The sequence below is a fragment of the Trachinotus anak genome, unplaced genomic scaffold (genome assembly GCF_046630095.1).
Source record: "Trachinotus anak isolate AG129_WGS33_773 ecotype Australia unplaced genomic scaffold, CSIRO_AGI_Tana_v1 ptg000021l, whole genome shotgun sequence".
In the NCBI taxonomy this organism is placed as follows: Eukaryota; Metazoa; Chordata; class Actinopteri; order Carangiformes; family Carangidae; genus Trachinotus; species Trachinotus anak.
Genome location: NW_027273872.1, coordinates 20,146,386 through 20,270,590, shown reverse-complemented (window position 1 = coordinate 20,270,590; position 124,205 = coordinate 20,146,386). Strand labels below are relative to the sequence as shown.

General features: G+C 41.0%; 3 protein-coding genes and 1 long non-coding RNA gene across 10 annotated transcripts; 3 read left to right on the top strand and 1 right to left on the bottom strand.

The window, feature by feature from the left end:
* Positions 1–1,552: 1,552 nt before the first annotated feature.
* med7 (mediator complex subunit 7) lies at positions 1,553–3,714 on the top strand. Its single transcript, XM_071457530.1, has 2 exons — positions 1,553–1,688; positions 2,683–3,714. The coding sequence occupies exon 2, from the start codon at positions 2,692–2,694 to the stop codon at positions 3,454–3,456; it is 765 nt and encodes a 254-aa protein (XP_071313631.1). The 5' UTR covers positions 1,553–1,688; positions 2,683–2,691; the 3' UTR covers positions 3,457–3,714.
* Positions 3,715–5,101: 1,387 nt separating this feature from the next.
* Positions 5,102–16,001, top strand: lonrf4 (LON peptidase N-terminal domain and ring finger 4). The gene is made up of 12 exons (XM_071457529.1): positions 5,102–5,893; positions 7,860–7,978; positions 8,614–8,736; positions 9,395–9,583; positions 9,679–9,796; positions 10,041–10,116; positions 10,347–10,461; positions 11,326–11,447; positions 11,557–11,715; positions 12,655–12,817; positions 12,967–13,116; positions 13,882–16,001. The coding sequence occupies exons 1-12, from the start codon at positions 5,596–5,598 to the stop codon at positions 14,029–14,031; spliced, it is 1,782 nt and encodes a 593-aa protein (XP_071313630.1). The 5' UTR covers positions 5,102–5,595; the 3' UTR covers positions 14,032–16,001.
* Positions 16,002–34,312: 18,311 nt separating this feature from the next.
* LOC139605794 (uncharacterized) lies at positions 34,313–55,805 on the top strand. Of its 3 annotated transcripts, none has more exons than XR_011684476.1 (3): positions 34,313–34,426; positions 48,999–49,096; positions 55,486–55,805. It is a non-coding gene; the product is annotated as an uncharacterized lncRNA (long non-coding RNA). The 3 variants fall into 3 exon arrangements; XR_011684474.1 differs by lacking the exon at positions 34,313–34,426 and adding an exon at positions 44,846–44,966 and having other exon boundaries at positions 55,498–55,805; XR_011684475.1 differs by lacking the exon at positions 34,313–34,426 and adding an exon at positions 44,846–44,966.
* gria1a (glutamate receptor, ionotropic, AMPA 1a) lies at positions 36,129–106,548 on the bottom strand. 5 transcript variants are annotated; one of them, XM_071457577.1, is made up of 16 exons: positions 105,734–106,544; positions 105,442–105,576; positions 89,163–89,402; positions 85,227–85,411; positions 81,439–81,492; positions 78,608–78,766; positions 77,889–78,056; positions 76,783–76,887; positions 75,583–75,693; positions 70,955–71,161; positions 70,015–70,460; positions 52,760–52,958; positions 52,282–52,529; positions 48,382–48,496; positions 42,243–42,377; positions 36,129–40,273 (listed from the first exon to the last, which is right to left on the bottom strand). In XM_071457577.1, exons 1-16 carry the CDS (start codon positions 105,819–105,821, stop codon positions 40,106–40,108), a joined length of 2,763 nt encoding a protein of 920 aa, XP_071313678.1. In that variant the 5' UTR covers positions 105,822–106,544; the 3' UTR covers positions 36,129–40,105. The 5 variants fall into 5 exon arrangements, 4 of the variants coding, with proteins under 4 accessions (XP_071313678.1, XP_071313682.1, XP_071313680.1 ...); XM_071457581.1 differs by lacking the exon at positions 48,382–48,496 and adding an exon at positions 47,445–47,559 and having other exon boundaries at positions 39,927–40,273; positions 105,734–106,548; XM_071457579.1 differs by having other exon boundaries at positions 40,139–40,273; positions 42,088–42,377; positions 105,734–106,547.
* Positions 106,549–124,205: the final 17,657 nt, after the last annotated feature.

Sequence of the window (124,205 nt, the reverse complement as noted above, 5' to 3'; positions counted from 1 at the left end):
TGATTATTCCATCTTTCTAGGTTTGAACATTTTCAACCAAATTATGCACCTTGACAGTAAAGACTGCATCCTGTGTATGATTATGAAAATTTTAGTAATAATTTAAACATTGAACGAGGGTGTTCATTTAACAAAAATGGATAGCATTAAACCAAATTTCACTATAAAATCAATCCTTTTAACACTATTAACACACTTGAGAATAATTTTGCTTAATCTACGACATGTTTGTTGTATGTATCTAAACTGAGGAATCAGCCAGTGCAGGGACATTTCTGCCGTAATGAAAATTTATCATTTAAAATTTTTTTGCCTATATGCTTTTATGATGTGATGTATTGTTTCTTTGATTAGTGATTATAACTTCAAGTAACAATAGTATTGGGCTTCAGTACACATGGAGGTGGAAAAGGTGATTTTAAAAATTTGGGGAAAAAAGTAAATAAAAATAAACATTTGAAATTGTTCAGAACTGAAACAATTCATCCTCTCAAGGCAAGAGAGGTTTAATGGATGCTATAGCACCACCATCAGGAAAATTGTTCCAACAATTTATTCATAAAGTTCTGAATGAGGCTGGGATCCCACCCATAGCTCAGGTGGATTTTCACTCATGTTAACGCGTTTGTGTCAAAAGAAACCAAAAATGGGTACAATGCCCCAAAATCAGGGTTGAGGGAAAAAGACATGCTTAGTAGTGTTAAAAATATTTCTATTTAATATTTCTTATTATTTTGCAAAGTTCTATATTTTGAACTATGCAAATGTTTTATCTTGCATATTGAATTTCTAATTGAGTTCTGTGATAAAACTAGTATCAAATTCAAATTTTTGATAAACTTTCAAAATAAACCAAAACAAAAATAAAAATAAATTGAGACCATTTATGAAGGAGTCTGTCAGCTGTGGGTTGGAAAATATTAAGAAATTTTGTCAAGTGCCTGCATTTAAAAAAGACTGCAAAAGAGATTGCAGTGGTATACGTGTATAGGGCAAGTGTAAGTGCCTAGCCTATGTGTGTGACCGTGTGTGTGTGATCGTGTGTATGTCAGAGAGAGAGAGAGAGAGAGAACGAGAGAGAGAGCAATGCATAAATATGCAAACATGAAAAAGACAGAAAGATGAGAAAGATAAATACAAGGCAGAAAAGACCAAATACAAGCAAGTGATGAGAATTATGATGTTTGTAAAAAGAAAACTACTCCCAAGAAAGATCCAACAAAGAATGAAGTATAACTAACTTCAGCAAACTATAAAAATGTGTAAAGCCTTCATTTAGTTTGGTGAAAAGTTTAAAGCTTTACCAGGTGTGGTTTATTAAATATAAATATGATATATTTGTACCTGTCTTCAAATATCCATCTTAAAGGATGTCTTTTCTTGGCAACTAATACATTTTTTAGTTCTTTCATTATGAGATCATCCTTTACTTATCTAATATTTGTATACCTCTTATTTGGAATCAAACTATTTTGCTCAAATGACACAAACAAATTACGACCAATCAGCGTTTAGTTTGTTCGTCCCGAGTACAGGTCAGCCAATGGAATAAGGACAGGAACGAACGTTCATGTCAGTGAGTGGAAGTGGCGAAGCTTGTGAAGAGCTAATTGTCCCGCTAGCCTATATACCTCTGTTACATTTCATATCTTTTATCTACATTCACCAACAGGGGAGCCGTTTAAGAGGTATGTAGAACTATCACCACTGCCTTTTTATTTTCCATTTGTTAGTTTCAAATTTGATTTAACGACGGAACTCGCTAGCAGACGTTAGCATCGATATCGCTAGCCCGGTAGCGGTATTGATAGGTTAGTATTAGCTAGTTGGCTAAGTCTGTGTTTGCCTTCAAAACTCCTCAAGTGTCTGGGTCTGGTGCGTCTGGTTGTACACAGAACAAACACATTTAGGAGTGTAAATAAAGGGTTTTGGACGGTAGCAAATGATAGAATCTGGCCATCGATTGTTCTTGCGGGAAGCCGCTAACATAACTAGCGTCGCTCGCTTGTTATGTTAGCATTCACCCCCACAGAGGACTTGCAGGGTAACTTTGACCTTACCATACTTTATTTGTGCGGGGAAGCAGCCATATGTTGCCTCCATCCTCAATAAACACACAAATAGAGCCACATTACAATTTATTACAGGGGTGGAAAGTGCTGTAGCATTAAAACAGGCTACAGTTTTAAGGTAACATTACTAGCATGCAACTTGAGAAACAGTTGTTGAGATACAATTGTGCACCTTAATGATTTTAGTTCACGTGGTTTAAGTGATAAATATTTAGCTTTTTATCGCATTATGTTGTTTTGACGGTTGTAGTTACACGTGATTTTTGCACGTCAGTATCTTTTCATACGAATCGTGGAAGAGGCTTGAAACACAAGGCTTCACTATAAATTGAAATACCCAGGAGTACATGAACTTAGATAAAACCCCTGTACTTACCACAACAGTTACAGCTAACCATACTTACACATGTCTGCGTTATTACATGTTTTCAGTACTATGAATGTGGCAATTCTTTGTAATGAAGACTTCTGATCAGGTAGAATTGTACAAAATGCAAACATCATGCTGGTGTACAAAGTGTGACTTATTGCTCATTTATTAAAGGAAGAGCTTGTTTTGTTGTTTTTGGTATAGAAAACAGACTGATTAAAATTTTTGTCACTGTTACAGGTTAACATCATGGGTGAACCACAGCAGGTTAGTGCCCTGCCTCCTCCACCTATGCAGTACATCAAAGAGTACACAGATGAAAACATCCGTAAGGGTCTGGCTCCCAAGCCACCTCCGCCCATCAGAGACAGCTACATGATGTTTGGCAACCAGTTCCAGTGTGACGACCTCATCATTCGGCCTCTGGAGAGCCAAGGCATTGAGAGGCTCCATCCGATGCAGTTTGATCACAAACGGGAGCTCAAGAAGCTCAACATGTCCATTCTCGTTAATTTTCTGGACCTGCTGGACATTCTTATCAAGAGCCCTGGCAGTATAAAGCGTGAGGAGAAGCTGGAGGATTTAAAGCTTCTGTTTGTTCACATGCACCACTTGATAAATGAGTACAGGCCACATCAAGCCAGGGAGACACTGAGGGTGATGATGGAGGTGCAGAAGAGACAGAGGCTAGAGACAGCTGAGAGGTTCCAGAAACATCTGGAGAGGGTGGTGGAGATGATTCAGGGGTGCCTTGCCTCGCTACCTGATGACTTACCACAGATGGAGGGTCCGGATGGAGGTAGTGATGGGACAAGGAGTGTATCTGCAGCAGCTAGTATTGGTTGTTCCTCTGGGCAGGCCCCCAGGCTGAAAAGTGAACCCATGGATGTAGAAGAAGCTGGTGCCAGCTGTATGGCAGTGGGTCAACAGGACAAGAGCGTCCCGACTTCAAAGAGAGACAAAATATGGGACAAGGATGCTGCTATGTGCAGTATTATTGATGAAATTGCTTAAGTTTTATGTTGAGTAGTTGTGTTTCTTTTTTTGTAAATCTAAACTGTGTTTGTTTTTTTGTATGCTGTACTTGGTGTAAGTATGGAGAAGTTTGCTGTGCTTTCAGTGGGCCTGAAATCTGGAATGGTGTTTTATTTCAAAGCTATCATGTAGATATTATTACCACTTCCTGTTAAGATATTCAAAGAATTTAAATATTACACAGATCCATTGGAATGCCAGCTTTCAGTTTTTGCAATAAAAACATTTTGTTTTTAATCCAGTTGCAGTAGGAGTACAATGCTGTCACAATCACAACGGTATTTGTTGAAATTTTTCAAGTTGTGGGGAAATGGTGTCAAATTACTCAGAATTCTCTGAATGATCCAGTATATGCATTGACCCTCACATTTGCAAAGCATTTAAGTCCTGTCACTGTGATTTGCACAGTGTCTAAACCAGTGAGTGGTCAGCAAAATGTATGTATAGACTCTATTTACATGGTCACTCCTCCCTCCCTCCCTCCTTTCCTAAAGCCCTTTCACCATAGGTTTTTAAAGTACTTGACAATATAACCAGTGTTGTGCTGCCTTACACATGTAACAGTTTCTTCCAGAAGGTTATGTCTACAGGATTGTGAGAAAGAAATGCAACTCTTTTACCAGTGGTGCGTTAAGTTTCTGCGGGTTCGCTTGTTTGATTATTAAAACTTAACCACACATGCATCTCAGAAGAAGCATCCTTATCTTTTACTGCAGCACAGAACCTGATTTTAAGGGGTTAAATCTGATTATTTAATTGTAAAAGGTCTACTTCTGTGACACTAGATAGTTTCACTTAGGTTTGTGCACATTAATCCAGTAAAATAAAATGTGTCTTGGCCTAGTTCTTGTATAATAGAGAGGTTCCCCCATTTTTCCCCCAAAACTATGTAAAGCAAATTTGTTACTTAATAGTTATTTTATGTATTCATGCACATGCTATATAAAGCATGTATTTTACACTGATGTCTGTTTTGCCAGCTGCAAATTCCAGCCTCATTTCATTGACCCTTAATTGTTTCCATGAGAAAGGTTCCTCATGAGGTGCACTGACTTGTATAACAGGTACAGAGGTTTTGTTATAAAACTGCTCTGCTCTGCAGCATTGTCCAGCCATGCCTAAAACCAGAAAATATGTTTTTTTCATGAACAATAATTGGTTTCATTAGTTTCAGCCTCCCTGTGATGTTTGCACGTCCGTAGGACCTTGTCAGCCCCTTTTTTGCATCACATTATGTGCACATACACATGGCTGTTTTTTCAGGGTATGTAACTAAAAAGAACATGACTGAGTTTATGTCATAGTCCTGCCACCCCGCCCCCTGGCCTTTATTATTATCTTCTGCTGGGGTTCCCTACTCTGTGACGGGGTAATTTCTATCTAATGCGCTCTTGAGCTGAATTGTCATCAGCGTGGCCTTCAGCACCTTTACTCCCCGGACCTATAATTAAACCCAATAGAAAACGAACAAGTTTTGTCGCAGGAATTGTGTTATGAAACTCGCCATCCTTGGGTTTCACAACAGGGCGGAAAGCCATCCTCTCGTCCAATGGGATTGCGCGTTGCTGCGTCACGTGGTCTTTATTTATGTAATGTAATGGTGTTAGACTGTAACCCAGCTTGTGGAGCTGTCCAGACGTCGTTACAGGGGTTAAAAGCGGACACGGGCTACTAAAAAGAAAGCATATTAATGTGTAAATACTCTGTTTTGTTTCGTGGGGCGTTTATGGAGTTTGGAGCGGCGCATTGCACTGGAAGCTGACTTTTTTTTTTTTCACATTCAACCTGCTTGAAAAGGGAAGATGTTACGTGTCCCAAACCAAAGACTAAGTTAGGGCCGAAAATGGATAATGTCACATTTAAACGAAAAGGAAATCTTTGAGGTGAGCGTATGAGAGGTGAAATTAGCATTAGCCTAGTTGGACATAAACCGGTCGGGTCCGAGTAGACGTGATATAAGACGGGACGCATTCACTGTATCGCTGGCTGCTGGTGCGTTATTTAAATGGTCCATGCACTACTACTTCACAGAGAAGCTTCTCCGTCTACATTGCCTCGACGAAAAAAGCAGCCTTTCTTCCCGCAGGACATCGTTGTGGTGACATAAGCCACCCAGCCATGGATCTGCTGGAGTGTCCGCTCTGTCTCTTCCTGATGTGCGAGCCGGTGACCATGTCGTGCGGCCACACGTTTTGCCGGAGGTGCGTCGGCAGCCACCTCCCGTCCAAATGCCCCGCTTGCAAAGTGAGGTTAAAACAAAGAGAGGTGAAAGGCATGAAGAACAACGTTTTGCTCATCGGTGTCGTTGAAAAGTGCTGCCCCGACGAGACCAGAATGACGTGCCATATTCAGGAGAAGCTCAAAGCCAACGAGTTCTCGGAAGCTTTACGCATCACGAATGAGGGGCTAGACTTAGGTAAGGGACGCATGCAAGGCACCATTACAGCTGCAGGCACTGCACAGAAGTTTGTCAGATGTGTACCTAGGCTTCACTGCTGAAAGGATTCCCACAGGGCAACTTGTATTGACAATTGACATATTTGCTTAAGAGCACATTGCAGTGAAACAAGAAGACAGAAAAGTTTGTGGTTCCACTTTTGCGCTCTGCACACAATCTTGGCTGATTTCCAGTGATGGTGACAGATAGTGCGTCCCTTGAACAGAGAACAGGGGATCTATGCACAGTAGTGAGATACAGATCTAATGACATAATGGAGGAAACATGGTGTCTCAAGGATTTATTGTATCTGCTATTGATGACCTGAATGCATAACTGGGTCAGTTATCTTGTCTTGTCTTGTTTTCCTCTGTGTGCACATTGGACCATTTAGGCAAAACAACAAACACTAATGTCTTTGTGCGGAATAAGAAACATGAAATGGGAAAGTTAACATGCACGAGTTTGGTAAAGCATTTTTGCTTCTGCCTTAGTCACACACAGTATAAGAAGCAGTAACAGCAGCTGCAACAGCTGTTGTCTGGGGAAAATATTGGACACAGGCCGAGACCATTTCTGTTTCTAGAACAGGCTTTCTGTACACTTTTGCAGTCAGAAACCCATGCACATAAAAGACGCGATATTTTCAGAGCTTAGAGAATACCTTAGATTCATAAAATAACCTTGCAAACATAACTTTTCTGCCACCTAATCTGTGCAGTCACTTATCTACTGCACTTGCCTTTTGCTGGTGTAACTGACCTTATTTTCTCCATGCAGCAGCGAGAAAGCAAAAGGGACAAATTCTGCCCTAGATGAGTTTATCTCGTCAGTAGGCGTCCTGGGGATCGTAGGAGTGTTTGTGCCTCAGTGAATCAACGTACCGTTGAGTTAACCTACATGTTTTCCATCTCTGCCAATCCAATTAAACACTGCTGCTTACCATCCTCCAGCACTCTCAAACCTTGTGTAATGATTGTCCAGGAAGATTTGTGTGCAGCAATTTTAAAGTTGTCATTGGAGGTTTAAGGTTGAGCCTGGTCATTTTCCTTTAAAGATTTCATAATGTGGCCATTGTCAAGCCCTTAGACTGTGTAATTAAAGCCTTGGTATATAGTAAATGAACATGACTTGACTAGAGCAACGGCTTTAGGTAGCAGTCACTCTTTGAGCCTTGAATACATTCACACACATATTAATTGAAGCATTTCATTTACTTGAGACATAAACTTCAATATCAACAGAAAAAGTTTATACATGCTTTTTGAATTTCACTTTCTGTTTCGAGCAGTGGGCTGAAACATAAAAAGTTACATCTTGTATGTCACCAGTACTGAAATGGGAAGTGATTGTGCGTGTACAACATTTATGTAAAAGTATGTACACAATTCACAGTGCTAACTTTGGGAGTTTGTCCTCTCCTGTTTACAAATCAAACCTGATGCATCATCAACACATGCAAATTCTGTTTTGGGTACAGATAGACCGGTCCTATTGTTATTCTCTTATGATACCAGTTCCAGGATCTACACTCCTTATTTACCAGTATTTTGTACCAATCTCGGATCTGTAATTATATATTAATTATATTGTTCTATAAGGCTTAGGAAAATGAGATTTCTAATAGCAGTGACTCAGAAGGAGTATTTGATGGGGATCAGTCATGTCTTGCCAATGCATGACCTGTTTAAGATCAGTATCAGTGCCAATAACAACCCAGTGCATCAGGTCTGTGGTTTACAAGTGGATTTATGTCTCGTTGCAAGGACAGCGTCACTTCATACGTTACCTGTCATTGCATGTTTGTTGTTTGCGTGAAAGAGGTGTGTTAAGGTGAGTCTAAGCATTAAGGCCTTGCCTCTTCAAATGTTGTACAATGCTGCACGAGTTTCGTTTTGTCTCTTTCTCCCTTTCTTACCCTTCTTCCTGTTTCATGCATCCTCAGTTCCAGACGATCAGAGTCTGAAGGCGTACAGAGCTGAAGCTAACTGGGGCCTGTTGCGTTTCTCTGACGCTCTGACAGACCTCGACTACCTCTGCTGCCTTCGTCCCAACTGGACTGAGGTAAGAGACAGGACAGTTTTGGCCAAAGCTTTTTTTTTTTCTACGCAGCATCAACAAGTCTGTTGTACTTCCATGAACGATACCAAATTTAAAGCTTTCATTTTACTCCAGTTCACCTTTAACTTCAGATGTATTTCGTGGGTTGGTTTTGTAACATGCATGTAACAGCACACATATAACCACAGAATAAAATGCCCTGCCTTCTTTATTTATCTTGTTATATTTTAACGTAATGTGCAAAGCTGACCCCTTTTACAGAGATTGCATCTGATTTTATTGATGTGATGTCATTCATAAAGTTATACAAAAGAGCTACTTATGTCATAATGTCATTTAATCACGTTGTGCCAGTGGGTGCCCTACTGCTAATGCCGAAACGCCTACTGTATATAATAATTTATATTGTTTGCTTTTATTTCCAGAGATTTCAATTGTAAATTTCACATTACATTAGATACATTATAATAATGACAAAAGGAGGCAAGAATCAAATAAATATCATCATACTGCAAGATTATTTGTATGAACGTCTTGATGGGGTTTCGTTATAGAATTTCTCCGCAATAAGATGCTTTACATGTGTCATTCACTTTTACAGGCAGTGATGAGCTGATTGTGCTGTTGTGTTTGTGCAGGGCTTCTTTCGTAAAGGGAATGTACTGCTGGAAATGGGTCAGCAGACGGAAGCCCTCATCCAGTTCCACCATTGCCTAAAACTTCAGTCTGACTTTGTTCCTGCAAAGAGCCAGATCAAGAAGGTTTGTTTACATCACCGACCGTTCATCGGAGGGGAGGTTCATGTGCATGTACACAGATAATGTCAGATAATGTTTGTATACAAGTGGTTTTTAAAGAACATCGCACCTGAGCCAGAAGCCAGACTTACCATGCATGGTCGTCTGCTCTGATTAAAGACTGTTTCAGTATGTGTGGGTGCAGTCTATGGTTATTATAAGTATAGATTGTCCTCTTCTTTGGACTTTGCTTTTAAGTTTGTTTTTATTTCAGTCTAGTTTTAGGTTGTGTTTGATTTTTGTAGTGTGAATTTATTCTTCTGTCTTATATTTTATTATCTTGTTGTTATTAACACTATTGTAATTTGTAGTAGTATTGGTAGTGGTGGTGCTTGTAGAAGTATTGATACCGTTTTTTAAAACTACCACGATTGTGTCATTCAAGCAATAAAAACATCATAAAAAATATAAAATAGTTTGCATGCATGTTACATGCAGCATTTTGGAATTACAACAGCAATCTAATGTTTACAGGCACGTTAAATTTTTAAATGCATTTCCATTCACCAGACTGATTTTTTATCACCTTTTTTAAGTTAATCTTATTCTACAGCACTGGTACACGTTTATCTTCACACCTTTATGTGACTCGTTTGTGTTGTGAAATGGATTCCAATGGCAGATCCTGGAGGCAGAGGGCATGGCAGTGCCAGAGGAGGTGTCTTGCATGCTGCAGGTGGTGTCAGAGTACTTGAAAGAGCCCTGCCCTATTACCAGCCTCAGCGGCTCGCAGGGGCCAACACACCCTGAGGGCCTCAAACATCCACCTGGAGACAAGGAAGAGGGTAAAGGGAGGAGAGATGCACACCAGGTAAGCTGTTGAAGAGAGCACACTTTACTGCTTAGCTTTGGAGGTGTTTGAATGTAACTATACCTGATCCGACTGGGTTTCTTTTGGGCTCCAAGGTGAGACATGACACGGGTACTGAGTGCTGCCTCAGCCTCTGCCAAGCTGTTTCCTTCCTCCCTGCTGCTGAAGAGGACGAGGAGATGATGATGAGGAAAGAGGAAGGGCATGGCAGGGGTACGCTGACACACCCAATACAAACACTTCTTATGAGTTGACTGTCATCTTCATCATCACCGTCCTTATCATCTGTCATTGTCACAACAAACAGCTTTACCACAACACTCAATAGATGGTTTGAAATTGTATAATAATTGCCACTTCTTCTTCTTCTTCTTCTTCTTCTTCTTCTTCTTCTTCTACTTCCTTAATTCATAATAAAGCTTGAAATGAACTGTTTTGTGTTCTCTCTCTCTTTCAGGTGAAAGTATTCACTGCAGAGGGAAATCTCTGGGTGTTCTCACTGTGTCGGACTTTGAGTGCCCTCTCTGCATTAGGTCAGTGTCCTGGAGTACTCGATCCACTCAATAATGCATTGCTGTCTGCACCTCGTCTTCTGTGGAGCTGTAGATCAGGCTGTCTGTTCTCACTCTCCCCTCTCTCTCTCTGGTTGATGTACACAAATAATCCCCACTCTACACACACATATCCAGTACAACTAGCATGAATATCCTTCCTCTGATAGGCTGTTTTAACTAAAGCTTATGTCTTTCTCTGTTCTCTGAAGGTTGTTTTTTGAACCAGTCACAACTCCCTGTGGTCACACCTTTTGTAAAAACTGCATAGAGCGGAGTCTAGACCACAACCTCCGCTGTCCACTCTGCAAACAGCCGTTGCAAGAGGTAACCACCTGCAGTGACTCTCATATTTCTGTTTTCAACTGAATGGAAAAATGCCCTGTTTTTAACTTGTGAACATCTCCACTTTAAAAGCTGATTAATTATTGAAGCTTTGTTGTTGCCACCAGGTTGTGGTCTTCAGGAACCAAATTTAGCTCAGTCAGGGTCAGATTGATCTCATTTCTCTGTTTTAACTTTGTGACAGTTTGGTAAAAATGATTATTAACTATTCATAACTGATAACACTTCATACACCTTTCATCTCCTAACATATTCACATTAACATGACAAGAGAACTTCCTGGTTCCTCACTCCTATAGTTTACCTCTGATAAATGATCGTATCTATAGATAAATAACACTATTTTGTATGCATTTATCTCCATGCACACACATTGAGACCACATTTAAATAAAACACTATATTAAAAAATCTATATTTTTGATATAGATTTCTCTCTATATGTTTATATCCAAAAATGCACCAAAGTGTTAACTACAAATTTGTATGATTGTGTTTTAGTATCACTATTGGGTCCGTTGTTCAGTCCCTCCCATTCTTGATATGATATCTCTGTAATGCTTTGAAGGAATCTCAAATTTGGTTTCAAGTGTTCCTGTGGACTCAAAGATGAAGTGATTAGATTTTGGTTGACAAAGGTTAAAGATCAAGGTCATTGTGACGACTCAAATCACCCTGTTGGCAATACCTCAAGAATTCACACACTAATTAATCCCGGGCTGGTTGGCAGAGCCGTACAACCGTGAGGTGGTAATTGTAGTTTTATTGTTGGAATACAGTGGGTTGTTTGAGTATTATCTTATTGTAAATGGTTGCTGATAACCTGCTCTCACTCTTCTCTTCCTAGTACTTCAAAAACAGGAAGTACAACCCCACAGTTCTGCTTCAGGACATCATGACCCACCTTTTTCCCTCACAATTGGCTGAGAGGAAACAGGTCCATGATGCTGAGATGGCTGAACTGTCCAAGTAGGCACCTCTCAGTTGAACATAATACAATCTACTGTGCACTCCAGGATTTATTGCAGCAATCCTCCAGACTCTCTCACTGATTTCTCCTCTGTCGCTTCCTTTGCAGTCTTACTAAGGACATCCCTATATTTGTTTGCACGGTGGCCTACCCTGGAGTTCCCTGCCCCCTGCACATCTTTGAGCCTCGATATCGGCTGATGATGCGTCGCTGCATGGAGACTGGCACCAAGAAATTTGGCATGTGCAGCTATGAGCACGGCAAAGGGTATGCAACACACCCTTCATATTTCTCTCTAACGTATATGTTTTGTTCAATTATCCAGAGCAAGTCACTTATTTGAAATTTGTGGATTTGGGTAGATAATGATCTGCTAAATTGAGTCACCTAAAAATTGAACCCGATATGAAGTTAGATAAAGTCCCTGTGCATTTACACAGGTGTTTACAGTTATTTTGACCAGACTCTCTGGACATGGAGAGATCATGTTTGACATTTCTCTAACTGTGAAGCACACAGCAGGCTATGTGGAGTCTGATGATTGTCAGTGGTACAGCAGGCAGCACAGTGGGCAAAGCTTAAATCAGTCATACAGTATGTGACCCTGAGGGGGTGGAAAATAGCAGCATGGTCACCAATCTGCCACAAGATCTGCTGTGTATCTTCATCCTCCACCAGACATTTGTTGCTAGCCCCACTGTGTGTTGCCTTGGTATTAATTTCACAGTAGAACTGCTGGTGTAAAATTAAATTACAACTTATAATGTTGAATTTAAACATTTCATTTCTGCACATCATTATATTGATTATGTAATTTTATAAAGCTCCTGTTGAAGGGATTTACAACATCACAGTGTACCCCCTTTTATACACTTAAATATGTCAATAAAACTTTTGAGATTAGGTCTGTCTCTCACTGTTACATAAATGGCAATGGCCTGACATAAATGGGAGGTTGTAGCCCTGCCTAACTCACTATGTGTAGTGTTGCAGTTCGATTTTCAAGCAGAGCTTTCCCCACCTTTGATAAATCACAGGAAGGCAAATACCAAAATTCTTATTATACTATAACATTACAAAATATTAAAAGTAAATAATTCTTTACATCACAGTGCCCATTTTTTGAGTAATGTCACAAATATGACATTCACATAGGTTTTTAGTCGTACAAACATGGGATTCACGCTTTTGTCTCATGTGCCGTAGGTTTGCAGACTATGGCTGTATGCTGGAGATCCTCGGCCTGGAGCTGCTGCCTGATGGACGGTCCTATGTGGACACTGTGGGTGGCAGCAGATTCAGGGTGTTAAAGAGAGGTCAGAGAGACGGCTATCACACCGCTGATATAGAGTACCTGGAGGATCTCAAGGTCAGCATCTTCAAATCACAAACTATAAAAACACTTTAAGAAGAGACACACTGAAAATGTTACTGCTAGAGCACTTGATCACTGAACCTCTTCTCTCTCCCCCTCGCTCTCGCTCTCTCTGTCCTGTCTTTGCGTCCTCTCTGTCCCAGGTTGATGGAAGCGAGTTGGAGCTTTTGCAGCACCTCCATGACAGTGTGTACCAGCAGGCTCAGGACTGGTACCAGCGCCTGGGCAGCCGTATTCGTGAGCAGATCAACAGACAGTATGGCACCATGCCGGAGAAGGAGGAAAACATTCAGGTTGGCTCCTTAACCTAATTGTAACAGTAGCTGTAACCTTTCACCTCTGTAACATCCCATGTCCATTATAGTGTTTTGTTGTCCATTGCTGAAATGATGTTTCCTTACTGACTATAGTAACATTAATAATAACAATTATTATTATTATTACTATTATTTAGATAGGCCTTTGTAGGTGTTTTTTAACTTGAAGTTTTCCACAGTCATCAGAGTCATTCAGGCTAATTGGGATGTTTTAATCCATTCTGTTCAAACCATTACTGCAAACCAAAGCCAACCATTGTTTTTTTTTGTTTTTTTAATTCATAGTTGAGTTTTACCTGTGCTCCAGGTAGCCATGGTTTTATTCATTTCAGTATGGAATGAAAATGAATTTGCAGAGATTTCAGACTTGTTTTTCAGACTTCTTTACACAGATGATAATGTGTTCTTTTATTTTTTGTCAAAGTTCACTTAGTGCAGACATTTCCAATCAAACTGCGCTCAGAGCTCCATCATGGCACAGTAGTACCATTAATTTAGAAAGTAATAAAAACAGACATTATGTTCATAGAGATAGGATCTGTACAAGCCACAAACTTTCAGTGAACTAATTGGAAATCTTTGGCTAGTTGGAAGTTGAGAAAAACACAGCTTAGAAATTGAAAACATTAATGTCAGGTGATTTCTGCTGAAAGGACTAACTGGCTTGTATGTTACTGAAGGCATTTTCATGGTAAACAAGGTTATATTTTTCTGTTCTAATCCTTTTGAATTGTCTTATAGGCCTCGTCCAACGGCCCAGCCTGGTGTTGGTGGCTGCTGTCTGTCCTCCAGCTGGACCCTGCCTATCAGACCACTGTCCTGTCCCTGACCTCACTCAATGACCGCCTGGGACACCTCCGCCTCGTTCTTGAGTACTTCTCTCAGAGCTAGACCCCACAGAACAGTGGTACTGTGGCTCCAGCCAGCTGAGAGTCAAATATTACGCACACACAGACAAATGGAGTGAAACCAATGAATGCACTCACACCATAGTGTCTGAGGGTTGGGGTTTTTAACTACTCTGAATCATAGAGGGACTTTTAAAATCACAGCTCAAGGCCAAATCACCTGGTCGAAAGCAGAAAGATAGTGATTTTATGCTCTTTGAGTTTGCATTTGTTATCTTTCGTACAATATTTTCTTCCCTGGGAATTCAAGAGGTTTCAGAATACTTGCTGTAACAGTGGGAACTGCGGGATTGACCAAAGATGTTTCTTATTTAAGGTCATCAAAAGTGGTTAATTATTATTTGTGGATAAACTAAATCTGTTTATTTTCTAAATAATTTTCCTGAAGATCGACACTAGGTGTCACTGTTTCTCCAATTATGACAAACATGAAGACAGCATCAGCCAAGCTAGTACAGTATGCTGTACTGCCATGTGTTGCCTGTTCAAATAAGACTCTTTGCATTAACATAGTTAAGTTGGAAGTGAGAATAAACATTAACATTACTACACTATTTGTAGAGAATTTTTCAGGACTATGCACATCAAAGGATTAAAGTCCATGTGTTGCAGGTAATCATTTTGGATCCCCTGAGTGATTGTCATTTGCTGGAGAGCCCCACTTGTACTGCTTGCATTTTAGTTGCATTTATTGGCCTTGATAGCAATTGACTGGCTCATTTTACGTACTGAGTAATGTTAAAAGATCCCTATTTAGTATTATAGTATATATTGCAATAATAATTTATAGTGTCTCTTGGACCAGCAGCATGTGGAGGATGTTTTTTAAGGAATTAACTATCTTTGGATGCTGTTTGTCATCATCTGGTAGAAAAAGTCTTCTGTGAAATTCTGAAAATGAGGAGATGGGGTCAGTGAATAGGCGAATAAGCTTTGTTTTACAGTATGAACCTTTGTGATTGTGCGTGTTGATGGTCAGGTATGGATACAGCACTGTATGTATGTCTGTCCGCTGAAAAGACGTCATTTGAAGAAGAAGTCAGAGTCATTTGTCAACTTCATTAGCTGATGTGTAGGCCACACACCTCTGGCCTCTACTGTGTCTCCCTGTCTGTTTGGCCCCTCTAACACCAGCCATGGTGCCTCTGAGTGCCTGGGCCAACTCACCTGGAGACCTGCAAGTCTTAGAGTTTCTCCATGACACAGAAGACGGACTGTGTGATTTTTGCCATTGATTCTGGTTGATATAGTGCTACATTCCATAGAATGTAAAAGCTGCAATGATACCTGTAGTTAATGTACAAACAAATACGGGCTAAACTGGGTGAAAGAAAGAGCTTTTTTTTTTTTTTTTACTTTGATATATGTGCCATAAATATTTCTATGCTGTGTGTTTTGTAGGGATAGTTAACTGAATAGTAATTGTGTTTCATGTTTGTCTACAGCACAGACTCTGACTTTAGGCTTTGATCCTCATGCCTTTTGTGTGGTGGATAGTGAACTACCATCTTTTCATGGCCAACATATCACTTTAAACAGTCAGAATTAGTCCAGAAAACACACTTAAAGATACAGCACAGTTTAGTGTGACATTGTGTATGTAGCTTAGAATAAAAGGGGTAATCATGAGACTTGATATGCACAAAAGTGTCCCACTGAAGGACAAACTAATGGATAGACAGATGGGTACTGGGGCAGCATTGGTTCCCCGAATAACAAGCTAATCTCTGAACTATGACTTGGGAACTAACATTTTTTTTAAGGAGAATAAACAGTTTTTACCATCTTTTAACATGGGGTAATGGATTTTGAAGTTTTTGAAGCAATCTGGGAATAAGAACCAGAGTCTGAGACTTAAATGTGCCAGTTACCGTGACATGTCTCGGTAACTGGCACTGTTGATTTCTGTTGATTTCACTGAAAAAAAGCATCATGCAAGCATCATAAAGGTCAGTTTCCTGCTACCAGACCATGATTTAAGCTTACTCAAATCAAGAAGGGATTGAAATTCTTATAGAATCTTTTGAATAAGGCTTTATGGTAAACACATGACAGCAATACATGATCACAAGTCCATGGCCACTGAGGTGGATTTTACTCCCTTGTACCACTTCTTGTTAGAGAAAACCATATTTTTGCACAGTGAAATGATTTTGTGTGTTGTGTTCTCTCATGCTCAGCTGCAGTTTCTCACTCACCTTTCTCTGTTTTTTAAATCATGCACATTTCTTTGTGTCACTTTCATTACCTAAAGATACAGCCTTTCATCGACTAAAATGGCGATGCTCTGTATGTTGATCACTACGCAGGCCTAACAGTGGTTTATCTCTGCACCAGTGTGCTATAATGCTTCATATATTTGACAAATCAATTATTTCACCCCTGTGTTTTTGAACAATTTGTCAACTTAGAGTTAAATTTGCCTATAACCTTTTAATAGGTTCAACTTAAATGTTGCTAATGTATTTTGCCCCTTTTAAACCTTGGCAGGCGTCTGTTAGCCACAGTCACACTATAATAAACTATCAGAAAATGTCCTCTAACACAGTTAAAACATTTTGCACTGAATCCACATTTTCTCTAATACAGAACACAGTGACTCGTTCTTGGCAGCCATTCTTTGTGAGAACGAATCTTACACTTGTGTACTCGGCAAAGGCTGTGAAAAGCACAATGGTTTCCTGCCATGTGCTGCAGCTTTGCAGTAAACGTTGGCTGATGTGGTCTGATGGTCAGTGGTCTGTGGGCTGTGTGTTAACTACAGACATACCTGTTATTCTCTGCACAAATACCTCCATGGTAGTATATTTAAAGCCACTGAAACTGACGCAGTTCCTAGCTTGTTTTATTTGTATTCATTCCTCCACCTCCAAGGCAACAGCAGAAAATTACCTTGATCTGATTATTGTTTATTTGCTTGCCCCCTGGATGACTTTTTAAATGTTATTATGAATAAAGCTTATGGAAGCAAATTCTGCATTTTCTGGATTTAATGTGCCTGTTCTGTGTCTGAATGATTTGAATGTTCTGCCACCAATTTTTTGGTCATTAAGGTGATATTACAAGCCAAATGGAAGGGGTGGGATCTATTGCAATTCACAGCATGTGAGAAATTGGTACAGAGGAGGGGTGATGGGAGTGAAACATGCCTCACATACTGATAGAAAGACACTTTGGCATGGAAACAGTTATAATTACTGGGAGAACTGAAGTCCTGCAGCTGCAGCAGAATGAAAGAAGCCTTGGGTTTGCTCTTGTGGATAGAAATTAAAATTAGAATGGATAGAATGGGTATTCCCATTGAATGTCCAATGGGATAATATTTTTAGATTTACTGCCAAGATTTTTATAGTATAGTCACAGAGATAAGGCAGGGGTTACAATAGTAAAGTTATATTTTTATTGTTCTGTACTTTAATGGAGAACATGTCTGAAATAGTATATTTCAGGTGTAAAGTTGTTGAGATTTAAACAGTTACTGTTGATTATACAATCCAACCAGTTTGTAATCTGTGAGGAAGACACTGCAAAGTGTGATCCTTGCATAAGCACAAGCAGAAATGTTAACAAATACTGTACACAAAAACAAGTCTGCAAATATATGCTATAAACAAAGTTTCCACCAGGGGACAGTCTGTAGCTGTGGGAGGACAATAGAGTGTTGCACAAATGGATTCATACTTTACAAACAAGAAGAAATCTCCTAAGAATGTGGCTTTTCCGTTTCTAGCAGTGATCATGTTAGCGTCACAGATCGGGTCAAAAGAGAGACTCTGGCTGGTAGGGAGAGTGAATCACATGAAACAAGCTGGGAGGAAGTAGTCATTTCCCATGCAGCTACAAAAGGACAGAAATTAGAGAAAGTCAAAAAGGATGAGTGAGTGTTGGCGTGCATGAGCTACACTCCTCTATGAACAAGAAGGAAAAAAAAAAAAAAAAAACAGCGTTGCAGAAGTGAGGCACGTTTCATGCCAACATCCTCTGCATAGGAAGCAGGCAGATGAAAAGAGGTTTCACTGGCTTCAGCGGGGTTCTGTAATGCAGCTCAGCGTCTACATCAAAGCCCATTACATTTGAAGAATGCCACAGCTTTTCTGTACTAAATTGATCCATCGGCTTGTGCTGACTCCCTGCTTGTGTATGACTGAGTAAGGATGACAGGCGTTTTGTAGGAGTTATCACAAAGGGGGGAACCGGCTGTGTGTGCGTTTGTGTGTGCGTGTGTCTTTGGATATGTATGTGTCTGCTGTTAAGAGGACCAAATTTCCTCACAGGGATAGAAATGTGAAAAAAAAATCCTCCCCTGAGAGGATGTCTTGACAAGTTTTGGGTTACAATTTAGGTTTGGGGATTAAAATTGGAATTTGTGTTAAGTGAGGGTCAAGGTGAAAAATACAACAGAGAGAATAGTTTCAATGTAAGTCCTGAAAAGCATATTATAAACGAGTGCGTGCATGTGTGTGAATCTTTAATAATTATCCTCCATAATTATGAAACAACTCATTTGGGTCTCCACAAAAATAGACCAGTCTGCTCTCTGTGCAATATAAAATAACAGCAAGGGAGTCACAGAGAACATCAGAGGATGAATGCAGCTCTGTTGTCATAGGAACAAAACCGAGCCTGGCAAACCTCAATGTCAAGAGCAATATTATCAATAAGGAAAATGTAAAACTTTGTCTTTGAAGTGAAAAGCATTTTGTTTACCTTACGCAGCCTGAAAGACAGCACGCAGGGAGCTAATTCCCGCTGATATAAGTGTGGTGAATTGAAGCAGAGTGAAGAGGAGAGAGAGATAGTGGCAAAGAGCTCAAGTTGCCAAATCTGTGTGTGTGTGTGTGTGTGTGTGTGTGTGTGTGTGTGTGTGTGTGCGTGTGTGTGTGTTCTTCCGTGCTCAATGCCCCTCTTCTGTGGAGGATTACAGTTTTCTCTGTGTGTGTGTGTGTGTGTGTGTGTGTCAGTAAGTGTGATGTGTGTGTTCTCCTTTGGGTCTGGGCTTGACAAACCTTGCTTGTTTCTGTCTTTGTATAATCCCCCTGAGTCTCAACATGATGATAAACCCATGAGTATACTCTTGTGTGTCAGTGCCTCTGAGAGCCAAGGTAAATATACTGGCCACCTGCCTCTGCTACCATGGGACACATCATAAATACCCCGATATAAAGAAACACAAGAAATCCTAAAAAAAAAACAAAAAACAAACAAAAAAAAAACACAGACTAAGACACTGGAACCAGAAAGCAATATTGTGTTGCAGGATTATGTAACAAAACTCTTTTCTTTCTTCTTCTTCTTCTTTCTACTGAAAGCTCTTACTCAACCCCCCCCCCCCCCTCCCCTCGAGGAAGACACTTGATGAATCAAGCCTTCAACTTAAGATTTGTGAGGCACACAAAATAATTTGACCTTCCATGTTGCATGATTGATAGTTTAACTTCTCAGAAAAGATGGGTTAGCTCCTTTGCCCCTCTGCAAAATAAATATCTGAGGCAACACTGCCACAGATTGAATGGGTTAGAGGGAAAAATAATAAAACATGGGGGCCCTTCTGTATTCTGGTGATTCCTTGTTAAAAGGAAAAAAAATGCAAAAACAAATGAAGCAGATCGGGATCACCTGCTGGGAGATGAAGGACAGGAGAAACAGGAAGTGGGGTGGGGGGGGGGGGGGGTGGGAGGGGGGTGGGGGGGGGGGGGGTAGGAGCGTGGGGCACTGCAGGAGACATGATGTCATGCAACGGGCTCACTGATTCGTAGCGTTACTGCCTGCTGAGATCCACACCTGGCCGTGGGGCTCCTTTCAGATGGTCCTCACAGTTGTATAAAGTGGCCTGTGTGCGTGGTGTGTTGCTTGTTTATATATTTATATAAACATGTACCTGAAGGACAGAGAGAAAGAGCCAAATTTAATAATGGCAGGTCATGCCCAAAGACAGTTTGTAATAGCAATGTGAGTGTGTGTATGTGTGTGTGAGTGTGTGTGTGTGTGTGTGTGTGTGTGTGTGTGTGTGTGCATTCTTGATTCTCCATTTGTATGCTGTGTGGTGTGGGCAATAGGTGTTTGAAAGTGTGTTTCCATGTGTGTCCAAGGCCAGTGGTATGCTCCAGGCTAAATTTAAGTCAGTGCATTTGTACAGACTAAATTTTTTCAACCAACAAATGGCGCCATATTTAAATTCGCCCACAGCAACGTGGGCAAGCCAGACAAGATCACCTTATTTTTTACTTCAATTAAGTGTCACGAGAAACTTGTCAACAATGTGATCTGGCTGAATTATTTCAATATTTTTTTTTATTGATTTATGATTCATCTCTTTCCATTGTATCCTCAAAATGTGACTCTCAAGTTCCTCAATCTGCACATCAAACCTCACTGACCCACCAGTGGGTGAGTTGATGCAAACTCATGCCCTGCAACCAAACAATGTTCGAACCCCCAGAGGCTCATCTTAAATTGTAGTGGAGAGCCTTTCCAAAGATGTCAAATATGTCAGTCGGAATTCTGTGGAAATATGTAAAGCAATGCACAATGCCTCTTGATGGAAGAGTAGCTACAAAACAAGCTATTAGCTATAAAAACATGGACTCTTAGGTTATTTCACTCGGCGTGAACATCATATACAATCAATGGAGAGTTAGAACAAGCTGCTTCCTTATTATTGTGATTATTTTTCCAACCTTGAAGCTATAGTATTATTATTCTGCTAGGTGCAGCATTTTAGCATCTTTCAGCTCATTGTTTTGGTTTTACAGTCCAAAACCTTACTGTTCACCAAAATGAACACCAGCCCTGTTGTAGCAGACACTTGCTTCCAGTTAAACACAAAAAACAGAAGCTCTCACCAAATGTTTACTACCTGCCAAGCACCAAACAGCAGACAAAGTTACTGCTAGCTAGTTGCTGCATTGCTAGCTACATAGCAGTTCACTGAGCATCTAAAGAGCCAGATACTTTCTATAAGGAGTTAGTGGAGGCCAACACCGAACCAAAAGGAGAGTAAATAATGGACTTATATTGATCAGGTCACCAGAAAAATTCTAATTGATGCTAATATTGTTCTGCAAAAACTGTTTGCTAACGAGTTGGCCATATCAACTTTACTGTTGTGTTTACAACTTGTTCTGCAGTCTGCCAGTGTCCCAACAAGTGGAATATTACTGCTTCAAGGGAAAAAGGGGGGAAATGTCCAGGCTTCAAACCAACAGACCACAAGTGGCTGTGCTGTATACAGAAGCATTTCAAATTCGTCGGTGGGACCAGGAATATGAGAGTTTGATTCCTGTGAAGTAAGGAAGTAGAGAACAAGTGAAACCAGACTCTCAAAGTTTAGCATACAGTTCAGAAGGCAAAAGATAGATATCTGCTTAAAGGAAAGGAAGCAAGGAGACATATGGGAGAGATAACTTTTGAATAATTACCATCTGAATAATGAAAAACAGTGTGTCAGATCATATCTACAACAAGTTCCAAGACAGTGGAGATGATAATGATCGCGATAAAGATGATGAAAGAAGGAAATAAGTAGTTGAGAGAAAGTGAGATGATGCAGTAGAAGTGGAGGAAAAGGGATTCTGTGAGGAAAATTAACTACGAGGACAGAGTGATTTAGAGGGCAGTATTTGATAAATATGCACATTTCAGTAAATACAGTGATATCAGTTCATTTCATCCCTTCACCTGGTGGTCATAATTTTCCCAGTGGCAAGTCATCATGACGTTCTCACAGGAGAGAGCGCCTCCTTGGATGAGTTTGGGATTTAAGTTTGTTGCAAAGCAAAGGTGTGACTGTGAGATAAGGAGACGCCTGAATAGAAACAGCAGAAGCCAAAGCTGTGAATGAGATCATATTTATTGTGGAGCCTGCGGGTCTTATCATTACAGTAAGTCCTGTAACAAAGGAACAATATCCAGCTGCAGGGGGAAGTGAAAAGTTAGATGTGATGTGGAAGAAGGAAAGAAAGAAAGAAAGAAAGAAAGAAAGAAAGAAAGAAAGAAAGAAAGAAAGAAAGAAATGTTATCCTGAAACATGAAATATACACACCATCAGCACAGTGACTAACTGCTTCGATATGAAACATCTCAGCATCACTGAGCACAGGGACTTTCTCAGATCTTGATGGTTGTCATGGAGGCGAAGCGGTCGGCCTTGGTTACCGTTACATTGATAATCTGCTCAGTGGGCATTTCTTAATTAGATCACTGTTGGACATAGACATCCTGTGTGTTCAGGGACAATATTTAAAGGTGTGTGTGTGTGTGTATGTGTGTGCATGCAAATATAATAATGTCTGTCTCTACATCTGTATTCAGCCTACGTCTTCCCTGAGCCTCCCTAAGGCTGCTGCACAAACACATGACGTCAGCATCTCTGGAAACAAACAGTCCTCCCATTTCTTAAATAGGCACTTAGTGTGAGCAATGAGACTAATCTGTTTCAGCTAGACTGAACTACTTGACTGAAGTCACAACTTCATGTAAAGTTTTTAAGACTCAAAAGTCAGCGTGGTCATCCCTGATAGATGAGACACAATCCGTCCCTAATGCTGAGTGACAGTGGCCTGGATCTCTATGATGCACAATCACGCCTGTCTCCGTTTCAGCAGCATGGTCCCACTCAAAACACAGCAGGTGAATAGTTAGAAGGCTGGATATACTTCATTAGAGCCACGTGTCCTGATGACCGCAGTGCGCTCAGTGTGAATGTTCATCCGAGAAAGTTTATCTTTTAGTTCAGTGTTTTTTCTAATATATATTAAGTTTTATCATGTGGCGGAGGGAACTCTGGGAGGCTATTTGAGGGAGTGCTTCAATAATGCTCTCCCACATCTAAAGAATATCTCTCTTTTATACTCCCCCATAAAGAGATGTGGAACTGCATGTGCACATTTGTGTCTGAACATTCATATGCCGCACTGTGCTTTCTGTCTGTTTTGCTGAAGGGGAACACTTAAAGAGACATATGACAACACTCACAAAGACGCAAAACAAAGATGCAAAACCATCCTAAAGCTGGAAGAAAAAAAGGCAAGAGGACATATTCAAGCACATACTGTATGTAACCATGTACACACACACATATATATATATATATATATATATATATATATATGATTGGTCTACAAGAGTGAGAGCACACACTAACATGCACACACACACGTGTTCTCTCTCACATACGCTAACACACAAAAGCATGTGCTGGAGCTTTGTGAGTGCGGTGTGTGTCTCCTGTGGGGGATTTGCAGAACATAGCAGTGAACATAGCGCAGGATTTCTGTCATCATTGAACACATGGGGAGAGGAGTCTGCCTCGACAGCAGCATTGACAGATTGCATGAATAATTTAGGAACAAAGTGAGAGGCCTCATAGACCTCTGAATCACTACCAATGACAGCTGCCTGCTCTGACTTTGGCTCTTCTCTCATCTTTTTTAATGCATATTATTTCCATAAATTCCTCTCCTTACGTTTCTAAGCTGTGTCCAGGCGCAAAGGGCATAGTCTCTGACATGTGAACAGAGGCTATGGCTTGTAGGATGAGGAAAGATGACTTTTAGAAAACAACAGCAGAGATGGCCTGGAGATAGTTTTCTTGAAGCCATGAAACCTAAAGTGCTTCATCTCCTCGGCTAAATTTATAGGAAGGAGGTGTAGAGGCGCTGGACTGGACATAAATATCAATTACAGTGTTACTGTAGCTGATAAATGGGACATGACAAAATGATTTCTAATAGATTCACACTTAAATCATAAGCATTCTGTAAAGGGTGGCAGACAGTCTTTATTGATTAGCAGTTTCCAGTCAGATATAATTGAGGGATAGTGATGAGTGGACTTGTTGATTTCACATGGATGAGGAGGAAAGGGGCTGAAGGAGAGAAGGGAGGAAACAAATATCAAATCTGGTGGAAAATACTTGCTACCTGGTTGCTGCATTGCAGAGATCACAGAGTATCACAACAAGCTACACATCAGTGGTGTGATTCAACTTGAAAAGAAGCACAGTCATCAGTGAAGACAAAACAAAAAAGCTCGTTACTGAAGTTATGCAGAATCATTATTTACATTTGCATAAACATCACTACTGGAGAACAATAGCTTTGTTTATGTCATTATTTGACCAGGAGAAGTTCATTACAAGGAGATGCAACTCTGCACAAAACTTCATACATACTCTGATATATCAAGGCAAAGTTTTTTTATTACAATACAGCAAGCATAGACTAGAGCTAGGCTGATCTCAGCTGATATTAGCATATTGCCCATATACTTTTATTTATGCATTTGTCAGCCAATAAGTAACAAGAAACTGCAGCACAGAAATCAAACTAGGTCTGACGAAATTTAGTGTCATCTTTACATAGTTTGTTCACTGGAGCACATATACATATACATATACATATACATATATACAGTTTGTGGACATGCATGTATAACCAAACGTTGAAGTAGACAGGCGACAAACTGGCCCACTTCACTGCACCATGTTTGAATTTAAGCCAAGCTGCAGGGGTTGATACATTCACTTGAGCTCATGATTAAAGAGGGTTTAAAGCCCTGTCTGGAGTGTGTGTTTGTGTGTGTCATAGCGAGGGAGGGTGGGATATGGTAGTCAAAAAGGATTGCAGGCTGTAGCATCAGTGCCTGCAGCCTTGCTCCAAAGTGTTTGGACTGATGTTAACTTTGGACAACTTGTCCCAAGAGCAGCAACTTCAGAAGTGTAATCCAAGTCATTTCTCCAAGGCAACCAAAAACAATCAAGGTAGATACAGCCTATATTCCACTAGGCACTCTATAATCCCCATAGCCTTTATTAAAGAGTGACCTTTTTCATCATGGATTTAGAAAAAAAAAATCACCAAATCCAGTGATTTTTAAAGAAGTGATTAGAGGCAGCATTCCTGTTCCCCATGTCATGTTCAGAGGGACTAGCAGACAGACCCACTGTAATCTGCATTTTTACCCCCCTCCCTGTCCTTTTTCAAAGAGGAAGTTGAAGGTTTATTAGAGTGGGTGGCCTGTGATTGTGTTTTAATGAGAGAATGACTGCGGAGGGGAGATAAGGCACCCAGTTCAGGCTGAGAGGTCCTTGGTGGGATTAGAATAATCATCAAAAAACGCCATGTCTTTAAAAAACACACAATGGAACAGGGTCGCTCCTGTCATCCTCCACTCCTCCACCCATTCATCTCTCCATTCTCTCCATCCCTGCACCCCAGCACCAGTCAGCCAATTGACATTCCTGGGTGATGGTCCGCTGCTTGCAGAGGAATGTGACATTTCCTCTCATCACTCTCTGTACTGAGCCAAAGGTGCGGTTTTAGAGACGGACAGTGGCAAAAAAAAAAGGGGAAGAAGATGTGATAGATGTGAGAGTGTGAGGGGGCACACACACACACACAGAGAGAGAAGGAGATGGAGCAAAATAAAGAGGCATTCAACTGGGCTGAATTAATGCAAACTCATGATAATGAGTCATTCAGATACTTGCAGCATCATTAACCATCAAGATTTCAGTATTTCTGTGTTCTTGTGTAAACTTCATTTACATGTTCCCTATTTAATGTCAACAATCAACCACTGGCTTTGAGCTGCATTATGGAAATCAGCAGTATGAGTAGGATAAATATAATAGTACTTATCATTTAGGCTGCCTATAAATGTCATATGCTAATGTGACATTAAGACTTACTTGCTTTTTAGCAGCACATGCATAGACAACTGGCTGAGACACAACACTGTTGTTCACATGGTTGTCTGCATATTTTGTGTTTACCTTGAGGATTAAAAAGTAAATTATCTAATCAGCCTCTGATCTTGTACAAGATAAATATAATTCACCATGGAGACACTTGTGGTGTCAAACTTGCATTAAGTGATTTTTTTGCCACTTGGGGCGGTGGAGACAAGCTGTAAACACAACACTGACATATTATCACCGTAGACATATTATAACCTCACAAAGTTGATATGGTTATGGTGTTTGCAAACAGTTGGTACAGGACAATGTTATCATTCATTTACAGTCATCTCTCTGACTACCTGATGAATGTAAGTCTAATATTCACTCCTTTTAGCTCTGTTTTGTTCTCCACCAACACCCAAAGGAAATATCCATCTTTTTAGCTGTTAAATGTTCACTAGCTGTTCACTAACTTTGTTTTTATAACATGTGGTGGGTTTATCAGAAATTTGTCACCAAAACAAGGTGGATGAGAGCAATGGGAGGAGTAAACCAAAGCTGTAAAGTTGAGGGCAAAATAAACAAAAAAGTGAGCCGGAAAGGGTCTAAAATGGTCTTTAGAGGGCAACTGCAGTGTCAGGTGATAATTCTCTGTAGTTTTGTCACTGGGTGCATCTTCTTTTACGTGCGTGTAGTAATTTAATCCATTGTTAATATAAAAAGTTTCATTATAGCAGTTTTAATGTTGAGACCACAACAGAAAAAAACTTCCATTCGCACCCTTCCTCTACTGTGTTTAACTGCATCTTGTGGACTCAGAGTTCATTTATAACACATTAACATTTTTAAAAGCAAGTATATTTTGAGACTAATTCAATCTCAGACATTTAAATTGGATCTGAGGGGAGAATAAGATTACAATAAAATAAATTCAAAGGCTGCATTGTTAAGCAGATTGGTGTGAAACTGTGATGTGTGCTGAGAAGTTAATTCAACATCTTTCCCTCCATTTTTTAATCATCTCTCTACAGTGTTGTGAATGAGCTCGGAGCTACAAGTGCGTGGTGAAAGCAGAGTGAATTTCTGCATTAAGGACTTCTCACGGCTCTCACATGTGAATTATACTTCAGGGGACCATAAATTATGAAAAAGACAAAAGTTCAAATTTGGAGTCAAGTAAAGGTGGAGACAAAGAGAGGAAATTATAAGATATTAGTTACTTTGGGTTGATGGTTTAAAAAAAAGAAGAAAAAAAAAAGTACAATGAAGCTGAATGAACTTCAGTTGGATCCCACCTTGTTTAACTATTGTTTGATTATTGATAAAGATGGTCTGATCCAAAAGAGAAACTGAACCTGCACTGGAGAGTTTTTAAAAAAACCCCACCTCACCACTTTATCTGAAGAGCTTGTGTGGGATGAAATGTGTGAATATTATCATGTAGTTACCTTGTGTGTGAGGGAGAGAAAGTTCAAGAGGTGTCTGAGAGCAACTGCTGTTGACACCTCCATCACCATGCGTGTGTTTGCCCTTTTCCCAACCCGGCCTCACTGTTCACCCAATTATCATCTGTCTTTAATATCATTGTCCTCTGTTAGCTTAGTGTTAGTCATTAAGATCTGCGCAGAAACCTGAGGGCATTTTCAAGGTGTCAGTTATCAACAAGTTGTGATATCAGAGTCCTAAGGTGTTTAACGTTGATAGCAGCCACACAAACAGTTACAGTCACACAGCCCGAAACGCAAAAGATGCCATGGAGGATGCTGTGTAACTTTCATTCCAATTATCAAACCGAGTGAACCTGAGTGTGATAAGGTCACAAAACCCTGCATGGGGCGGGGATATGTGAACTCTGTCCAACTGGAACTCTCCCTTATTTACTGCTCTTTAAATGCTGTTTAAATCAGGCCAGCTAATCTGAAAGGCTTTACCAGGGCTGATGTGTGTGTATACAGTTTCTGACAGAGAGCGAGAGAGAGAGAGAGAGAGGGATAGTTCGTTTGCAGCCTCTCTCTACAGGCAGAGGGGGATTATGTTTCTCTGCTGTCATGTGTTCTGACATTCAGAATGTTATTAAACTTCAACAGGCTGAGCTCAGGGTTCACTGATTACTCTTACTGGGGCTGAATCCATTATTCAGGGTTTACTTCACAGTGCATGTTTACCAAAGTCACAATCACACCTGCACGCTTCACACACTGATGCATGTACACCTGCACATGTACTGCCAAAAGCATACAGTATATATATACCAGGTATATGTATATATGTATATATGTATATGTGTGTGTGTGTGTGTGTGTGTGTGTATATATATATATATATATATATATATATATATATATATATATATATATATGCAGCCTCCCTCCAGATGCTCACACACAGAGATGTACACACATTCACATCAATGCATTAAACTAAATGTGCCATTACTTCAGTAATGCATTTTAGGTAATGTGACTGTCTTGGGAAAATTTGATTTGTGTGCCTACTAAATATGCATTGGGCCTGCAGTAAGTATAAGGCTGAAATTTCAAGTTAAGGATGTTTCTACAGTGATGTGAGTGTCTTTCAAGTGAACTCTGACACTGAGAATAAGAACAGAAAAACAGTGTGTTGAAACTGAAGAGATTGCCCACTCACAGCCTCCATTAACCACACCACTGTGCATTGACTGGTAGAATGAAAAATGTCTGCTAATGTCAAAACCCTGTTCCTTTTCAGACAAATGGCAGTGAGAATGGAAGCGTAGCTTTGCAGTGAAGAGATTTAAGAGGGAAATTTTGGCCTATTGACACAAATATTGCATTTAAATGGAGGGTATTTCCTGTTCCTTGGTTTTTCGACCCTATCCACCAGAGAGATTGGCTGGGAGTCCACCTGGGTTGTGCAGGGAGGCTCCCTAACTTTGATCACTGTGGAAAGTAGCCCTGCTCCATAATCCCCTCATCTGTCATTCTGTCTGAGGCGATGTGGGCCACCATACATCTCTCCCTCACTCCTTCTCCTGCTTTCCAGCTCTTTCTGTCTCCAGCGCACCGTTTACAACCTCCATCCATCTTGCCCTCAAAGCCGCCGTCTGGCTGCGTCCGCCGAGATGGACAGATGGAAAACAGAGGGAAGAGATGCAGGATTCAAGGCGCACGCTTTCCCTACACTTCGGGTGGGCTGGCAGCAGAGCAACTTCTCTGTTCCCCCAACAATGAGGGGGCACATATCTCAAACGGGGGCAGTTAATCTTGAGAGCATCTGACTAACAGGCTCTGTCTCGTGATTGACTGTCCCTTTCAGTCAGTCCCTTGGTGACCCTCAATGCCACAGAGACGTGGAAGGCCGAGTAAAGCTCCAACTGGATAATAACTCACCATAACCTCATACATTTTCATTTACAGAGCAATATAATCGCATTACCAGTTATAAATCAACAGCTAATGGGATAAGTGAAGCCTCAAACCGTGAGCCGTGATGTGTGTACTGACCACTGAGGCGCTGAAGCAATATTTAAGAAGCTCCCGCCTCAGGCCAGTATAGTATCTGTGTGTGACCACCTGTACATGTGGTCAGAAGGTGACACTTGTTTATTCTGTACTGCAGCACAGTCACTTTGAACTGAAACAACTGACTTTTAGCTTTAAATTGAACTGTTTGCATCCACAATTTTACACAATAGACTAATTTACAAATTAACACAACTAGGAACCACTATATATATGTAAGTTTAAAATAATTCAGGGCTTTGGTGTATCTCTGTATATATTTCTCAAAATCTTGAACTATTTCTTTAAAGCATCAGAAGTGAAAAAGTGAGGATATATTTGTATACACTGCTGATTTGTTAATACAGATGCATTGAATTATACACTGTATATTAATGTTGTAGATGGTCAAGGTACAGAAAAACTAAAAAATCTAACAGCTTATACTGTTTTATAGTTCATGTCTTTTATCAAATCTTAAATCCCCTGCACACCTGTCACCCACACCTATAGGCACCTATATTATGTTGCCGCGTTAGACCTCTTCTCAGTAAAACTGTGCTTGGTTGACATGTCCCTCACCCTTCTGTTGCTTTTCAAAGGATTGTTGCAGGTGTCAGTAAACTCTGGTCAACAGCTATAGGCTGAGCTTGCCTGCAATCCAAATCCATCTCTAAGTATTTTTCTGTATAGTAATTTTGTCAAACTGTCTATTGTCAATTTTTCTATTTCGTAGTGTTTATGATCATTCTGTTTTGGATGACCGATGTGACTCATGATGTATATTTGACTTGACCTGTGTTTCAAGCTGTTTGTGTCCTTTCTTTAGAGGCATTAGCACAGTGTGAATCTTTCTTCTGACTTTTACACAGAGTTTGGAGACACCACATAATTACCAGCATAGCTCCAACCAACTTACACCTGACTGAAGTTATCACCAGTAAGGGACAATGAAAACACGTGTGTGGGTGTGCAGATCTTAACTACAATCCACCACTGTATTTGCCCCTGAAAAACTTCACCCTGCTGTGTTTTCCTAAAACTGAAGATCTATGTGTAAACGAGGCAGCAACGGTCAGCACTGAAAACTCAGTTGTTGTGTTATTTTAAATCAATGCGCTGCAGTACATAGCAAAAACTATTCAAAACGTGTATGTGTCTGTGTGTGTGTGCAGGTTACAAAGACATGCATATGTATACTTTATATTGGTATGTATTTGGAAATCAAACAAGCACTAAGACTGTCCTGAGGCGATGTCTGTGTATTGTCAATGTGCTGTTAGATGTTGTCTTCAGATCCCATCCTGCTGAGAGTGCCAGTCGCTCAGGCCCGAGGGCTGGATGGATGAGAGGCGAGAGGTGCTACATGCTATTGAACAGGGCGTCTGTCTTGCAGCATCTCTGTGGGCGCAGTATGTGTGTGTGTGCACTTTGAGCTTATGTGCACTCATGTCCCCGTCTGTGTGTGTATGTTTTTGCTCATGTATATGAGTGGAAGAAATCTCCCACTCAGAAATATGTGCAGCCACTGCCTGCAGCTGCTGGTGGGTGTATGCAACACACACACACGCACACACACACACAGAGGAACAAGAGAGAACAGAGGGGGAGGCAGGTGAATTGCAAGTGACATAAAAAGATAAGAGTCAACATTCATGAAGCTGTGTGTGACTCTGCCCTTTTGCTACAGACTGAGGCAGTTTACTCGGGCTGTTCCAATGAGGAGCGAGCGTTTCCTCCCTGATGGCAGCGAGACTTTTACTCCACTCCTCCAACACAAGCTGGCAGCAGCGTCTTCACCACTATTGATTTCCTTTCTTCCTCTATTTGGAAATACATGGCTCACATGCCAGGAGGAGACACCGCAAAAGTTAGACTACCTCTCTTTCTTCATAACAGCATTATTGAAATGCAAAGGAAGAGAAGGAGAGAGTTTGGGAACAGACCTAATTTAGAAAACAAAACACCCACAGCAAAAATCAATGAGCACCACTATGATACACAAACACCCCCCCCCCCACACACACACACACACACACACACGTACACACGTAAAATCAACCAAATTTATGACTTCATGAAAAATATTCTCACAAGGACTAGCTCCTGAGCGTACACACACACACACACACACACACACACGTCACGGACAGCAGGTAGCATCTATACTATGATTAAAAATTTAATGGAATTATTATTTAAATGTTGACGCCTTCACAGACACTGGAACTTCCTATAGCATCGGACTATATTAAGTATATTGGAGCATATCAAAACATCCTTCACGGTGCACCTTAATGAATCACAGTCCCAGGTATCCACTGACTGCAACCCAGAAACAACCGCTGAGAAGTATTAGCACCTCCAGCTAACAACAGTAACCTAGTCTTACTGCTGAGGCCAAGGAGGATTTCATGCTACACTGTTTGTAGGAGTTAACATCTTATGTAAAACATAAAAGCCTTTCACAATAATACACCCACTGTGAAGTAGTATTCTTTTCACATTTTGGACGCATTTATGTCAGGCTTGGCACAGACAATGCACTGAAATGAAAGACTCAAGACACAAGGCAGTGAGAGCAAAAACATTTCATAGCTCTTCAGCAGCGGATTTGGTCCACGAGGTAATCAGTCCAAAAATCAAAAAGACGAGGCTAAACCACAGCCCAAAGACAGAGGAACAGAATTATGAGCAGGTGAAACACATTAGGGAGGAGCAGGTAATCACACAGGTGGGAAACAGAGAGGGCAGGAAGTGAAGGAAACAAGGCAATTGTGTTTCAAAAATAAAACATGAAACAATGAGTGAAATACTAAGAATAGACAAACATGACCGTAAACAGCAGGATGGGACGTGCCTCTCTTTCCCTTATCTTACCTAAAATACTTAAGACTACCTAGCTCTGTACCACAATACAAGATACAAAAAGTATACATACACCTGAGAATGCTAACTTAAGCTAAGTTTTTGCATGGGAAAAGCAGCTTCACCTCTTTTTTTAAACTTACTTTTCGTGCAGTATCATGCAGCCATCAAGCTCATGTCAAGGTCATCTTGGAGTTTTAAAATGACTCAGCTTGAAACATTAAAAAAAACCCCGTGGAAAACAGCTTTTTCGACCAACTGGCTTTCGTTTAATTAGCTAGCTAGCTACAGCTGATAAAATCTGCTCCGTGTGTCGCCAGCTAGAAATGAGAAACCTGCTACTGTCAAAGTGGGTCAGTCATTTCAGAAATCGCTAAGAAGTTTTAGTGTTAAATCTTTCTCCATTACCAATGTAAACCGCATATGTGCATTATGAGAATGGAAAGCCTGGCAGACTAATTAAATGGATGTGGGGCTTGGTAAATGGCTAATTTAATGTTAAAAAGAAATTAATTTTTGGTTTCCATTCTTTAGGTGATGGCCTCTGTGTAACAGGTCCACTCAGGAGGCTGGAATATGTTGCACATCGTACGTGTGTGAGTGACCCCACACCTGTGTTTGTCTAGGTGTTTTGGAAACTAGACCTGTTGCTGATGTGTGTGTTTATTACTGTGAGTATGTACGTGTATGTGTGTGTGTCTACTTGTGTAGGTATGATGTTGCTGCTGCTCATGAACAGTTCTCTAATAAGACACACAAAGTGTCTGAGAATCTGCACCTGGTCACAATTAACCGGCATTCAATCTAAATGACTCCAGGCTAGAACAAGGCACTCCCCCATGTACTTGTCTTTTCTTTCTCCCGGTCTCTTTTGTTTTGCATACTTTCTGTTTTCCCATCGAAATTTCCTCTTCACTCACACGTAACGTTTGTGCTGCCTTCACCACCATCATTGCACCTGCTTCATTATTTCACTGTTGAAGACATCTTTTTTTTTTTTTTATTGAACTCCTGAAGACATTATAGTTTCAAAGGACACCATAATTTTAGGATGTGATTTACTGGTCCTCAAAGATCCAGGACAGGTGACGCATCCAGATTTAATTTTAGATAAGGACTAATTACCTGGGCTCTTAAAACCTGGGGACATGATTCCATTCTCCTAAGATAAATTTCTTCCAAGGTGTGAGCTCAGAGTCACTATGTGGTGACTCTTTAAGTCCAGCTGGCAGTCCGGGACATTCACTTTCACATACCACACTTATAGCGAGGGCAGGAAGTTAGACCTATATGTCTGATGTCACATAAATAGGTGACGCTGGAAAACACATTTACGTTGTTTGACAAGTCTCTTCTAACACCTTTTTTATCAAAGTCATATATAAATGAGGATGTTGACATTTGCAGGGTGAGAAGAAGTGACAAACAAAATTGCAAAAAATCCTGTGACTCTTGAAACACCTAGCTTGGAAAAGAGAGCGAGCAGAAGAGAAAGGAGAGATGTTAATTATACATTAGGCCTTTAGCTGTCGGAGTGAGAGAGAAAGTGGGGCCTCTCTGACTGTTGATGTCGCTAATCATGGGGTGTGACGCAGCATGACACCCTGCTATCTCAATGCAACACACAAGCATACATCTACACAATATAGCACACAATGACACATTCTATATTTGTATCTTCATCATAGCGATAATTCCTTCCTCGAGGCCGAACAATAATACAAGAGACGGCTGTTGCATGAAATGTTTGGGGGTAATGAAAGTTTTTTTTTTTTTTTTGTTTTCACCCCTTATGCACACAGATGGAATTTGCAATGAATTTAAATGATGCAGGCAAGAAAATGGATAGATAAAATACAAACAAATAAATGGATCACAGGCTGAGTGTGTGCACGTAGGTACACTGAGGATCCACCAGCAGCTTCATTGACACATCACAGTCAGTTTGCGTTTGGAGAAATAACATTCTGGTGGAAAAAAACCCCACCATGCCACGGATGTTTCATAAGGAAAGACGATTGGAGAGGAACAGCTTTGATGAAACTCAAAATGGGCGTCAATATAACTGTTAAATTAAAGGCTGTAGTCCTCTGGGTGGTGTTCATCTACGCTCTAAATGGGCACAAAGGTGCACCAGAGTTTGTGGTGCAATTTTGAAAATTGCTTAGCGAAAAAAGCTCCTTCCTGTTGCTGCATCGATGAAAAAGCTAGTTCGGGCATTCAGCTCAAGTCAAGACAATTATCACCTAATGCTCCATCTCTCGATCACTATCTACGGTCAGAGCTGTGGATTTTATGAAGGCTGTGGATGGTTTTACCCTGAAACTGTAGGAATGAACTGCAGTTTTAAGGTGAGACAGCTCACACTATTACTGTGCATTTAAAGCTGTTTAATGAATATTGCAAAGGCTCTGTGTTTGATCTGCATTTAGAGTTCCAGTTTGGGAATGGGTGATGGCTGATAGAGGAGCAGACTGATGGAAAACATGTCACGTTGTTAGGCTTCTACTTTTCCAGAGAGAAATATTAAACAGGTGTGGAGAGATCCTGTGAGGCTGATCAATAATGCTGATTGAATCCTGTATTGACAGTTTGTCTCGCTATGCCTGACTACACTGTAGTGTAGCTCTAATATGAGTTTTTGCATTATTCTAGCACATCTGGTATATATGCAATGTTTGGTATGTTCTGAGGAAAGATTTTTGTACATGCTAATGTTACGGATGTAATAATCAGAATGAGTTAATTGTGTGATGGGGCTTCTGTGCTTTTAAGTTTAGCCCAGTGTAAGTTTGTGTTTTTGAGCAAATATAGGCCAAGTCTCTCTGCCTGCTGGGCTAACTTTGTGTATAGCCTCATTTAGCATTATCACTGCTACTAGCTGATGTTTCTTGTGGGAATACGTATCATGTTAGCTGCCAGAGTTGTCTATCAAAGGCAGACTGTGGTTAAAAAAGTACGCAAAGGTGTGTCACACAAAACAGTGTTGTCACAGGTTTTTCAGAAAGCTGCTTTATCTCTTCTCTATCTCATCTGTGAAAATGCCCATTTATAAGCTGTTATGATATTGTGAGAAAGTGTTTTCTACCCCAGTGCTGTTTGCGCATCCTCAAAACACATCTACTTATCAGTGTTGTGTTTACAGCTTGTGGTACTGCCCCCAAGTGGCCAAAAAATAAATCAATGCAGTTTAAGTTAAATGCCAAAAAGTATCTGTCTCTTGAATGATGGTGGCATTGGAGGAATTACATTACGGTGAGTGTTGGATCACAGTTGTAGAGGAAAAAGGAAAAAGTGATGGCTGAATGAAATCGCAGAAATGGACCAGAATGCAGAAACTGGGCTCAAAGGTCATTCCTCAAAACAAACAAACAAACAAAAAAAAAAAAACCCAAAAAATAAATTGAGAAGAACTGAAGTCAAGGAGAAAGATTTGAGTTAGGAGAAATAAGAACACTGAAGGGATAGCTCTATGGTCTCCAAAATGTACATTTCTGCAAGCATGCCAGTTTTAAACTGTTGATGTCCTCTACCACAAACGTCCCCAATTTGAGGCATGTTGCATGTCATCACCCTCTCTCTCTCCTGACACTTCCTGTTTAGATCTCTCCATGATGAAGACAAAATACCAAAAACACATATACCTCTCTGTATTTCTGTCTTACTGTCTATGCAGGCCCATTAACCTGCTTTTATACAAGCAGATAATCCATATGGACATATGCAAATTAGCCTGAGTGGCATGCAAGTGAACGTGCTGCATAATTAAATGTCTGCACTCACTAATCTGTAAGACCATGATGAGGACCATCAAGTCGACAAAAAATGGTTCTTTTTAATTGTTTTGCAGCTCATGTAAGACCGGCTTTTTCTTCTTCTTCTTCTGTCACATAAAACAGACGGCCTGAGATTATTTTTTGGATCACTGCTCTCCTTTCAGACGCAGGCAGCACTTTATCCCTCTCTGCTTGCTATATCTAAAGTCATATCCCATTTGCCCAAGGCATGGAGGGAAATATACGACTCCTGTAGAAATAAAACTGAACCAATATACATAGTTGATTCCTTTATTAGGTTACAAAAGCATGATGACTTCCTTCCAGGACACTTTGGTTAGAAAAAAAAGTTTATTTCTCCAAAAGTTTGATTCCTAATAGCTGTATTCTTTTTTATTCTCTTAAACTGTGAACCCATTTATTGACCATCGTTTTCATTTTAAAACTCAGCAACACCCTTTTCAAAGTTTAAAAAAACAACAATAATGATGTTTCTGGTGAACAAACTGTGATTAGATTCCAATAGTAAAATACTGTTAAAAAGAAAAACGACAAAGAAATATTCAAATGGTGTTAAATTTCAAGCACTTAAAAAACACCAACAAATTAAAGTAAAACTAACTCAAAACTGGCTTTAAACAACATTAGCATCTACAGATTATTCAACATCAGTGTGTGTGTGTTTTTTACACCCTCCAAGTGTATAACACTTTCCTGGCACCCCAACTCTCCTTTATAATACAAACATTGAGCGTCTTATTTTTTTTAATATTTTTTTTTTACAAATCTTGTTATGGCATATAAAACATCTGTCTGAGGGTAAAGCCTCCACTGAAGAGTGCTGTGCTGTGTCCTAATTAATACAACATCAGCAAAAGAAGACGCATAGATGAAGGAAGAAAGTAAAAGTACTCACGCAGTAGGTAACTAATCCAGGTACACTGAGGCATGATTTGTAGGAGAACAAACATTTTCACTGGGGAAGAGAAAAAGCCTTTTATATACATAAGAGGTGGAGATATGTCTGATTTCAGTAAACTCTGACTGCCCATTTTTCTTGCTTGTATGACGATGTAAGGAAAGAGAGAGGTCATACAATAGATTTGGTACTTTTTTTTTTTTTTAAAGCAGAAACTCAGAGGAGAAGAAAAATAATAGACGGCCAGTTGTGGAAGCAGAGGATGAGCGGTGCTGCCTTTGCGCAGGAGCTTGGCCTCTGCCGTGAAATGAGAGGTCGGCTGGAGTGTGTGGTACATCATATAAAGCTGACCTCTGGCGTCAGACAGCAGTGAAAATCCCATTTCCAGCAGCAACCTTCCAGTCACCTTGAATTAAAATCACACCTTTGGACACTGTTAAGCCTTGTAGATATCGACCATGTGTGATGATGATGTTCAGTGCATTTCAGGACATGTTATTATGAATCACTGTAATTTGGCATTTTGGTGTATCCACTTTTTGCTCCACCTGGGTCATATGCTAAGGGTTTCCCATATTTTCAGGAATATATCAGCAAATGGTATATTCAGTACAGTCTTTGTGACAATCCAGGAACCTGAAATTGTTGTATTTAGCAGTGGAATATTTGTGTGGGTGGAGAGAGCAGAAGATAGACAGGCAAGAGGGAGGGAGAGGGATTTTTTCATGTTTCTAAGAAGTCACAAGATGTAACCTTTTCATAGTGTCTGGCTGTGTTGCTATTGGTTTTGTCATGCTTTGAAAGTTTTCACCTGTTGAGTTTAAAGGAGAAAGTTTGTGATACACTGTTTTTCTTATTGTCAAAAATGAATTGATCTTGATAAGCAAGTATTGCCTGTGTAGTTGAAGCCTGACAAACTGTGATTTATTCCTCTGCTACTTTTATTAAAAACAAGTATTTCTCTGGCTGACAATGTCCTTCATTACTACAAAAACAGGCACTGTAGTTTGTGATTTTCTGAATGAAGCCCAAACCACCAGGATGCAATATATAGTGCAGCAAATGTGTTTTCATCTGCAGCTAAAAACAGTCCCCAATAAACCCACTGTTTACTAAATGTTTGAGAAATGTTTACTAAAATCGACAGCGACCAGCTGTTTTAGAAAAATACTGAGCTTATTAAAAAAAACTAACAAACAAAAAAAACAACAACTATATATTTCCCTGCTGTTTTTAAATGTGAGTACATCTTCAGATGGAATCAAGGGGCTTTGAAACGAGTGTAGAGAAATCCCCACACCAGCCAAAAAAAAAACAACTCAGCTTTATCAGGATTGTGTGGGTGTGGTTTTGATCAGGTTTGATTGACAGTGGGCCAACAATGAATGATGTAAACAATCCCTTCAACTGTCATCACATTTTGACTCAAGTATTGCCTGGCTGCTTCACAGAAATATGCGATATCACCTTTTCCCACTTCTCCCAGAAAAGAGCAAAGATGCTGAAATGTCTCATGTGAAACAACCACAAATGTTGGAGCTTTTGGAAGAAAATCATGTGTCCATGTAGGATCTCAATGCTCATTGTAATAAGCTGGTTGAGAAAATAGGTTTTCAAGGCCTTTAATTGTTGACAATAAGAAAAGAAAAATCACGCCAGGCTTATTCCTTTATCACCCTTTCATTGTTAATTATAGCATAAACTTAAACTTTGTTTTCTGCTGTTGGTCAGTAACTCAAGGGGATATCCAACAGAACAGGCCAAGAAATGCAAAGTACATCATCAAAAGTCATTTTCTTTACATTACTGAAATGATTTGGGATTAAATTTTCCTTTAAGGCCTCCATGTCAATCTCAGGCTGTCTGGCCTTTGTCGTCCCTGCCCTCTATGGTCCAGGGCCCGCCCCTCTGATTTCCGTTTACGTGACATGATCTGAAAGGGAGAACTCCACAGCAGAGCGGTGCAGTGACCACCGCAACCTTGACTTCCAATAAATAACAGATAATAGTGACTGTGAAACCTCTTTCCTGCGCTAGCTAGCAACAGCGAGTGGAGTTTCCTTTTATAGGCCACGCACAATCTGCAGGGGATATGCCACCCTCAATAAATTGAGAGTGAATAGCTGCGCTGCCCATTTCATTAAAACTGAATATGGCTGAAAATACATCACAGGAGTGAGTGAATTATGCAGCAACAGCTCTAACAATAGTTTGAGGATCATTTTCTCCAGATTGTGTCTGGATTTGTCGATTTTTGTTGCTTAACGTGCTGCAAATAGACTCCCTAGTATATCAATGGATATGCTATGAATGTCACAACAGTAGAATACAGTGTAAGGTCACTCAGTACTGTACATAGCCACAGAGCTGTGTGTCAGCGTGTTGTCTCACACAGGTCAGAGTGAGCATGTCTGACTCTGCGCTCTGAGCTCTGTGATCATTAAATACTATAACTCTCTATCTATACGCTGGCCAAACAAATGACCCAGCAGCAGTAAGTGTATAATGTATCTGTGTTCATTTGTGAGAATGGTCATATGGCACAAAGACAAGGCATGATGTGTTAAATGAGGTGTAGCAGCAATGCATGTTTGTTGTAGCCTGGTCAACCGCTGATTTAAACAGCCCTGACCTTCAGTCGAGGATCAGTCAAAACATACTACTTTTGACAAAGCTCTTTACGCTATTACAACAGTGTAAACCATATACTATATCGTAAAAACTGGCTATGCTACACAGAGCACTTTGTCCTTCCAAAATGGCGTGTAAATGTGAGAGTGAAAGAGAGCGGGAATGTCCCAAAACAATATCAAACCATCGTAGCAGTCACAAGTGTTTGTCCTCCTCTGCCACATCTGTGCAAAGATACGTTCCATCACGAAGCATCTAGGTAGTACAAGGTCAGCAGTGGAGGTGAAGATATTGCACACGCAGACTTATGTCAACAGCTCCGTCGAAATGGCACAGCGCAGGCGTCACACTGAAGAATACAGTTCTTTTTTTTCCCCACACAAATGAACACAGTAAAAAATTCAAAAACACGCCCCGATGACGGCTTCTTTATTGCAGCACAATTCCCTTCTTTTTTCCGGTGTCTCTTTTTCAAACATCCACTTATTTAAAAAAAAAAGTTGCGAGTCTCTGTAGTTTGTAAGGAGCGGTTTGAGAGTGCATTTTGGCAGTAAGTAAAGTCTTGAACGAGTTGGGCGCGTTGACAGCCAGGAGAACAGATGGGTCAAACTGGACAGCCATGATTTTTGAGGTCCTTAGAGTCTTGTGCTCTTCTTTTGCCCCACCCTGCCTATTTCCTCGCCGCCAGCACAGTCATGTGATGATCACATGCCGGAGGCACCCAGTCCCATGCTGGCGGTGTGGCTCATACAGGGCAGCGTCTGAACGGTCTTGGGGAAGTCGTGTGTGAGGATTCGTCCGTTCTCTCCGCCGCTCCCGTTGCCACTCATCCTGGTCAGGGTGGAGCAGCGCATGGCGTCGTTGATGGATTGCTGTAGAAACAAACAGATAACAGTTAGTCTGCACGCCAGATTTCTATGTGTCTCACTCTATGTATATCCTCATCACAACAGAGAAAGCTTATGCAACACTTAGAGCTAGCAGCGCACAGAGTTACGCACTTTAAAAGGTCTTTCAGCTACAGAAGGATAAAGATAAATCTGAGTGTTATTCAGTTTCTCTGGTCTTTATTGCATGAATATATGCGCATAAGCAGCTGCTAATGTTGCTATCTGAATGTGGTGCTGGCACACCAAGAAATGCAGGAGCAGAATGGGCTGTTAGGAGTCATAGGGTACTAGTTTTCACCCTCTTTATCTGGGCCTGAGTGCTATTTGCGGGTGGTAAACCGTGGTGCTGGCTGATGTGCATCAATGTCCTAATTTGCAACAGGGGGAGCAGAGCGAAGTGTGGGCACTAAGGGGGGAGCTGAGGCTTCACTCATTGGTTTAATAGCTCCATTCTCCAGCCTGGCACAATAAAAGCCATTGGGCTCAAAAGCCGACCTAATGATGTGTGATGCATGTGTCTATGTGTGTGTGTGTGTGTGTGTGTGTGCACATGTGTCTCTTTGGTGTCTGCCTGCCTCCCCTATTCTATAGCTGATTAAATTGGGCAAAGCAAGTGCAACCTGGAGCAACCGGTGAGTGCTGCATGGGGACTGGAGAGTTACGCTGCCTTCTAATTGGAACGGCGTTGTTGTTTCTTTCAAGCCAAACAGCATAAAGGCACCGCTGGACTAATAGGCTCCTCGCCAATCTCATCAGCATACTGATCAGGTGCCTCTTCGCGGGCTGATTAAAACATAAGAGATTTGTGTCGAAGATCACTCCTTGTCTTGGTCCTGCCTTGCTTTTTTTTGCTGTTTACACGAAGAGTATATCAATGTGCCCCAGAGCCTTTGATGTTGGAAGAATGAATCAAAGGTTGTTTTTTGTAAATTGATCCGCGAGGCAGATGACTAACAGCCACCATATGGCAGCTGTTGGAGGACAGACCTCATATCCCCATATAAAGCATAAAGCATCAAGTCCTTACTTTGAGACTTCTGAACATACAACAGTTTGAGTTAGACCTTTCTGGGTTAAAGCAGAGATGGAAAACATGTGAGCCGCACCAGGCCTGCCTTATGGTATACATATAAAGGATGTTCACCACAATGGGCCCTGCGTTTGCGAGACAGTCAGCAAAAAGAGAAGAAGGAGCAGGGGAGAGATTTGCTCAGAGCGACAGAGGTAGATAGATGTACCACTGTGATTCAAATTGCCTTTATACCTGTGCTGTGAAATTTCTTCACTTGTGAAGAGATTATTGTAATGAGTGCAGAAAAGGGCCTGAGATTAACATTTGTGTAAGACGAGTTTGAAAAAAAAAGTGAAATGTGTACTACAAATGTCCAGAAACAGAAAAAATGACTGTGTTTTTAGACACGGATGCAATAATGCATAGTAAAGGGTGGTGTTAACTTTAAAGACTAAACTAACTGAAGGAAAATGTTAAATTTTAACAACCCTGTGATACTAACACAGGGAAAATTGATTGAATTCAAAGACTATCAAGAAAGAGGCATAAGGGCAATTTAAAATCAAGTGATTTGACAACACTGCAGGAGATCAGTGACGTAAAGACTGAGCGAGGGAGCGGCAGAGGTAGAGAGAGGTACAGGAGAGCGTTTGCACTGCGGTGGAAGCCTTGAGAGGCCCTACTGTGATCACGGTTAGATGGGCGGAGGGGTGTGAGGAGGCGGATGTCATCATCATCATCATCATCATCATCATCATCATGGCTTGATCACAGCGTTTCCTACCCCGTGGCTGTGCTCTGCCCTTATATCTTAACAGTGTTGTTGGCGTACAGGCCGTAGCTCTGCAGCTCTGTGTAGGGGGCGCTAGCACCACTGTCTAAGGCTGAGCAGTGAAAGGCCTGAGCGGCTGAGGCGGCAGCGGCTCGCGCGGTGGACACCTTCATTCGGCGCGACTCGGTCCTGGACTTGTAGCAGAACTCCACCAGCGCCACCAGCATGGCCAGGCCCAGGCCGCCGATCAGGATGTAGAAGACTCCTGCCACATTGCTGAGGCTCAGAGCGCTCGTCTTGTCCTGGAGGGAGGAGGGGAGGGAGGAAGAGGTGGCAGAGCCAAGTGTTGAGGAGCAATAGTGAGGTGGAGCCATACCAAAGACTCTACAGATATATACACACATATGACACACACACATACTCATAGACAAACATTAATAAGAAACAAATATACTAACACAGACCCATACATAGTCAAGACACACACACACACACACACACACACACACACACACACACCCTGTACAATCATACATGTAAAGCACAAGACACAAGTGGACTTGACACACACACAAGCACAGCACACACAAGACATAAACATTAAAAACACAATTCACAGGCCTGTCTCACGAAGCAGGATTGAATGGATTAGCTGAATAACTTTGGGTATTTTGGCTTTTTGATCTCACAAACCTAGGTAGAGTTGAAGCTCGTAATTAATGATGCAGACCCAACCTGGAGGTAGGTTTTGTCTGGGCACACTGTGAGCTGCAATTGAGTAAATAATCCAAGTATGGACAAAATACTGCATTAATCATGTTAAAATGACAGGCAGAGAGTAACTTTATATAAACTTGTAAAAATAATTTATTTATATCAGAAACAGATGAAAGATTTGTGATACAGCTAGTGTTTCCCTTGACTACAAAACAGGGCTTCTGGCAAAATGGCAGCAGTAAATGTTGGAAAAAGGCAGTTTAACGATATGTTAGGTCAGTGTTAGAAAATGCTGTCACCTGTCAGAGAGCTCAGTAAATTACCAACTGCAGGGCATAATTACAGGTCAAAACATCATTTAGCATGAATACTGGGAATGCTCACTCCACTTTTAGCACATTTTTACCATAGGTGTTGATAAAAATATGATCATAAATCATTTGTACTACAGCTAGTATTCCTTTGTGGTTATAAACCAGAGCTTCTCACAGAACAGCAAGTACAGTAGGTAGTTGGAGGAGCCATGAATAAAGTCTGCTGCTGCATATTAATGGCACTAAAGTTCTTTCAAAGATGTAGACGCTTGGACTTGTATTCCATCACTGCAGAAACAGAGAATGTGAGGCGACTTCATGATGACACTATCATATAAATAAGAAGTGTTCTGACTGCACCCTAATGACGAGAAGTAATCAGCCTTTTTAATTTAGAAAAGAAGAATGTCTGCACACTGGAAATTAGCTCCCAGTGATTTATTCCAGCCACATTTTGGTCACAGGCCTTCATCAAGTCACTTTTAATTTAACAAAGCATGCTCCTGCAGTGCCCCTCTCTACATCAACAGAGGCTACGTTAATGAAACATTTTAATTTTCTGTTTGTTTCTCATACTTATTTGTGTAGTTTTTTTTCTCTTCATAAGAGAAGAGGACAAACTCATTTATGTTTCTTTGAAGCCCCACATCTTGCAAGTGCTCGGGTTCATAGCTGTGTTGAAGCCAGCTTTCTGAGACCAGATGTCCAGAATCACCAGTGCTTGATTAGATGAGTAAAACCAGATACTAAATGAAAGAGAGACTCACTGTATTGATCTTGCTTTGTGAGACAGGCCCCAGATATTAAAACAGATACAATCTAGAAATCTTTTGTCTAGTTTATACATATTTACACAATGTCCATATCCAGTCAAAATACTCAAACACACACAACTATTTTCTATAAACAACATTTCGTGAGGAAACTGGTAGGTATAGGTAAAGTGCATGAACACCCCACAACACATGCATTCATGCAGCAACAGCACAAACAAGTCTTTTGACAAGTTTGACATTGCTTCATATTATAGGTCATTATTCTCTATTGCAATTGCACCTACTTACATTTCTGCCTATTTATAGACTACAATAAAATGGAATCATTAAGATTAAGACTTAAATCAGTCAATCTAATTTAATTCATGGAACAATGAGGACTAACTGGGATGTTATTTCATGTAAATTCACTTGGGGAATACCTTTGTGTCACCTGAAGAGGTCAGTGCCACTTGGAAAGCTATTCTTTCATGTTATTATGCCTTGACATGACTTTAAGCTCACAGATAACACAGGATATTAGCCCACACTGATTTTTGGATTTTTATTTGTCCATTCGCTAACATAAATAGATTTTAACTCCAAGGGCAAATTTGCATTGGAATACATTTAGTCTGTCTTTGGGTTGAGCATTATTTAGATAAATACATGAGGATAATTTAATTTAAATATGGTTTTTATATTCTGGTAAGTGTGTCAAACTGTGTGCTATGGAGGAGTGAGAGTCTGCAGATTTCAGAGACCAATTCTTTGTCTCAGGTTGAATTTATGTTTATCACCTGGAGCTGTGTTCGCAAAGCTTCCTAATGTCGGTCCCAGCGGCCACATCCCTGGATATCTGAGTGTGTGTGTATTTAAACTTAACCGGACTTAAATATACAAAAGCTACTAATGAAGAGTCTTATCCCTTCACACAGTGAATAAATGTTTAGAGTAGGGAGTTAGAGTTGGTCTAGAGAGTGTGGGAGATTTTTAAGCAGAGGAAAAAACTGCTGCAAGATAAAAAGGATCACATTTTGAAAGAATATTCGCTGTGTTGCAGAGAGGCGGGTGAGAAGATTGACACCATTCTCATCCCTGCATGGTAAATATGAAGCTAAAGCCTGCAGCCAGTTAGCTTAGGTTAGCATAAAACTGAAATGTTAAAACGTTACATTATCAGGGTTTTTGTGCCAGATGATTTCTTGTCTACTTTGATTTTTTTCTATGTATTTAATTGAACAAATGAACCAAATGAGATAAAATGTGTTTTACAGGTGCTGCCAGGTGGATTTTTTTTTACCTCTGGAAAGAGCCAAGCTAGCCGTTTACCTGCTTCTAGTCTTTATGCTAAGCTAAGCTAACTAGCTGTAGCTAAATGGTTAGCGTACATCTTCTCATCGAACTCTCAGGAAGAAGGCGATCAAGCATATTTTCCAAAATGTCAAATTATTCCTTTCAAATCATGTTCCCAAATATTTACTGCAGATAGATAGATCGAATGATAATATATTACTACTAAATCGTCAAATAATGGAGTGCCTTGCTATGAATCTTTAACTATGTTAAGATTTATACATAATATTCTCATATTATTTGTAATATGTTCCCAGGAGACAGAGCCCATCACAGCACATAGTTTGACACAACTGCATTAAACTATGAAAATATGAGCACGGGGAAGGAAGGGAAAAGAAATCTTGTGCTGACAGATCAGAAGGCCAGCTGACATCTCAAACACATGGAGAGCTCGCTGAGCTCAAGAGCAAAAGCTTTTCTGTCGGGGAGAGCCACTTCTTAAGACAGTGGATACCATAAACCACAAATGCATGCAAGCACAGTGGCAGACTTGTTGTGACTTGGGTGTCGATCTAGCAGACTGACAGGGTTTGCATCTATACATGCGCACTCTGCAGTGAGAGCTGGGGCAGAATGATTATAAGGGCAAGAATGCAAAGGCAGCTCAACATATTTGAAGGGTTCAGTAAAGTCCAATGACATAATGACATCATCTGTCTCCCTCATGTCCTGTTTCTTTTTCTTATTTTTTTTTTCCTCCTTGGGAAGGAGATCTATTCTAGCAAATTGCTTTCAGAATGATTTTTCTTTAATCTACAAACTCAAGGTTATCATAGGACTTGATCTGTGTGTACGCGTCTGTATGTGTTTGGGCGGGTTGGACAATCTATTTTAAGAGGCTTTATCCCACCTATATGGTAACTGTAGTCTCTGTGTGTAACAGTATAAATAACAATCCTAACTAATCCAAGACACAATATTTATTAACACGGTGATAATGAACATTAAACACAAGCTCATCAGAGGGAAGAAACAGACACCAGAGTACCACCAGAATACTGGCCCGAATATAAGACAATGTTTTCCTTTGGAAGATGCATTTTTAAAAATGGGGGTTTTTCACATAACAACAGCAGACGTTCTCTTTGAATAGTGAGGGCTCGTGTGCTACAGAATTGCTATTTTAAGGTTGTTTTAGTGCTGCTGAACACGCAACAGTCTAATACCTGCGACCACTGATCGTTATTGCCAATTAAAAGTCGATTTCATAAGCAGTAAAAGACTTTCTTGCTCAATTCAATACAGTTAGGTCTTTTCCTCTTACAGCCTTACTTGGTTTGGTATGACCTGTCGCTAGCACAAATTAGAGTCAGCGTGCTAACTTTACTAGTGATACTCTATGCTCTAGCATTTCCAATGTTTTTTTAAATGACACTAACTGCTGTTCAGCAAGTTATTTAGGTTAAGTTACATGGCTCATGGTAATGTTACAGCAGAAATGGACTGGACAGTCACTGAAGTGGTGTCATCTTTGAACATGGCTACCCCAGAAAGAGACATAAAAAAATTTGAAAACACAAATTTAACAGTTTACAACATTTGCGAAAAAATGTGCTTACTGCTGATATGATGAGGAGTATGCACTATTCATTATTAGCAGTAGGAGTAGCTAAGTTACACATTGTAGTATTAATAGTAGCGGTATAGCTGTAATATTAGTATTACTGACAGAGGCAGTAGTAGTAGAAGTAGTGATAGTAGTTGTATTAGTGTATTAGTGACTGGAGAAGGAGGGGTCATTTTCATTCATTTTCTTCCTTTACATAGACTTAAATTAAATTATTTGTTTTACTAGACTGATGTACTGATTTCTTTTATATAATATATTATTTTATATATATTTTTCATAATCATGTATCCCAAACTGTATTTTATTTACTCATGCATAACTTACTTTAAAAAATGTAACTGTTTAAGTTGATTACTTTGTATTCAGTCATTTACTGCACCTTTATTTAAATGTAAAGCTACATCTTAAACACAGTGTTTTTACCTACTTTGTTGCATTTAGTGTTTCTCATCTTAAAAAGTCTTTATCCAAAGGCATGTTGCAAAACACGCGGCCGTCTTATGTTCGGGCCAATCCGGTAGTACTGCCAGAGCCACATGGGCGGTATTGCTCAGTGTAATAGAGGCTGAGGGCTGGACGTGGGGCTGGTCTAGGATCAGGGCAGGGTTGTGCTGGGAGGTGCTGTGAGGTGACAGGTTTGGGTTGGAGACTAACCTTTCTTCCGGAGTCCTTGCTGCCACACTCCCCTTTATCGTACCACCATTTGTTTTTCAGTTTGTCTAAGACGGCTTGCTCATTGAGTTTCAACACCGCTAGGTTTACTGGGATTCTTCCAACCATAAGGAAATAACATAAATAACATATTATACCATGTTATTTTATGTTATTAATTCAGAAACACACAGCAGCAAATACATACACACGTTTAAAAAAAAAAAAAAACTTGGTCAGAAAATCAGTAAAAAAAACCAAAATTTTATCACTTATCACATACACCACACACACATACACACAAACACACACACACATGCACACATACACACACACACACACACACACACACACACACATATATATATATAGCATAAAAATCATTAGAAACATCAGAGTCAAAGTGATATGCATTAATACTCCATCTAGCTTTGTTGGCTTGCTCCCTAAGGCAGTAGATGTGTATTACTATATCACTTTGGGTAACCGGCACACTGCTTACCCTCATTTATGCAACACAAATGTCTCAATCGTATCTTTAGTGAAAGAAAGGATGTAAATGGGCACATTTGATAACTAAAATGAAAATAATCCACATCCACTAAATGGATGCATGTGGTTTTAAAATATCATTGAGCATGAGGGACCCAGCTGGTTTAATTACAAGACATTGATTAGTTTTAAATTATTGTTGTTCATTTTGTTTAAGCAAAGAATGATGACACAAAATCCTCCCTCTGTGGTTTTCAGATTCATTCACTGCGGGCCACATAATCCCCCCCTTTGGCAGTTTTCCTTTGCTCTTCCCCACACCACAGAGAGATAAAGTGTTGCCTGAGTGGAAGTGCAGCGTGGGCCTGCCGGTTACCCACTTCCCCATAACCCCCCCCACTCCCAGTGGTGGTGGGTTACCCGCAGGGTTTTTCAAACTGGCTCTGACCTTGGAGTCCCCGCCCCCGCTGCCGCACTCTCCCTTGTCGTACCACCACTTGTTTTTCAATTTGTCCAAGAGGCCCTGCTCGTTCAGTTTTAACACTGCCAGGTTTACTGGGTTTCTTGAAAATAATATAAAACGATAGCCATTAGGAGACACTCTATGGGACAGATATAAAAAGATTGGTCGCATGGTGGTGGTGATTATGACAACACTGACTTTCTATTTGAGACTCTCCTGCATATAACTACTGATATGAAGCAGGAGTACTGGCTTTAGATGCACATGTTCAATATATGTTAGTTGGGGCTGAGATGCTGAGCACCCATACAGTAGTAAAGTCAGGTTTTACCAAGCAGGGGCCTCAGAGGGAGGCAGAGCAGACACTATAAATGGAGATGATTTGGATACAGAGGACTGTCTACAGATGGTAATTTCCTTTCAGTGGCACCAGCATACAGATTGCTATGGTAACTAAACTATCAATATTCAACCCATAACAGCATCCTGGTGGATATAAGCCCGTGTTGGTTTGTTTATAACTTTCAGCAGAGACACAGAAGGAGGCTTTGAATGTTTTAGCTGTCAGGTTGACTTTCTCTGAAAGTTTATCTCTTTAACAGGCCAAAAGGAAACTGTGTGACCAACTATAGATGGAGTCCTGAGACCACAAGAACCAGCTCATCCAAAGCATCTCCACAAAGGTTGCTCTCTCTCTCTGGTGAGTGTGTGTGTGTGTATTTCCTATAGCTGACTGGCCGTGAACAAAGACTCTCTCCATCCACAAACCACAGAAAGGCAGAATCAGAATTTGCATAAAAGATGTAAAGATTAGAGCTTTTGCCAGATTGTTTATCCCTCAAATCAGTTCTTCTGTGCAGTTTGGTGACATCCTGCCTTTCTTACCAGTGGATGCAGAAGAGTCTTTATCCCCAACCTTGAGTGCACAACACAGCTGTAGGGAACACAGAGCTGGTAAAACCTCTGAATTCTTTCTCAGCCTTGTGGACTCAGACAGATAGAAAGAAGTCAAAGTGTGTGGACATGAATGGTCTGGAGACCTGCAGGTCATTAGGTTAGTTTGGTCAGTTGGTTCGAGGCGAGCAGATGTCAGGGAGGCTACTGTATGTTAGGTAGGATGGGGTAAACAGTTAGGCAGGCATGGGGGTGGCTAGACATCGTACATGTAGGAAATGGAGCAGGAAGCACAGAATATATACAGAACATTAACCAGACTGATCAGGAAGTGTCGTTTGTAGAAGGCAGCCCTGTAAAAGGAAGACTTATGTCATTTCAGTGTTTGTTGTCAAAGAGCTATTTTCAATTAGGCCTGCACTGCAGTAAAAATAATAGAACATATATATTTTCATATATCCAATTGAGAGTTCAGATTTATTGGATCAGCCATAAGTGGCCAATCATCATTATACATATTGTGCAATTTTATATTCTGCTCTATTTATTTTGAACTAATTCTGATGCATTAAGCTGCTGCTGAGTCTCAGTGGTGAAGGATGTATTCAGATCCAACAGCATACTGTAAAAATACGCCATTCAAGTAAAAGCCCTGCATTGAAAATGTTAAGTATAACTATGTAAGTATTATCAAGGAAATGTACTTAAAGCATACAGTAGTAAAGAAGATCATTACTGTTACATTAATGTCTAGTCAGCATTTGACTGTTGTGGTTGGTTGAGGTGTATTTATTTAAAACTGTAAATTACTATTTTCCTTATGGAATTATCTGCTGGTTACGTTCTCAATTAATCAATTCAAATTACCGACTTAGTAAAGGTCCAGAAAATAGTGACATTTTCCCAACCTCACAATTATTAAAAGTAATTAAAATTTCCAAAATAAATTAAAGTAAAAGCAGCAAATTGTCACATTTGAGGAACTGGAAGCATGAAATGTTTGGGATTTCTGCCTGAAAAATGATTTTAATGATTGATTAATCACCCAGCTTTACTCGTACACACTGTTAGGTACTGTACTTGCAGTGGGGTAAAAAAAACTGTATTTCACTCTGGAATATAGTGAAGTAGAACTATAAAAGTACTTAAGGGAAGTACAAGTACCTCGAATTTTATACTTTACTAACATACCTGAGTAAATGTACTTTGGTACTTTCCACCACTAGTTACTGTCCACTTGTGAAGCACAATAAATGCATTTTATTGTGAAGTCAGTGAAACTGTGTTGATGTTACCATGGCTAAATAATGTAAGCAAAAACTGAAGTGATGTTTTACAGTTAACTTAATTATCCCAATGAGTTCCATGCAATGAGAACTGGTATGTAATTGGAATGAGCAGATACCCTGAGTTTAGATATCTGACACAGTGTTGGAAGACAGGACGTCCCTAAAATTCAGCAAACTGAAAATTCAGCAAATTGAAAATTGATGTATTGCAGATGTAATTGAACAGAACTCTTTGAATTCACAGGACATTCACTCATGTCTGATTCCATGTAAGCAGCATAATTAATGAACTTCTCCCCGAACCATAAAAACATTTGAATCGTTCCCATTCCCGTCCTTACATGGGAATGGGAATAATACAATACATACAAACCGTCCAATCATGAACATTTGTTATCTCATAATGAAACTCAGTATCAGACATCTGTGAATGGACAGTGTGGCAAACTGAGAATAACACACATCACTCTGCTAATAATTACCACAAAGAGAGGGAGATAATGGGGGCCATCCTCGGCTGTTCAACACTGCATCCTATTGCTACACTGTAGGTTTAGACCAACCTGGTGACATGACTTGGGAACAGATTCAATTCACCACTTGTCTTACTCCTAATACAGCACTTACTTGCTGTATGAAATCCAATTTGTCAGAATTTTATAAGGAGCTTCTGAGTAAGGCTTGTCAGTGTGTTCTGACCTTTGGCTGTCAACCAAGGTGGAAGCCAAATGAATCCTCAGAGAGTTTGAATGAAATCTCCCCATATGGCTCCTTTCAGTAAAATGAATGGGGCCTATTAGAGATAGATTAAAAGCTTCGGATGCCACCAGCTCCTGTTCTCTCTCTGTAGTTGCAGGAGAAATATAAATGATGTTGGTTAATATGTTAATGTAATGTGAAATGACAGCTGCTGCTCTTGGATATCGATGGCACAAGTACATCAACCATGAATTATCATTAATTTCATCAATTATCACATCGAATATGGCAAATATAAGTTCAGCTCTGCTGACTTCACATTCAAGGTGCGAGCCCTGGCGTAAGTGGGAAAGTAGCCATATGGGATGTGCTCCTTGTAGCTGCAATCCTGCTTCAAGGGCCCTGCTGGTTTGTGAGAGGTGCATTTACATTTTGTGTATGTGTGTGTGTGTGTGTGTTCGAAGGGATGCTTGAGTTTTAAAGCAGACTGTGTGACACCAGCCACCACAAATACTCATGAAGAAGAATAATTAGAGGGCAGCAGGAAAACAGATGTGGGACATATTTCATGGTCCTACTTTACACTTCTGCTAGTGCTCACAAGTCAGCTACGAATAGGCTGGCTGCATACAGACATATGCAGATACAAACAAAGATGGCCGTCAGTCGTGAAAATGGGCAGGATGAAGTTTTAAATGCAAACACAGCTCAAAAGAAGAAAAAAAGTTTGATGAAGCATTGTAAAAGTATTAGCATGCCATCTACATCTGATCACAATGAATTTAAAGTATGGAGAACAAAATTATAATGGTGATATCTTATTTTCTTATGATGAAAAAAGATTCATAAATAAATCAAAATGCATGAAAATCAGTCAAACCAACCTCATGTATGTGTTCATACATGGACAAATGAACAGGTGACATTATGATGCTCATGCATGAGCTCCAGTAAAAGCCCTTGAAGGCTTTTATCCAGCTGCACTGCAGGGGCAGGGGTTTACCTGAGGGGAGAGCCCTTGGGCGTGGCGATGCCATAACCTTTAGAGTCCAGGTTCCCTCCCACCTTCATGGTGTCACAGGGTTTCCTCTGCTCTATGTACTCGTTCATAGTGGACTCCAGCAGGTAGGCGTACTTGCCCTTGGACTTCCTGACTCTCATTACACCCTCGTCTGTGGTCTTGACAAACACGGACGGGTCAGCTGCCTTCATGTAGGACCACATCTTCTCAAACACAGCAATCTTTGACCTCTGACAACCAGAATTGGAAATGAGAGAGAAAGAGACTGTCAGTGTGAATACTATATTATCTATCTTTAAACTTTGTGATATAACATGCATAACACTTCTTACTTCCTGCTTTGTGTTGAAAGCATTCAACTGCCTTCTAACATTAAAGGGCTGCCATTTAATGTGAAGCAGTCACAGGAAACGCAGTGTATTTGTCACACAGGTTAGCGTTTGAATTAATGTTTTCTCACCCTGAAGAACTCTTTGGTGGAACCGGCATCCAGCGTTCCATAGGCGATTTCAGTCTGCTTGGCCAAATCCTCAGCACTCTCTATAGGAGACACCATCCTCTCCACTGTCAGGAAGGCAGCCAAGTTGGCAGTATAGGAGGAGATGATGATGAGGGTGAAGAACCACCACACGCCTCCAACAATCCGGCCAGAGAGAGAGCTAAAAACAGGAGGACGGGATGTTTGGTTGGTCAAAAATAAATACAGAAAAGACACAGCGTGTTTACATGATCTTGTACACTTCAATTCATAAAAGCTTTTCCCATGTTATTTTTTCACGATATCAAACAGAATAAATAATGTATTAATGTGATGACTTGGAAAATAAAATAGCATCAGTCTTTTTCTTTCTGGCCAAATTTATGCCCAATCAAGAAAACCAATCAAAAACCTTGTGATGTTCACACCATCCAAATGACCTACATTGCATCACGCTCCCTCTGCACTCACACACTCTTCATTCCACCAGGCTTGAAGAGCTTAGTCCAATGTGCTAAGGAAAGATAACCAGTTCCACAAAGGCCCACTCAGCTTCCTGCCTGCCAAATTAATCTCACTTTAAGAAAGTTGCCAATATGTTTCATGCAACCACGCGCATTAATTGTTGGGGATTAATAAGCAGAGGAGACACTTAGACACTGCTCTAATTGCACTTTCAAAAAGAGAAAAAAAAAAAAAAAAAAAAAAATTGAGCAAAATCCCTTGAGTAAAATCCCTGTCTTTCCCCCTGTGCATGTCTCTTCACCTCAAGAGAAGCCAGCTAGAACAGCAACAGCAGAAATCATGTTGCGTTACATATCAGGTCCCCGACAAGCGCGGAGGCACAGAATGGCGGGGCTTACGCAATGAAAATGACACAAATCTGAAACAAAAAGGCTTTCATGATTCACCTTTGTACCGTCAAGCCAAATGGAGCATGAACATGAAGGCAAGATTAAGTACGAGGAAAAAAAGAGAAAAAAGAAGAAGCTAAAACATAATCATTTAAGATGCTTTTCAGATGACGGGTGGATGATGAAAGAGCAGCCAGGGAGCAAGTGGAAACCAAACACAGAATGGATGCAGAGCCTTTGAAAATCAGGCGAGAGATTGCAGAGCTGTCTGCAGGGTATGTGTGTATGTGTATGTGTGTGTGTGTGTGTGTGTGTGTGTGTGTATTTTGACTTGTTCACTGATCACTGCTCAAAAGGCTGTGTGTAAGGTTAAGCTTTGACTGTGAAGTGAGAAGAGCAACATGTATTTCCAAATACCTCAGTGAATATTTATTATTGCAGCAGAACTGTTCACGAGCACAAGGTTGATTCTCCTGCGTCACGAGTGACAATTTTAGCCACAGTTATAGAACCAAAAGAATTCTCTTTCTTTACAACATCTCAATCGTTGGACCCTCGTCAGGTAAAATACACGTGGGCAAACAGCACTGGTATTAAATATACTTATAAAGACCTAGCCAAAAAAAGCCCACCAATCACAAAGCACCAGCAGAATCATATTAAGGTCTATTATTATTTGTTTGCCTTTAGATTGTGACCAAAAACAGTATGTTACGAAACACAAAACATCATCTAATGTCATAATATCATCTGATAGGATGTACATACACAAGGAGGCGTATATATACGGTATATTTCTGTCTGATTCCTCCTTGTCTCTGATCCCTCTTAAATGGTTTCCTTTGCCTCTGTTTGAGGCCAACAAAACCTTTGTGAAATGCAATACTTGGGGGATGACAAAAGCAGGAGCAACAAGTCACTTGCTTAAATATTGAACTATTGTCCATCATGTTATATTAAGAAATTGTGGAACTTGATAACTAAGGAAGTACAAGTGCTCTGCCCGTCGCCAGTGTTACACCATATATGGTGACAAGTCACATCGTGTGACCTGTCGCAGTGACGTTAACGTAAGGTGCAATGTGCATGCTTATATATTATTCGCTGTCTGATAGAGCAGAATTCATATTGTTTCTACTGAGTGGTTTTTATTTTAGCATCTACAGCTTCTGCAGCTGCAGCACAGCACACCAGCTAACAGCAAAAAGGAAAAGGAGTGAGTGCAGGGTTAATGACTGTCACAGAGCAGTGACAGAATATGTGGAGAAAACCCTGCACCCTCATAGCAGAGAATCTCTGTGGTTTAGATAGTGAAGAAAAAACAGCACACATTTTAAGATGGTATCATTCCCCACCAAAAAATATAACTAAAAACATTTTATAAGTGGATTTGGAACTGGATTCAGATTCGATAAAATCAAACCTGGTGAACCCCATCCTTACTTACAACAGAAAATTTCAAAACGTCATTTTACCAGGCCCACTAAAAAAAACAAAATAAATGTTATTATATTATTGAAATAGTTGCAATTAGCCTTTGTTATTAAGACAGGTTAATACAGCGGAAACAAATAATCAGTAGATAATCAAAAAACTGACAATTATTTTCATTCTTGATTCATCAAATAATAGTTTTGTCTAGAAAATGTCAGAAATAAAGCTCAGTGAAACTTCATTCAGGAAGACTATCTGCTTGCACATTTCTTCTAAGTCACAAACACCATTTCCGCCTATCCCTCAGCTCCCCCAGCTCATTCTTTATTTCATCCAATCACAGCCTGACACGCTGGCCTTTAGCCAATCACTTGTAAACTGTCAAACTTTAAAAGTGTTCTCTCTCTCGCTGTAATTCAGCTGTCATTTCAGCACCATGAAGATTTTGTGAGCCATCTCCACCCCTTCACCACCTCAACTGTGGATGCCTGACCATCTTTAATCAAACCAGTGTCATGAAGACGTCCCATTCCTCATCTCTGCCACCACCAGCGTCCAGGCTCCAGGGGAATTTTCCTCTAATTGAAGGGACCTTACTCATATGGACCGCTTCCCATTTGTGATCCACTAAGCAACAAAATCTATTCCTTCTGTTCACAATAAATTTCATTTTACTTCAAACTTCTCAAACTCTTTTGTTCCACTTATTAGTCTCTTCTGATTAAAAGACATAAACAATTACCAACCAAAGCCAGTTCACTGTCATTAATATATTTCAAGGAACAGCAGCAAAATCTCATGTTTTAGCAGCTGCAACCAGTGAAGTTTGGCAATTTTGTGAAAAAAACAAAACAAAAACGGATGAAATTATTATTCCATCATCAATATAGTGTCCAATTAACTTTCTGTCAAGACAAAGAATTAACTTATCAAACAGACAAGGGGGCCTTCACCTACAACAGCAAAAGAAAAAGACAATTATTCATCTTGGCTGACAGGTGATATCAGCCCAGAATGCTTCTTGTCTCCAGGAGCAGATTGAATATGCATTTTACCTGGAGACAGTTTGGGGACAGAAACAAATAAAGTGAAAGTGAGTGTAAAGCTTCAAACGTTTGCAGACGTCTTTGGTTCTTTCACAATCACGATTACAATACTCAGTGCACTACACTGCTGTTTGAGTTGCGTCTAATTACTTCTTAGTTCTGTGAAAAAGGGAACAACGTGATAAACAAAGAGCCACCCTAAGACTGGGGGAGAAGAGGGAAAGAGTGTTCTGTAAGGGTGAAACAGCCATACAAGAGAGAGTGAGTGAGTGAGAGAGAGAAATGGCAGAGATGAAAAGTAAACTGGATAGTACCACCAGAGGCTGACAAACTTCTTAGCTTTGACTGCTGCTGGCCTCCAGAGATGGCAGTAAACAGCTGTCTAATCCTTCTCCTTCAGCCGTCCTTTTTTTTTTTTCTTTCCTCGCTTTTCTTCTTCCTTTCCCCTCCATCCACCCTGCGTCTCCGCTGTGCTCTCTTCCTGTCTCTCCATGTGCTTGAGGCTCTGACAGGGGTTTGTTTTTTCAGCCAAGACAACAATGGCCTACACCTTGGCACTGACACCGATGCATTCAAGTATGCACACACACACACACACACACACACACACACACACACACACACACACACTAACACGCACGCATAGATACATGCATACATGCAAACACTTCTTTCCTAAGGACAATGTAAATGTGTGTATGTGTGTGTGTGTGTGTGTGTGTGAGTGTGTCTGTGTGAATAACCGGGTCACCAATGCTATGTGACTGGGATGAGGAGAAATAAAGGGGCTGTGTGTGTGTGTGTGGATGTGTGGGTGTGTGTTGGTTCTTCTGCAGCAGTCTTCCTCCCTAGTTGAGCAGAGCGACTGGCAAACACAGACCTGTTTGTCTCTGTTTGTTTCCTTTTGAACTCGCTTCCTTCGAGCCTCCTTTCCGCTCCTCATACATTATTGCACAGCAGCCAACCTTGGTGCTTTGGTGAAACATTAACTAAGCTGTCTTATTACAGTAAGGGAAATCGTCCAAGTAGCACTGTAATTTCATAGTCTTGTTAAGGCAATGATTAATCAATTATTCACTCTGCCTCTTTCATTGCATTACTATGAGAAAGAACGGTAATGGGAGCAGCACAAGCACCAGCTCAACAGCAGTGACGTGTACATGAATACAATACAACTGCATGTGCATATCATTAGTGCTGAAATGATTTTTGATATTTGGACTGTTGAAATCATTTAAGAAGCAGCTATACTGAAGAATTACCTGTTGAAGCCTCTAAATCTGCCTGTTTTGCTCAGAATAAAATCTGACTCAAGAATACATTTTCAAGACATCACTCTAGTCTCTTGAAACATGTGATCAAGACAAAAGAATTAGTTGAATAACAGATTTTGATAAAGAAATATATAGTAGGGTTTGAGTTTAATAGTATTTTCTCTGATTTGAATCCAGTAATAAAATTGGAACCCTTTCAAATCCCTTATTTGATTCATTTAGGTTTAGCTGTCAGCAATTTTAGGTAACGCAAGTAATAAAATTAAAATTAAAAAAATCCTGCAAACTGACTTACACTAAAAACATTTAAACAATTTTGCAACGTTGTGGTGCTGGACCTTCATCGGGCAAATAGTTTTTAACAATAAGGAGCCATCTTACATGAAAGAGGCTGTGAGACGGTAACCAATCGCATCACCCGATGTGCAATAGCAAGTGACAATTAACAAACATGAATTTACTATATAACAGTTTCATACACAGGGGTAGACGATTTGAGAGTAGTGACACTGAATTTTTCACATTGAATAGCTAAATTACTATATAATGATTCCCACATGTTACAGATTACATGTGTAGAATAAAATTTAGGGATTAATACACATTATGAAAAACAGCATCAATACCCTAGTAAACATTATTAATAAACTCTCTTAAAATTGGGCAAAGTTTAGTTACTAATCAAATATACTTCTACTGTATCATGTCTGCAAGTATGACCTTATAAAAGGTTCCTCCAGGACAGCACGTCATATGATATAGTTTTGTTATGCGACTGTATAAAAGCTTGAACCTTTACTGTATCACCTAAAGCTGATAAGGTGAGAGTGTTAGCAAACAGTTGCTTAGTTACACATCCAGTGCAGGAAGCAACACAGCCACTTGTATATGTCCACTTTTCACTCTCCTTTAAGCTCTGGTCTCCTCTAATCCCCGAGGGAAATATCCGCCTCTCTAGCTGCTAAAAGCTGCACTCTGTTCACCTGCAAGCCTCCAACTTTTGTGTGCTCTTTTTCTTGGTGCTGGGCAGATGCACTGAGGCCAGAGGCCACCCCGTGTAGCATGAGCAACATGTCTCACTATGCGGTTAGTATCCTGTAGTGAGTCATCAAAACAGCTGCTGCTGCGTCTGGAAACAGGGGCTGGTGGAAGCGGCGAGACTGAACCAAAACACTGAGCTGAAAGACACTGTAAGACACGGCTCAGCCAGGTGATTATTATCTGTGGGTTTGGCATGATGAGCCAGTGCTTTCACAGCATAGCAGCTTTAATGAATCCAGGTATTTTCCTAACTTCAAATGCAAATCCACCTTTATCACAGAGCCTGTGAGTATGTTCTACTTCACATGTACAACATATACAACCACTGTCAGTAGTGCATGCATGTGCTCAGAGATGGCAGAGACCAATGCCTCTCCAGGTGTGTGTGTTTTGTTATGATGAAGAGCAAAATGAATTGGATCGTCTGTCTGTCAGATCCAGATCTTCATCCTTTGTTATATGATCTCCACCCACAGTTCACAGAGATTCTGCTGTAGCACTAAACTCTCATTAGAATTCCCCTGGCTGGCCTCCTCTATTCGATATGGTAATTAGCAATGACTAATGACTTTAGCAAGTGTAAAAAATGAGCCAGTAATGGCCACATTACAATGGATTAGGAATTACAGAGGTTTAAATGAGAAAGAAAATGGTCCCTAATTATGGTGTGATTCTAAGACAAATCAGGGATGGAAAAAGAGTTTTCTGCTACACCGCTTTTTTTTTCGTTTTCTTTTTCTTGCTTATTAAAAATCAGCTTGACAGCTGTATGTTCTTAATGACTTGGCACAACCACTCCCGACATATCTGGTTGGACAAGATTCATTCTGTGCCAATCAATCCAGAGGTCAAAATGGGAGTGACAGTGGCTGGAAAAGTGAAGCCTACAAGCAAAAAGTACAAAACCTCCGATACAGCAGAGGTGTATAAACACATACAAATACACATACACATACACATACACATACACATATACATACACATACAAATACACATACACATCAGTGTAATAACACAGTTAAGTGTTAGTGAGTATGTGCTGACTAATTGGCCACAGCTGTGGGGAATGGCAGGAAACGTCCTTAGCGACCACAGCTCACTAGATGTGACAATTATGACAGAGTTATGAAGAAAAAAAAAACCCAACATAACACCACGGCTTTATTTATATCAACACCACATCAGGCAGCATCCACTAATGATCACAAGACCACAGAGGAGACAGTGTGACGCTGAGACCTCTGTAGGTTCAAACAAACAAATACAAGTCTAAGTGAATAAATGGATCTAGTCTTGCTGCTCCCTTCTGATATTTCTCCAAAATAAAAGTCTTTTTCTCAAATATGACGACAACCAAGTGCAGGGCTTCTCCATTAGTTACCTCTAGAGGGATCTAACTATACAGCTCTATAGTCATGTGTCCAAGCTGTGTATGTACAAAGCGTGTGCATTTGCTGACTTATATCACAGGGCTTTTATTAATTAGTGTTGCCTTAGCTGCTTGTAAATGTTATGAATTGATAAAAGTTTTATTAAGCCTTGAGTCCCTAAAGCCTCCTCAGCAAAAAACAGCCTGTTAAACACATGCATAATAATGTGGGCACGTCAGGGTAATTAACCAGAATAAAGTATTCATAAATGTGATTACCTTTTTATGTAATTCTGCCTCCATATAGGTCACTGTGGTTCCTGAAAGCACACGCAAAAGGGCAGCTTTGGCCCTCTGCTGCGGCTCTAAAACTGAGCTAAGCTTAGAGCAGACATGCCAAATTGGCTAGATGTGCAGCACACAATGCTTTTAGCGCACGCCGGGCTGCAGAAAACAAAAGACACTTTTTGAAAATGCACTTATCTGACACTGAGAGTGTACTTGTAGCTTTCCACCACTTCATTGTCTCGACATTGCTAAATTAGGCTCCGGGGGATGAGAATTGGCTGTGGCCACTATTGTTGCAAAGTGGTATGTTTGCTTCTGATTTGATTTGCTTGTGCTGTTGCTTTGATGCCCTCAAGATTGTTAGACTGTATGTTTTTCGAGCACTTTTATCTTCGAGGCCAAAATACTATGTAAACTTTAAGCAAGGAGCAGAAAATTATTTATTAAAGCAAACCCCCTCTCTCTCCATCTAAAGGTCAAGATTACCATGCCATTGAGTTGAAAAGAGATTTTATGATAATGCAGCAACCACAGCAAAAGCTGGTAATTACACTCATTCAAGTACGCTATGGAAAATTTGACAAAAGCCTTGTGATTGTTTACTGCATGCTTGTTTCATTAAGAAGCGGCTGGGTTAAGTGGCTGCTTTGCAACACACAGCAGAGTGGTGGAGAATAAACACGAAACAATGAAGCTCTCAGCTCGTTAGGAATCGATATGTTGGAGATACGGCTGTGATCTTCCTATCCGTGGCTGCACACGTGTTCGCCGAATGATATCATGGACGCTGTCTTAGCCTCATGTAACCTGAGATAAGTCAGTGCTGGTGAGCTGTGAGAGTGCTCACTACGCGCCCACACACATACGCGCAGCCTCTTAGTCACTCAAGCAAGAAAAACAGGAGTCCAAAAACATCGCAACTGTTCACTAAAAAAAAAAAATCAATATCATCAGCACACATGTAACCTGACTTACATTATATCTGGTGGTATAAAATCACAGAGACGACATTTTCGTGCAGTCTCAAGTGCAGTGTCACAGACCAGAGACACTTCATGTGAAGCCACACTGCTCTGAAAGAAAAATCTATGTCTCTTCATGGTTGCCATGGCACCACACTCTGCACTCCAAACAGTACAGCTGAGCTGAGAGAGACTTTAGTCATCTCACTCCTCCTCCTCTCCCTCTCTCTGTGCTTCTCTCTATAAGGGCAACCACCCCTATAGTAGGATAGGATTGCCATTACTGAGGGAAAGCTCTCAATAGGTCTCCTTTAAACTTCGGGGCTAGCAGACGCAAGCCGGTTATTTTTCCAGTCAAACTACTGACACCGTTACCTCCGGTCCAGGTAGATCTCCCATGTGGCGTTGGGCCTGGTGTATAATTCATGGTTGCATGAAAGACATTCGTATACTGTCACAGCTTGATTACAACAAAAGCCTCTCCCCGCTGCTGGAATCATATGTGCCTCCGTGTGACTGTGTTTTAGATGCAGATTTGACAGAATATACGCCTCTGAGGGGATGGTGTCTTTGTCTGTGTACAAAGTGTGATACCCCAGTGAAATCCTGAGTGTGTGTGTGTGTGTGTGTGTGTGTGTGTGTGTGTGTGTGTGTGAGTGAGCCTCTCTCTTTCTGTTGGTGAATGTGCATGCATGTATGATCAAAAGTTGCCCTCATGCAATTTCCAGATAAATAAAACATTAATGATGCCGTGAACTAAACTGAACTGTCTGTTTATGAATAAATCATTCTTTCCTCCCAAGTCTTCCCCAACTGCTTTGACAGCAACTTAGTAACTCCACAATTATGTAACTCAGTGGTGTGTTACATGATCTAATTTCTTGTTGTTCAGATAAAAATAACAATATACTTAATGATCCCTGAGAAAGGTTAATAATTCCTTGATCACAAGGATCCACTTAGTTCTTCCCTGTGGGCTTGATTAGCAACCAAACAGCCACTTGCATCTAATCATACCACACACCAACAACATTACGTTCATGATTTCATGAACTCTGTAATGCAGTGTTTGGCTGTGTGGATGGAAGCATTTTCCAGAGACAAGTAAAGGGCAGACTAATTTGCGTTAAAGGAAGAGAGAACTTCTCTGCATCTTATAAAAAACACAAATACACATACAGCATCAAGAAGGGAAATGTGCAAAAATAAAACTGATTAAAACTAGGGCTGTCAAAATAAAGTGTTGATTAATTAAAAATTTGATAGGTAAAAAAAAAATTAAAACTCTGGGATGTGGACAATTCTGTGAGGGATGTCATCCCTGTGTCCAGTGTGTAAGCGCTCTCACTTTTGCTTGGTCCTTCGATGACAAAGAAACAAACTATTGATTCTATTTCCAAAAGAAACAGCCGCTCAGACCCTCCTATGCCACCACAGCCCCACATTTCTGCTGAGGACAATTCAGATGAGGAACAACTGGGTGATCTTGTGTTGAAAATGGCAAAGACCTGCTCCCGTCGACAGGAAAGGCTCATGCAGTTTATTGGAAAGAAGAAGTACTGTATGTACTGCTCTCAGCGTGGCCCAACCTTTTCAGGGAAAACTACAGTTAGTTAGCCGACTCCACCGGAAACTTTTAACACGCAACACAAAAAACGGTATGAAGGAAAAACTATGCAGGGGCAGGGGCACTGATGGAACTGCATGACTTGGAGAACTATTTAACTTACTTTTTGTGGTAAATATTTATATACGTGTCTAATTACAGAAAGCATGCAATTAATTAGATAATTTTTTAAATTGCTTGTCAGCCTTAATTAAAACAGTACCTGCAACCGTGGTGGTAAGTTAAGGATTTTGCATATCTTAACCCATTAAACTACATGTCATGTAAAGTTGACTGTGATAAGTCCACGTTTTAGAATTGACAGCATGCAGCTGGGGTTTTCCATCCCCTCTGAGTACGCCGTGACCATCGAGTCGAAAAGAGGTGAAATACTGAATGAGATAGATTCTTCCCCACCGTGAACATTTTGTTGTCGTTATTTGTCTAAATTCCATTATCACCCAGCACTAATAGAGTTGCGAGCAGGGACCATTTTGAAAGCTCTCCATGGTGGGGCGTTCAAGGACACTCTGACATTAAAAAATATCACACCGTTTTTAAATCAGCCTCCCATTACTACAACTTTGACAAAGATGATGAAATTTAAAATAAAAAATAATGGTTTTCTTTGGAAAATGGTCAACAGTAATATAGTATATATTAATATAATGTAATATTATATATGTAGTAATATATGCAACATAGTTAATGGCCAAAAACACAAAAACCCACAAGTGTGCTCCACAACAATTTCATATCCTATCTTTGTTATTCACACTTATTACTGTTGCTATGTCTGGGTCAAAGTCTGGAGAGGAAGGAACTGACTGTTCAAACAATTTCTTAAGCGTAGTGCAGTATTTCTAGTCTCTCCTGTTGAGTGCTCCAAAGAGGAAAACAAGCATTACTGCATGACAAAAAACTCAGTTTCAGAAATACTGAACCTATAATACACCACATACACAATCCATTATTGAATGATTCTGACCGCCAGACTGAGAAATTGCTGCTGTGGCAGGCAGGGTGTGAGTGACAGAGCTGATTTATTTCAGTCTACAATCATGTAACAGGAGCAACGCAGGCACTGAGGAGAGGAGACAACTCCACGGAGCCGTGCAGTTCAGACACACACAGTCGCACCCAGGTACACACACACAGGCATCAGACACAGACATAAACATCTCAAAACACATTCACTGGAGGAACATCATGAACCCACGCCCTTTTACTCCAGTTTTCTTCCTGCCAAGAGCTCCCACCCAGCAAGCTTCATTGGGAAAATGAGAGCCAAGTCAAGGTCATGTTTGATACATGCTGCTGCTTTTTCTACACTTTTATTCCTGCTCTTACCTTCAGCTAACAGATGGCTGTCAGTTTTCTAAATTTACTAAATGCACTTTACTATATTTTGTTGGTGCTATAGTAATATATAAATTCAGTTCCTCTGTTGTGGTGTTTAGAAGTGACGAGCTGAGAAGCATTAAAATCCAGACTAACGCTGTGGACACACTGGATGCGTGATGTGTGCATCGCGGTCGCCGTTGCTGATCTGCAGTGGAGAAACACGTGTGTCCACACCGGCTGCATGTCTGCCGGTTGCTGCTACTGCCAGCTCTATCTGTCAACGCAGAGGATACTTGAATGTTGAATTTGTCATTTTAATTAAGTTCTGATTCATTTTTGAAAAAAATGCCACTGCGTCTATGACATGCTCAGATTCAGCCTTGACATAGAGACTATAGTTGAAGGTGTCAGTTTTGTGTCATGCTGCTGGTATGATGTCTAAATTACCGTCAACAGCTCTTTTCTCTGTCTACTTTTGCTGCAAGATGTGTGTCACGTGAAGAATAGATGAGACGCCAAAGCTCTAGATCATGTGACACAGTCACAAAGCATGAGACACGCGTGAGACAGTGTGTCCACTCCAATCTGTTAACATGGGCGCCAAAAAAAAACGAAGACATTCCACAGCCACCACGCACCGGCGATGCATCCAGTGTGTCTCCAGCCTAACACCAGGTTTTATCCTGCGGCTGCTTCACAGTGAAAGCCTTCCACTGGTGCAATCCAGTGGTGTTTCGTACAGCCATGGTCTGATGAGAATATAAAACAGAAAATCCAAGCCCAAGGTGTAATAGTCTGGATGCTGGATTTACAATTCTGATTCTAAGAAAATACATATTAAAAACACATATTGTTGTAATTGTGCCACGTGAAACAGGAAGCACCACTGAAGCCGTGGCTTGAGAGGGGGGAACTGCCACACATGATCCTTTCTTAACCAGACCAACCACTGCAAGAGAGATCTATAAAGGCTGGATAGCAGAGCAGATGAGAGGAGAAGAAGACTGAAAAGAAAGTAAATGGAAGTAAATGGGTGGATGGATGGATGGATGGTGGTGGGTAGGTATGGTGGGGCGGTGGGGGGGTTGGGTCACTCTCAGAGTCCACCTATCTGCAGAGATAAACACAGGGAGGGCGCAACAGCACGGACTAGGGCTTATGGGAGGGCCTGACTGACAGTGCTGACATTTAGAAAGAGCACAGTAAACAAGGTCTCACAGAGAATAAATAGCAGGGGGAGAGGAGACACACACAAATACATACTGTACACATTAATGCGCCGCATCAATGTATGAATGTATGCCTACAAGCAAATACACGCACACTATACAATACATGCACACACACACACACACACACACACACACACACACATACACAGCGCTGCCTGTACACCTTGACGCAGAGCCACCTTTATACTGCTCTAAACAGATACTGTTATGCAGCAGAAAAAGAAAATGGCAAAAAGTGCTTGCTTTCAGTTCAGCCCATACACACACACACACACACACACACACACACACACACACACACACACACGATGATATACGCAGACAGGGAAATTAAACACGCATACTGATTAATCCAGGACGGAGTGGATCGTCAGTGTTGTTCCTTGGCCTTTTGTCTCTTATTAAATGGAGAAGCATAAAGCGTGAAGCGCTTCAAGCTGCCTACCTCGGAGCTGAATGCACCTCTGGAACATTCTGTTTTCACCTATTTGTGATAAAGGCACAACGATGAGTGGTTTACAAGTTCCTGCTCAGAATCTTACAGGTTTTTAATGTAAGATTCTGCAACAATAAGACAATAATAAGCTACCAGTCATTGAACACATGGACCTAAAACATGTTCAGTATCACATTAAAAAAATATATATATGAAATAAGTATGTAAAGTATATAAATAAATAAACCAATACTTAATAAAAATAATTTCAGAAATTCTTAAAATGCAAGTTATCACTATTGTTGTTATTTTCATAATAATATTATTTCATTATAAAATTTTTTTGTTAAATAAAAAATAATTTAAAAATATGTTTTGTTAAATAATAAAATTCCCTATGGTTCTTTTATTTCATGGCAGTGATATTGTCAGAGCTCAACCTCAAACAGTTGCTACCTAATTTAGCCCGTTAGCTCCTGTTAGCTGGAGTTACCACGATGTCAAACTAATTCTACCGACAAAGTAGCTACTGCTGTAAATAAACATAGCACAAACACAGTAATTAACCTCTGCTTTTGTTTTGCTTAACAATGCTGCACTTGCTAACTATCTCGCTGGTAGTTTACTGGAGTATTTATTTCGTATTCTTGGAATACTACTTTGTTGCATTTTAGAGAAACATTTACTTTCCTCCACTACAGTTATCTGACAGCTATTTACCTTTTAGACTAATTTCATACACAAAACATATCATATGATCAGCTAACAATAAAGCACTACTTACATGACAATTATTTAATTATTCCACTACTATCACAATATTATTATTTTACTTTTGACACATTTTTCTGCTGATATGTCTGTACTTTTATGTAAGTAAAATATTAGATGCAGTATTTGTACATGTAATAAAATGGTGTATTTCTAAACAGGGGTTTTTGTTACTTTTACTTAAGAAACTGAATAGTTCTTCCACCACTGGAACCTATGTGATGATTTGCTGATTTTCTCAGAGTGTATTCTTCCTGTAGAAACACCTAAAATAATCTGTCTGAAAACCTTGAGCCATAATTTCACACTATATTTTTGGTCCAATTAGAATTCAGTATCCAGAAGACAAGAAGAAAATAGAAAAGACCTGAAGTTTCCTTTTCTTGGACCCAACCTTACAGGAACACATCTAGACAGGAAGACATCTTAATTTAATCACATCTAACTTATATGGCTATAATTATATGATAGTACGAGTCATCTATGAAACCAAATTCTAATTAAGTCTAATTACATACCTAGAAATAGGTAACAAAAAAGAAAGTATATAAATACAGGTTGTAAGTGAGCTGGGACCAAACAAATCTAAAGAAATGAACAAACAAACACTTGCATGCATACAAGTATAAAAAGCCTGTGTGGATGAAAAAGCTAATTCTTTCAAGTCCCACTAGCACAATGAAAAGGCAGCCTGTGCTCATGTGAAACCATGACAACAAAATATGCAAGGTTAAGAGTGCTATTCCTTTCATCTGACAAAACACAAGCAATAATATTACATGTCCTTTTAAATCTAGCAGATAAACCGATGGCGCGTCAGGAGATCAACATGCAACTAGGTGTGTGAATATGCGCTGTGCTAACTACAGCAACTAGGTCACCCAAATTTTCAAGGGGAGGATGTTTGCTTCAGGGCAGAACTCAGTGGGGTGAAACATTCACTGTGTTGGTTTTCAAGACAGCGAGCAGACTCCACCATGCTGATCGCTACACCTTGGACTGCTGCACACAATAACTGAGCTGTGGTGGCTTTTATTTGGTTTTTGTTTTGTTTTGTTTTTTTTAAGCTGCCATACTGACAAACAGAATTTCATTAACAACACAAAAGGGGACAGTGAGAGTCACCTTGAAAAGACACTGTAAGTAAAGTTAGAAATCTCACTCAAGCCCTTGGAGGATATGAGCCCTTGAAGCTGCCACCCTCACTGATGACACTAAGGAAATCTTATGTTCTACCTCAAACCTATTTAAATGAGAACACGTCTTTGTAGTGCGGGTTAAGTATCCCAAAATATTTCAACTGTTGCTGTTACCAGGCAGAAAAAAGTCAGCATACTTTCATCGCTGCTACTGTATGTCACATCGCTCTTTATTAGTGGAAATGGAACTTCAGGGCAAACAATCTTGTTACAGTTATTTTACAAGCGATGATGAAATGTGCCTCACAGCTGGTTCATTTCTCAGTCAGTGGCTGCACCAACTGTACAGAAATGATCTGTTTTGTCCCTTTAAAGAATGGAAGGGTCTTGCATCAGGAGAGATTGCGTTCCCCCTAGCAAAACAAATGCAGATACCGTACAAGTATGTGCAAATCCACGTGGGGTCAAGTACACGTACAGCAACCGACATGCACATGCACACACACACACACACACACACAAACAAATGTACGTGTGCATACAAAGAGGGAATGTACAATTTGCAGAAGCATGGTGACATTCTCCCTCTCTCTGTAAGACGTAAAAGGAAATCAATAGGTATTGCAGATGCATTTTCTGCCTGCAAGAAAAGAACGCTTGGACAATAGGCTTCATCCTGCATGAAGCGCACCAGAGTCTCCGGGCAGAAAATGGTAAATATCAAGCAAAGGCCTGTGGGAGTAGGGAACCAGTACCTACATCATGTACTGCTGAGCACCTATGTGCAGCATGCGGGCCTATAGGTGCAGAGATTTTCTCCCTCCTGATATTGGTGTAATGTAAGAGCAAAGTGGGAATACATTCTGCAAATGCCACAAGATGGAAGCCGAGATAAAAAAAAAAATTGAGTGTTGCACATTGCTATGATTTCTTTAACCTTCAGATACTCAATCAGGGAAGGCTGACTGAACACCACTGCTATTACTCAGCACCACCCTTCTTAACAAATAATTACATTCAGACCTATGAGCCTTGCAACACAACTTTTCTTCTATTATCAGCTTGGATGATGCAGTGATGATGATGCACTTTCTAGTTTGTTCCATCGATCATCTGGAGAAGCCACAGATCGTTTCTGGGAAGAGACGTGGCTACTGGATTTTCTTCTTCGAGGAGGAATGAATATCTCAAAAAAACTTGTATTTTGTATTTTGAGAGAATTAATTTTTAAAGCCATAGTCTGATACTGATGAGCGTTGGATAAGAAAATCAATGCCATTCTCATATATGTCTGTCCAATATGAAGTTCCTGCTAGGACCTGGTTTGACTAGCTATCATTTAGCTGTTTTGTTCAATCTGTATGAAAACTGACAACATTTTTTTTACCTTTGGACCAAGCCAGGATAGCTGTTTGCAGCCTTTATGCTAGTCCAAAGCAACCATTGCTTTATTTAGATATGAGAGTGTTTCCCAAAATTTCTTTCAAGTTGTTGAGACACAGTACACATCGGTTTTTATGAATGAATGGTGATATTAGCAACTTTTCAGTTTCTAATCCAAATCGAAGCAACAGCATCAGCCTCTCTGCCCTTACAGCATAGTAACTACAGTGTAGATACATTATGCATATACGCACCTCCACACTGCACATATATACAAAATGTATGTGTAGCTTAATATTTAAAGAGACAAGAAGCTCTGTTCCTACCCATGACCTAACCTGTCTCTGCTGGTTCTTACAGCGATAATACTGACATTATCCTCTCATCTGCTCCTTCTAGTCCCTCTGGAGAGCTCAGAAAGTCGACCTTGGTGTCTCTAATTTCAGACACTTAATGAGATTTTTAATTGGTGACCTTTTGAGAATGGTTTCATGCCACAGCTCATGAGAGCACTCGAGGGGAGCCAACACATACCACTCAATACTCACACCAGGATCCTTCATAACAGACTTTCAAGGGTCTGATATTTACCTTTACCCAAAGATAGACAGATCAATGGATGGATGGATGGACAGATAGATAGATAGATAGATAGATAGATGGATAGATAGATAGATAGATAGATAGATAGATAGATAGATAGATAGATAGATAGATAGATAGATAGATAGATAGATAGATAGGAAGTCCCACAAGTTCACCTCAGGAAGTGTCTGTTCTGCAACATGACCACATCCTAAACTCCCTCTGCTGCTCTTCATCAAACTTTTAGAGTTGCTCTATATGACAAGTGACTGGCAAAGAACAAAATCTCAACAAACAATGCTCAACTGAGTTGAACAAAAAAGCAACACAGCATGTTGAAGCGTTGGTGTGGCAGACATAAATATATTGTTCGTAGGTGGCGTCGAGTGTCTCTTTGTGTACCAACAAACAAAAGAAGGGATTCAAAGGACCGTAGATGCAGTGCATCAGAATTTGTGGCCTTAGTTTCTTACCGTGGAGAGATATCGCATCCCTGCTGCATGAAGGCACCCAATGAGAACCAAAGAGAGTTGAAGATGCCGAACTCATTGGTCTGCTCAGGACTCTGTGGGTTGGTGTTCTGCTGTGTTGGTGTCTGGCCCTGCTGCACTCCGTTAGAGGCTGCGGCTTGGGTGGGAGTCTGTGGCTCACCTCCCTCTTCGTAGTCCTCAGCGTGCCACTCATAGGGGCTGAACCGACTGACAAGGAAGAGGACGACACTGACGCCAATGTAGGCAAACACTATGCACATCCAGATCTCGTAAGCCAGCGGGTCCAGGAACGAAAACACACCAGGTTTGGATTTGGTGGGTTTCTTAATCATGATGGAGATACCAAGTGACATGAAGGGCTTGGAGAAGTCGATGACTTCTTCACGGACCAGGGTGATGGTCAGAGGAGCCACAGCCACATCTGCTTTCTGATCGAAGAAACCAAAGACAGACAGGGCTATAAGAAGAAGTACGCCGCACCATTAATTGATTGTGCAAACCAGAGTTCTTCACCTAAGGCAAGACCACCTTTAGTAAAAACACCTTCAGTAACTTTAAAGCTAAATAATTTTTTTTAGCCCTGTGAGCTGCATTGCTCTGGGAATGGTAACATCGACCAGCGTGAGCTATACTTTGTGCTTACTACTAATTAGCAAATGTACGAATGCTAATATAAAACCAAGATGGTGACCACGGTAAACATTATACCTGCTACACGTTATTGTATTAGCATTGTCAAAGCAGGCATGTGGACATTCAGGTCAAAGCACCACTGTGCCTGGCAACTACCTAAGAGCTGCCTGCTGCTGTAAACCCTCACTGTTACATGATTGTAGCAACCTTTAAATTATTCTCATGATTCTAAGTTTTAGGTTGCAGAAAAAACGATCTGTTATGTTTATACAAATCTCTGTCCACTCACCCCATACACCAGTTCGCCCACCATGCCGTTCCACATCTTGGTTTCAGGATCCCTGGCTCCATACTTGCCATCTGAAACAATCTTCAGTTTGTACTGGTAGCCCACATGTTTGGCTATTTCTGCAGCCAGCTCTACGATGTAGCCCTCATACTTATCATTTCCCACAAGCTGCTCATGGTTCTTCTTCAGCATCACATAAGGAGACTCCTGTCAGACGTAAGATAACCATCAGTTAAAACTGTTGTTTTTTTTTTTGTTTTCCCTGTAATCAATTTTACTTCAAGTGTCAAAAATCATATACAGTTTTTGAAGTAATTAAGAATTTCACTGACGTGAAAACAAAATCTACACTGATATGCATTTCTTGACACAAGCTGTTGTGGCAGTAAGTAATGTAATATTTACAGCAAGACCATTTGTTAAGCTAATTAAGTCAATGACAGCATTATTGCTTATAATAAAGCTTTAGTATGTTGTTAAGTTTAACAATACTATGAGGACATTTTTGGGAAGAGATTTTATGGATACATTTTGTGCTACAGTGCAATTCATTACCCCCCCCCCCCTCCCCCTCTTATTCAAAGCTGAGACTTTGGAAAAAAAAATCATACTAGGCCCAGAATATAATTGCTGCTGTGAAAGGTTTGGAAGAAAAGATAATTCTATGAAATTACAAGGTATTATTTTGGCTTTGTTCCTTGAAGGTATGGTGTGTAATTCAAATACAAAAGGTGCCTAAGTATGATCATTACAACAGCATTGCTACATTGAAAGGAGTGCTGATAACATGCAGTAGGCTGTGAGGAAGCGGATGAATTGGACAGGGTTATTAGAGCTGAGAAGACATCGAATCTGAGAGGGAAAAGGATGTGTGAGTGTGAGTGTGTGTGTGTGTGTGTGTGTGCGCGTGTGTGTACTTTTGAGCCATGAAGATGGCAAAGCAGACATTGCTGACCTCTGCTCCAGGGCCAGGCTGTTCTTCTTGTTATATCACACTGACATTTGTACATCTCACACTGATTGGGTGTCCTGAGAAATTACAGACGACATGACACCTGGGGCCTCACTTTTCTTTCAGAAAAATGTATTTCATAGAGAATTCCAGTCAGTCTGTATTGTCCACCACCATGAGCAGGGCCTCAATTCCCACAAGTTGTTATGTGTGCCTGCTTTTAGCTAAGGCTGTGCTGAGCTGAGCAAATCCTGCCACCATATTTCATCATGGTCTAGAGACGGGGTGGGGGTTTCCTCTGTGTGTTACAGTTATCTGGGTTCTCCTGCTTTATGGTTGAAGTGAAGGTAATCATTGTTAGACATGGAAACCCACTGGCAGAGAAACGGCACCCCAGGGAGACAGTGGGGAGAAAGGTCCGGCATCAAGTGCTTCTACAGGCTATGCACTCGCACTCAAACAGAGACACACACACACACACGAGCATGCATTTGTGCCCTTCCACACACTGACACTTGAACACAGACACGTACACGTGCACATTGAGATGTGGCATGCCATAGAGACAGTCCTCCTGGACTCAGGCTCATCGACCTCGGACTGCTCCGCTGAGATCCGCTGTCACTCAACCATGTTAAATATAATACACACATACACACAACAACGGATATCAAACGCACATCATGTGTACAAATGTAAACACACACACTGAAAATATACTAAATAAAACAATAGCATGGACATTAGTATGTTTGATTAGTTTTGGTAAAATAGAACAAATCAAGTGTTTTTTAAGTTAGTGAAGTCAAACAGACCTTGACAGAGTTCTGAAAATTACACAATTGCTCTTGAATGCTACCATTTCTTGTTGAAAGTCTATTAAAATAACTGCACTTATTTCAATAGTTGTACACAGTGAGTGCCATGAATAACCAACCTCTAGAAGTAAACCTGAAAATTCCAGTCATGGCCTGGTTTTAGTGTAAAGCCAGATTTGTGGCGACACCAAGCTCAAGCGCTCCATTAAACATGTCCTGCTTCACTCCTCCAGATCTCCTGTTAACCCAGGCTTGGTATGTGTGCACAGGCTGGGGAAGCAGGGATTGTAGGGAGAGCATGAAGCGATTCCTTCGCCGTGGCAAACCAACATGCTCCCTCAAGCGACGAAACAGGCAGCACAAAAGTTATAAGGTGCAAAAACTCTACTCCTGCCCTGCAGCCCAATCAGTGTTCACACCTTATCTCTTCTCTTAGGTTCCAAGACAGAAAACCAATTTATCTTCTTAGAAAAGGGGACACTGATAGAAGATTATGTCAGAGAGAGTTATTTTAGGTCTGTGCTCTTGGGAGACTGCAACCTTAGGGTTTAAATGAGGATTTTCATATGTTTTTTAATTAGATGCCAATAGACTACAAGTTTTTCATAGTATACCTAATGCTCTACATCGGTCGCTGCCAACCTTTTTTTTGTCAAATGTTCCTCCACAGCGCTGTCAGATGTACTCAAGCACCATTTCACTGATACCTCCTGTCATATTTGAAATACGTCCATTTAAACTGGATATTATTTAACACCATTGGTATATAAAAGTGGTTATTGTTACGATCAAATGTTCATATAATTGACCAGTCAGTGTTGGATTGATCAAGTCTACTGCTATAACTTGGAGTGGCAGCATCTGTTTCAACCATTTATCTATTGTATTTATGCAGTTTCAGTTTTGTTTTAGCCATTTCAAAACATTCATCCCTTACTTTTAATGAACTCTTTTGATTTCTCTGCTAACTACACAACCTCAGTTCTATAGTTTTTTTTCTTACACAACCTCAGTTGCCACATGTAGTCTTAATTGGTTATAGCAGACTCAACGTGGACATACACTATATATTTATATCAAATAATAATTTCTATTTTTTCAAGGTTATTCCCTTTGGTGTAGTCATCAGACATATGCACGATGTCAGAAGGGGAATAGTGAGAAAATGTGTGTACAGCTAGGGAGTAGCCAGCCAACATATTTCTAACGCTTCGCTACAAAGTTAAATCAGATATAATCAAAAAGCTGTAAGCTATGTAGCTCCGTCTTTAATTAGGTGAATTGATTGTATTAGTGTTAATGCTGGGGCTTGTTTAGAGCCATTTTGGCACAAATTTGTTGACACTTGACTAAATCTTACCCCCATTTGGGAGATACAGCTGCAGTTAGAAATTCCCCACATCTTCATTACGACTAGGAGGCTGATCAGGCTGAACAGTTATTCCCATCTGACTGCTCGTATGGTGGGAAAATAGCATTATCACGTGATTCTCAGTGGTAATGCCACTATATATGGTTCTGTTCAGCTGTTTCCCGCTGCACCTACAAGGTCCCAGACTGAAAGCTTCTGTCTATTAAAAAAATGAAAAAATGTTAAGTGTGCCCATGTCTATCCCTGTTATTCTACTTTGTCTCTCAGCTCCATCACCTCCACCAAGCCTTTATCTGGCGATCGGTGAATTTCTCTTAAGGAAAGCACATAGTTGAAATCCTTTACCACATTAACCTCTCACAGTGGAGATCAGCTGCACACACACACTGCCCTGTGAGACCTGAAGTCTCCTGCAGAATATCTTAAATCAGCTAGTGGTTTTTTTTGGGGGGTTTTTTTTCCACATTTCATCCACTCATTGAAGAGCTACACCTATTCTCACTCCAACAAAATTTCATGGAGGCAGTGATGCCCAGGGATAAAAGATATTCCCACTTGAAAAATACACCATGAGAACAAAAAGATCCACTGCTGGGCTCCAGGCATCTGCACACATGGAGTATTGTCTGATATTAAATTTTCAACAAGATGCAGACACTGAGAACATCCTGTACCTGCAGAGATATGCAACCATCTTTATTATCCTCTACTGTATGTCAGCCAGGTATTGCCATCTATGTCCTTTCTTTTGAGAAAATGTCAGGATAACGTAGCCGCCATGAGAGATGGCCAGATTGAATCTTTTCATCTCTATTCTCAAACCCACCCTCCTTCACGGACCCTGGCAGCTCTATCTCTGTTATATAGGCCAGGACATTTAACACAGCCTGGCCAAGTCATGTTGAACAGCCTGATGGTGACATCGGAGCCAAATAAAGAATATGGGAGGAGAGAGAAATGAAGGACACATTGACTCTTCACGGCGTCAGAAATAAGTGTTCTCCAGTGCTATTTAGGGCTGTTTAACTACTTATATGATGAGGAATGAACTGCTGGAACCTTCCGTTCTACTTGTTTTTTCTTGACATGAAATGTGAGGTCGTCCTTGTGTTGTCTTTTAAATGTAGAGTGAATATATGCTGCACTTAGCCTGCGAGTCATCAATATGCCAGCAAGCCAGTGAACCCGAGACAAGCTTCTGCACCTGTATTATATTTGCCAAATAAAGATATCCTGATTTTGATTCTGAGCAGGCACCAGTCAGATGGTGAAAAGTGAGCAGGACGGAGCAGAGTAAGGAAGGAGGGATGGGAGATACAATCACAGATGTCTTCTGAATTCTTTCAGGGGCCTGAACTTTTAAGAACTCTATCATAAAAGAAAATGAAAAATGTTACCCTGACTTTCTCTGTCTCTGTGTCTCTCATCCCACCTGCTCCTCCTTCCCCCAAAGTCCCTCAACCCTTTCTGTTTAACCCAGACTCACCAAGATAGTGGTGACTATGTACGTTCTGTTCTGCAGGCCGTAAGTCTCGTTGCTGCCTCTCATGAAGCTGGCCGTGGTCACGTACTTCTCATCTTCGTTCCAGTAGCCGACCTACGACAAGGAGAAAGTCATGATCCAGCGTCTGTATTTATTAAACTGATAAAAGATAAAAGTAAAATCCTGCACTTTGGCTCCTACTCACACATTTCAGAATAAAATCTATTCATCAAATTTCTTGTGACTAGAAAATGTGCTTAAATTTAAGAGAGCTTGAGAGGCTCGCCTTGATGGCGGAAGAACAGAAACTGAGGTGAGCACAAACCCTGTGTACATCGATCATGGGTCATGATGAATAATATGTTATCTGAAGTGTACGTTGATTTCTGAATATCTGAAGCAATACTGTAGGTATAATTCAGCATAAGGTAACTCTCCTGTTTGATTTGAACATTTGAAAGGTTACACCACGTTTTCATTTACCAGGGGTGCAAACAACAAACAAAGCCGACACTGATTTTGTTTGTCACTTTTCATGCATCCTCACAGTCTGCTCTTGTCAATGTGATACTGAGATTTTTACATGTATCAACCAGTGGCATAATTTCTGTCCTGCTCTGCTATGGTTTTCATTTTGTTTGCATTTCAGCTAGATTTGTATTATTTCACCCCTGCTTACACGCTTATACACTATATTATAATAAAAATTATATTTCACAAATTTCACATGTTCATTGACACTGGAGAAAAAATGAAAAAAATAAAATCAAATCACATTTTTTGCAGGAAAACCATATCACTGAATTATTTGTAGGGAATTTTTTAAAAGAATGAACAACAGTGCAGATGTAGCATGCAAACTTGTGTCTGCCACGTACATGAATAATCATGGAATCACTTGAGAACTGTTCTAAAAGGTTACTCTTACACTTTACAGTAAGTAGCAGTAACTCGCCTGTTCAGCGTGTCTTAATTGTGAGTCTTCTTTTTTTTTTTTTTTTTTACAGTCTTTGCCTCCTTAGGGCTTTGTTTAGTGTAATTCTTAGACGTTTGATAGATACAGGCCCAGACCTTTCCTACTTATTGTATAGTGTATAAGGAGAAAATAATAATAATACCAATAATAATAAGCTTGCAGGCACAGTTTCTAAATAGGTTCCTTCAGCAAGAATAAATATCTGAAACTGGAGCCTCAGGCCTTACCTTCTTGGGTCCAGATGGGGCCAGTTCCATGACGCTCACGGTGTAGTTGGTTCTGCGGCCTTTCTCGTTGAACTGAATGTGACCAGTCAATCCATCTATACGCACCTGTAATGGAGGCACAGATTTCGAATAAGTAACTCACAGACTCGGACTCGCCTGGCAGATGGGTAAATAATGGCTGCCGTGAAGCATATTCATACAAGCCATTTTGTTCACGTCTGCACCGACAGCAAGTGCTGGCATGCCACGCTTTTCACGCATTGCATGTCGAGCATAGTTTGCACATGTTTGTATAGTCTTCATTCGTGAAAGTCCACGGTGCCTGGGTCCCCATGGAGGTGAGTGACAGACGGTGTGCGTGTATGTGTACAGTGCAGTGTGTTTGTCTTGGCTGTGTGATGGAGTTAATTGAGCGAACACGGCTTCAATCTCCAGTCTATCTGCAGGCAGATGGCTAGATTGACTCAGAGCAGGCCTCTGCACAGCCACTCTGCAGACAGAGCCTCGGGCTGCAAACACACACACACACACACACATGTAATTCCATGTATGCCCTTGCAAACATCATGCATTTCTTATACACTATTCATTGTCTATGTAAATGGGGAAAATAAACAACATATTTGACTTTTGGTTGTCTTTTTAATTGGGAACTGTTTTTTTGCAAAGACTTAGAGTTTTAAATATAAAATAATGAATAATCTGTGTTCCTCGACATACATGGTCTTAGATGTAGGGGTTTGTCTGTGTGTGCACTGAGATCAAGAGGTCTCACAGCCAGTGCAGGATTTCCATTTCCACTGCCAAATATTACATCTCTAAACTCAATTGCTGATGTCATATTCCATGATGATCACAGCCGAGTGTTATGGCCCGCAGGTTTTGTTTACTAGCCATGATGTCACATTTGATACCGGAGAGCTCTCCCACGACTTAATGTGAACTTTACACGACAGAATGAGACCTAATTTGTTCAGCCAGCCCCGGCTCAGGAGCTGTTAGCCAATGTGCCACTCAAGAATTTGAGCAAGTGTGCGCACCAGTCCATATATGTATGTGTGTGTGTGTGGGTGTGTATTAGCATGTTTCTATGTATGTGCGCTGACCTGCTGCAGGGCTCTCTGGATATCTATGCCCTGTCCCCAGGGAGCTGGTGGGTTGGCAAGACACTCTCCAGCGTTGCCCCTGCGAGAAATGTCTATCCTCTGTCTCCTTAAATTCTGGAAGGCCGTGGACATGACTTTCACCCCGTCATACGTTAGAGCGCCTGTGTACTGCAAAGAGAGAGCAGACAATTCAAACAGAAGCAGCGATAATAAAAACTGATAAAGGTCTTGGCTGAAGAGAGGCGAGACATTTTGAGTTAAATTTTTTTTAGCTCTGTAAACACACAAATGTTTGGATTTGGAATCAATCCTCTATCTCAGCTGGTGGAACAGTTGTTATGGCTAAAAATCAATAATCATTTAATAGCAGAAATCCCACATCCGATTCAACAAACTCAAGGGGAGATAGGATCAAGGGCTATCTGCCCACCAAATTTAATGAAAACCCTTTCATAACTTTTCCCAATATGCTGCTGACAGTCACAAACAAACCTACTGACAGGGGAAATAACTACCTGCTAGGACGAGGTAACCCTAACCTCGCACAGAAAATCAGTTCTGATCATAACTCATAACAAAGAACACGGCTGGACTGACTTTGATAACATGACAGTGGAACTCTTAGTATATCCTGCTACTTTACGACTCCTTCGTCTTTAAAGACAGAATAAGGAAAATAAAAGAGGAGAGGGATGATAGATAGAGTGAAGGATAAATACTTTGAGTCCACTCTTGGGAACTTTGGAGTCTTTGTTGTCAAACTCCATCCACTGCTGGACGACGCGGCTGACGGTGGGCTCCGAGTTGTTGACGAGCTGGAAGCCGGTGATGTTCGCTCCACCTTTCCTCAGGTCTGTCAGGTCGATGTCCAGGAAACCCTGAGACAGAGAGAAGGATAGGCAGGGAGAATCTGTAAAAAAAACAACTGATGATTTTGCTTATCTGTACAGTTCATGATTATTGTGAGCAAAGCAGATTCCTGCCCATGATCTCTGTCTGGATCTCTGTCCGCTGGAGTGACAATCCTGCTTATTAGCTTGCGACCCCTTAAAGCAAATCAATGTCTACCTGCAACCCCTGGTCACAGGTTATGCTTCAAAGTGAACTTCAACCATGAGCAGTTCAAAGACAGAGTCCAAAGTGAGAGTTTTTCTTTGGAAATTCTCTTATTTGAAGGATTTTTAGAGGCCTGAGGGGTTCAGCTTATCCAGCATGTCACCAAAATCCCAAAATTTGAAAAACAGTAGAAAAACAAATTTATATGTCATATGTTTTGGTTTGTTTCTTATCCATTTAATCATTTTTTGGCCCTAATGAATGTTCATTGGACCCTTTAGGGGGTCCCAATCTTCAGGCTGGGAACCACCTTCCTAGATGATGAACAGGATAAAAAAAAACAGAAATAAAAATATTCCTGCCACCCATTTGTTTGTGGACTTTCCTTTAAGCGTTGCTCTTTTTTCTTGTTAATTGCTTGGTAATCTAAAAACAGGCGACATGTGAAACCGGTGGCAAGGGGAAAAAAATAAGCATTATTTTCTTTCAGAGGCTGAAAAGGCTGGAAACCAGTGGGTAATTCTGGAGAATGCATTGTGGTAATTGTTTCTGACTCTCCCATCAAAAGTACAAAGGTTAATTGCATTATGAAAACAATGTTTTTTTTTCTTTTTCACTTAGAGGGGTTATCCCATTGAGCAGACTCCATCCCTGTCTTTCCCGAGGGACATAAGTAGTGAGAAAGAAAATAGAAAACCTCATTTCATGTCGGGAGCAGGCCACAGCTAATCTCTGATAGACTGAGTCCTCATAGGCTACTGTTAACAACGGCAGGATCAAACCCTTATGGGCTACTGTGAACAATGCAAGGGATGCCTCAGGCAGAGTAGAATGGAGAAAGGAAGCGATTTACTGTAATGGTATCTCCTACTCGTATTTGTTCCCCTGACTATTATGTGAAGAAGACTGTTTTTCAGAGCGGGAGAAAGGCAGCAGAGGAGGAGAGGCAGTCTCTCAGTAGGCCGCCTGTTAGCGTGGGGAGAAGAAGAGGCAGACAAATGGGAATGGGGTGGGAGTAGAGAACGAGTGGGAGAGGGGGCGAGAAGATCTGACTGTGATTTGTCTAAGATTTAAGAGCAAAGTTTTGACTGATGAGAAGAAAAGGTGCCTCGCTGGATTGTCTCCTGCTCGCCTGACAACACGCGCCTTTCTATCCTTTTTTTCTTTCGTCTCTGCTCTGATAATATTTTCACGCCATTTGAAGTTCGGCTCTCTCTCAGCCATAAGCCTGTCTCAAACTCTCACTTGTTTACTTTCCCTGATCTTCACATCCGTACAGTAAGGACAAATTAAGTCAAGTAAAAGTGGCTGGCGGTTAAGTAGCGCAATGCTCAAACTGTTTGACGCCCTTTATCTTTTGTGAAAGGTCGGACTGGTACAGAACGAAGGCTAGCTCAAGCTTCAGAAGACCCCCCCCCCCCCCCCCCCCCCCCCCACATCTCCTCTCATCAATGTCTCCCTAAAGTGCCTGTGTGCGTTGCCAGGTGTCCATATTTCTCAGCTGAGCAGACAGAGTTGTCTTTTTTTCTGCTCCACATGTGAACTAATGCAGTGCAGTGAGCTGAAGAGGTTACTATAGAAACCAGCCTTTCTAACACTGGACGTGGGGGGGATATCTCTGACAGATATTTTAACCACATTTAAGAATTTATTCAAATTCTTTCTTATTCCCTCTATTGCACTATGCTCTGTTTTTCAGCTGTGCACGCACACACCTGCAGTTGTACACGCGAGTAAGTAAATTAGTAAAATTATAAAAAGGTGCAAGGACATAGAAAAGTAATTTTTTTTTAGCACAAACCTTTTTAATGGGCCCATTATAAATGACGGTGGCCACTTTGCGTATCAGCTGTTATTACCGGCCAAGTCTTATCATTTAAAATTAAATCTGGCAAACTGGCCAGACAAGAGAGATTGAGCCAATCTAAAAACCCCAGCAGTGAGAAATTGTTCAAGCCAGCAGCTGCATATTAATACTGTTATTACTACAGCTTCTGTTGATGTCAATTTTCTCTTCATTTGGCTGCATTTAGTGTGACTGCACAGTGCTGTAGGGGTCTGCATACCATTTGCACTGAGAAAATGGCAGCAGACAAAGAAAGCTAATGGATATAAGCTTGCATACATTGGCTCCCTGACCTTTTTCTGTCACTGTGAGTCAGCAGAGATTTCTGTCTCTGGCTGTCACAGCTTTCCCCACTTGTACCTCACTGTAAGTCTACTACTGTGCTGTTGTTATGTCTGCAGGTTTGACAGTGCAGGGAAAGAATGTATGATGTAGCTGGAGAGGAAAATAGGATGAGAGAACGTAAGAGACATGAAACCAGATTTTTTTAAGGCTAAATTCTCAGGTACATAAAAGTCTATTAAACTGGTAATAAAGTACTGGAAGTCTGGAATCCTGTTTAAAGCCACATTTTACAGCGATGCAAAATACCGGCGGGGTATAAAAGTAGTTAGAGACCTATGTGGAAAATCTCTGATGGTTGCTTACCAGGTTAGCCAGGATGTAGTGATAGCTCTTTGCATTCTTGCCTTGTTCAACGATCTGGAAGACAAGAGTAGAGGAGAAACAGAGAATGAAATGCCTTTGCTATAAAAAAACAGAAGGTCGGTTTGTGTGTTTGTGTGTGTTGTTGTGTGTCTGCCGCTAAGAGAGCGAGGGGAGGCTTTTGACAGGGTCTCAGCAGCACGCCTGGTACAGTGTACAGTAATTGACCTTGTGCAAGACAGACAGAAAGAAGGTTCACAGGAAGAGACTGAATGATTAAAGAACCACTTTATATAGGGGTGGCTAACTTCATAAATGTCAGCTTTAGTCTTTGTGTAAAAAGGCAACATATTAATAGATTCCCAACTCCACACAATAACATGTCATGAAAGTAGCTGAAAGAAAATGACAGTTCTGGAGTCAGTTAGAAACTCCTCTCCTCTCCTCTCCTCTCCTCTGTTGAAATGTATTACTGTTCCTTTGGCCAAACACCAAATAAAACATAATCCCAAAACATAATAAAACATCTACCACACACACACACCCACCATTAATACTATTCATATATCACAATAGCCACTAAATTAATGACCCTAACCGTAACTCTTAGAGTCACAATACATAAGCACAAATAAAGGCAGTCACACCCTTAAACAACCCACACTGAACATTTAAAAAAAGAGAGGAATAATAATTTTACCACAAAATAAACAACTAAATAAGAAGAGTCAATTGGCTAAATAATAGTAGTAGGAAATGAATGTATCCATAAATTAATATTTAATGCTGCCAAGTCAACCTGTTGTAAAAACTGCAATTAGTCATCAGTTTGTTCACTACAATGTTTGCTCCCTCCTGCTCTTTCCTCTGTTTTCAGTATGGTTCCCCTGAGAGATCTGATTTGATCTTTGATCTAATATTAAATAACATACAATACTCTACATCCCCGTAACTTCTTCATTGGCTAACAATATCATCAAACAATGCAGTCTGTCAGGGCTGAACTGTGCAAAAGCCCCTCTCCCACGCCTACTGTACACTCCATCTCTCTTCTGCCTACACTGCTGTCATTCTGCAACGGCGGGCGACACAGGTCAGCCGAGCACCTAGGGTCAAGGCAGTTTGAACATCACAGTGGGAGGTGTGTAGTGTAGTAGTGTAGTGCCAGAACCTTTTTTTTTTTTTTATAAATGAAATGGGTATTTCAAGCCAGTGGCTGGTGGCGAATGTCTAAATCGCCTGTGCCTACACAACGAGCTTGTTGTACTGTACAACAACTGTAAGTGAGAGTGTATGTGTCATCACAACATACTGGCCAATCACATAACATAAGGCCGAGTGGGCAGCAGTAATTTAAAAACCATGCACCATTCAGTTAATAGCCTTAGCACAGAGGATTAAGAATTTCACTGTCTCCGTTCAGGCACTCTGAATGACCTCACTCTTCCTCTCTGTGAGCATTTCCCCCTATGCGTACTGAGTCGAGTGTACTCATTTGTTTGTGTGTGTGTGTCTAATGATGCTGTAGGTCATGACAGAAGGTGGCATTTGTTATTAATGGTGACCCCAGCACAAGGCGGGCCCTGCAGCCGAGCCCCGGGCAAGGAAAATCTAGAGGGGAGGAGGAGTGACACACACAAGCGCTGACATCAACACACCGTACACGGGGGACAAACACACACATAACTGCCACAGTGGGCTGTCAAATGGAAATGTTTTGGATGAGAGTAGATTTTTAATTATACATGCAGATTTGAAGAGTCATTCAGAGTTTAGGCCCAAGAGAACGGGTCATTTTTTTTCTATGTGTAGGAAACCAGACTCTGAGATTCCTGTTCTGTGACATTATCGTATGAGAATCTGAGTAGAATGAGATGAACACAGTGAGTGAGTTTAAAGAGCAAAAGAGGCAGAAGTGTTGTGTGTGTCTGTGTAAATGTATGTGTTCGCCATTGTTTGGGTGCACGGGCAGGGCAGCGTGGCGACAGGGACCAGATGTGGGTGATTGATGGCAGCAGTCTGAATGGAGAACTTCTGAGGCTCAGCTCCTGTAAACTGGTGAGAACCCATGCAATAACCTTAACTGTAGACACCGGGCCATCAATAACATTCACCCAGAGCGTAGCCTACACTATCTGTGTGTGCATGTGTGTGTGTGTGTGTGTGTGTGTGTATGTGTGTGTATGTGTGTGTGCGTGCATGTGTGTGTTTTTTTTCTTATAAACAACAATGTACTTAAACAGAGAAGAAACAAAAAATGATTACAATCTGGCTGGAAATCATAAATCATGTAAGTGGCATCAACAAGTAAAACAAAATATAAAAATATAACAAATACGTTATATTTATGTGTCAAATCTTTTAGTTTATAACACCTTTCTCACAGCGGACATTTTGACTTGTCAGAGTGGGAAAAGCACAGATCAAACAAATGCTGAGTGAGTATCAGAGCCCCGGAGCTAGCTGGAAAACACTTACGCCTGTGCTTTTTAGTTTACCGTCATTTTTTTGAAGGAACTGGTTCTTGATTTCAGACAGACAAAAGCAGGCTTCCCATTTCTAGCCCACTGAAAAGACAAACTGTCACTGGCAGACTTTATTAGCTGCAGTTAGCCAGCTAATTAAGCTAACTTTAGCTACATTAATTGGTTGAAGAAGCCATCTCTGGCTGACGTTTTAAGGTTTTTAACTGGCTTCTTTTAAAACAATGACCATATAAAAGAGTTTAATAAATGCAATTGATAGCTACACGCAATATATCATGCTAAAAGAGTTCTCTAGTTCTTGAGGCTAAAGCTAACAGGTACCAGGCAAAAAAGCCAAAACCTCACCAGCTGATGTTTGAATGAATAATTACATAAAGTTTTTTTTTTTTTTTAACTAGAGTGTACAGTTAGTCCTTGTGTTATGAAAGCAAGTATGAAAAGGGTAAATGTAAGAGCACACTGTTATTTCATTCCCTCACATTCTTGTTTCGCTACTTATTAGCCTGTACTTCTTCATATTTTTAGAGTCAATGTTTTAATTGTTTGTTTTTTTTGTTTTTTTTTGGCTCCTTAGCCTTGGAAGTAATGCTTGTTTACTATTGTTAGCTTTAAGCTAGTTAGCCAGACTTGTTAATATTTCCTTAGACCACTGTTTAATCATTTTCTTCCAGTTTTTCTCTTGTGTTTTTGGGTTTAGGAAAGGGCAAAAAAAAAAAAAAATCCAAACCCTTTAAATGCTGAGTTTAACTCTTACTACAGCTCTTGTACACCTCTTCAACATGCAGAGAAATCCTAGGCTTGACAGATCTACCATGCCTAGTTACAGTTGCTAAGCTGTGATTGGATAATCTCTGCTCAGAGGAGGATGCCAGAAGCCTTGTTTTTTTTGAATAGGACAGAGGTGAGTAAGCGATGATGCTATCACAGAAGAACTGTCGGCTCCAAATGCCAATGCTGTGTTATTTATTGCTCCTGTCCTTGATGCTCCAGAGACTAAACACGACAGAGGGCCGCCAACCAACCCCCACTCTGTGACTGTCTCTCTCTCCTTTGTTCATCTGATTAAAACATGCACAGCCTTGAGTTTAGCTGTGTTTTTAAAATGTGTTCAGTATATTTTTTCCTGAAGTAGAAAATTAATGTGCAGGCTAATGACTGAGCTTATAGTAAGATTCATATTATGTCCAAAAGGAAAATTCATTGATCATTTTTGTGTTATCTGGAGCTAATACTGTACATATACGGTAAATACCAATGCAATTACATAATCTCTTATTACTTCAAAAACAGAGAAAAGCGCTTCACCTTTTTGAGGATGCCAGTGAGCCTCTCAGTCTCACAGTCGATGATGATCTGGCCCTCCTTCCTCTTGTCCAAATCCTGGAACACTTTCAGGAAAGAGGCCTCTGTCATGGTCTCAACATTAACCGAGGTCACCAGCCAGTTCTTCTCTGCTGCTGTGTCCAGGACCTTCTGCAGCACTGACAGGCCTGGTGAGAAGAATGGAATGAGGTGAAATTCTCATGGAAATGTATAGGGACCAGTTTTGGTTCAACTGGAGAGGAGAAACTCTGGGTGCTAAATGTGTGTGTCTTTACACCAAAAGTTCTGCAAAGAAGATGAATGAATTGATAAATGATAGCTGGTATTCATTTACTGAAAGTGATCCTATATTTTATTAGGCAGCATGAGACATATATTATGTGCAGGGTAATCTTTTACTGTAAGTAGTTATATTATGAGCTGAGAGATAAATTAAACCAACCTGAGAACAAACAGAAGCTGTGCGGAAAACCAAACTATTCGCTATAAGCTTATCCATCAGAAACTCCCCTGTAGCTTTGATGATAAAGTGTAATGAGCGGGACAGTCCATTAAGCACACTGACATGTACAGGTGTGCTTTTCCAGCTCGTACAGCGCCAGGCTAAATGATCACCACTTTCACACTAACAAATAATCAGACCGTGCATCATCACAGATGACATGCTCACAGCCAGCTTTACACCATCCAAGCACCAATTACAGGTGGCGTTACTCAATTACACTGTCACCAATATGCTGAGGAAACTCTTGAGCATCATGGAGAAAGGGGTAGAGCAGCCAATGAGTTAGGGGCTCATGCTAAGACAGGAAATAAAAGGCGATTAGAGAACACATTGATCTTGAGCTGTGATTTACAATCTGACTCAGTGTTGTACTCCTTTGCTGCTGGCAGTAGACCAATCAGATTCCTCGCGAGCTGGCAGCCACTGTAGTTCCAGAGAGTAAATAAAGTAATTTCATCCGCAGCAGACTAGCAGCCATTACCCAAATGAATTATAGCAATTACAAAATTTAGAAATGTAAACTAATACATGATGTAGCTGTAGCCCGACATGAAGCTGGCAAACACTACTAAAGCCATTATGGGCCTGCAGTTGATGTGCTTTGCATATCCTCCATGCTTGTTTGTTCATGTTCATACAGGCATTTTATGCACATTTAGCAAGTGTAAAAACGGCTTATTCAGTACAACCATGAAAACACACAGCTTGTCACAAGAAGAATGAGAAATGCAGTCAGAGCCTCTGAAAGATGATTGCCCAGCCTTATTAGAATGCACACCAGCTGCTCTCCAGGCAATTCCTGCTGCCTATTTGACACAAGGTCATTAAGAAATAAAAAGATGGATGGTGTTTCACCTGCAAATATGACCACAATACAGTACATGTAAATAAATCAGTCAACCAGAAAAAACACTCAAGGATGCTGAATGGAAATGATACACAGCATTACTGGAAAGGTACATGGCAACTTTTATCGTGTCTCTCCCTATTCGTTGTTGCTCATGAGAGAATAACTATATTCCTTGGTAGGCATGGGAACACAGGAGGCAGTTAGTCATGGCCATGAATAAAGTCAGTGGGTCCTGAGGAGAATGGACAACTGTTCTTGAATGGAGTCAAGTCTTGGTGTCAATGGAGGGTTTCAGCACCATGGACAGCTCCACACAATGTCATGTTTTGAAAAGGAGGCTGTGTCTGAAGCGTTTCACTTCTCTCTACCTTTTTATTCTTTTGTTCTTTTGTTCTTTTATTCCTTTGTTCTCTCCCTAATCATCTTTCATCTCTCCCATCATCTTTATGTGTCTGTTTGTTTTATGAATCTGGTTCCGCATTATGTACATTATGTTCCAGCACTTGAACATACAGCTGGGCGGCAGTCAAGATGCGCTAAAACTAGTGCTTGAATCTCATTAACGCTTAGTGTCGACAATGTTCTACGCTGTAATGCATTACAAAGAGACCTGGAGTCAGCTTTACTTCAGTGTTATCAGTGTGGCTGAACCATTTCCATAATTTTTCTCTGGTCCTCATTCCTCCCCTGCTTACTTCCCCCTTTTTTTTTTTTGGCTCATTGTGTTTGCATTGAATATCTTCTCGCCTCTTTAAATGTAGCTATGTGCCCGGATGCTCCACTATAAATCAGAGTATGCCTGACAGGGAGGCTTGTAGGACTAGCCAAGGTAAAATGGTCCTCCAAAGGCATCCTGGAAGAGAATAATATCATAATAGAATCTGGCTGTCATAAGCACCCTTTTGGCCAGAGGCACTACACGGAGACCAGGGAACCAGGCAATAGAGAGAAGAGAAAATAACACTTTGGGAAACCATTTCCTGAATATTGTTTATGATAGGTTTAATGGGCTATCAAATTTGTTTTCCTGTTCTTGGCTTTTGGAAATAAAAATGAGAGGCACTTTTATTAGCAGATGCTGAGCGGTAAGACAGCAAGACAGATGTTAATAGAAACAGGGGAAGATGTTAAAGCTCTGGAAAGTGAGAATGCCAATAGTATATGTGTATGTCCTTGTCCACTTCTGATAAAGGACTAAGAAACTGGGAAAAGTAGAAATATAAATATGTATCGAATAGAAATACATTAGACTAGAAAGTAGAGAGCTTTTGGCCTCTTCAAAGGCCATATCACCAAGAGGTGATATTGACATTGGAAGGAGCACACTTCATGCACACACACACACACACACACAAACATAGACAAATTCCTCACAACTAAATGTGATTTTTCTTGAAGGCTTAAAATAACCCTGTAGGAAGGGTGACTGCAGCATAGTATCCAGGCAACAGAGGACTACTGATATGGATTCCACTGGCTCCATCCCACCACTCAATCACACAGGGGTGACCCTGCACACACACACACGTACACAGTTTGTGAGTGGCTAATGAATGGATCACAGAAGATTAAAAAAAGAAATCTGTGGGACATGTGTGGCGCTACGGCCGTCATACATCAATAGGACTAGTGACCACTGTGAAATCTCCCCTGTCAACGCTTGATAGTGCGCTGTGCAGAGTGACATGATGGCATCCGTCTTTTAAAGCTGACTTAAGCCTGTTTATTTCTCTCACACGAGTCAAAAACATCAGCAGATAAAAGTCGCAGTAAGCCCTCATGTTATCGCGTGCAAATTTGGTTCAGCAAAAAGCACATACAAATATGAAGTGTGCATGCTTTGGGCCACACGCACACAGACACGGACACACACACACACACACACACAAATACACCCATCATTGGTCATGCTCCAAAACCCACAACACCTGGGACAGATGGCATGGCATTATGGGAGGGGTACCGCTGATTGGCTCGAGAGGGGATGAAGAGAAGGAAGCAGGAGGCCGACAGGTGTGCAGTTTTATTTCTGTCTGCCTCTGCAAAAGTGCTATTGAGATGTTTAAATTGATCACTGAAGCACTTTTTTTCGACTGTAAAAGCCACTGTAGTGACATGGTTTACTGCTGCCGACTGCTCAATGAAAAGCTTAATCTTTTGTTCCACTGTGAGATTTATCTGCTAGACACTGCAGGTCAATGTTTCTTTTCTGTGTTTGCTGTCTGTACAGAGACGTCGTTCTCAAATGAATGTTCTGATGGCTGCTCATTTCTGCACAATGGCTACAATTGACCTCATTGCTGTCGCCATGGCAATCTGAAGACGACTAATAGTGGTTGGCTTAACGGCTGGTGCTGGCTCTGACTCTCTTTATGTGCACATAGTAGAGCTGCACTTTTGATTTATATTTAACAAATTCTGCGGCAAAACATGGCATTTTGATGCTACAAGATGGATGAGGACGATATGGCATTTAATAAAAGTATAGAAATAAAAATGTCCACATGTAAAGTCATATGCCAAAGATGTATGAAATCAAATAAAGGCTATATAAATGTCCTACCTGAATCAGAACTGTACATGTAGACAAACTTGGTCCATCCATAGTGATCAATCACTCCCACCAGAGCGTCCTGGAGCTCAGGCCTCAGCTGGATGACAAACTGGTTGGCCGTCTCGATGGGGAAGGACGGCGTAACGAAGCAGACATGCAGCGCTCCGCAGAAGGACATGAGCATGTTGACTGTCTTCCTGTCATACAGACCAATGATGGCGTACACACCTTTGGAGAACTGGGAGCAAACTGTGAGAGAGAGAAAGATTGAGATGGGACAAGAGGAAAGTTAGTCTCTGGACTTTTCTAATTAGAGGACTATGGAGTATTTGTATTAAACTGAGTAAAACTGAAAGTGAACGCCTGGGCAATTATACTGGGAGAAATGAAATGAATACAACCTCTTTCAATCAAGTAGGCACTTACTAGTCTGCTGCACACCAATATTTTGTCAGCAAGAAACATAAAATGTAATGTAATTGTAAGATTTTCAACAGTGGGAATTTTAAGCTTCATTCATTTAACAGCATAAACCAATTAACACTTTGTACAATAGGCAATAAAAATAAAATCTGATTGTCTGTAATGTCTTGTTTCTTATTATGTAAGGTATGAATTACATTTAGCTTTGTAATGACTGCACTTTAAATCATATCCTATAGATTTCCTCATGTAGGAGTCAAACATATATTGAATTAGAGCTGAAAGTCGATCAAATCAGTTAGTCGTTGGGTATTTGAACACATAACCTTTGACTCTGGAAATTATAATGGTCATTTTCACTAATGTTTTATAGACCAAGCAATGAATCAATCCATTGAAAAAAAATTAAAATGATTGATAATGGAAATAGGTTATTGAATTACATTGAACTAAACTGAACTAGACTCAACTAAAAAAGAAGAGAATTCTAGACAACATAGACGTTTTCAACAAGCTGAAAATAGCTTTAATAGCCTTGTCCATTCAGCTTCTCTGTGGCATGTTTATGCAAAGCTGGCTTGCAGGTCCATCTGTGTACCACCAGTCTGTGTGTTTGCCTTCAGTGAGAGGTGGAGGAGGTGAAGGCAGATTAGGAGGAGAGAGGTTAATCAATGCATCCCCAGGGTTCCATTGACATTTTACTGGCAGCAGGAGGCGGCTCCCATCTCTCATTTGCTTTTCTCCCTCAGTCTGTCCATTTCTCTTTCCCTCATTGTCTGTCTGTCACTCTGACTTCCTTCACACCCTCTAATATTAAAATAGCTATTTTCCGTCGATGACATTCTTCTCTCCGGAAGGTACATCCTCTCCATGCTTTCAGCAATAGGCATGCTATCTTTGTACTCGCAGGTCTGGCCTGGGCTATTTTCTGCTGTGCTGATGGGTGGGCCTTAGTTATCCCAGTATTTACCAAACAGATTGAAGTCGCTGCCTGTCCCTCGTGCGAGAGCCAGCTCGCTGCTTGGAGCTGAGGGAAAGACAGAGAGAGGATGGCCCGTACCCAAAATGCCTAACCTGTCACAGACCTGCACCCTCCAGGCAGGCACGTGTGTGTGTGTGTGTGTGTGTGTGTGTCTTTGCGTATGTGTGACGGAGATAGAGGGAGAGTGAGAAAGGGAGAGTGGTATCACATAAAAATATATGTGCACACACAAACACGCACACACACACACACACACACACACACATATGCAGCCTTTAGTGCTCCAAAAGCCTGGTGACTCACCCTACTTAAAACAAGCCCTGAAATAGACATTTTGCGCCTCGCCACACTGACTCAGTAAGAGAACTATCTTTCCTTCATGCTCTGCACACGCTCTTGCTAGTAAATGGACACTCTCTCCGCTATTGCTTTCCAGCACACATTATATTTCCCCTTACCATTTTCTAGGACCAATTTCAGCAGTGGTCCCCATGTTCTGCTTGGATAAAAGGTAATGAGAGCTTGTTTGACTTTTTGTGCAGTGTTCCATTACTCTGCCCTACAGCAGGTTACCACATTTCACAGAATATGAGCCATTTCTCATACCTACTGTATGTCTGTCTGACAAAAAAAAAAAAAAAACATGCAGCCATGTGGCACGGACCCCCCGCTCCGAGCTGGCAAGAGAACCATGTGCTCGTCTTATTCGACATGAGCATGACGCAGAACATTAATGTAACTGAGCAGTCTCAGTTCAGATAACAGAATCCAGGAGCACCACATTGAGTGTGTTTGTGTTTGAGCGGCTTGTTAGCGCTGCTCCACATGTGTATCGACACTGGAGGCACGGCTGAAACACCTAAAGTGATCTAAAAGACCCCAGCAACACCTGTCCACTCTGGCACTCCGTGTCTCCTCGCCACAGTTACAGCTGCCATGGCGGCAGGACTGAGGTTGCCTGGGCAACAGTCTGTTTCACTGGCAGGGATTACAGTAGCTCAGTGCTGCTAAAGGACTTTTGAAAGATGGAGTGGGAATTGTGAGTGTTTGGACATTTTGTCATAATTAGGTTTCCCCTCAAGGAATTGGCAAATTTGCAAAACTGTCTTGGCTTTGCAAAATCCTTAGATAATAACTGAAATAATGGAACATTTGCAGCACTCTTCCACTGAAGCATATTTTTTTATTTACACTCAAAACAAGCCATAACAATTTCCAAAAGTCAACAGAATCCTTCAGCACATGCATACAGATGTAGGAAAGCTCACCCGAAAATTTTTACCCATTCCAAACTTTTCCTATGAATGAACAACGAGTTGATTTGCATTTGGTGTGGCCAAAGAGATTTGGGCAGCAGGAAAAGAGAGAAAGAACTTAAATCCTAAAGGAGACTGATACGAGCACAACAGGAGGAGCTGTCAGAAACAACTCACACAGCTACTGTCTTCCCTGTTCTCTGTTTCCTGTGCCCTGCAGCTGTTCCTCTGCTTAGCATGAGCCAAATATCAAATGACAGACTTGTCTGTGCCGGCTGCACAAAGAGGGCGTGTTTGTGACAGTTGCTCCTGCATCTGAAGTTGCGGATGATGTGAGGGCTGCTAGGTGGTGTAGGCAACGCTGCATCCTCCATACTAGTCATGAATGTTTAAAGCGCAGGACAAAATCACACAGTGCTTCCGAAACATTACTGGTTTGCTCTTAAAAATACGGGAGTATGATTCGATTACTGCCCTGATAATGAAGCTGTAGAATTGGATGCATTGTTTGATGTTCAGAATTAAAAGAAGCAAAATCCATTAAATAGAGACTGATTGATTTTTTTCTTGTGACTATCAAAGTGAGACTATTTGAAGGGTACATATTTAATTAAATGTCAACATTTGCCAAATGTATTGGCAAATGGATGTATAAGTGAAATGCGTCAAGGTGCCCTTGTGCTTTGTGCCCCCCTGCTGCTCCACTGGAGCTGCTCACGAACCTGTGTATAGGAATGAGGCTCCTCCGTGTGCATGTGTGATTCTTTTGTCAATAGCTGTGCATTGCCTTATACGTCAAAAAAATCAATGTGGTTGAATTGAATTGTACCGAGAGCAGTTGCAAAACAATTTTTCAAATGTATTTTTGGGGGACACACAACCAGGATTGCAAGAATCAATATAAGGAAGGTCTCGTCTTTCGAGTGTCTTGGCTCAGTAAGCACATATATTCCAGACTCATGGGTTTACTGTGACCACATGCAAACCACTAATTCTAATAAGGACATAATATACAATATGTACCTCCACAAACACACACACACACACACACACACACAGAGGGAACAGAGGGTTTCTACTATTTTTCTCCCCTGGGACTTGCATGCTATTATCCTGTGCAACATTAAGGTCAGCAGTACACAGGGAATTTCACAGCAGCAGGGAGCTGGGTTCAGCTGGAGGGAGCGTGCTGATTGGAGGATTCTTGTTCAGCCATCCATAAAGGTCTTTTTTTAAAATATAGCCCCACTACTGTGGACTGACATGTCAAGTGAGTCCACAAAATAGGACCTCTGATTAGGTTGCACATTTTATCCACCGATCAACTATATACAGTTCTCTATTTCGTGTTTTTTTTTTTTTTTTTTTTTTTTTACCATCAAACTCCAAACTCTGTTTTTCCGACAGTATAAAATCATGTTGTTTTCCTTTGTTGGGCATCAGTGAACAAAGACTGTGTAATGGAAGAGTGAGCAGCTAAATCCTGCCTAGCTTTCCTCCACCTCAGCATAACCCTGCCAAATAAATTCCTGGAGTCACACACCACCTTCATACACCTCAATCCCACAACTACACTGGGGTTTATGGTGTCCATTCAATGTCACCTTTACGACAAAAGACCACAGCTTTCAGACTGATGCCTGATGCCTCAAATCTGTTTTCTATCCCAGTTGAGGCTGGTTCAAAAACAATTCATCATTTGTTTTTGATTATTCAATTAATCATTTAGTCAATAAAATGCCAGAATTTATTGAAAATGTCTTTCACAATCTGCTACAGCCCAAGGCAACATTTTTTATACCAACAGCCCAAAACCCAGAGACATTTAAATTATCATGACATAAAAAGGAGAACAGAAAAGCCTCCCTTTTGAAAAGCTGAAACCAGAGACGGTTTAGTTTAGTTCGATTTTTTAGCCATGGTAGCAGCACTGCTCCAGGGAAGTTAATGCTGGTCAGTCCCAGTCCACCACTTTGGTCCAGTCTTAAATATCTCAACAATTATTCAACATTTTGCCATGAAATTTTATCCTGACTACACACCTGCACAGTCAATGGCATCCCCATCACCCTCAGCTATACTTTGTATTTAGTGCTAATTACCAAATGCTGGCACGCTAACATGCTCAAGTAAGAGTGGCTGGCATAAAGCTCATATGATCATCTTTTCGAGTTTAATAGCAGTCTATAATCTAAATCACCATTTGCATCCTATTTCTGCTCTGATTACATTGTGAAAGTACGGACTGGAAGTCTGTGATTTGTATGTTTCTGCCACTTTGATGCTTCTTTTGAATGTTTGTCTGCTCACCGCTTTTCTTCGCCCACAATGTCTTCTGTTTACAAACTGTGTCACAACCAATTGCCATTTACTATAAGGTGCTGTATGTACACTAAGTGTTTTGATCTGTAAGTTCAGCTCGTCCTACTTCGTGTTTCACCGAACCTGCAGAGCAAAACAAGGACTGCCGTTGACCACTGCTGTTAGTGTGCTAGCTTGTTTAAGAGTTAACAATGGGTAACTTTTAAAATTAAATATCTAAATATAGCACCTTTTAATGTCGCGATCTGTACGATTCATCTGAAAAGTAGACGATATGCCAGAGTGAGATCGTCCATGATATAAAATCATCAGATCACCCAGCCCTATGCTAAAGTAAGATGGTGAACATGGTAAACATTACACACATTTAGCATCAACATGTTAGCATTGTTTTTGTGAGTCTTAGCATGCTGATGAAAGCATTTAGCTGGAAGCATTACTGTACAGCCTCTCAGAGCCGTTAGTGTGGCTGTAAACTCTTCCTTGTTGAGTGATGACTGACTTGAGTTGAGTTGACTTGAGATGAGTTGATGATCAAAATTGTTAATTTTGTCTCATCAATTTTCATTAACTGTTTTCACTCAGTCTTTGTTTTTCACTGTTAATCACTGCAGTCATAAACTTTATAATGCTGTGTTGTAGAAGTGAATGCACTATTTTGTTGATTTATTACATTCTCTTAAAGGGAGCTGAGATGCAAAGTGTTTGATCATCTTTTGTCACAAATCTGGCAGCACAAGCATAAAACCCAGCCATGTGCTGCCAAACAATTCTGTATGGGTGATTATATGAGCTACTGCAGGTATGGGCCTTGGGGTTAAGTAGCTGATCATGAACGAGAACATCCCTGGAACGTGTCTTGCCAGGGACCTTTGTTGCATGCCTTTCCCCATCTTTCTCTCCCCTCATTTCCTTTCATAAAAAAATAAAAAATAAAAAATGTAGTGCAGGTATGAAAAGATATTCATTTTGGCTGGCGTACAGTTCCTTGGTTAAGACTCAGACTCTGATGCTCAATGCTACTGTATCTACTGTTTCCACACTTAGTTGAAGGTTCTGAAAGATGAGAGGGATGACAGGAGCAGGGAGGTTGCTGTCACATCAGGCAGTAATATACACCACCTTCACAAGGGTGACGGGGTCACTCAATCAACCACAGAGCACTTTGAGGGGAGATAAACACATCTGACACCAGACACTGGAAGACGCACACAATCACCCTCCACTCAGCCACCCATGGCTAATAACTGTCAGATGATGTGTGTAATAAAAACAGAGAGCATGTTGTGGTCCCTCTGGTCCCATCCATCTTACAGAGAGCTAATCAGCTATGTTAATGAGAGCACCAGCAAAAGAAGTCGATACCCAGCTCACACAGACGCACACATACATGCATTCAGGATTTACTAAGGTTATACAGCCTTGATGCACCCATCAAACACCCCCGGCCCTCCCTCAGCACATCTCTCAATAAAAAGAAAAAAATTGTCTCGCTGGTTTTGACAAGAGCGAGTCTCACGCACAGCTTGTGCTTGTGAAGAATCCCTCAGGTGATGGGTGGGGGAGGCCTACTCTGTGAGCCCTCCAACACAGCATGACTCACACAGTGCAATCAATCTCCTTCTGTGCAGAGGACAGGGGCCCAGGGGACCGAAACGCAGCACCAACGTGGATCTGCATGAATGTCTCCAGACATGACTGAGTAGGAGGTTTTTAGTGTGAGAGCAGTTTTCTCTTGGCTCTCCCACAAATGACTTGAAATCTGCTCTGGAGAAAGTGATTCAACCAACGTATCATTGTACTGCAAAGAGATTATTTTGTCCATGCATATTCTGTAGAAAATACAAAACAGGCTTTAGAGGTATTTAGAAGCAGGCTGGGCTTTGCCTCAGTGCCTTCCCGTCTCTCTAGGGTACCCATATGCCCGGTGGAGGGTTGCACTCCAGAGAGGTGTGCTCTCTGTTCCCCGGTATAAACAGTGAGCTCAAGGAAGATTTAGTGCCTGTGCAGGAGCAATAAAACTGTGTTTATGTCACTGCTGCCACCGGTGTGTGTGGCAAAAATGAGAGACAATAGGGGAGGAAAAGACAGAAGAAAAGAAGTAATAGGTGAGGAAAAGATGGAAAGGAGAGAAAACTCAAAAAATAGAGAAAGGAAGCAGACAGGAAAGACACTTAACGCTTAAGCTTCCACCACTGGCAATATCAATGATCAGCGTACATGACCAGTCAAACAGTTATTCGATTAATGTCGGGGAGCGTTGAATACCCATAAGAGATTACATTAGCTGAAACTGGGGTAATGGAAGGTTAATAAGGATGAGCCAAAAAGCAAGCGCATCTTAAAAATGTAGGAGAGGGCAGACAGGAGGCGAAGCCGGTTGCTGGAGAGGAGAAGAAACAAAAGCATTAGTGTCTGTGAGAGGGGATGATAGGAGGACCGCTGCGAACAGAGAGAACAGATGCCAACCCAGCAGTGGGAAACACAGGGACCACACGGTGGAATCTAGATTTCTCCTATTTCCTCTAAGTAATAAAACAATGGCACCGCATCGCCTCATTAAATGGGTAATCGAGGGTGTGAGAGCACTCCCCTCAGCTCCAAACATCTCGCTCCTCTCGTGTCTCACTCTCTAACCCTCTCACGCTAGGCCACTGTCTCTCCTCCTCGCTGTTTCTCGCCACGTTTCCAATCTGCTTTGCTGCTGAGCCCAGCCGCCTGCTGAATAAATGCTTACCTGGGCAGCGGGTCAGAAACCCAGCCCAGAGCAACTCCTGTCAGGGGGTATGGAAGCTCCAATTATCTCCTTAACAATCATCCCTTCGCAATTATCTCCCCATCTGCGTATCAGTGTCGACAGGTGCAGAGGGACAGTCCTACTCACACACTTTCATTTCTCTGACAGAGGAAGTGATGGAGGTGGATAGGCGGCGCAAGAAGAGGCAAACACACAACCTGCATGCTGATTCAATGGGACCTGCTGTGGAAATTAACAATTGTCTTCGACAAATTCCAGCCGAGCCAATGGGAAACGAAGTGTTCATACTGGATCTGAGTAGAGTTTATGAATGCAGCCATGAATGTTGCACTAGCTTTCTGACTACTAAACAACTAACTCTGCAAATTTCATCATTGCAAATACCACGTTTTGTTAACCCAGCAGTCCAACACTCAAACTTAATTTAAATTGATGTGAAAAAGCTGAATATTTTCCCATTTGAGAAACTGCAACCAGCAAAAATCCATTATTTCTAGATAAACAACTTCAGCACTGCAAGTGACATCTATCCAAGAGCAGTAATACAGTACTATGCTTTCATGCTTAACGCCTTAACGCCTAAGTTCTGTATCCCAGTATATGTAACTTTTACCACGGTACTGGTATATACTGTGATGTGATGTAAACTCTTTAGGAAACCATTTAAGAAACTATTTATATATTGGTTAATCCAGTGAATTACATGCAGGACCAATCAAGGCACAGGAACATTTTGTTATACCCCTGCCTGGAACGACTACTGTCCAATCATAGTTTAACAACTGTAACTAGGCATAGTGGGGATGTCAAGCTTTGGATTTATCTTAAACTTAGTTTATGCTGAAGTGATGGCCCTGAAGTAAGAACGATACTGTGTAACCTAGACAAAGAGTTTGGACAGTGGTTTCCAAACCAAAAAGTACAGAAAAAAAGTATAAAGGAACTGTGTGTTTTTCTGCAAATGTTTGCATGTGCATCGAACTAGTTTACTACCTAGTAACGCTAATGTAGCGTCAGCCATTTTCACGTCAGCCTTACAAATTGTATTTCCAAGTCGGAGATATCTGGAATTTAATAAAGTGATGATATCTCCCACTTTGGTGAAAAGAGCTACAGATACGTCACCAAATTATTGGTCAAATGGCTGTGAATGCACCACCTCTAGCAGTGATATATCACAATAAAATCCAATATTAACACTAATACAGTCAGTTCAGCTCGGCTCTACGGGAGCTACACACAGTTTGTTTATCTAAAGCTAATGTAGGCTGTTTATCTGGTGTGACCACAAGGTTAGCACTAGCGCTAACCACCTTACAATAACACGTGAACACGTATCTGTGTGTTTGTTTGTTTTTTGTTGTTGTTGGTGCTGTTCTTTTTGTTTTCCTCATATTGTTTGCTTCTCTGCTTTCTTGCAGTCATTTAGCACTGCGAGCGTCTGCACCGCTCAGTGGATGACAACGGCAGTCTTGCGCTGTCACTGTAAGAGCAGTTGCACTATGTCACACTGTTTAATATGCTTGTAGGATTTGTTCCTCATTAGAGTACACACGAGCTCCTGAGATGTACTGTGTGACAAAAGAGGGACTCCACTTCTGTCTTTGCTGCAAAAACATGACAGCTGCCATCATCCAGCGCTGGTCCCTCCACCCCGCAGCACAAATCCTGGTCCTCATCCCTAAACACATTGTTTTCTAATTGCCAGCCCCACACGTCTCAGCTAAGACCGCCATGTCCCAGCTGTCATTACCTCCAGAGACGACAGATTTGTTTTAAATACTTGGTGAGCTCATATGAATACAGAGAAGGACTCAGAGCAGGCTTAGAAAGACAATGACAAGAACAAACAGAAACAGAGGGGACACAGCCATCAGTAATGTGTGTGTGTTGATGTGGTGAACTAGAAGTGTGCGTGATGAGGACTGGTTCCTTGTCTTCACAGCTGATTTCTCAAACGTCAAGGCGCTGGATGGATATTGGGGTTACTTCTATGTGGCAACAGCCATATCAGAGGGAGAGGAGATTAAATGACAGGTAGCTTATTTTCTCCTTCCCAACCATGTTTCTCTTTTCTCTCTCTTCCTTCACCCTCGCTCCATGAAAGACACGTTCCCTCTGCCTTTCATTTGCAAAACAACACAAGCACGCACACAAGACGCAGAAACAATTTCTATCCCCCTTCTGCTCCACACTCTATCACTCTGCTGCTGGGGGAGCAGTTTTGGCTGATCTACATTGATTGCTATGGGCCATTCTCTATCCCTGGTGCTCCGGAGCAAAAAAAAAAAAATCAGAGCCGTCTCATTCATCAAACCAGCACCTGCCAGACTTTAGCCCAAGAGAACTACCATCAGTTTCTTTTCTTTTTTTTTTCCTCCCCCATTCTCTTTGTTTTCTCCTCGACAAATAACTGTCATGTCCCAAACAGTCAGGCGGGAGCGGTGATCTGCGATTCGTCCGCCTTTTTCAATAACACAATGAACACACAGTAATCCCTCTGAACATGCATCCACTGTGCAAGTCAGTCACCACAGCTGTACCTCTATGACTGACACAGCAGCTACACAATAAAATACAACACCCCAGAGCATCACTGACACCAGCCACCGGGTCTGATGTTGCAGCTTAACCTCCACCCCTCCCCCGCCCTCCTCCTCTTAACACTTACACCCCAGCTGTGACACTCATTTCTGGGGTGTTGTTTGCCCCTTGAGGGGTGAAAGAATGGAGCAAACGGGGTGTATAGAAAAAGAAACAAAAAACATAAATAAAGGTTTCCAGGAGACAGATATTTCTTTTTAGTTTCTCCAGGCAGATCCTGTGGAGAGCCGAGCACTTTTAAGCATTACAGTGCTTAACAGAGCCAGTTCAATCCTCTTTTTTTTCTGCTGGGTTATTATTACATATTTATGCTTATAACTCCATGGAGTGATAGCTTTGGATGTGCTGTACTGAATTATACATTAAATGCATCTGCTCAAGCTCTGTCTCTTGTTAGCTATTGTGTGTGTGCAAGTGTGTGACCAGAGAATTTTATGAAGCTGTCTCACATGCTTGCACACATTTCTATTTCATAGAGAGATCATGATACTAGACTGATGAGGGAAAACTTGTGCCAAGTTAACATTGCAGTGGATGGACAATGAAAATACAACTGCTTTTATTCATGCACGTCAAATTATGGTTTCGGTTTATTACCATTTGTGAGTTGCTTTTATAGAGGCAAGTCACAAATGGTTTATAAAAATGCTTTTGATAATGTTCTGCTCATTAAAGTAATTGCTGAAATCTGGGTACATGGCAACTCAGGGTTAAGGTTCAAACATTCAAATAAGACTACGGTTCAGTCAGGTTATGTAAGACAACGGGAGAGGAAAATACAGGAATAAAAAAATGTCCTACACAGAATGTATTTTTGTAGATTAATGCACTAACACTCTTCTAATCTTTAAGCTTTTTCCAAATAAAATTGTTCATATAAAAGAGGGAAAAAATAGCCCTCTCTGGATCTGGTCGTAACCCACAGTCATATGGAAGCAGTGATGACAGGTCACACGTGGATATTGCTTGTTGTTGAGGGGTCACAAGCCACTGATCCAAAATATCTTATTTTGAGGTAACCATGAATTTGAATACACTTTATTGGTCCCTCACTGCAATAACAGCAGGGTAAAGCTGGATCTGGAAGTCAGCTTCAGTAATAATTTGACCATTTTCTCTCATTTTCTCCTTCAAATTGCTTTGGTTAACCTGGTGCTGTGTCTAAAAGCAGCCTTACTGTCAGACTGTCCATGTGTTTTGACACTGCATTCCCAAATCCCAGCAACTAACATGGTGAAAATGATATTAAATACTAAATTAAACAAATTGTAATAGCCTGGAATTATCTTTTAATGTTGAGTCCTACCACTCTGCATTTCAGTCACTACCTTTTAAGCCACTGCTGGTGAAGAATTCAACAAGGTATTTCACAAACTTTGAAAATGGAAAGAAGTCCCAGCACCCACACACTTGACATCTTCTGCAAACACCAAACGTCCTGGTCTAATTCTTTATGAGGGGTCATTCCTTCTAATGGTTGCTGTCATTGCACACAACATGAAGTTATCAGAATACCAGCATTGCTGTGTTTATTATTTCCGAATGATCTACCTGTGACATCACATCCCGCTGTGAAGAGCGGAAAGAGCGGATCAGTTTTGTGCTCCCAAGGAAAATCTGATCGCAGCCTAACACTTGCAGTTGTATCAACAACTTCATAAATACATCCCTCACAAAAGACAATACCTCAAAGGTATAGTTATATATACACAGTTTTTTCTAGACGTTATTGATATCCCATTGGCATCACGGATGTTATAGCCTTTATCCATCAATGCAGGATTTGATTTACCACCAACGCTGGACCACCCCTGGACTTGACCTCTACCTATACACTCTCTCCGCAACACAGACCTACATACATCCCATCATCCGACAGTAATTCATATCTGTCCTCCAGGTCTGCTTGGAGGGAAGCTACCTCCACCCCTCACCCTCCTCTCATCTGTGCTGTATTGATCAGCCGGGCAGGCCTCCATGCGGTGCTCAGTTCATTGATCATGGCTGCCTCATAGATCCTCTTCCAGTCCTCTTTCACCGACCCTCAGAGACCTAGGGAAATACTGCTGCCTACATCACACTGACAGCACAAATCGTCTTTTCCATGAACACTAATTAGTCTTAATGAAAGGTTTATTATCACCGGACACAAAATCAAATGTGAGTTAGTGACGCATGAAGCTAAATGTACATCTGATTCAAAATTCCCTGGTCTGAAATGTTACATTATGTTGCTAGGTGCAATATTCTGCACAGATTTGATCTTATTTCACCAAAAATAACCAAAGCTTAGCCTGAATCTCATCACACACACGTAGGATATCAAAGAGGAGAGTAGATAATATAGGCGTGAGCCTGCAGGGGTTTTGACATGAAGCTAGCAATTCACTGACGTCCTTATTATAAAGCAAGTCAATAGCAGATTATGGTAATGTGATATCTAACTGAGGAGAAAAGTGACTAATATTCTCCATGTACACACACAGCATCCCTGGTGGTTATTTTTAACCACTGGAAACATGTAAAATGAGCCAGTCCAGCAAGAGCCTCCTCTGAACATGTGAAAACACAGGCACATACAGCGGGGTCCAAAAGTCTGAGAATACATGGGAAAGTGGTCTCAGACTGTTGAACTCCACTGTAAAGAAAAAGAGCCACGATCCATGATAATTAATGCTAAAAAAAAAAAAAAATACAGTTCTTCTATGATTTTATGACTTTCTTTGTGTTTATTGAATATAAGGAAGAAGACGGAAAAAAGCAAATTAGCTCCAGTGCTCTGTCTCACATTGTGCCGACAGTGTTGGCAATGTCATTACAACCAAGATGACTCCACAGACAGGAAATAAAATGCATCACTTCACCATTACTTACTTTATGTTTCTGTCTATTCTGATTTCCTTCTCTCTCCTCTTTGTTTTCTCTTTCACCTTTGCCCTACTCCCTCCCCCCACTCCCTTATTCTCCTGCTCTTTAGGCAGGTGCCAGCGAGTGTGTGTGAGCATGGCTACGTGTGTGTTTTTGTGTGGGGTGGGAGGGCTTGCTTCTGAAGGAAGTGGCCAGTCATAGGAGCCAGCTGATGAGTGTCACCCTCATCCGGAGGTCCATTCATCCCCCGTGCACAAGGGCCCTTTCACCCGCTGCTTTTCACACTCGTGGACCCCAAGAGCCCTGGGCACGTTCCCACACTCACTCGCACTTTCAGAGGTGAACTGTCACTTGCTCAAGACATCTTACATAGATGCCAGAATATGCACCCAGATGCAGATACACACACACACACACACACACACACATTCTCTCCATAGAGGCTTACAAAATAAAACGCCAGGAATAGGCTGCTCTTCTCATCTGACTCATTATAAGTAAGCCCTGGAGCCCTTCTTTTTCCTCACAAACACGTCTCTATAGCCTCCACATCCAAATTCTCTTTGCGAACGAGTGACACACAGCAGGAGGATGTGTCATTTTTCACTTTTGCCATCTCCCTCCCCTGTGAATCTTTCTGACACGCTTGTACCACAGCCCACCAATGCACCTGTGGACTGCAGTGTTGTGAGTGACAGGATGAAGAAAAGATGTTGAATTTGATGCCATCACACAGAAAATTGAGAGGGGTGATATCCTGTAGTGATGACAGAGACCGGATCTAGTAAATCGTGAACACTGGCAGTGATACTTGGCCAAATAATCACTTTCAGTAGGTTAACTGAGCACTTTCAGATCGGGATGATGAATCTCTGCAGATATTTAAAGTATGTCTTTTGTAAAAGAGGTTTTTCCACATTTTCACTGAATATTCTACTGGAGTTTGGAGCTGATAATACAGATCAAATCAATACACACAAACAGGAGAGAGCAGTTAACAGAAGGTACGCCATGCTGCATGGTAGACATTTGAGTCCAAATCGCCATATTGTTCTTTAACACCCTACTGTATATGCTGCTGTCTCTCCACTGGGTGCACGCTGATGCCTAAGACATTAATGTACCCCCCTCCCACTCTTCCAACCCCCCCCCTTCTGCTATATGTTCACATTTGGTCCACTAGCGACATCCCTGGAGACGTTCAGCAGCAGCCTGACCCTCATATTCACATCACATTCCCTTCTGAGGACCATCTCATTAATGAGGGCATCTTGGGTGTGTTTACATTTCATTACACAGCTCTGCCTGAGTCCCCGGCCTAAATAACGAAAGGGGTTGGGGTGGGGGTGGGGGGGTCGGTTGGGGACTGTCCAGGTTTCTAAATATTTTGCACAGCTCTTATCATATTCTTAAAGTCATCTCTGAAAAATAAGACACACCCACACTCAACAGGATGAACTTCTTGCAGCATGTTTTATGGACAGGTAGGAAGCTGATGCTAAATAATACTCAAAAAATGCAGGGACATCTACGCTGTACTCTGACAGGGGAGAGTAGATTTCCTTTTAGCATCGTGCTCAACACTCGATGGCAGCCCGCGCTGAACGTCTATAAATCTGCATGAGTGCTGTTGCACATAATGCTTTATTTCCAATCCAATTCTAAGCTCATAACTGAATCTCATAAGGACTGCTACAACCACGTTACATTAAACCTCTGAGTCAGAATGTCATTATGCTTGTATTTTCTGTCCTTATAAAACTGCATCGTGCTCTTTCCACTTCTTTGTTTATTCTGTGAGCTATGATGGAAATCTGTGACTGCATGCAGGAGCAGCAGAGAAGGAACAAAGACCAGGGTTGAATTCCAGGCAGGTTTCAAAGAAGAAACCCAAGAATTGATGACTGATGGCAGTAATCAAATGTCTGTCACTGAGACAATGTAACACACCTGCTAGAGAGACAGGGAGGCACGGCTGTCAGAGGGCATCTCCTGGAAGTCCACGACTTCACTAGTGAGTGTGAGTGAGCCACAGGCAAACTCAGAGGAGTCAGGGATGGAATGAGAAAAATACGGCTGGAGAGCCTCAAGGGCGACAAAATCTTGTCAGAATACAAAGGAGGGATAAGTGCAGGGTTAACAAAGAAGAAACAATTTAGACTGGCATTTCCCAGACATGGAGTTATTGTTTGGCTGGCATAATGGCACACATTATCACCCACAGGAGAATGGGGTCCCGCTGATCTGACCAGGGACTCAGAATAATGATTTTTCAAACTTCCTTACTGACCAATAAAATCCCGCATCCCACTGCCACTGTGCCATCCTCTTCTGTTACAGTTACTCCTCACATAAATGTATTATCGATCATCGCAAATATGTCTGTTATGAATCCACATCTGCAGAGACAGGGCAGGTCATCCTAAAGTCCTAAAAGTTGAAATTTATATCGGGCGTGCGTGTCTTTGTAGAGATTTTAGGGTGGGAGGTTTTAATAGTGTGTGTTCTGCCAGAATAATTGAGGATCCGTGGCTAATTAGAAATGCATTTACAGTCGTTTTCCCTCTTTGTTCACGTCGCCTGAGAGCCCTGATCTGCGCTCTGCCTCTTTTGTTTTCTACCAAGGCTTAAGGAAGGAAAGACGCACTGGGATCAGTGGCAGCCGTTTTACAATCATATAGCTGTAAAAAAAAAAAAAAAAAAAAAAAAAGCTGATGTTATATGACTGTAGGATCTGCTGCTGCTGCTGCTGCTGCTGCTGCAGAGGCTGGTTTAAAATCCCCGTGGCTCGCCTGGAGCGCAAAATCACGCTGCAATCCTGCAGAGGAAGGCAGAGGACAGAAGTCCCCCGCGCTCCCACGCAACAGTTCATAAGACACTAACACATGCGAGTCTTTGCAGTAGACCTGGGATATATGTGGTTACTGCCTGTGTAGGTTTTATCCGACTCCTGGAGTTCCATGCGCTTTGGAACAGAGTCGATCCACAGACTGAGAGGAAGGGAAAGCGGCTTGAACACACAGAAAACAGGCAAAAGCAGCCACTGTAACATGTTTCCAGTGAGATTATACTCACAGGCATATGTCATGGAGAAGCTATTCCCCATTTTGACCATATCCACCTGCGGCACCAGTTTGGGGATGTCCTGGTGGTGCGAGAGGGCGAACCGAAAAACCTCATATTCGTGCGATTCGGTTGGGAACAATCCTCCTGTTGAGCAGCAAAGAATCAGGAGTTAATACTGGACAACGCAGGACCCGAGGGCCAATCATGAAAACACACACACATTAAAAAAAAAAAAAAAAAAGAAAGACACGAAGGTAAACTTGAAATAGGGGTTTTAATGCTGCGTGTGCGTCATTCTCACCTATATTGATGTTACTTGGAAAACTTGAGCTTGAACCCAAGCACATCCCCAGTAAGCTGGTGTAGAGGATGGTGAAGCTTCGCTGCATATTTCCTTTTGCATTGGCGAAGGGAAAAAGAGCCGAAATCCAAGCATAGGTTTGTCCGTGTGTGAAGTTAAAATCCCACGCTTCTCCCCCTGTTGGAGCGGCGTTTACACCGACAGCGATTCAACAGCGAGGCAATTGTGGCTATGGCGGGAGGAGGCACCTTTCTCCCTCCTCTTTTACCTCTCTCTGCTGATGCTCTCTTGTCCTTGGCTGCTGTTGTATGAGACGGAGAATGACTTCAGCATTAGCCGCGCTGCAAAAAAAAAAAAAAAAAAAAAAAGATACGCCCGCGTCTTCAAAAGCTGTTGAGTCTCAGTGTCAATTTTAAAACCAATTTCCCACAATGCGGCGAGACCATTTCACCCGATCGTTGCTGGCTTATTTAAAGAGATGTCTCATTGCAACCTCACCGTGATCACAGCCTCGCTGTAATGAGGCTGTACTAAAACCAATGACTTACAGACAAATGACAAACATTCCTAAATAAATACATAAATAAATAAATAAAAAGAAACTGTTTTGCACAAGAAACAAATCTGTTATCTCACCCTGCTGGATGACAGCTACACCTTCACCTTTGACAAAGGACATCTTCACACTCAATACTTGACTAAATGATTCGCGGATGCATATTTTTTGCAGTGTACAAACTCAGAGCGCACCCACAGGTCTTTCAGGAGTCGCAACGGTTTGCATGGGTACTCATTCATTTCCCTGTTTTATTTTGTAGTAGCCTAAATATTTATTTATTTATTTGTTATTGTATGCATTTTTGCAAAAAAAAAATAGCTGTGAAATAGCTTACTTTACTCCCATGAGTAAAAGCGACCAGTACAACATTTGACCCAGAGGTGCTTTCAAGGATATAGGGTGACAGTTGAATATGTAGTTGTGAAGACTTATATATTGTATATGTAAATTCCCACACCGCATTATGTGGTCTTGTGATCTGAGACAGTTTTCCAAATGTTTCCCCATGTCCTCAAGAGTGAACTTTAAACCTCAAATTTCAAACCAATATGGGTGACAAGTCTTTCAGGTAGGCATGAACTGCAGCAATCTCCATCTGCAGACTATATGATATGAACTAAAACTCCAGAGAGGCTACTTATTGGACCTTCATCTGCTGTTTCTGAAGTGAAGAGTGAATATTGAACCTAAATTTTATCTCCCACTGCAAAGAAAAGTAATCCCTGGAGTCATCTTTCTTAGACAGAGAACCCTCATGCCATTGTTCTCTGCTTCATTTTCAATAAGATATTATTTTGTCATTTGTAGCATACAGGATGTCTACTGTTTGTATAATTTACATCCAAATAGACTTGAAGATGTGTTGTGTGCTTTGAAAGCATTGGGACAATACAGTTAACATCTGTACTTTCACATACTGAAAATTAAAGGCACATATGAGATTTAAACCTTATCATCACTGTTGGATTGATATGTTGTTGTACACTATGATTATGTCTATTTACTGTAGCCGAGTTATGAAAAAACTGACAAAAGAGATGATGCAGCCTACAGCACGAAAACCAATAATTCCATAACACCATATAATTTTCCTGTTTTTAAAATCTACACTTGGTTCCAAGTCATTGTTAAGAGGACAATTAAATGTCTTAAAACAAAATGAGTCAGTCTCGCCTTTGCCTGTAATACGGGATTATGAAATAAACACAATAAATGGATGACTGGCTGGATGGAAACATCTCCACCAGGGATTACTCTACTTTGTTTGCTACCTGACAAATCTGCTCTCAATCACTGTGAGCTGAAAGCACAAGAACATGTGAATTGCAAGTCAAATTTTCAGTTTAAGAAGGTTGATGAGGGAAAAGGCACATTCTGGAAAATGGGCTTAATAATGCCAAGATCCATTCCTTAAGCTGGCTTGGTTTAATATAAAATGTAAAAATTCTGAATGGGAGAGAGGACTTTTGCTTTGCGTGCTCCCCCTCCCTCTCACACAATGCAGGACTGGCGAGCAGCTGATAAGGGGGGTTATGATTTAAGCCATGTATTTACTGACAGCTACAGCCAATTATTTCTTGAAGAAAAAGGTGCATGGCCCCATGCTTTTGTACACACTGCAAAATTAACCAACATTGGCGATAGTCACATGAGATTGATTGCAAACCACAACACGGTGTGATGCCCCGGTGCTTGTTCAGAAAATGAAGTGGTAAATCCTGCCTTTGACACAATTAGGCTTAGGGATGAGCTCATTTATCAGACCAAGGCTGGATACTTTTAGTCAAAATCACTTTTCCCACTCATTGTTTCCACAATATGACAGCAGGCATTTACACATTGCTCCCAGAAAATGAAATATAGAAGATTAGAAGCTTATGCTGAATTAGATTTCCAATGTTTCCAATTGAGCAGAAATATTTCTGTTCAAAAAAAGTGTGACTGACTACCTCTGGCCATAGCGCTTTACACACTTGAGCAATAGAAATGCAGGAAGTAAAAGGTTATCTAATGTATGAATGATGTCTGTCCTATAAGTACTGGCAGAATGGTCAATTTTCCCCGCCTTTGTTCAAAATGATGAGGGGTTAGCTCAGACATAAATGGTTGGGCAGGCTTTCATTACAGTACTTCAGTTTTTTTTTTTTTTTACATTTTATTCTCTATGTGCAAGAACACATTTGACTTATGCATATTTTCCCAGCCCGTCTCATGGTGTTTATTTCAGTGTTTGGGGTGTGCTTTGTGTTTGCCTGCAGTGCCCCATGTGTAATGTGCATCATGCAATCTTTTTTAAAATCCTGATTAATGCAAATAAATCTTAGAATAGCATTAGTAACAATGGAAAAATATTCTATGGTGCTAAGCAGAGGAGTAACAATCACAGAGGCAATCGCTTGTTGTTCTAGGTTAAAAATATCGTCACCATCAGACAGGCTCTACGTAACAGAAAGAGGAAAATACACCATCTTTTTGTTCCTAAAGATGTCTCCATCATAGATTATAATGCAAGTGACTGTCTGGAGGTTTTTAATAGAAGTCTATGTGAAGAGTATAATGAGGCTAATCCGTCAAAATCTGCTCGCTCCACTCCAGTTTGAGTGAGGAGGGGGGAAAAAAAAAAAGAAAAACTCCTCAGCATGTTATTCCTATAATCGAGCCACTGCACTTGTGCTGTCAAGTACTTGTGTACGTCATACTGCTGGAGGCAAAACTATAAAAAGTATGTTGCCGCAGAGGTGACAAAGGAACAAAATATGTCAAACAGTCTGAGGAGTAGAGGTGGATTAGCAAAATAATGTCAACCTGACATAGAAAGCTCTCCAGGGACAACAGGCCCTATCGACAGTCAGAACAAAAACACTGGTATGGTTAGATACTGTATCAATTTGCTGGATGAAGACCAAAAACAGTTCGGTCTTATTCTATGGTGTGCATTGCCTTATCAACCTGAATTCATCATTATTTTTGATCTTTACTGTCAATGAAAACAGAGTAGGTTGCGTAAGTTATAGGCTAATGCTGAAAATAGAGATTAATTTAGGCTAACAGCCAACTCTACAGCTCTACAGAGCTTTTTAGCTTGTTGTTTTTTTTTTTTTCTTTATTAAGTCTCTCTGCTTTCATCAATCCCCACTTATTTCCAACAAGCAAGCTCAGACAAACCAGCCACATGCTACCCACCAGCACCAAACCTGGGGCAAACAACGTTGAGCACTCAAGAATTTAGCAGATAATAATGAACTTCCACTTGTCAGGTGATTACAAACAAAACACCAAATGAATGCCAGTGCTATCTCATGCCTGCTGTGTGTAGAAGTAGACAACTGTTTGCTAACACATTAGCCACAACCACTTCATAAGTTAGGGGTAGGCTATGATAGTGACTGTGCCTCTGACAACTTGTTTTTATGCCCCATGGTGACCAAAAATAAATTATTTTAGTGAGTTCTACATAACAAAGAAAATCATCTATATCCACTGCGTTTAATTGTTTTGTTTTTGTTTTATTTTAAGGATTTTAGCATTTTAAAATGTATATCGCAGAATTACCCTACATGATAGTCTAAAAGGATTTTCCAAGAGCTTTATGATGCCAAGAATCAAATTCTAGTTGGGAACATTCCTGTTGGTGGGAAATATTTCTTAATTTTTCTTGGTCTGAAATTTGACAGAAAGCCTACAAGTAAAAAGCACAAAGCCTTAATTTTGGTACAAGCCTTAAAAAAAGCTAACTACAAGCTAATGTAGCTACAGCCCTGACACTGAGTCACTAACACATGTTTTGTTGACATTGTGTTGACAAGTAATAGTTTTTTACAATATATATTGTAACTTTTTCAATGGTTAAAGTGTAGCATACTGTTGATTTACACAATAGAGCAAGGCTGAGTTTATTTATTTTATTTATTTTTTTTTACTCTGGTGGATTGGTCTGATCTGAGTAAAATTATGTAAGAAATAGGGATAAAAAGTCTTCCATATATTTATTTTTAAAAATCATCAATCCTATCAGATTTTTGAGTCCATTGCCTTTAAGAACAGGCAGACCAGACCAATTGAGCGTGCTATTGTTCGCCACAAGAAGCACAGCAAACAACAATTCATAAAGCGATAGTGTGAACATTGTCCCCATCCCTTTCAATGTGATCTAGCAGTTGCATTGAACTGATCAATTTTCATGTAACACACAGAAATTAGTAATGGATTCTGACGGTTTTGGCTTGTTACTTGCTTTATCTGCAGACTTGATTACAGCGCTTGTTGACGGACTGAAAGACATTGTGGAAGTACACCAGCAGCCTTGGACAAATGCCTGGCATTAGCACAGAATCAATAGGCAGCAGAGCGGCCTGGCATGCCTGATTTCTGCTCTGTACCTTAATTGGTATGAGTTATTGACATGTGGCTTAATTAGTCACCCCCGTAATTGATTTAGCAGGTCTGCCCAAAGAGGAAGCATTCCTTTCAGCAGTCAGAGAGGATCGGGGCTCTGAAAATACTGGGAGTCTGAAAGTTGTGTGAGAGTTTGCTACATGTTTTAGAAGGAGAGAGGTATTCTTACTCCTCTAAGGATACACTCTTTCTTCATAGTCATTCAAACATACAGTATGGCAGAATCTTTTACATTACTGTAAAACCATGTAATTAACCCTTTCACATTTCATTAAAACTACATTCAGACACATTTTTTTTTTGAACACGGACCAGTGGACAAACACTGGCGTAGTCCTTTAAAACACACTCTGCCTTAGGGCAATTTTCAGTTACCAAATTATGGAAAGGCATTGCAGATGGTCACACTTAGTATTTGTATCATTCCGCCTCAGATACCCACGGAGACTGTTTATGCACAAAGCACAGTCAATCAGATAATGCCAATTATCAAACAGGCATTCATTACAAAGAGAAACACATTAAGCGGTGTGAGGAATAAACATGCTCTCTTCCTGTCTATCCTTTTAATGCTATTCAGGTGTTCTCTCGCTTTCTCTCTCCGGCTCTGTCTCCAGCTCCCTCTCCCTCATATGCTACCTGCATAATTGCCTTTTCCCTCCACTGGACGCGGAGGAAGTGGAGCTCTCACAACGTTACTGTGGTAATACTGATTGATGGAGTCGATACTTGTGCGGTTCCAGAACATCGAGCATCGCCGCACACAAACATGACAAATTTCAGGGAACAAATTATAATGGCCTGCATCATGATTAATCCCCTCGGGAGAAATGGTAATATTGTGGATACCTATGAACTCATGGAGGACGCAGAGTTGTACAATAGGACCAGACTCAGGGGGCTTTTGTATCCATTGTCTAGCTCTGCAGACACAAGGGAAGGGTGATGAAGAGGAAAGTCATAGCTGTGGCTGCTTAACGATGCATGAAAGGGAAGTAAATGATAAATCAGCCACATTTCAGAGGTAGATCTTTTGTGACATGATTAGTTATGTCAGACTGTCTCCAAACCCTAAGAAATTATCTTCACAGATTTCTTCCTGATTAACAGGAACTCACTATGAGCTCTGAGGAAATGGTGGAGTAGTCACATGGTCGGCAGTGATGACAGTAATTCAGTGTATCATATTAAAAGTTTCTGTAATGTATCAGTTTACAGCCTGATAACTTACTGTTGCTATAGCTCACTTACCTGACGTTTATCATTGACTGTGCAATAAGAACACAGCATTGTGTAATAAGTCAAGCTATAGAAACCCACACATGGTAGAACCTGTTCATTTACTAGTAGTTCATAATTTGTTTACTTGTATAGACAAAGAAATAGGGTGAATATGAAATTATATGTTAAAACACTAAAAACACTAATTAGATTACGTTAAATTATTGGACAGAAAGAGATAGTTGTATTGTGTAAAAACACCTGCTGGCACAGTCTAAAGTAGGCATCTTTAATTGTGTGTATGCAGTACTAATTGCTACATTATTATTATTATATTGTTATATTATTACAGTGGTGAAACCTGGTTAAACTTTGGCGGTGGTAAAGAAAATGTTAAAGTAAAAACACTGTAAAAGTAACAATACTCCTGTAATAATTGCTTCAATATAAAATATAATCTGTACTCGTAATGAAAAGCTGCCCCTTTCAAAGTGAGAAGTTATGAAATCATTAGTGTGTTTAAGCTGTCTATTGAGGCTGTAGCTAACAAGTGGTCTAAAAATGCTAATTCTAAGCTTTTCATGAGGTCCTCCCAAAAGTCTCATGTGACACACATCTTGATTTCTCTTCAATAGCTCACTATCATGAGGACAAGGTTTTGGTGATCACTTACAGTATATAGCTCTGCATGGTCAGGCACTTACCTACATCAGAGATGTACTGCAGCCCTAAATCATCAGAAGGTCTCTATCATGGTCTGGTTTGGACTTTTGTTGATTTCGTGATTTATTTTGAAAATACTTACAATGTGTGTCCATTGTTCATTTTACCTCCTGTCTTTGACTTGCGTTCACTTTGTGATTGTCTGCTCTGCCCTGATGTATTTCACCCAATTGTCCCAATTCAGGGGCCGCATCCTTCAGAGGCTGCATTTGAAGACTGGTTATGTCACAGCGGCACAATTAGGCTTTTCGAAGGCTGAGATATGCGGCTTTCTTTTCCTGGGTAACAAAGGCTCCAACGGAAGGATCCTTCATGGCCCAACCTATCCCAACATTCAGGGAGCCTGAAGATTACACTTTTAAATGTTGGTGCACTTGTCATATTCACAAGCACCAGTAATTAATGACAGTGAGTCAACATGAAAAATATCCAGACCCCGAACTGAAGCAGCTAAATGGATTTCAGCCATCATTAATTTTATTGTTTACACGTGTGCTGTTCATTCTGTGATACGTGAAAATGTCCTGTGTGAAAAAGACTTACGCTATTAACCATTCAGCAAAGACCACATTCTGTCACTGTCTGAGGTTGTGTGAGCTGGTGACACCTATGGTTTATCAAACTACCTGTGACAGCGACTGTAAGTTCTGTGTGCGACAATCCAACGCATTCAGTCAGCATACAGTGTGATGGTCAATTAATTCTGACACTTTGGTTTAATTACAATACACAAATGAGATTGCTTATTTTTTCTTAATTGCTTTACTGAAGAGGATAAACAAGTCTTGTTATTTACATAAAACCTTTCAGTCCCTCCACCATCTGCTACGACAAGAAACATGCAATAAACAACTGTGGGATGTTATTTAAATCATGTTAAGTACAATATCTAGATTTGTTTGCATGTCCCCTAATGATGGCAGGGATACATTTCAGATGACTGTTCTGTAACGAGAGTAAATTTGTGGGGTGTAAACTGATATGTTACTGAACTGTCTTGCTATCTCATAATTTTGAATATCAAGCCTGCCGTCTCTCCGTATGAATGTTCTGCCTCCGCTAACAAGCATTTAGGATCAATCAAAACAAATTAACGTTCTGTGCAGCTAACAGGGTCAGCCCAAATGAGATCAGACACGGTTACAGGGACAGTCAAAGGAAAATAAATGATTAACGGGACCTCGAGCTGTCAATCTTACTGGCTAGTGTTTACTCATGAACTGCTTTCATAAGGACCATTTCAGACTAAAAGTGGAGGTGGATGCATATGATAGTAGTAGTCTTGGCTATTTAGCCAGAGGCAGGGAGAATAAAATATACTGCTGCAATTGTTGAGACAGTGGAAAAGCCTCCACTCAGGCCTTGAAAATCTTCATTAAAAATGTAATATAAATGTAAAAAAAAAATGTAAATGTAATGTAATTAATTTTCTAATCATGAAATCCCTCTGGAACCTTTGAGGCTGGTTTGACTGTCTGACTCTTTATTCCCCTTTCTCTCTTGCGCTTTTTTACACACACACACACACACACACACACACACACACAGGGTTCAATATCATGGCTGAAGTGTTGCAGTATACATTGCTGGCGATGGAGCTGACAGCTCCTTCCCATGAAAGCAACCACGCATCACATATTTGCCCAGGGAAATCAGTGCTGGTCCAATCAATTTGGAGGTTCGAGTGTGTGTGTGTGTGTGTGTGTTTATGTCAGCAATACAAACCTTTACTGCCACAGCTGCGAGGGGTGCTATGAGCTCGTTAAGTCAGCGGCTCTAATGATCTCAATCGCTGCCTGATGCAGTCTGACTGACTTGATACTTGCTGTGGGAAGTGGGAGAAAAGAACAGAGGTGGAAAAGTCAGCTGAGAGGTAATGGAAGAGAAACAAAAGGGAAGCGAGCACAGTCAATAATAACAGCAGAACTACAGACATTTAGCAAGTAGGACATCTAACCTCTTTCATACACTCTCAACGCTCTAGTCCATTCACATTTCATCATTCCCCAGAACATGACTCCTAGTCAAATCATATGGGGAAAAAAATCACAGTTGCTTGTTGCCTGCAGCTCATATGTCTCTGCTTTGATCACATGGCAGACAGCAACACTCGATCCAGTGCAGGGATGGCAGCCTCTGCCACTGAAAATGAGAATTACTTTATACAGAGCCAAAGTTAAACTGTAATCTTTGGGTTCCAGATGTGACGTCATGACTCCAATACATGGAATGGCTATTGCTGAAATAATAACCAGCCATATAGAGTTTCAAAAATAGGGTTTGATTTAATGCAAATTTTAAAGATTATAACTTTAATGGACAGATATGACAATGGTATTGATCTTCTCATTTAATGTTTGATGAGAAACTGAATAAGTGATACGCAGGTATACGGCGTATACCCACTAAGACAGCTCCTGAACTCCCATTTAATCACTTAAAATGGCTCAAGAATATGTAATGACATAGTTTTGTAACAGAACTTGCACTTCAGCAATTTGTTTATGTAAAAAAACAGGTGCTGTGAATCATGTAATGTCAAGTGAAAAGTGAATCAATTAGCAGTAGACTGACTCCGTGTGCTGTCAGAACATACACGTCAGTGTCAGTGGTTTCCCTTTACATTTAAGAATTACAGTACGATGTTGTGGTGGCTCCCCAGGTAGAGTGAATATCATTAAAGCTCTGTTCAAACCTGGTCAGTGTGGGTTCCCTTGGCCTTTTGCTGCATGTCCTCCCCTCTCTCTAGCTGCATGTCCTGTCTGTCTCTCACTGTTGCTATCATAATTAAACAGACACATACATTTTCAATCACCCATGGAGGGATGTCTGATCTGAAACAGCAGCTGCAGGTGTTACCTGTGTACCAACAGCAGTTTAAGAGCAGAGTGCAAAGTGTGAGTAAAATCGTTCAGTTCCTTATATCCCAGACTTGCACTGATTTGGACATGGTAAAGCCTATTGTTTAACTGAATTCCAACTGTAGCCTCAATAATAGTCTATGTTAGCATATATTATACAATACACAATATAGGTAACAAGCCAATAATGAGCAAATTAATTATGCTAATGAGGGGTGGACATCCACAGTATACCCACTAAAACAAGGTACACTACACCACTGTGTGTTTCCCAATGTATTCCTCTAAAACAGCACATTATCAACATATAAAAACACATGAAAACAAAGTATTTTAATATATAAATGATTTTACTGGTGTATTTTTTTATATATACTTTAGTTGTTCCTGTTGTGAAACGGTTTGAATGGTTTCAACTAAAGTGAAATAAATGGAGGTCTTCCATGAGGTGAAGAGTCCAGATTATTGACTGGTGTACAGTGAAGTGCTGAGGGGCCACGGCATCATGTTTGGAACAAACAAGGAACAAAATCTAGCTCAATTCTCATAAAGTCACGAGAAAAGCGACTGCCAAGGTTTGTGAAGGTCACAGCACATTCTGGCCGCTGAGAATCAATTTCCTTTCCAGCTAACACGTCCCTTGTGTTTTATTGACCCATATCTTTCAAGTCGCCAACCCCATTCTGCGGTCACCCCAAGTGTCTTAGTGCCAAAAATGGAGAGCAGCAATGGGCCTTTGAGTGAGCTAGAGCAGTGTATAGCCTACACATCCATACTTGTTGACATGTGTGATGGAACTGGACTACCTTCTTTTGCTTTTAGTGGCGTTGTGAATTTTTGCATGTGCACAGTCTCAGTATGAACTGCACGCTTGAGTCTTCACATTTGGATTTTTTTTTCTTTTTTGTGTATATTCCCATGAGTGAGTGAGTGTGTGTGTGTGTGTGTGTGTGTGTGTGTGTGTGTGTGTGTGTGTGTGTGTGTGTTTGTGTGTGTGTGTGTGCATGTGTGTCTCAGAGTGCTGAATTTGTGCTTTCCTTTGAAGGACAGGGAAGGAGGGATGGGAAGCCAATCTGTTCCTGTGCAGATTAACTCTCTCATTCCAGACCCCTCTTTTCTCCAAAACACCCACTATCTCCAGTGTCTGTCTTCCTCCCCTCCTCCTCCCCCTCCTCCTTCTTCAACACTCCCTCCAGTTCCTCCCTTATTGCCTCTGAATACTCTCTGTCTCTTCCTCTGTCAATCAGGCTACCTGCATGGGCTCTTGTGTATTTGTGTGGGAGAGCAATTAATCTGTAGCCGTGGAGGTGGTGTAGAGATCCAACCCCATTTTGAATGCCTACCCTCTGCTTCAAAAGCTTCTCTCTCTTCAGGAAGGGGCAGTGTGAGACAGACACTGAGAGGACAGACCGAAACTGAGACCACAGGCTGAGAGAAGAGGAAGACGTGCACTGCATTTGGCCCGGGTCGCTGTGAGAAAAGGCGCCCACTTTTCACACCATTCACTGAGTGGAAGTGAACGCGAGAGGGGAATTGTTTCCTGTCCAATTAGCTGAGCATCCACCCGCTTCCAGTCTACTCTGTGTGTGTGTGTAGCAGGAGGCTAAGGGAGAGTGATCACAGACAGAGATGCAGAGAGAAGGAGGGCATATGAAGGAAAGAACAACACACCTTCAAGACCACTGGGAACTCCTCCTCCTTCCCAGTCCGACTACGAGGAGAGAGGGAGAAATGAGAGGAGGGTGATACATGAATAGAATAACGCTGGATGGAAGTGATGGTGGTGGTAGCAGATGGAGAGAGAAAGCAAACCCTTAAGCCTCTCCTTCTGTAATTGAACAGGTCTGGGGGAGAGAAGTGCTGTAGATAGTGCACTGTGGCGTGGGGTTGGATGAGGAGAGTCGAGAGGAGGTGTAGGGAAACAACGAGGGTGCTAGCACTCTGTGTGCTTTCATTAGCACTCTAAATGCTAATGAATAACTTCATAGCTTTGAAGATGCAGCTATGTTAAATATGCATGGGCTATCCAAAACAGTACATAGAGTGGGGAAAAAAGTGGGGTGAAAGAGGAGGGGAGGAGGAGAGAAACAGTGAAGATGGAAAAGTGGGAAAGAAGGTGGAGAAAAAACACAGAGAGTAAAAGAAGCTGTGAAAGTCCCGTCTCCTCTTCTCTCTGTTTACTTCATTTCTTTCTTCTCCTCTCCTTTTCTTTCTTTTATTTTCCTTCATATCCCTCCCTTTCTTTTTCCCTCCTCTCCTCTCAACTTCTCTTCCCTCCTAATTTCATATATTAAAGCCCAAAACATCCTCGTGGAAAAACTTAAGGAAAACGGATGAAATGAGAATCACCGCCTTAATTGTTGCAAATAAGAATTAGTATGACTTTTCACAGTGCTCTCGTCCGCTCTCCTCCCCGCAGGGACAGATGCAGAGTCAGTCATTAGTGTTAAGTCAAAAGACATTAAGCCAAGCCGCTTGTGGTGCAGTAATGACCCGGCAGTTTGAAGCGATGACAACAGCAACTAGAGACAAATCTCAGTGGAGAGCAGCATCATTTTCTTCCTATCCGCAGGAAAGAAAAGTGTAGTGTTTGGTTTGGGGAAGCACTTAAAAAACTACATCATACACACTTGTGTACAAACACTAAAAAAAAAAAAACAAACAAAAAAACGATATTTACCATGAATATTATCTGCACGTTTGAGGTTGCTCGTTTTACATATTGATGTGATATTTGAACTCTGCAGCACAAATTGAATAAATGCATGTATAATGCCAGTTAATTGACCATTACAGCATGCTGGTCGTTAACAGGTTAATGGCTTTCCATGAATACCTCTGCTAAAGTGATGGGGGGATGGAGGAGCTTCTTCAATTTGAGCCCCAATTAATATGTATGAGTACGCCTGTGTGTGAGAGAGATGATATGAAGGCACATTATCGGAGCAGAGTGGAGGTGACAAAGCTATCTGATGACTTGGCCTCAAGAGGAAGTGACCATATTATTATTGCTCTCACCACTGAAACAGAAGAGCAAGGACAAAATGCAAGGCAAGTTTATTTGTATTGCACTGTTCAAAAACAAGGCAATTCAAAGTTCTTTATGTAAGACATTAAGAAAACATTGAAAAGAAACACAAGAAAATCTAAAAAGACACATATGAATATAATTTAAAGTAACATTTTAAGTAACTTAATGTATAGGACAAAAATAAGCTAAAGTAGGATAAAAGAGAGGAATAAGAATTGAAGCTCTGTTACAGTGCAGTGCAAGATATGAATAAGTCGTCCCAAATTTACTTTAATGAAAGGCAATTGCAAATACAAGAGTCTTAAGCCCTGATATAAACAAACTGAAAGTTTGGGTTTTCTGGGGGTTCTCTGTTGGTGCTTTCTAGCTCTGAGCTCTATATAATGTAGCATAATTTACTGCTTTATTAACAATTGGTAGCATTTCAGAAATCAGTTCTCTGACAAACAGGAGAGGGATGTGATCCACATCCTTGCCCTTAGATTTGGCTAGGTATGAGGTGTTTAACGTTAGCGACAGAAGCTGAGCACTGACTTTTAATGTGCCTACTCAGTGCTTGTTTGGGACCTTAGATACCTGATAATATTGTTATGTAAATCTGCATGTCGTCCGTAGAATTATATTAATATATGTTTGTGTTTTCCATAATCTGATCTAGTGGGAACATGTGGAACAGAAGAGGCCCAAGAATGGAGCCTTGGGGTATGCCACTGTGTCATTTTGTATGCTCAGATGTCTAATAACCAATCAACACACAATAGTCCCTGTCCTTCAACTCACCCAGTTTTACAGTCTGTCTTTTAGTATATTGGACAGAAGAAAGAGAAGGCGGGGAAGGAGAAGAAAGGTTGGAAGAGATGGGGAGATTTAATCAAAAACAGGTATGCAGATTTCAAGGCATATACCACAAAGCTGGTTAGGTGATTGCTGAAACATGCTGATGGCAAGAATGAGTGCCAGACAATCCAGGGAAGTTAGATAAAAGGTTTAAAAGTTGAGCAGCATTTGCATACGTAGGCAGTGGGAGCAAAATAAGACCCTACATTTCTGCATAAATCCCATGGAATGTGTCGTTTTGCTCGGGGAATACTTTGATGTCAAAAAAGGCAACGCTTACTGTAACATATTCTATGTAAATGATAACAACAGTGGAGCATCTACTATTTTTCCGCGCACATTGATATGGATGTTAATGACCAGCTATTTGTCTACTCACAGTTGACAGCATTAAAGCACATTACTCCTCCATATGTACTGTTGCTCTCTGTGTTATGAATTATGCTGTTTAAATGGGTTCCTCCTTTAGAAGAGCTCTGGGCAGGGTCTGTGGAGAGGCATCTAATGGCAGCTAAATGAATTCATGCCCAGATAAGGCGTAGGCTGAAAACAGAGAGGCAACAACAGCTGTCAGAGACAGAGAGGGAGGTAGGAAGAGAGAGAGAGGGAGAGAAAGAGAGAGAGGAGCAACAGAAGAGGAGAGAGCGAAAAGGGACTAGAACTGGAGAGAAGTACAAAGATGTAAAAACAAATGGAGTGTGTGAGCAGAAAATGAGAACAAATCTGTGCTGTGCTATCTCTCAACAAGTGAGGAGGTGTGTGGGAGAGAGCAGAACAGAGAGTGACATTAGTTGTGAGGAAATCTATTGATTGCCACAGTAGGCATTATTCTCCAAGTCAAGAGACCAGCACACATAAAGGAGGGGGACGTGATGGATGGGATTTGATGTGATTTTGAATTTCTCCTCCTGGGAGCCATTGATTTGTATTGGTTGGTGCTCACGTGTTGTGGGTAATATTCAGCGTTTGCGTCAAACAAACATACATTTTTCCACACGCTATTCATTTAGCAGTGGCCTTTAACACTGGTGCCAGAGCTGTTGTCACTCTCCATTCTGTCTAACACACAGAGGGAGGAAAGCAAGACAAAGGTAGAGATGAAATCCATTCATTTCTTCCTGGAAAGATGTGTATTTAGCTAAACCGCTGCTGACGTGGATTCATGCTTTAGCCCAGAACAAGCAGAGATATGCCAGAGGGGAGAACAAGGGAGGCAGAACATGCACCAACAAATGAGTAGGGGGGCGGCAGCTCAGCAGTGGAGGGTTAGGGTTAGGGGAGGGGAGGGAAGCATTTATGTATGATGGATGAGAGGTGGAGAGGGTTGCAGACTGTCAGATGTTCCCTTTATCTCTCTTATGCGTTTTTTGATACGCAGAGTGAGGGAAGGTCGGACAGGAGGAGGGTGGGAGGACTGAAGAGCGAAGACGGGAAGGCAGTGATGGAAAGAAGGGGAGGGGGGGAAATGAGGGAAAGGAGGAGGAGATGCTATCACATGTGTTACCTGGCACAATGTTTTCAGCATCTCTCCTCATCTTTAATGAGGCCAGGGACATTATGCAGATGAGCCTTAATGGAGCATGGACTAGAGCCCCAAAGCAGGGTCACCGATCACTACATCTCTCTCTTCGTCTCCCTGTCTTCCTTCTCTGTCCATCTCATTCCATAATTTGTCTGTGTCCTTACCTTCCCCTTCGTCTTTTTAATTTTCTCCTTAATATCTTCCCTTACCTCCCCCTAAACTCATCCTTGTGTTTGCTTCCCCAGCCCATCCTCATCATCTCATTCTCCTTCTGAGAAAGCGACACTGTGTCACCGTGCTGGCTGATCAGAGGATGAATAGGGCCCTCATGATGTAGAGATGAGATTCATTGCAGAAAGTGTGCTTTAAACTGGCATCTGGTGAGGAGAGGGAAGGAGCTACAGAGGAAACACAAGCGATAAAGAGAGGGAAATGAAAGAAATGGAGTCGGGTGGAGGATTTGGTGCATCACAGATGGAATTTTCGAGGGCCATTCCTGAATGATAACTCATCAAGCTTCATTCTGTGCTTCATATCTAATTGCCTTTAGACTTGTTCCTATGGAAACTGCAGTTCTCTTTTAAGCTGCTGAGTGGGGATGTTTCATCACCTTTTCTCTTGGGGGTTGGCGCCACTGCTACATGTATGGTTTTGGATGAACATGCTACACTAGAGATGGATAAGCTCACTGGGCCTCAGAGGACAAGCATCACACATCACCAGGAAAAGATATGAGAGCAGAGAGCAGGATAAAGGCGCCACATTTCAAACACATGGAAATATTGAATGCACAACTCGCTGTCACAAGAGACAATAGAAAACAGAAAAAAGAATGAATATGCATTGGTTATTGCGTGCATAAACTGCATGTGTGTGTGTATGATGTGAACATATGCATGCACAAAAGCACAATCGTGACACCAAGTCCCCTTGGCTGGCGAAAAGATGACTTCTTTATTCAGCTGCTTGTATATGGCACAAAAACAGACTTTCAGCTGTGTATTAGTTATTTCTTGAAGCTGTAACAACACAACTGCTGCAATAAAGCTCTTTGCCTCATTGTATGTTCTGTGATAATAGTCAGGTGTTATTATAGTGGATTTGTAAGAGCAGGTGTTATAGATTCTTGTGCTATTGCCTCTCTGCAAACACATTCTTTTATGTGTTTTTTTCATTCTTCTACCACACGCATTTTGTTTTTATGCAGCCACCCCCTAAAGTGATGGATGAATGTTTACTGGTAATTTGGGCATGATTGATAAAAAACATGCTTCCTTTCAGAGGAAGAAAACAGAAGAAGAAAAAGCATTTATTTTCCACTAGGGTTTTATTTCACAGTGCCTTGGAGTTTTGTTTCTTGCTTTGCTGCAATAATGTAAAATATTCCCTGTATTTGTTTAAGCTGTGTACAGTACACTCTTACCCTTGTTCATCTTCAGAAGTGACAAATTCATATTGAGTAATGCTGGTTTAATTACAACATTCTCCCCAAAGCCCTGAAGCAATTTTTTTTTTTCAAATTAATATGTGTAGCGGGGTGTAAAATGTCAGGGTGGTAGGCAAACTGTAGTAATGTACAGTATTTGAGACTCATTACCAAATGTATTGAGTTTGTTTAATACAAAATAGTATGACATTGTTGTAATGGTAATATAATGGCCTTAGCTTTTCTGGTTATCTCACGCTGTTATGTGTTTTCCTACAAGAGTTTATGGCTTTGCAGTTGAATATGGTCTCAGCAGAGGTGAAGAGGATCCTTGATGGTTTTTGGGTAAACAGTGATTGTATCTTTATCCTATCTTTGCAGCTCTCCGAGCTTAAGATTCCCTCCCTATGAATTATGCATGGCTCTCTAAATCATTTGTTAGTTAAAAGACAGTAATGAGGCTGATGCTTAGCAGTGTTATGAATTTCTTTATGGGTCTTGTCAATATTTTTTGCTGCCTTAGTATTTCTAATTTGATTGTGTTGGCCACCATTGAGTGCCAGTCGAATTCAGGGATTGTTTTTTGTGAGAATACTGCCTAAAGATCATTAAGCATTCAGTGCTTGTGCAGAGAAGCAACCAGTTCGCAAACAGTTCATGTTGTGGTCTGGAAAAGAAAAGCCATAGGGGCATCCTCGTTCCCCTGTAGAGCTCGGTTCTTCTTTTGATGGCCTTTCATCTATGGCCTCATGGGCGGCATCACAGTGATAATCCCTCTTTCATGCAGCCTTGCCCCTCTTGGCTTGAGAGGGTCATTGGTCGCTGTACAGGAGCCCTTCAATTAATTCCAGTCTGTGCTTATCTAAGCCACTGGGACTGATGAAGGAGGAAACATGAGGGATTTCCAGCCTCAGCACCACAGTGGACTGCCTGCCTTCCTCCACGTATTCTGTTTTCAGGGATTGCAAAAGTTTGCTGCCTTGGTCCCTTGTGTCCTTTAATGAGGATGTGGAAATTTAGGAGCTGCTGCAAAGAGACGCTGATCATTCCCCTTCAATAAGAACAACTGTCACTATTCTGCTCATGATCTGGCACCCAGGAAATGGGACACATGGGGCATACCTGCATTTGACCCTCAGATTGCTTCCCTTGCACATTCCACCTCTGGCTGACTTGCTTACCAAGATACACTTGAAAACCACTTTTATCATGTATCAGTGGTTCTCAGGTGCAGCCAGTTTCCTCCTCTTTACCTTTCAGGGAGTAAAGCAATTTACCGTTTGGCTACTCTTCAGTGCCTTGCACTCAAAATATATGGACATGCTCAAGCCACTGTAGCACAAGGTAGGTAACGACTGTTTGCTTTCACCTGCATGCCCTCTATATTGTGGCTGAGTTTAAAGGATGAGTCAGGTTCTATAGATATGGGACTAACACTGTTGGGGATTGAGTGCTGCTATGTGACTTCTGAGACTGCCATGTACCTCTTAGAGCAGATATTTTGATTGCATGTTAGAAGAATGAAGTGATGGTTTGCTAGGCTGTAATTGGACAGAATCCCCAAGTCCTGTTGGGAGTAAAACCTGCATGGATGTTCATGGACACATACATGATCATTTTCTACCATCAATCATTCATGAGGTCAGTTGCTGGATGGTACTGGAGAGGCCTTATAAGGATACTACACCAGTCTTGAAATGAGGTATCAGTGCTGCAGCATTTAGAGCCACTGATAAGTGACAAAAATGTAACCGCATCATTGAAGCCAACATCAACAGACAGGGCGGAATTTAAAGGTTCTTGGCCCTAATATATATCTGAATTCCTAGGGAGAGTCTCATAGGAGAAACTAAGCGTCTTGCTGGTAACCAGTAGTAGCCTTGTGTGCCATTGTTCA

What these genes read in the sequence shown, in the direction of transcription:
- gria1a (XM_071457581.1), bottom strand. Translation starts at nt 105,821, where the DNA reads ATGCAGCGAAGCTTCACCATCCTCTACACCAGCTTACTGGGGATGTGC. An exon ending in GGATGCGATATCTCTCCACG is followed by an intron (nt 52,959 to 70,014) that starts GTAAGAAACTAA and finishes TCCTGTTTTTAG; the next exon opens with CTCTCTCTCTGGCCGGATTG. An exon ending in GCAAGGACTCCGGAAGAAAG is followed by an intron (nt 42,378 to 47,444) that starts GTTAGTCTCCAA and finishes TCCTCCCTCCAG; the next exon opens with GACAAGACGAGCGCTCTGAG.
- lonrf4 (XM_071457529.1), top strand. Translation starts at nt 5,596, where the DNA reads ATGGATCTGCTGGAGTGTCCGCTCTGTCTCTTCCTGATGTGCGAGCCG. An exon ending in AGAGGAAGGGCATGGCAGGG is followed by an intron (nt 9,797 to 10,040) that starts GTACGCTGACAC and finishes TCTCTCTTTCAG; the next exon opens with GTGAAAGTATTCACTGCAGA. An exon ending in AGCTATGAGCACGGCAAAGG is followed by an intron (nt 11,716 to 12,654) that starts GTATGCAACACA and finishes CATGTGCCGTAG; the next exon opens with GTTTGCAGACTATGGCTGTA.
- med7 (XM_071457530.1), top strand. Translation starts at nt 2,692, where the DNA reads ATGGGTGAACCACAGCAGGTTAGTGCCCTGCCTCCTCCACCTATGCAG.